This window comes from Chrysemys picta, chromosome 1, assembly GCF_011386835.1.
Source record: "Chrysemys picta bellii isolate R12L10 chromosome 1, ASM1138683v2, whole genome shotgun sequence".
NCBI classification, from domain to species: Eukaryota; Metazoa; Chordata; order Testudines; family Emydidae; genus Chrysemys; species Chrysemys picta.
Window position 1 is genome coordinate 119,088,359 of NC_088791.1, and position 144,179 is coordinate 119,232,537.

General features: G+C 44.2%; 2 protein-coding genes across 6 annotated transcripts in view; both read left to right on the top strand.

The window, feature by feature from the left end:
• The window catches only part of LOC101931308 (vesicle transport protein GOT1B), a 15,622-nt gene extending 15,602 nt beyond the window's left edge, over positions 1 to 20 (top strand). Inside the window, exon 5 of the mRNA XM_005296596.4 lies at positions 1 to 20. This exon is cut by the window's left edge and continues 2,703 nt beyond it. The gene's annotated coding sequence lies outside the window, so the exon portion shown is untranslated.
• Positions 21 to 20,324: 20,304 nt separating this feature from the next.
• On the top strand, positions 20,325 to 111,041 carry BCAT1 (branched chain amino acid transaminase 1). 5 transcript variants are annotated; one of them, XM_042848900.2, is made up of 13 exons: positions 20,354 to 20,656; positions 27,595 to 27,637; positions 46,631 to 46,702; positions 74,064 to 74,264; positions 75,339 to 75,395; positions 77,183 to 77,293; positions 79,612 to 79,731; positions 86,415 to 86,578; positions 88,010 to 88,152; positions 98,406 to 98,491; positions 99,370 to 99,510; positions 101,234 to 101,308; positions 107,880 to 111,041. In XM_042848900.2, exons 2-13 carry the CDS (start codon positions 27,635 to 27,637, stop codon positions 107,919 to 107,921), a joined length of 1,215 nt encoding a protein of 404 aa, XP_042704834.1. In that variant the 5' UTR covers positions 20,354 to 20,656; positions 27,595 to 27,634; the 3' UTR covers positions 107,922 to 111,041. The 5 variants fall into 5 exon arrangements, with proteins under 5 accessions (XP_005296657.1, XP_042704834.1, XP_065424263.1 ...); XM_005296600.5 differs by lacking the exon at positions 27,595 to 27,637 and having other exon boundaries at positions 20,325 to 20,656; XM_005296598.4 differs by lacking the exons at positions 20,354 to 20,656; positions 27,595 to 27,637 and adding an exon at positions 45,194 to 45,338.
• Positions 111,042 to 144,179: the final 33,138 nt, after the last annotated feature.

A 144,179-nucleotide genomic window follows, 5' to 3' on the forward strand; every position in this document is an offset into this window, starting at 1 on the left:
TGAGTACTTTTTTCTATTAATTGTTTGTCTTTTTATCTTTTAACTGCCACGTCTTTGAAGAAAATATTCTATACCATTTTGCTTGCAGGAAGAGGTACACTGCAGTTCTTATCTGTGTTGCTTGATTGCATAGTGGAGCATATGGAGTCTGGAATGAGTGTCTTGTATTAGATCTTTGGAATGTTGTAGCTATGTTGGTCCCAGGATATTGGAGAGACAAGGTGGGTGAGGCAATATTTTTTATTGGACCAACTTCTGTTGGTGAAAGAGACAAGCTTTTGAGCTACACAGAGCTTTGTGTAACTGGAAAGATATTTCACCCACCTGGCTCTTTTTTTGTATTAAATCTGTCAGACAAGCATTTCTTAGGTAGGCATCCCCTTGCTACTGTTAATATCATCTTGGTATTTAACCGAATTTCTTAATTGACACATTTTACAAGCAGCAATCAAAGAAGCAGTGTGGTCCAGTGGTTAAGGTACTCAGCTGAGACTCAGGCCTATATTCCATTCCTTGCTGTCACTGATCTACTGGGTAACTCTAGACAGCTCACTTCCCATCTTTCTGTTACCCTAAATAGACAAAGGCTGAAAGAGGAATGTTTACACAGCAAAGGAAAACCCCTGGGTGGCCCGTGCCAGCCAGCCGGCTTGGGCTGCAGGGTTGTTTAATTCCTGAGTAGACTTTCAGGCTTGGGCTGGAGCCCAACTCTGGGACCCTCCCGCCCTGCAGGGTCTGAGTCTCACACGCCTGAGTCAGCTGGCAAAAGCCAGCCACAGATTTTTCTTTGCTGTGTAAACATACCCTTAGATAGTTCCTGCCCAAGAACTGACCATTTCTGTGCTTGTACAGTGCCTAGCACAATGTGGCCTCACTCTGTCTCTAGGTGCTACTGTAATATAAATGCTGTTTGAATGTAACAATTACTGTATGATGGAATGTTTTAATGATATAAATGCTAAACCTACTTGTGGCTCATTGGCATTTAACAGCACTAAGCAACTGTGCTTGATGCCTTGGTTTAATTTGAGATGGGTAGCATGTCCCAACTATGACCATGGCATGCCCATAGCTATGTTTCTAGCTGCAATGATGCCAAGAAACTTGTCTTGCATCTAAAGTAAAGATCTAAATAAAGACAGGGCTATCTTAGAATAACAATTACATAATCATTTCTTGACAAATTCCATGTGGCCCCATAGCTACAAAATATCCATCTTTTTTTTTCTGAATTGCCTGACTGAAATACCTAACAGGCAGGGCTGAGGAAAACAGAACCAACAGTGTCAGACTAGCTAACTTAACTGTTCTCCAAAATGGGATAAATGCTTAGTTTGGTTACATCTCTATCTCTATAATGAGGACAATGTGAATGTATGGCTCAAAATACAGATTAAATGTTAATTAAAACCAACCATTGCTGATACAAAAAAAAAATCTTAATTTTGCTCTTGGTACCTCCATCCCTTTATTAGAATGGGAGGTGGAGAATAGCCTAAAGAAACTACAGAATTTCATGTATAACACTTTTTTAAAAAATAGGAGGACCCAATTTGACTCACTTTCCAGGTTGAGGCTATACAAATATACTATTTAAAACTTGAATAAAATACCTATTAGGGACTATTTGGCACAGCTTTTGCTCAGCCCCCACCAATAATAAAAATAAGGGGGGATTTATGCTGTGAATTTTGCAAAGCATATCATAACCCTGTGGTTAATGATCCCTTAAAGAAGAGCATTTCTAAGTGTCTCAGCACTCAAGCGAAGTCACAATGTCTTGGGTTTTGTTATTTACGTTGTTAGACAGGGTACTGTCCTGTAGATTGTATTTCAGGATAAACATACATTATGCTCCCTAGGCTAAGGGATCCTGCTCCACAGTGATCTTCTTTCCACCATGCTAATTTCAGAGTATTGATTATCTGCCAAAGCAGCTTTCATATTCATGTGAATTTGCAGAGAAATGACAGCATTGATGTAAAGCAGTTGCTGTGACGCTCTTCAACCTGAATTGCCTTTTTATTTTGTATGGACACTTCTATTCTTTTTTAATGTTTGGATCTATATTAATAACAACTAACCATATTTAGGATCTGTTTTTCAAAGATGTGTGCATTTTTCTGTGCTGATACAAGTGCATGTGCCTGATTTATACTTTCATATAATCCATGTGTGTTTGGGGGTATCTATGCTTCAGTGCTAAAATTTTGTTTAGTGGTGCTGTGTGCTATTCAACAGATGCCATGTTCCACTGCAGCTGTGGCTGCATTTTAGTAGAGGGTGAGATGACTCCTCTTGTATGAATAAATTATTCTCTTATCGGCTGCAGTGCAAAAGGGCCAGAAAACAACGGAAATAATAGGACCCTAGGGTGGTGTGAGACTTATTTAATGTACATAAATCACTTTAAGATCCTACCTGTCGTTATAAACTAGGTTTGACACACACACCCAGCCCATGGTGAGTTATCAGTGCAGCAGGCATGTGGGCAAAAATGTGGGTGCTTTGCAATTTGTCTCTTAGCACTCAGTCTTGAATCTTTACTCAGGCTCAGATTGTCCCCGGTGCAGGTTTTTCCTACATACAGCACAAGCAACTCCCTTCAGTGGGTTGCCCCTCAGATCATCCCATCCAAGGGGTGGGGGGCAGGGAGGGTGGGTATTATTGCTCACTCCTTGCCCTGCAGATTGGGGAGGGACTCTATCCCCTCATTTCTGGCTTTAGCCCAGACCCTATTAAGAAGTATCTGAATTTCTAGCATAGGGGAGGTACTAGACACTGACCCAGAGCCAGACAAGTTGCTCTCAGCTGAGAATGGCTCGTAGCACATAGATGGAGGCGGTGCCACACTTACCCAGCAGGGGGAGCCAAAGGGAAGAAAAAAGCCTCCTTCTGTCTCCCCGCAAGGAAATAATTGCCACTTGCCAGCCACCCTCCCAATCCAAGGGTGAGGGACAGCAGCCCCTTTGGGCAGACAAGGAGGGGCATAGAGACTCAATAGCTTGGGGTGGGAAGGAGGTGACAGAGACCCTGTTGTTCTGGGGAGAAGATGAGGGTGTGCTACAAAGGGTCCTAGGCGTACGGGACAGAGAGAAGGACACAGAGAATCCTCTGGTGTGGGTAGGGTGCCAGTCTAAAGTAACAAAAAAACAAAAACAAAAACAAAAAAAACAACAAAAGACGGTTACTCACCGTTGTAACTGTTGTTCTTCGAGATGTGTTGCTCATATCGATTCCAATCAGGTGTGCGCGCGCTGCGTGCACGATCGTCGGAGAATTTTCTATCCTAGCAACACCCGGCGGGTCGGCTGTGGAGCCCCCTAGAGTGGCGCCTTCATGGCGCTGGATATATACCCCAGCCGACCCGGCGCCCCCTCAGTTCCTTCTTGCCGGCTACTCCGACAGTGGGGAAGGGGGGCGGGTTTGGAATGGATATGAGCAACACATCTCGAAGAACAACAGTTACAACGGTGAGTAACCGTCTTTTCTTCTTCGAGTGCTTGCTCATATCGATTCCAATCAGGTGACTCCCAAGCCTTACCTAGGTGGAGGGGTCGGAGTGAGACATTGCTGTGTGCAAAACCGCTGATCCGAATGCAGCATCGTCCCTGGACTGCTGTACCAGTGCGTAGTGAGCTGCAAATGTGTGGACTGATGACCAAACTGCAGCTCTACAGATGTCCTGGATCGGAACTTGAGCCAGGAAGGCAGTCGAGGAAGCTTGGGCCCTCGTTGAGTGAGCGGTGAGGTGCGGCGTTGAGACACCGGCCAGGTCATAGCAAGTCCGGATGCAAGACGTGATCCAGGAGGATAGGCGTTGTGAGGAGACCGGTAAGCCTTTCATCCGGTCGGCCACTGCAACGAAGAGTTGCATCGTCTTTCTAAAGTGCTTTGTGCGGTCAATATAGAAAGCCAGGGCCCTGCGTACATCCAAAGAATGCAAACGCTGGTCTTGGCGAGTAGCATGTGGTTTAGGATGGAAGACTGGGAGAAATATATCCTGATTCATGTGAAATGGAGAGACCACCTTAGGAAGAAAGGCAGGATGTGGACGAAGCTGCACTTTATCCTTATGGAAAACTGTGTAAGGGGGCTCGGATGTAAGCGCCCTGAGTTCAGAAACGCGCCTTGCTGAGGTGATGGCTACGAGGAAGGCTGTCTTCCAGGATAGGTACAGAAGTGAACAGGTGGCCAGTGGCTCGAATGGAGGACCTGTGAGCTTGGAGAGAACCAGGTTGAGGTCCCACGTCGGAACGGGCTGACGTTGTTGTGGGTACATCCGGTCTAAGCCCTTGAGGAATCTAACGACCATCGGGTTAGAGAATACCGAGGACGCGAGTTCCCCTGGGTGAAAGGCCGATATAGCGGCCAGGTGAACTCTAATTGAAGATATCGCCAAACCCTGCTGTTTTAGGGAGAGGAGATATTCCAATATGAGAAGAATAGGTGCCTGTAACGGGGACCTGGCTCGTTGTTCGCACCAACAGGAGAACCGCTTCCACTTGGCCAAGTACCTGGTCCGTGCTGAAGGCTTCCTACTGCTCAGCAGAATCTGCTGGACAGAGTGCGAGCATTGCCGCTCTGCCTGGGTGAACCATGGAGCAACCACGCCGTGAGGTGGAGTGATTGTAGGTCGGGGTGACGTAGTCGGCCGTGGTCCTGAGAGATGAGATCTGGACACAACGGAAGCGGGATCGGTGTCTGAACCGAGAGCTCTAACAGTGTGGTGTACCAGTGCTGCCTCGGCCAAGCTGGAGCGACTAGAATTACCCGTGCCTGGTCTCTGCGCAGCTTGAGCAGTACCCTGTGGACCAGAGGAAATGGAGGGAAAGCGTAAAACAGGTGGTCCTTCCAAGGCAGGAGAAACGCGTCCGATAGAGAGCCCGGAGCTCGCCCTTGTAGGGAGCAGTACGCGTGGCACTTCCTGTTGGCTCGAGATGCAAACAGGTCTACCTGGGGAAATCCCCACCTCTGGAAAACGGAATAGATGATGTCCGGACGAATTGACCACTCGTGCGTCTGAAAGGACCTGCTGAGTCGGTCTGCTAAAGTGTTCTGGACTCCAGGAAGAAACGATGCCGTGAGATGGATCGAGTGGGCGATGCAGAAGTCCCACAGGTGAATGGCCTCTTGGCATAGAATCGACGAACGTGCTCCTCCTTGCTTGTTGATGTAACACATGGCCGTGGTGTTGTCGATGAGAACTAACACACAGCGGCCACGTAGGAGATTGAGAAATGCCTGGCACGCCAGGTGCACCGCCATCAGTTCCCGAACATTGATGTGCAGGGCTAGTTGGGGTGCGGTCCACAGGCCCTGGGTATGGTGTTCGTTGAGATGGGCACCCCAACCCAGAGATGAAGTGTCTGTGACCAGGTGCATAGAGGGTTGTGGGGCGTGAAACGGCATTCCCTCGCAAACCACACTGTGATCTAGCCACCAGGTGAGGGAGGTCAAGACCGAGTTCGGAACCATGAGCACCATGTTCAGGCTGTCCCGATATGGGCGGTATACCGATGATACCCAGGTCTGGAGTGGGCGAAGCCGAAGTCTGGCATGCCTGGCTACGTACGTGCAAGAGGCCATGTGACCGAACAGGGTGAGGCACGACCTCACTGTGGTAATTGGGAAGGCCCTGAGTCCTCGAATGAGGCTTGTGATGGTATGAAAACGATTGTCTGGTAGAATAGCTTGTGCACGTCCGGAGTCTAGGATTGCCCCAATAAATTCTATCCTCTGGGTAGGCTCTAGAGTGGATTTCTCTTTGTTGAGTAGAATGCCCAACTCGTGGAATGTGTGTACTATTGTGTGGACGTGAGCTCGAACTTGCTCCCTGGTGCGAGCGCGTACCAGCCAGTCGTCTAAATACGGGAACACCTGTATCCCTTGCCGACGAAGGTATGCTGCCACGACGGCCATACATTTTGTGAACACTCTTGGGGCCGAGGATAGGCCGAAGGGAAGGACTGCAAATTGGTAATGCACCTTGTTTACCACAAATCGCAGGAAGCGCCTGTGAGGTGGGTAGATTGCTATATGAAAGTATGCGTCCTTCATGTCGAGGGCGGCGAACCAGTCTCCAGGATCCAGGGAAGGGATAATGGTCCCCAATGAGACCATGCGGAACTTCAACTTTACTACGAATTTGTTGAGTCCACGTAAGTCTAAGATGGGTCGCAGACCCCCTTTGGACTTGGGGATCAGGAAGTAGCGGGAATAAAATCCCCTGCCCCTTAACTCTAATGGAACCTCCTCTATGGCCCCCATAGACAGGAGCGTAGAAACCTCCTGTATAAGAAGTTGCTCGTGAGAAGGGTCCCTGAAGAGGGACGGGGAGGGAGGGTGGGAGGGGGGGAATGAAGAAAACTGGAGAGCGTATCCCCTCTCCACCGTGCGCAGGACCCAACGGTCCGAGGTTATAAGGGACCAAGCACGGTGGAAATGGGAGAGGCGATCCCGAAAGGAGGAGGCTGGATCCTGGGAGATGACTGGGGCGCCGTCCTCGACCACACCTTCAAAAGTTCTGCCTAGGGCCTGAAGGTGGCCGAGGTGGCCCCTGGTTCTGACCGGGTTGAGGGCTGGTCAACCTTCTCCTACCACCTCGCCCCCGCCTTCTGGCAGAGTCCTGTCTCGGACGAGGTGTGGGGGGGTAGAACCGCTGAGGATGGGGCCGAAATGGCCTGCGCTGGGGTCCCGGAACATGCATCCCCAGGGAGCGCATGATTGTTCTCGAGTCCTTGAGGCTCTGTAGACGAGAGTCCGTCTTGTCCGAGAACAATCCGTGTCCCTCAAAAGGTAAATCCTGGAGGGTTCGCTGCAGTTCCGGAGGCAAGCCCGAGACCTGTAGCCAGGAGATTCTTCGCATGGCGATACCTGAAGCCAGGGTCCTCGCAGCCGAGTCTGCTATGTCCAAGGAGGCCTGTAAGGAGGTCCGCGCTACCTTCTTACCCTCCTCCACTAAGGCCCCAAACTCTTCCCTGGAGTCTTGGGGGACCAATTCCTTGAACTTCCCCATAGAGTTCCAGGAATTAAAGTTATAGCGGCTCAGGAGCGCCTGCTGGTTAGCCGCTCTAAGTTGTAGCCCCCCGGCTGAATAAACCTTACGCCCAAACAAATCGAAGCGCTTAGCGTCCTTCGATTTGGGCGCTGCAGCCTGTTGACCGTGGCGCTCCCTTGCATTCACTGATGACACCACCAGTGAACACGGCTGGGGATGAGTGTATAAGTACTCATAGTCCTTTGAGGGGACAAAGTACTTTCTTTCCACCCCTCTGGCTGTGGGTGGAATAGAGGCAGGAGTTTGCCATATCGTAGTGGCGTTAGCCTGGATTGTGCGGATTAGGGGCAACGCTACTCTGGATGGGGCATCCGCAGAGAGGATGTTCACAATGGGGTCCTGCACCTCCACTATCTCCTCTGCCTGTAGGTCCATATTACGTGCCACCCTACGTAATAGGTCCTGGTGTGCCCGGAGATCTATCGGGGGTGGACCTGTGGTCGTTGTGCCCGCCACCGCCTCATCTGGGGAAGATGAGGAAGATGCCTCAGGTGGCAAGGGATCTAAGGGCGGGTCATGTTCCAATGAGCCCTGGAGCGGAGCATCGCCTGCCCCTGGGTCCAGGTCATCAGGTGGTGCGGGCACAGAAGCCTCCATGCCCCCTGGGGGAGGGCGGGAGATGGTGGATTCTGGGGCCCTATGTTCAGAGTGCACCGAGCGAGAGGCTGATGGTGGTGGAGCCCCTTGTGCTTGGTGGTACGCCCACGGGGTCCAGAACGACCAGTGTGAAGGTCCCTGAGCGGGATCCTCCGCTACCTCCTGCCAGTGGCCCATGTCCGCCTCAGCGGCCTGCCCCTGAGGGGGGTATGCCGATCTCGAGGCCCCATCGGAGGAACGGGACACTGATCTCGAGGGCCAGGGCGGTGCCGATCGCGCCGAGATGAGCTCCGGGTGATACGGTGCCGCTCGGTGCCGGTCTGGAGATGATCGGTCCCTATGCGGTGCCGGTGAGCGGTGCCGAGATCGGGATCGGTGCCGATGACCACGTCGGTGCCGAGAGTCCGATCTGGACCTGAAAGAAGGCGACCGCGAGTAGGCCCGGTGCCGGGAGCAGCCCCTCGACGTCGAGCGTCGCTCGTAGCGGTGCCGGCAACTACGTCTCGAGTTCGAACGGTACCGATGCTCATAACGGTGCCGGGACGTAGAACGGTGCCACAACGAGGATCTTGGCCGCGAGTACGACCGGTGCCGAGGTGATAGTCGGCGCCGGGACTGCAAGCGGCGTCGGGACCTGCTTCGTGACCTGGATCGGTGCCGTGGGTCCAGTCCTTGAGATGGCGGGCGCATCATGGCAGGTTTTCCCCTGGATTGCACCGGACGAGGAGCCAACAGTGCCGGTGGTTGGGGCGGTGCCGGCTCCGTGAGAGCAATCAGGTCTCTCGCTGTCGCGAAGGTCTCTGGGGTCGACGGGAGACACGGCTCTACCACTGACCGAGGTGGTGATCCAGTCCGCACCGGACTCAACGGCCTCGGAGCCGGAGTCGACGGTGTAGGAGGCACCTGCTTTTGGTGTTCCACAGGTGGACGCGGCTCTACCCCCGGCACCGGGGAGGCCGGCGTCTTCAGGACAGAAGTCTTCTGCGCCTTACGGGATTTCTTATGTCCCGGGGACAAGGATCGGCGCCGAGGCACTTGCGGCGGGTGCGGTGCCGAAGGGGTCCGGTGCCGCGGAGGCTTGTCCGGCTCCACCCACGGTGCAGGGGCAGTCGGTGCCGCAGGGACACTGCGCACCGAGGCGCTTGGCGCCGGGGCCTGACGTGCCGATGGAGTGTCCAGGCTAAGTGCCGCCTCCATGAGGAGTTGCCGAAGCCGAAAGTCCCGCTCCTTTTTGGTTCTCGGTCTGAAGGCCTTACAGATCTTACACTTATCTGTTTGATGGGACTCTCCCAGGCACTTCAGACACGAGTCGTGCGGATCACTTGTAGGCATAGGCTTAGCGCAGGACGCGCACTGCTTAAAGCCGGGAGCCTTGGGCATGAGCCCGGCTATGCGCCGGGGGAAAAAGGGGGAAGAACAACCCCCTTTATCCCCTTTAACTATCTACAACTACTAAAGGTAAACTGAACAACTATCTAATACTATATAACAACTACAACTATCTACAGAAAACAGGATAAGCTAGGGAGAGTGGAGAACAGCTATGCCGCGCTCCACAGTTCCAACGACAGTCAGGGGCGGTAAGAAGGAACTGAGGGGGCGCCGGGTCGGCTGGGGTATATATCCAACGCCATGAAGGCGCCACTCTAGGGGGCTCCACAGCCGACCCGCCGGGTGTTGCTAGGGTAGAAAATTCTCCGACGATCGTGCACGCGGCGCGCGCACACCTGATTGGAATCGATATGAGCAAGCACTCGAAGAAGAACTGGGACCTGTGGGATGATTCTGAGCCTGTGGAGCTGGACTGAGCCCCTTTACAGATTTTTCAGGACAGCTACCTCAAAAAAGGGACGATCCTGGGGAAACCTGGACAGGTGGCAACCCTAGCATGTGGGGGAGAGAATGGGGTACATAGAGACAGCCCTGGGAGAGGGGTAAGAAGTGACTGCACAGTCGGAGTGTGTGTGCATGTAGCAGGGGGAAGGGCAGAAAATGGGGGCCACACAGTGCTTCTGGTATGAATGTTGGGTATTGAGGGTACACAGATCCTCTAGGGCAGTGGTTCTCACCCTGTGGCCCATGTGCCTCTTGCGGCCCTATCAGCACACAGCTGCGGCCCATGTGACATCCTCAGGGCTATACAGGTACTATCTATATGTGCATGCAGCCCACATAACACAGAGAGAACTGCATATGCAGCCCACAATGGAAAATAGGTTGAGAATCACTGATTTAGGGCCAGAACAGGGGAATGCAGAGGTCAGGGAAAGAGGGAGGCAATCAGAGACCCAGTGGGCATGAAATAGGTAATCTTAGAGCTGGAAAGAGAAGACAACTTGGCAGGTGGGACTGAAGCTGGATGAGATGCCCACACATACTTTGAACACAGCAAAAAAGTCTCCCACCTTCATCAGCAGGATAGCCTTGCAATTAAGGCATGGGAGTGCGACTTGGGCTTCTTGGATTCTATTCATGACTCTACCACTAAGTTTGTGTAATTCTGGGGAAACTATTTAACAGTTCCATGCAGCGCTTTGCCCATCTGTCAAATAGGGCTAGCACCTCCCGCCAGGAATGTGAGGCTAAATTCATTAATGTTTGTTCAGGGGCTTAGACATGAGGAGTGACATAGAAAAGTATATAGAGAAATCATGTAAAACGTAAGATACCAAAGGAAAAAATGGAGTTACTGGGTGCTCCTGAAAACACTAGATGGGTATAACCAACATCTGGGCTCCCTCTAAATAAATAGGTAGAGGATGCAGTTTCTAGCCCTCAGGGCTGTGAAGAAACCTTCAAAATGTGACCCCAAAGGCTCAAAAAGCAGAAGGCAAATAAAAAGACCCCCAATTCTATTGTTATTTACATAATCTCGTGATTTGAAAGCCAGTCTCATGATTTTTGGTGAGCCTGACTCATGATTTTTGAACATTGGGGGCGGGGGAAGCAGTTGTAAAATATTTTCTCCCTTTTTCCCTTACAGCTGCCAGGGAAGGGGGAAGGATCACTTCTGGATTCCTTAGGGAGGAGGAAAGGAGCTGGAGAAGAAACACAGCCTAGCACTCCATTAGCAAGGCGAAAGGTTAGCTATAGGGGATGAATGAGAAGTTTTGAGAGAAATCCAGTTTTGGTGTCATCCAGAGGATAGGGCACTAGATGAAGAATCAGCAGACCTGAGTTCTGGTCCTGGACCTTGGGCAAGTTTCTGTCTCTCAGTTTCTCCATTTGTATAATGAGGATGACATCTAATCTCTTTTGAAAAGCATTTTGAGATCTACAATTGAGAAGCACTATAGACACTTGATCTTGCAAGATGCTGAGAATACTGGTCCCAATCCAGCAAAACACTGAAGCCTATGAGTAGTCCCATTGACATCAGTTGACTTAAATACATGTTTAAGTGCTTTGTTGTATCAGGACCAGAGTGCTCAGCATCTTGAAAAATCGAGTCATGAGGGAGCTTTATTATTATTACATTTGAGAGGCTTAGGAGGAGGAAGGCCAAGAGAAGGAGGAGCATAGAAAGAAGAGGAAGAAAATACTGCAGGGGCCAAAATCAGGGGGAACTGAAGAGGGAAAGAAAGTAGGGGGAAAAACCCCCTAATAATCAATTCAAAGGAGGTGTGAGGAAAGAATGGTTTAAAAGAAAACTTGGCAAAAGTATTACATTCCAGTAGTGATGAATATACATGCTGGATTCAATAAATACAGTTAGTTTTGCCTTGATAGCCAATAGAGATGGAGAAAAAATGGGAGAGATAGTAAGCAAGAGAGAGCACTGTTCGGGGAGTGGGTCTGAGACGGATGGTCAGAGGAAGGCTGCTGAAGGAGGGAAATCAGTTCTGGAACTGGGAGCTAAGGGGATAAAGTGGAGGGAAGGAAAGAAAAAGTGGAGAGACTGAAGGGAACGAAAGAAAAAAAGAAAGCATGAAAGAAACCAAGAAAGAAACCAAGGGAGCCATTGTAAGTGAATGTTTTATTATTTTAATATGATTTTAAGGGAACGTAAGAATGGCCATACTGGGTCAGACCAAAGGTCCATCCAGCCCAGTATCCTGTCTACCGACAGTGGCCAATGCCAGGTGCCCCAGAGGGAGTGAACCTAACAGGTAATGATCAAGTGATCTCTCTCCTGTCATCCATCTCCACCCTCCAACAAACAAAGGTTAGGGACACCATTCCTTACCCATCCTGGCTCATAGCCATTAATGGACTTAACCTCCATGAATTTATCTAGTTCTTTTTTAAACCCTGTTATAGTCCTAGCCTTCACAACCTCCTCAGGCAAGGAGTTCCACAGGTTGACTGTGTGCTGTGGAAGACTTTCAAAAGTGCTATTGGCTTTCAGTGGGACTGGTGCTCCTAAAACCTATAGCTGTTTTTGAAAATCTCTGATTTAAGGAGTTACAATAAAATACACAGTTGTTCTGGACAGGGGACTGGGTTTTTTTGTTACCTATTTCAATAGTACCTAGCACAGGGTGGGCAAACTTTTTGGCCTGAGGGTCTGTAACGATGCTGGTTCTGGCGGGACCCAACTGAAAGTGCCAATTCAGGACAAATTGCTAAAACAGGGCAGTTACAGCCCAAGGTTGGGGTTTTTCCACCTCTAAGGCAAACCAAACCATCCAGACAGTGACGACTTTGGTCTCACCCCACTGGCTAACCACAAGTCACACAAGCAATTCCCTTAGACACTCCAGTTTCCCAGTATCACCATCAGTGCCACTCGTTATGGGGACAAATGGTTATGAAAACCAATACCCCAATAAAGGAAAAAAGGTTCTCTCAATCCCAAAGGACCAAGCCCCAGATCCAGGTCAATATACAAATCAGATCTTACCCACAAATCACGCTGTTGCCAATCCTTTAGAATCTAAAATCTAAAGATTTATTCATAAAAGGAAAAAGATATAGATGAGAGCTAGAATTGGTTAAATGGAATCAATTACATACACTAATGGCAAAGTTCTTGGTTCAGGCTTGTAGCAGTGATGAAATAAACTGCAGGTTCAAAATCAAGTCTCTGGAGTACATCCCCAGCTGGGATGGATCATCAGTCCTTTGTTCAAAGTTTCTGTTTGTAGCAAAGTCCCTCCAGAGGTAAGAAGCAGGATTGAAGACCAAATGGAGACGAGACATCAGCCTTTTATATTCTTTTCCAGGTGTAAGAACACCTCTTTGTCCTTACTGTGGAAAATTACAGCAAAATGGAGTCTGGAGTCACATGGGCCAGTCCCTGCATACTTTGCTGAGTTGCAAGGCATATTTGCCTTCTCTTAATGGGTCAATTGTATAGCTGATGGTCCTTAATGGGCCATCAAGTAGGCTAGGCAGAGCTAACACCAACTTGTCCGGGATGTTTCCCAGAAGCATAGCATAAGTTTGAAATACAGACAGTATAGAGCCAACATTCATAACTTCAACTACAACATTGATACACACATATAGACAGCATAATTATAACCAGCAAACCATAACCTTGTCTTAGACACCTCATTTGACCCCCTTTATGAAAGATTTGGTGCCACTACAGGACTTTGGTTGCAACCATGTTCTATATGGTCCCAGATTATGTCAATAACGTTACAGGGCCAAATCGGGGAATAGAAATGTGTGGCGGGCCATGAATGCTCACAAAATTGACGTTGGTGTGCAGGAGGGGGTGAGGGTTCTGATTGGGGGTGCGGGCTCTGGGGTGGAGCTCAGGATGAAGAGTTTGGGGTGTAGGAGGACGCTCTGGGATTGGATCGAGGGGTTCGGAGGGGGATCAGGGCTGGGGTAGGGGTGCAGGTTCTGGCTGGGGGTGTGGGCTCTGCGGTGGGGCTGGGGATGAGAGGTTTGGGGTGCAGGAGTGTGCTCCGTGCTAGGATTGAAGGCTTTGGAGAGCAGGAAGGGGATCAGGGCTGGGGCGGGGGGTTGGGGCATGGGGAGAGGCTCAGAGATGCAGGCTCCGAGTGGCACTTGTCCGAGACAGGTTCGAATGAGGATCAAGTGAAATGGGGAAAATTGAGACAGAGGCAGATTGCAATTCAAAAACAGGTGGCCGTTTATTAATGGGAAAAAAATCACAACTTGGGCTGGGGAGGAGCACTTTTACCAACCAACAATACAAATTCAAACAAGTAACCAACCAGAAATATCACCAGAGCAGTAATATAAAACAAGCTATATACATTTAATAACAAGGAATCTACAGCATTTACCAAAAACCAGAACAAACATACAAAACTGAATAAACTGGATTTGCCCTCTATACATTGTACAAGAGATTTGGTACCAAGTAATAAAGAAAAAAGGGCCTAACCAACAGAATATCAACAAAAATTAATACCTGCATACCATACTCCAGGCGCAGCTGACCAGCAGTACAGACACCAAGGACATGATGAGATGGAACCCGAAATTACAAGACACGAGCTAGCTAAATCCGGAGGAGATCCTGGCTAAAAGGGTGATCAGGCCTTTCAGCTAACACGCGGACACTCCTGCTGATTTAGACCAGAGACATAGTTTTGTTCGAAGACCTTTGCACGTGCTAGCATCTAATTGGTTCCCCGCTCCTACACCAACCAGGCTCCGAGCTGGTTCCCCCTACGTAACAGGTACTGCACACGGCACACTAGGCTTATGCACACGGCCCGCTGGAATTGTAGCACACGGTACCAATGTGACCTACAATTGACCAGGCAGAAGGTTCGAGAATGGTCACACGGCCCCAATGTGTTGCACACGACACCAAGGCGCTGCACACAGCACCAAGGTGCTGCACATGACACCGATGTGACCTTCTGACCGACTATTGGCCATCCGGACGCCATGACAGAGCATAGGGCTATGACAGCACTTACCTCAAACGGCTTCTGGAAGCAGTAGCATGTCCCTTCTCCGGCTCCTATGTGTGGAGTGGCCTCCGACCCTCGGAGCGGGGCCATGCCACGGCTTCCGGGAGACACGTAGGGCGTCTCACAGCCCTGGCTGGAGCGCCGGAGAGGAGCCAAGCCGCGTGGTGCGGCCCCTGACCCAACGCCCCTGCTGGAGCACGGGTGGGGGGGGGAAGCCCCACACCCCGCTCCCCAGCAGGAGCTCGTGGGCCAGCTTAAAATGGCTCACGGGCCGGATCTGTCCCACAGGCTGTAGTTTGCCCACCCCTGACCTAGCACAATGCATTCCTGATCTATGATTGAGGCCCCTAAGTGCTACTGCAATACAAATAAATAGTAATATATTTCTGTCTATAGAACACACAGTATGGGTTCTTCATTGTATTGTACAATATATGTTCAATACAAATAGAGTCTGCATTGCTGCTAGCAGCCTCTTGGAGAAGAAAGAAGGCTGATTTTGCCTGTGCATTCTAAAGTGTCAAATAAATAAATGGAGATATACCTATCTCATAGAGCTGGAAGGGACCCTGAAAGGTCATTGAGTCCAGCCCCCTGCCTTCACTAGCAGGACCAACTACTGATTTTTGCCCCAGATCCCTAAGTAGCCCCCTTAAGGATTGAACTCACAACCCTGAGATTAGGAGGCCAATGCTCAAAGCACTGAGTTATCCCTCCCCAATATTATCTCCAGTTTGTAAACATTATTATAAGAACGGCCATACTGGGTTATACCAAAGGTCCGTCTAGCCCAGTATCCTATCTTCCAACAGTGGCAAATACCAGGTGTCCCAGAGGGAATGAACAGAACAGGTAATCATCAAGCGATCCATCCCCTGTCGCCTATTCCCAACTTCTGGCAATGCTATCTATGCAGTTTGTACTATTTTAAAATATGTAAGAGGCCTGTGTACATTATTAACAGATTTTACAGATCTGAAAAGGAGTACTTGTTTCGACCATCCGGAGGAGTTCACATTTGGGGACAACATATACCTTCAAGTCAGCGGCACTGCTATGGGTACCCGCATGGCCCCACAGTATGCCAACATTTTTATGGCTGACTTAGAACAACGCTTCCTTAGCTCTCGTCCCCTAACACCCCTACTCTACTTGCGCTACATTGATGACATCTTCATCATCTGGACCCATGGAAAAGAAGCCCTTGAGGAATTCCACCATGATTTCAATAATTTCCATCCCACCATCAACCTCAGCCTAGATCAATCCACACAAGCAGTCCATTTCCTGGACACTACTGTGCTAATAAGCGATGGTCACATAAATACCACCCTATACCGGAAACCTACTGACCGCTACACTTACCTACATGCCTCTAGCTTCCATCCAGGACACACCACACGGTCCATTGTCTACAGCCAAGCTCTAAGATATAACCGCATTTGCTCTAATCCCTCAGATAGAGACAAGCACCTACAAGATCTCTATCAAGCATTCTTAAAACTACAATACCCACCTGCTGAAGTGAAAAAACAGATTGACAGAGCCAGACGAGTACCCAGAAGTCGCCTCCTACAAGACAGGCCCAACAAAGAAAATAACAGAACACCACTAGCTGTCACCTTCAGCTCCCAACTAAAACCTCTCCAGCGCATCATCAGAGATCTACAACCTATCCTGAAAGATGATCCTTTACTCTCACAGATCTTGGGAGACAGACCTGTCCTCGCTTACAGATAACCCCCCAACCTAAAGCAAATACTCACCAGTAACCACACATCACTGAACAAAAACACTGACCCAGGAACCTATCCTTGTAACAAAGCCCGATGTCAACTCTGTCCACATATCTATTCAAGTGACATCATCATAGGGCCTAATCACATCAGCCATACCATCAGGGGCTCGTTCACCTGCACATCTACCAATGTGATATATGCCATCATGTGCCAGCAATGCCCCTCTGCCATGTACATTGGCCAAACCGGACAGTCTCTACGCAAAAGAATTAATGGACACAAATCTGACATCAGGAATCATAATACTCAAAAAACAGTGGGAGAACACTTTAACCTGTCTGGTCATTCTATGACAGATCTGCGGGTGGCTATCTTAAAACAGAAAAACTTCAAAAACAGACTCCAACAAGAGACTGCTGAGCTGGAATTGATATGCAAACTAGACACAATCAACTCAGGATTAAATAAGGACTGGGAATGGCTGAGCCATTACAAACATTGAATCTATCTCCCCTTGTAAGTAGTCTCACACTTGCTTCTTATCAAACTGTCTGTACTGAGCTATCTGGATTATCACTTCAAAAGTTTTTTTCTCTTACTTAATTGGCCTCTCAGAGTTGGTAAGACAACTCCCACCTGTTCATGCTCTCTCTATGTGTGTATATATTTCTCCTCAATATATGTTTCACTCTATATGCATCCGAAGAAGTGGGCTGTAGCCCACGAAAGCTTATGCTCTAATAAATTTGTTAGTCTCTAAGGTGCCACAAGTACTCCTGTTCTTTTTGAGGATACAGACTAACACGGCTGCTACCCTGAAACTTTACAGATCTGAAATACCCTTCTCTCTCCGTTTTAGAAGATCATTGTTTTAAAAATGCAATTAATGGCAAAGTGTCCCAAACCAACTTTTTAACTCTTAGGCTAGGTCTACACTACCCGCCTGAATCGGCGGGTAGAAATCGACCTCTCGGGGATCGATTTATCGCGTCCCGATCCCCGAATTGACACTCTTACTCCACCAGCAGAGGTGGGAGTAAGCGCCGTCGACGGGAAGCCGCAGAGGTCGATTTTGCCGCCGTCCCTACAGCGGGATAAGTCGGCTGCGATACGTCGAATTCAGCTACGCTATTCGCGTAGCTGAATTTGCGTATCTTAAATTGACCCCCCCCCCCCCCGTAGTGAAGACCTGCCCTTAGAGCATAAAAGTAGCCTATTTTAAAAAATTGCAAAAATATTCTCACTGGAAACCTTTGGCTATGTCTACACTAGATTCTTTTCCCTAAAATTTCCCATCATGCAGCTCTAGTGCTAGCAACAGGGGAGTGGGAGGCTAGACAAGGTGCTAGTATTTGAACCACAATGTTTTCTAACCTTCCTCAGAACAGATCTAGGTGACACTGTAGTACAAATGCTGGCAGCTGCTGGGGCACCTTATCTGCACTACAGCTTCCATCATTGATAACACGGCAATGATGGGAAGCTTTAAGGAAAAAAAAACCAGCGTAGACAAGACCTTTGATTGTCATGGTTCAAGCCCATAAGTATATTTTTACAGCGGAGTTACACATTCCTGCAAAATTCATTTATCATCAATGTATGAATTAACCCTGCCCAGATGCACAAGATATTTTGCAGACCTTTGTGCTATAAAAGGGAACTTTTCCCCTGCTGCTGAATAGAGCCCATAGATGGAGGTGTATGTGGCCTCTTAAGAATGTCAGATCATTCAAACTATCAAAAGCCTAAACTCTTCAGCATGTGCGTGTGCACACACACAAATCAATAACCGTAAACATTGTTTGGTTATTTTTACAATTTAAAAGGTCATTAATATTGTAAATTAAATAATGACAACAAATCTCTGTCATTCCTGTTGCTTTCAGTCATTCAATGAAATCACGATGAGCAGCTGTTGCAGCAACAATAGGCATCTGTCTTTTTCTCAGCTGTGTCCTTGTACTAGTAGCTCCTACACTGTAGGTATATTACTTTCAGCTAGCACGGTGGGAAGCTCCTGGAGCACAAGGCTTTGCAATCCTCACTAGCAGGACACTAGCTGTTGGATTTGTAAAATTAGCATACATTGGCCAACTTTTTGCGTGTAATTCCACTCTCACCTATAAAATCATTATTCTTTTACTGTTTATCATTTGAGTTTTCCCATGAAAATGCTCTGCCAGAGTTATTTTTGCAACTATACAAACACGTATATTCAAGGGAGAATCACACACACACACTCTCTCTCTCTCTCTCTCTCTCTCTCTCTCTCAAGGGAGAATCATTCATACAAATGCATAGCAAAACAGTTTACTGAAGTATTCACTTGGCAGTAGAATCAATGAAGAAAAGTCTCTTTTCCAGAGCTGGACACAGCTGCTCACCAGCAGGCAGGAAGAGGGAAACCAGTTATGAAAATGGTAACAAAAGAAAAAAGATAAAATCTGCGAAGATGAGAATAAGCACCCTTATTTGGGGAGATTAGGCTGGGTCTACACTCCGATATTTTCTTCAGAATTCTCACCAATGTACTACTTCCTATTGGTGCAGCTCAACTGGCAGTAGCAATGGTGGGATTGTGCATATACTTGGGGCTCTGATGTTTATTCCCTGTCCCATCTATCTCTGTTCAGAAGTTGGGGCCTGTCCACGTTAAAGCTCCCATTGCTACCACTGGAAGAGCTGCACCTGCAGTGGTGCAAATTTTGCAGAAAATAAAGTGTGCATGAAATCCAGCTGCAATGAGAACTGAAGGATGCAGTGTTGATTCGGGGAAAGGGGAGGGTAAACTGAGAGGTGTTGAGTGTCCAGACAGTCTGAAAGCAGGTAAGAGGAAATGACTCAGAGAGCAAATCAGCATTTACTGGTGTTTATAAAGGAGGTGCAGGAAAAAGAATAACGTCACTAGGTCAGTGTGAAATATTTTCAGTGCAAAGAATTCCTGTTTGGCAGGAGGTAGAATGACATGTCTGGGACATTCTGAAGACCAGTAATGGACCCACACTGGACCCTGGTAGCTACCTTGTCTGGGTAGCCTGTGAAGATAGGCAGATTATTACACCCATGCACTAATCTCTCACAGCACACGCTGGGCTGGGACATTGGGCACCATGGCAGTGTTTGCTTAGGCGTGGTGCTATGACTGGCTTGGGGAGGAGGGTGAAATACCTTGGCATTATGGCAGTGGTTCCCCAACTTTAACAACCTGTGAACCCCTTTCACCAAAATGTCAAGTCTCACGAACCCCCTCCTAAAAATGAATATTTCCAGGGATTTTCTCCTTTACCTGAGTATAAATTATAAAAGCAGTGATCTTGGAAATATAAAATTTGTTTTTATGACATGCTTATTACACACTATTTATTATTCATTATTATTTATCATTACAGTATTTTTATTACATTATGAAAACGGCAACACTGTTCCAAGATCTCACTTTCGTAGCTTGTATCACTTTGAATAAGCCTGTTATAAGATAAGGCTCCTATGTTTCATCAAGGAGTATCAGATGTGAAAATAGCATGAAGGTATGTAAGAAGCCAATACAAAGAGTTCCTCTTATACAAGTAAAAAGAAGAACAGGAGTACTTGTGGCACCTTAGAGACTAACAAATTTATTAGAGCATAAGCTTTCGTGGACTACAGCCCACTTCTTCGGATGCACACAAGTACCACAAGTACTCCTGTTCTTCTTTTTGCGGATACAGACTAACACGGCTGCTACTCTGAAACCTGTCTTATACAAGCATTCAGGTCTTGAGCAGTTCAAGCAAACAACGCATGTTACAACAAAGCTTAAACTTGTTCTTCATAATACTTTTAAAAACAATACTAGCTGCCTATTTAATTTTAAAAACAGCAAAAAAATATCAACCTCCCTTTCCATTTCTTATAAGGAGTCTTGAAGTTTAAATCTCCTCCGTGTGATAGATGTGCTTACTTTGATCTGCTTAGCTCTTGGAAGTCCTGGGGCTCCGGGCTGCTGGTCCCCTGCTCCCTAAGGACAGCTCTGTCCGCCATTAGGGAATTTTTCCCCGAGAACCCCCTGTAACATTTCGAGAACCCCAGTTTGGGAACCACTGCATTGTGGGGATGCTGCTTCTTTGGGAAGGGAGATCTGGCTGCAGCAAGCACTGGGTGATGTCCCGCGGCTGCTCCCCCTAGCGACGACCAGGGGAAAGTGGCGTTGCCGCGCGCTGATGCAATCGGAACCCCCAAGCAGCAGCAGCAGGAGCAGGGAGAATATCAGTTCCTTCTCACAGCTGCAACGTGTCCCAGCAGGGAGGCGTTGCACAGGGAGAGACAGATAGTCCGTAGGCGCTTCATCCTGCTCGCTGGCCGAAGGGAGCGGGGCCGCGGAGAAAGCTCTTCCTGCCTCATCTGGCAATTACTGCTCTTGTACTAGCATGATGAAGGTAATTGGAGTCAATTGTGCTGCAGCATGGGTGCCCGTCCATTGTGGGATGCACAGTGGCAATAAAACAGCATTTCATTGATTGTTGCTCTGATTTGGCTTTGGTGCCTTGCAAGGGAGGCTCTGTCCTCGCTAGTTGATTGTTTCTGATTCAGAGGCAGGATGTGCGTGACTCTCTCGTCTCCTTTTTTAATGGTTGAATTGCAGGCGGCATTTGAGAAAAATAATAGGGGGGGGGGGGAGGAGGAGGAAAAACCTTTCAATCTAATATTGCATGGGAGAATTATTTGTTACCGGCGCGGGTTTATTTCTAACATGGGTCTCTTAAGGGGTTAAAAAAACAGAAGGGAAAAATATCTGCGAAGGGTATAGTCTGCTGACAGGCGACATGGATTTAAAGTGCCCGGGAGTTTATTATAGCTCTTAGCTGTGCAGTCATGCTAGACCTGAATCTGGGTAACAGGCAGCAGAATGTAGCGTGGTTTAGTGTAAATGGAAAATGTAACGTTTTCACGGGTTAAAATTTAATGTGAGATGTTGCATTATTTTTGAAACCAGTCTTTTATAGTCGCAGTTTGGTCTCTACTTCCTTTAAGTTAGAGAGTGTGTGTGTGTGTGTGTGTGTGTGTGTGTGTGTGCGCTATCCCCTGGGATGTGGGGAGAGACGCCTTGTTCTTCCAAAAGGATTTCGTGCTGTTGCTGCTTTTTTAACTTCTCCACTGGTAACTTTACAGTGCCTGGAACAGCTGCACCATGTGAAGGTCTGGGGTCTTGAAGAAGGTTCTGTACAAAGCTGACTTTGAACTGACCACTGTTTGTCCTGAATTTGCACTTCGGCTTGTACATAGTTGCTCCACTTAAATGATTCTGCTAGATGAGATGAAAGCTTATTCCACCCAGGGGAGGAAGGGGAAACATCAGTAGACTTCACTCGTGCTGCTCTCCCCTGCCGATTGTCGTGTTGCCCTTTTCTCATCCTTGGATCTTGTCTACGTTGAACATTTTCTGAAATTTCCTTGCTGTTGCCTTAGCAATGGTGCAGCTGCACAGATGCTGTCAGTAATGGAAACACTAGTAGATAAGTGTTTTATCACCACCCCACCTCATCTGTGCTCCATGTACCTGAGGATTCCCACAACTGCTAGCATCAGTGCAGCTGAGACAGGATTAGACCAGTGATGGGAGAAGTTCTGAAAATGCTCCTAGTAGCCCACTTCGTGGCTTCTCCGTTTCAGTATGCTGTGAGCTAGGGGCGTAGGCCCTGGGGAGCGGGTTACAACCTTGCATTGCTGCTGTTCATAGAATAGAATATCAGGGTTGGAAGGGACCTCAGGAGGTCATCTAGTCCAACCCCCTGCTCAAAGCAGGACCAATCCCCAACTAAATCATCCTAGCCAGGGCTTTGTCAAGCTGGGGCTTAAAAACCTCTAAGGAAGGAGGTTCCACCACCTCCCTAGGTAACCCATTCCAGTGTTTCATCACCCTCCTAGTGAAAAAGTTTTTCCTAATATCCAACCTAAACCTCCCCCACTGCAACTTGAGACAATTAGTCCTTGTTCTGTCATCTGGTACCACTGAGAACAGTCTAGATCCATCCTCTTTGGAACCCCCTTTCAGGTAGTTGAAAGCAGCTATCAAATCCCCCCTCATTCTTCTCTTCTGCAGACTAAACAATCCCAGTTCTTTCAGCCTCTCCTCATAAGTCATGTGCTTCAGGCCCCTAATCATATTTGTTGCCCTCTGCTGGACTCTTTCCAATTTTTCCGCATCCTTCTTCTAGTGTGGGGCCCAAAACTGGACACAGTACTCCAGATGAGGCCTCACCAATGTTGAATAGAGGGGAATGATCACGTCCTTTGATCTGCTGGCAATGCCCCTACTTATACAGCCCAAAATGCTGTTAGCCTTCTTGGCAACAAGGGCACACTGTTGACTCATATCCAGTTTCTCGTCCCCTGTAACCCCTTGGTCCCTTTCTGCAGAACTGCTTCCTAGCCATTCAGACCCTAGTCTGTAGCTGTGCATGGGATTCTTCTGTCCTAAGTGCAGGACTCTGCACATGTCCTTGTTGAACCTCATCAGATTTTTTTTTGGCCCAATCCTCTAATTTGTCTAGGTCCCTCTGTATCCTATCCCTATCCTCCAGTGTATCTACCACTCCTCCCAGTATAGTGTCATCTGCAAACTTGCTGAGGGTGCAGTCCACACCATCCTCCAGATCATTAATGAAGATACTGAACAAAACCGGCCCCAGGACCGACCTTGGGGCACTCCGCTTGAAACCGGCTGCCAACTAGACCTAGACCAATTGATCGCTACCTGTTGAGCCCGACGATCTAGCCAGCTTTCTATCCACCATATAGTGTTTTTGCTGTACCGGTTGCATGACTGACCAGAGCAGTGGACTTCAATCTCCAGGACTGTTATCCAGCACCTTACAGCAGTACTAACCATGCACATACAAAAAAGAAGGAAGTAAAATATGATCCATAGTACTGTGACTGATCACGACAACAGTGAGCTTGACAATGAAATTACCCTATTTCTAAGCAAAAGGATCACTCTGCTGGACTGAAGAAACATAGGGGAGTGATATATTGGGAATGATATAATGGTACTCTGATCTAGGAGACAGGAGATCTGGGTTGTACACTCTGCTACTGGCCTGCTGTGTAACTTTAGGCAAGTCACTTCACTTCTCTGTGCCTTTGTTTTCCCTTTTGTCCTTCATTTGTTTTATCTATTTAGACTGTAAACTCTTGAGGACAGGGACTGTCACTGTGTGTTTGTACAGTCATAGCACTCATCACAATGGGATCCCAATCACAGTTTGGGCCTCTAGGCATAACTGTAGTACAAATAAAACTATGAAGGTATCTGTCAGTAATATATCATTTCACTTTCCTGTCCCTTGAGGTTTCTCCTCTTCACTATTTCCTGCTTTAAATCCCTGCTACTTCAATAAAGACACATTATCCCTCAACCCTTTTCCAGTTCTCTTCCTGTCTCTGAGCCCTCTTTACAGAAATATTGTGTAAGAACTGAATTTACCTCTGGTTTCTCTAGTTCTCCCTTGTCCCTCTGTGGCAACTGATTTCAGCTGACAGGCCTAGCATTTGCATCATCTTGTGAGGATGTGGGCGGTCTGATTTCCTTGGCACTGGGGCTGACTGCCCAAATCAGTGTTATAGAGTCACAGGAGAAACAGAAGGAACCAAAAAAGAGGTTAGCTTGCACACAGCTTATATTTTTCAATGGGCCATATTCATCCCTGGTATAACTCCATGGAATTATTCCCCTGCAGTTACACCAGGAATGAATTTCTCCTTTACAGTGATCAGTAAATACACAGGAGTCAGGATTGTCAGGAAAAGAGACACATCACATTTTATTAAGGGCATGAGCACTCAGCCTTGACAGTCTATTCAGGCCTTTTGAAACAATGCATCCACACTAGGCAGGCTAAAGATTCAGCATATGTATTAGCATAGTTGCTCCCATACTAACATTGTCATTTTATTTGTATCTGTAAATAACTGTGGCTACATAAATAAAAACACTGTGGTCATTAGTAGGCATCGAAACCAGGACTTTTAGCAAAAAAATTGTGAGGTCTGTTTGCTGTGAGAAAATAGTGGACTTTATTCTCGCTAGCCCCAACCAGCAGGGATGACATGATCATAGTCACTATACCAAATGAGTTATATCTTCCACCTTGTTGGACAAGCTAGTCAAAGGCTTTGAGAGCCAGAGAAGTTCAAGTCCTGTCCAGAGTACTAGTCTGTAACAAAGTGTAGCTACTGACTGAGAGCCCTGGTGACTGTAATGTGGAGATTGAACTCCTGGCCTCAGCACTGAAAGCATAAACTCCCATGACAGCTTGAGCACATGTTGAGGGAGTATATGGCCATAACTTATCATACAGTCACCCATTCTAGTAACTTGATTACCTTACAACTACAGGAATGCCTGGCCCCACTTTCCTTAGAAATGGTTCCGTTGGCTCATAGCTTATACTTTAAGGAACCAGATTATTACCTCATAAAACAGAGCACCTGTCATCATAAACCTTTATTATACTAGAGGTGAGATTAACTCTGGTCCATCAGGAGTCTAGCAAATATTACCATATGTTACTGACAGTGAAAATCCAGTTGTTTGCTTGTCTAAAGGTCCAGCGATTCCTTCTCTTGTGCAAACCATAAGAGCCAAATAAAATAACATGAAGTTCCAATTAAAACTGTTGTTAAAAGTAATCAAAAGCTTTAACCCATCTGTCTTCCATGATACACCCATTTTGGCACATAGGTTATTATTGTTTTACGGACCAGAGTTATTCATTTACTTACCTTCCCTTTTGAAGTTCACCGTTCATGCCCAAGTTACATTTTTAGGATATATATATATATATAGAGAGAGAGAGATGAAAAGAACTATATAGTATGAGTACTTAACTATGTGTAAGTTGTACTTAACTAGTACAACTTACCTACCTGAGTGTTTCATGAATTTAACAACAATGCTCATGCTGATTGTAAGACTAGAATATTGATTTTTTTGTTGGTGCTTCTTGGTGCCAGAAGTGGTCAGGGTGGGAGGAGGAGGAGGAGACAACGAGCTGGGACAGACGTAGAATCTTGCAGGATCAGCAGCAGACTCTACTATGCCTCCTCAAGGTCACTAAGTCCATGAGAGTTTAGCAGCGCAGGGTTTTCCCTTTGTTTTCTCTTGTTCAGACCCAGCAGACCCAGTCCTCAGGGTCTCCCTTACCTCCCCAAACAGTGCTAGCACTTGCATTTACCCTTTCTGTGAGCCAGAATCTGAACGCTTTCACATTATCTAATTTTGGGGAATTGCTCTTAATACTATTTCACTTCAGTTCCTTGTAGCAGCTGTGATTACTACACTCATTCTGCAGCTGGGAAGATGGGCAGCCTTCCAGAGTGCAGCCCTGCTCCACAATCAGCTAGCAGAGTGCAGTAGTACACGGTATGCTATTCATCCTGGAGCCTGAAAACAAGACTCTCAGATGAGGAGCTAGAGGTCCAAGGTTTCTTTTTCTGAGCCCTCGTCTTGCACACAATAGTACAGATTGGTGTTTGCTTGGGCAGAGGTTCTGTTGTGTTCACACTGCTGATGGTCTTGCTCATGGTTGTCCTTAAGATGAGCACAAAAGACAGAGACTTCTGTGTGGAAGATGCTGATGGACTGAACAAGTTGGAGAACTGCTGTACAAAGCCATCAGTAATACTTCCATCCTGAGGAACTTTGAAGAGCTTTACAAACAGTAGTAGTTAAATCAACCCTGTAATGTAGGTAGGTGGTTTCTTTAGAAAGCTACCTAAAGATACTGAATAGATATGTCTTCTGAGACGTGAAGTCTTTGTAATAATTCTACAGAGGCATAGTCATTTTGTTGACACCCAATTGCTTTTTATGAGTTGAATCATTTAATTAACTCCTTAAAACCCATAGCGAGACTCATCAGTATTCCGAAGCTATACCAGGCGACAGTGCCTTCCCCACTCATTTCCAGAGCCTCTGCCAGACAGGCAGCAATGAGAAGGGGAAGGCATTAAACCCTGAATTTCCTGCCTCCCCCTGGCATGGGGCAGCCGAGCTACTGCCTCCTCTGATCTGGCAGCAGCAGAGTCTACTCCCTCCCAGCTGGCTGTCTTCTCCTCATCCCATCCTGACCACCGCTGGCACCAAGGAACATTACACACCCATCTACCCCACTCCGAGGTATGTGGAAAAGGAGGAGGGAAACAAAAAACTCAGAGGATGTGAGGGCCAGAATGGCACAGGGGAGATGATGGTCTATGGGATCAAAAAAAGCAAACAATTTAAAGAATGGGCTCAAGAATAATACTAAAAATGTAATAATGCCATTATATAAACCAGTGGTTCAGCTTCTCTGGGGATACTGTGTGTTCTGTGGTGGCCACCCTATCTGAAAAGGGGTCTAGTAGAAATTGAGGAGGTTCTGAGATTGGCAGTGGGAATGATCAGAAGCATGCAAATACTTCCATATGAAGAGAGATTGAAAGGATGCTGACCGTTTACCTCACAGAGGAGGGGAAACAGAGGGGACCTGACCAAGGCGTACAGAAGAATTTAATGAGGTTCATAGTGGGATGTGGATAACAAGATTGTCCAGAGTTGTTATAGTAAATTTAAAAAAAAAAAATTGAGGACTTGGAGCCCTTCCAATCTTCAGGGTTTAAGTCTGTGCTGTAAGCAATGTTAGAGTCTGAGCTAGGAAACACTCATTCTTGGACATGCTGCTTATTTCTATGGGTTAATCCCATTGACTGGGGGAAGTTTTCAGAGGCACAAAGGATGGTTGGATGTTTCAAAGTCTATAGGAGCTGGGCACCATTGTGTCTTTGAAAATCTCCTTCCTTTGATAGCAGCGTCTGCAGGGTCATGGCCTTAGCACATGCATGCTTGTGCACAGAAATATCAGGGCTTGTCAAAGTGTGATCCTTGGTCAATCCTGGCTCTGTCTCATTCTAGATGTGTGAAGAATAGGAAATCAAGTCGGATTTAAGCTTTCAAAGTGTTGTTTTACCAGCTCCATTGCTATGTGAGTTAATTTCCCTCCCCTATCTCTTCTGAAGGCTAGTATGTTACTGTGGTCCTCCAAAAGATAGGCTTTTGCTGTGCCATAGCACTTCTAGAGGTTGATTTTATTATTATTTATTTATTATTATATAAAAATCAACAATTTCTCATTGAGTTTGAAATTGTTCCACAACGACTCCAAGATCTCTTTCTTGAGTGGTAACAGCTAATTTAGAGCCCATCATTTTATATGTATAGTTGGGATTATGTTTTCCAATGTGCATTACTCTGCATTTACTTTGTTCTTGGTGTTTTTTAATGGGACTTTGCCTGGAAGAAATGCCACACTTTTAATTTGTAACTGTTTTTCAGAGGACAGTGACTGATACCATTTTCACTTCTGCAATTCTCAATGGTTAGTTATTAAATTTACTAAAGTGTATAAGATTTCTGTCTTTCTCTGATATGTGAGAAGTAAAATGTTGGCACAGTGTTACGCTCAGTATTTAAATAATTGTAGACACTGATTTCTATTTGCATCACCTTGTGGACTTTATAGTATGTATTAGCATAAATTTAATAATTTAAGTATAAAGGAGATTCATATAATTAACAAGTAGCACATGTAAAAACTAGCATAACTTAACTTAAAACTCTTAAATATCTATCATGGGGTTTATGCGGCTGCCAATCACCATAGTATCTGAGCACCTTCCATCAATAAAGCCATGTGTCAAAGTAAAGATTCTCCCCACAACTGTAACTCGGACCCCGTGCACATACAAATATGCAACTGGTGTATTTATTCATCATGATACATGCTTAACCGTGTTTGGTAACTGAAACGGGAATTCAGGAGACAGAAGAAAGAAGCGACAAAGAGTCCTGTGGCACTTTATAGACTAACAGATGTATTGGAGCATAAGCTTTTGTGGGTGAATACCCACTTTGGGCATCTGACGAAGTTTTCCGTGCAGTATGTCTCTATCTCCAATACCCTTTTCTGCAGAAAAGGGGCTTCAACTCCTCTTATCCTTCAAGATAGGAGCTAACTGGACATAATTTAAAGCTACCCTTGTAAACACCGTGAGATGCACCAAGAGGATGTAACTCAGGCTTCATCAAAACTGAGGAAATTCTCCCTCTAAATTCAAACCAACTACACCAGTTTTAAAACATGCTGGAGCAGCAGTGTAGACAAGATTTGAGCAAGCAGTGCCTGTGCGCTGTTGTTCAGGGAGAGAATATGCATAGAGCATGGCTTTGTGCAGATGAGATACGGCCACTGCACAGCCCTCAACTTCCCATGTGCGGTGAAACCACACTAGTTCTGCCTGGGAAGCCTCCACAGCCCCAGAGGAGAAGGCTAGATGTGTTCTAGTGTGAGAGAAGATGGTCTTGTGATTAAGATGTTCAGTTGGAACTCAGAAGATATGGCTTCTGTTTCTGTCTTCTCCAGTGTGAAGACTCATAGGCAATCCCCACCCCCAACTGTGGGCCTAATAATACTTCCCTACCTCACAGGTGTTGTGAGGATAAACCTGTAATCGCTTTGGAGACATTTTGCTACTACAGTGATAAGCCCCATTGAAAAGCCTATTAAAAATATGGACACAGTTCCTCTTCACCTTGAACAAAGGTGGCAAAATAACTACAAGCATCACAGAGACCATTCTGCCCTCCAAATTCAAGATAAAGCACACAATTCTAGCCCCCACTTAGCCAGAAGCTGCTGTTTGCCTGTTCGTCTTGGTTTGTCCTGCTTTGTAACCACCCTTTCCCAGCTGAGGTCAACCTCCGGGTCTCTTGATCCATATTTCACACTTACTCTTCAGACAGGTGGCTAGATGTCCATCCAAGAACCACATCTAGCTGTCAAGGATTCTGCATCCAGACAAAGAAAGCATCTATACCAACCCACTACCTTTGAAAATAACCACTGCCTTTAACACATTAAACGCTACCTTTAACACATACAAACAGCCTAACCCTGTAAATATCCTTCTAATGGTTGGACTGGGTCCAGCTGCAGTAACTAATCCATTCAGATCCTATGACAGATTGTTGCTGGTATAATTTATCAGCTTCATTTTTCCTAACACCCTAATTCCAATAAATTTATTATACTATAGCCAACTGCACTGGCAGCTCTACTCAATCCAGAAAGTCAGGCTCCTTGTGTCTCCATGCACCAGTGGCATTTACAGCTCAGTAATCAATTAAGTTGTCTGTAGAAGTTACTAAGGCTGAATCCGGCTTCAGACCAGTGTATGTCTGCCTCTTATCAGCCTGCAGTCTCATGCACAGTCACAGAACATTTTGATTCTCTTAGCATTGTTGTTGGTGGCTGGTAGAGCCAGCAAGTTCTTGTTGACTAGCTCCGGTGGGAGTGTAAGCATGACTTGCGGGACAAAAAGGAGTTGTCCTTGTCTACCAGAAGAATACCAGAGCCTTTGTTTTTAGTGCGCATGTTGAGTCTGATTCACTACTGCCCTTTACCTCAGGGCAAAACGGGCCTAAAAGTTACCATTCTGATTTGCAAGTATTTTGCATTCGCTTTGCATTGTTATAACTGGCTACACAAGGTGCAGGGCAACAGTAAATCAGGTCATTAGGGTTCGATCGTATGTTCCTTCCAAGGCCAAAACTCCCACTGAAATTTGTAGGAGTTGGATGCTCAAGAAATCAGGATGGATTGTTTTAAATCAAAGCAATTTAAATTGCTGATTTTTTTAATCATAATTTAAATCGGCAAGCAGGAAACCTTGGTTTAACTCATTTTAATGGTTTTGCATTTGTACTTTTCAGATATTTTCCCCAAAAAAGGTTGATTCTCATTGGTTGGTAACCACTAAAACATGTTAATTGGCAATTAAATATAGCCTTTACACTAAATTTGGTGCTGGTTTTGCTAACCCGGAGGATACATGATAGCTATGCATATTCATTTATACAATTATATAGCTTAACTTACATTTATTCAGATTCTTAATTTTTACATTGCTTATTATGTTAAAAGATAGCGAACGACACATTTCTTAATTACTAGATGGTTAATTTTTTTTTACTCATGATTTGTGTCACATTGCATTTGGATAGAAATTGGAATTCAATTACAAATGCACAAAAGCAAGCATTTTCAAATTCATTTATTAGTTAAATAAAAGTACCTTAAGTGTGCTGATGAATACATAAGAGAAAAAAGTCAGTTTACCAAAATATGTTTTGCATTGAAAACTAACAGATTTATTAAACAAAGGAAGTATTATCTGTAGAGAGTGAATTTAACTGATTTTTTTTCTGGTCACCATGTCCTTCCAGATTTTAGAAGTAGTACATCTCATTCTTTCACACCTCATTTTTATTTCATATATTGGAGGAGGAAAATAAGCTTTCCTGCTTTTCTAACTCCCAACTGGTTTCTTAACTTTGAATGAACTAATCATTGAACTGAATTAGTTGAATAAATGAAATGAAGAAAATAATCTCTCTCTGCACTTACAGAAGAGACTACTCATGTCAAAAGCTGTCTCAGCACTTCAGTAAACTCTGGTTCCAGGTGCCTAGCCAGTGACTTCTACCAGTTTAGTTGTTTGACTTTCTTTAAAACTTGGCAGCAAATATGTACTTCATATTATTTTCTGTATTTCATTTAAATGATTTTAATAAGTTTAAGCCTTAACCTAAGTTTCAGTTTCCAATTTAATTATAAATAGGGTTATTTAAAAAAACACCACCACCATGTATTTAAAAAATCCAATTTTTTATTTAAAAGAAAATAATCCAATTTTATTCACTGCAAGAAATAAAGGATCAGGTCCTTAAATGTAATTTTTTTCTCATATTTGCTTTCTTCTTTAAGCAGTTCTCATTTTGGAATGTGCTTTTTAATTAAATAAGTACTACTGGGAATTGTGTGATTATGGAGACTATAATTTCTCAGATATAGTTTGGAGGACAAGTGTTCCTAATAATAGTAAGGCCCTGATTTTCCTGGATGTGATAGCTGACAGATTTCTTCACCAAACTGCCGTTTTAGATTTGGTACTGGTGAGTGATGAGGACCTTGTTGAAGAACTGGTTGTAGAGGACAAGCTGGGTTCAAGTGATCATGCACTAAGTCAGTTTAAACTAAATAGAAGGATAAACAAAAATAGGTCTGCAGTTAGGATCCTTGATTTCAAAAGGGCTAACTTTAAAAAATTAAGGGAATTAGTTAGGGAAGGGGACTGGACTGAAGAGTTCAAGGATCTGAATGTGGAGGAGGCTTGGAATTACTTTAAGTCAAAGTTTCAGAAACTATCTAAAGCCTCCATCACAAGCAAGGGGAAAAAATTCATAGGGAAGGGTTGCAGAACAAGCTGGATGAGCAAGCATCTCAAACAGGTGATTAAGAGAAAGCATACAAGGAATGGAAGATGGGGTGGATCAGCAAGGAAGGCTACCTCTTGGAGGTCAAAGTGTAGAGATTAAAGTGAGAACTGCCAAAGCCAAGCACAGTTGGACCTCGCAAAGGGAATTAAAACCAATAGTGAAAGGTTCTAGAATCATGTAAATAAGAAGAAAACAAGGAAAGAAGAGGCACTGAGGATGGGGTGGAGATTAAAGATAATCTAGGCATAGCACAACATCTAAATAAATACTTTGCCTCAGTTTTTAATGAGACTAATGAAGAGTTTAGGGGTAGTGGCAGGGTGACTGATGGCAATGAGGATATGGAGGTAGAAATTACCGCATCCAAGGTGGAAGTCAAACTCCGATAGTTTAATGGGACTAAATTGAGGGCCCTGGATAATCTCCATCCAAAAATATTAAAGGAACTGGCACATGAAATTGCAAATCTATTTGCAAGGATGTTTAATGAGTCAGTAAACTCGGGGGTTGTACCCTATGACTAGAGAATTGCTAATATAGTTCCTATTTTTAAGAAAGGGGGGGGAGTGTTCTGGGAAACTACGGGCCTTTTAGTTTGACATCCGTTGTGTGCAAGGTCTTGGAACAAATTTTGAAAGAGAAAGTAGTTAAGGACATAGAGAGGTTAACGGGAACTGGGATAAAATACAACATGGTTTTACAAAAGGTAGATCGTGCCAGACCAACCTGATCTCCTTCTTTGAAGATAACAGATTTTTTTTTTTTTTTTAGACAAAGGATATTCAGTAGATGCGTTCTACCTGGATTTCAGTAAGGCATTTGATACAGTGCCACATGGGAAATTATTAGGTAAATTGGAGAAGATGAGGACTAATAGGAGAATTGAAAGGTGCATAAGGAACTGGTAAAAAGGGAGACTACAATGGGTCATACTGAAAGATGAACTGTCAGGCTGGAGGGAGGTTACTAGTGGAGTTCCTCAGGGATCAGTCTTGGGACCTGCGTGGGCGTGTGGCCGCGCAGCTGCCTGTTAAGCACCACGTAGGCGCTCAGGGCTGCGGCAGGGAGAGATGCCTCTCCCCAAGCTCTGGACCTGCCACGGTGCCCCTCCCCTGGCCCTCTCCCCTGGCCCAGGCCAGCTTGGAACCTGCTGCGGTTGGGGGCCAGGCGCCTCTTCCCTGGCCTGAACCCAGCCCAGCCCCTGACCTGCCGCAGCCGTTGGACAGGTGCCCCTCCTCCAGCCCCCACCCAGCCCAGCCTGGACCTGCTGCAGTGGGGAGAGGCGCCTCTCACCCCGCACCCATCCCAGGTGCTACTGTGGAGAGAGAGAGCTGGGGAGAGTCGTTTTTCTCCACTGTAGCCCTGGGGAGCCCAACTGAACCCCAAACCTCTCATCCCCAGCCCCACTCCAGAGCCCGCACCCCAAGCCAAAGCCCTCTCCACCCCAGTCCTGAGCTCCTCATCCCCGGCCACACCCCGGAGCCTGCACCCCTAGCCGGAGCCCTCACCCCTCCTGCACCCCAACCCTCTGCTGCAGCCCTGAGCCCCTCCTCCCCAGTCCCACCCTAGAGGCCACACCCCCAACCAGAGCCTGCACCCCCCCCCCCACGCCCCAGCCCTGAGCCCCTTCCCACACTCCAAATCCCTGAGCCCCACCCCTGCTACATGAATTTTGTTATGTGCACCTGACACATCACCTCCATATTGGTGCACATAACAAAATTAATTCCGCACACGGGTAGGAAAATTTAGAGGAAACACTGTTTGGGACCAATCTTATTTGAACTTAGGGAAAAAACGTGGGAGTGTGCTAATGAAATTTGCTGATGACACAAAGTTGGGATTACAAAAGAGGACCGGAATATCCTACAAGAAGATCTGGACAACACTGAAAACTGAAGTAATAGAAATGGGATGAAATTAAATAGTGCAAAGTCATGCATTTAGGGACCAACAACAAGAATGTTTGCTATATGCTGGGGACATGCCAGTTGTAAGTGAAAGAGGAGGAGAAAGACCTGGGTGTATTGATCATTGGATGACTATGAGCTGCCAGTGTGATGAGGCTGTGAAAAAGGCTAATGCAGTCCTAGGATGCATCAGGTGAGGCATTTCCAGTAGAGAGACGGAAGTGTTAGTACCATTATACAAAGCACTGGTGAGACTATACCTGGAATACTGGGAGCAGTTCTGGTCTCCCATGTTTAAGAAAGATGAATGCAAAGAAGGGCGACTAGGATGATCCAGGGAATGGAAAACCTACCTTATGAGAGGAGACTTAAGAAGCTTGGCTTGTTTAGTCTAACCAAAAGAAGGCTGAGGGGAGATATGATTGCTTTCTATAAATACATCAGAGGGATAAATACCAGGGAGGGAGAGGAATTTTTTTAATTAAGCACCAATTTTAACACAAGAACAAATGGATATAAACTGGCCATCAAAAAGTTTTAGGCTTCAAATCAGGTGAAGGTTTTTAACCACCAGAGAAATGAAGTTCTGGAACTGCTTCCCAGGGAAACAGTGGGGGCAAAAACTCCAACTGGCTTCAAGACTGAGCTTGATAAGTTTATGGCGGGGGTGGTATGACGAGACTGTCTACGATGGCATGTAGCCGATCTGCAACTGCTAGCAGCAAATATCTCCAACGGCTGGAGATGGGACACTAAAATGGGGAGGCGCTGAGTTATTACAGAGAATTCTTTCCCACATGTCTGGCTGCTGGATCTTGTCCACATGCTCAGGGTCTAACTGACCGCCATATTTGGGATCAGGAAGGAGTCCTGAGTCAGACTGGCAGAGACCCCTGGGGGGTTTTCCACCATCCTCTGCAGCATGGGGCCTGGGTCACTTGCAGGTTTAAACTAGACTAAATGGTGGATTCTCTGTAACTTGAAGTCTTTAAATCTTGTTTTGAGGACTTTAGCAATTCAGCCAGAGGTTATGGGTCTATTCTAGGAAGGGGTGGGTGAGGTTCTGTGGCCTGCAACGTGCAAGAGATCAGAGTAGATGAGCATCATGATGATCACTTCTGGCCTTAAAGTCTATGAGTCAGTTAATTTAATTTTTTTCAGTTTTAATAGGGTTGCCAATTTTGGTTGGATGTATTCCTGGAGGTTTCATCACATGACATAATCTTTAATTCCTGTGGATTCCAGGGCAATCCTGGAGGGTTGGCAACCTTAAATGTTAATGGCTCATTTGCAAGCCAGGGAAAGTCTAATCCCCCATGAAATTGTTTCCTGGTTCTAAAAGTTCAGTAATTCCTCAGACAATTTTTATTTGTCTCCAGTATATATATATTTGAGGAGTATTCACATTATCTTGTGCTAAATATGTGTGAACAAGCCACTTAGCTTGGTCAGAAAGTCAAAGATCTGTGTGTGATTTCCACCAACTAGGAATGTCACAAATAAAACACTGTTAAATTTTATTGCATTTTTAAGTCTGGTTTACAGTAGACAAGGTTAGCTGGTATAGCTGTGTGTGTACAAGCAAAAAAGTGCTTTTGCCAGTATAGCTTATACCCATTCAGTGAGCAAAATAAACTATCCCAGCAAAAGTACTTTTATGCTAGTATAACTACATCTGCACTAGGGTTTTTGCCAGTATAGGGATTTAATAAATATAAAACCATACCCCTAACCAACAGTACTATATGGACAAAAGTTTACAGTGTAGACCTGGCCTTGTAGAATACCTAAGCAAAGCAAAATGCTAGACCAAAAAACAATGAGGTTAAACATAAACACAAAGGGTGGTCTGATTTTCATTACATTAAGACCCCTTTTTGCGCTCTGGGAATATAAAGGTGCTTTTAAAGGGGGTATACATTATGTTTATGTCCCCTTCATGCTGCAGGAGTGAGAATCAGGCCAAATAGAACAAGGCCCTCATGTGGTTTTTATACACATCGAAAAATTATTTTTTGTTTTTAGCAATAACCATGACACACAGCCATGAATTGTGTCTGTTTAAGAAACTTGCTTATGCATTTATAAGTCAACTGAATACAACTGGCTGCTTTAATGTGTTTTCCTTTGTGTCATTCCAGCAAACAATGCCCTTGTTAAACTAACTAATTAATGCGAGAGCTGACAAGCCAACAAAAGAGACACTTTGAAGCAGTGTTCATAGGGGTTAGAGATGGAAGAAAATCATTAGGAAATCTAGTCTTTCTGTCTACCAGTGCAAGATTGTTTCCTACAGTGACAAAGGAAGAAGCTGTTGAACTAAGCAAAAGGGTGAAGAGAGGAAATAGTATTGAATGTGATAACAAAAGTTTCATAGAGAAGAAAACAAAAGGAAGAACATTAGGGGAAATAGGCGTAGAAAACAAAAGGAAGAAGACAGAACATTAGGAGGTCACTTGGGAAGGAAACTTCTATAAGGTCATTGTATCTCTAGGCATTGGACTAATGATATAAAATAGGAAGTAGAATTGTTTGTCTGTTTTCATCTCTTCAAGGCAGTAGTAATCTGTGAGAGAAAAGCAGCAAAAATAAATAAGGGGGAGCGATTCAAGCTGTTCTGCACCTGATGTCGTAACGTACGCTGGTGCTAGGTGGTTTAGAACACTAACCGGTCAGAATGGTAACATTTTAGACCCACACTGCATAGATGTAAATCAGTGGCTGCACCTGGTGTGAGGTAGCAGCAGTGCCTAGTCTGAGATTGTATAGCTCTTTAGACAGGCTCCCCTTAGGGCTTACTACAGTGAATAAAAATACTTTACATTTCTAAAGAGTGTTTTCTCCCCTCCGGCTCTCTGTCACCCAGCCTGTCAGACACACATTCTTTTTGGGTTTCAGGTGTGCTTTATTCTTTACCTCTTGCTATACCTCTTTATATATATCCTCTCATTTACCTGCTGCTGTATGTATCAGGCGTCTTTGCTGTTCCTAGCTTTTTATCACAGTAGAAAGCCAAATTCAGAATGTTACTCGAGTGTTGTGACTAAAAAGTTTCATCTCCTGTATTTTTGTTCCCCCTTTTTTTTATTTTTCCACCCCACGTAAATATCCCCTCCTCCAAGACTGTCTAACTTGACTGCTGGCTTTGATGACCCTACTTTGGCAACTTATTCATCTTGGCTGCAGTTGCCCATTGAAACTAGCTCAGTCTGCTTTTAAAGATAGAGCATAGATATAACAATACTGAACCTTCTTGACATTAACCCTTGTCTATATAAACATAAAATTTTGACAGACTAATTGATCTGTCCCATCTGTAGTAAGTTTTCTACTTCTTTGTCCAATGTAGTGTTAGGGCTTGTATAACCAAGAAAGTTGTACTGGTATAACTTGAATGGACTTTTACATCAATTTAGTAAAACCATTGAAGACCCCTGGATGGATACTTATTATGATTTAAGAGCAGAATATTTCGGTTTCACTTAATTGACTTAAGGTAAACCAAAACAAGCCATTCTTAAACCAAAATAAGAGCAACTATGCAGCCTTTTGGATTCTTTTAATTATATTGGTTTTTAATTCAACCATAACTTATACCAGTGGAACTTTCTGATGTAGACAAGCCGTTGAATGTGCCAAGCTTTGGAGCTTCTTGTTTCCTTGGGAGATTAATGAGAAAACTAATTACATCATTGTGAAGTTTTTCCTGATAGCGTAAATTTTCCTTTTCTTTATTGCATCCCACCAATCTTATTTTCCACTCTGTATCCCAAGCCAAAATTTGAAAACCTTCTCTGAGGGAAACATATCAGAGATCAGAAACAACCATAACTGTAATTCTGCTTGGCGGAAGAGAGGCTAAGCCCTGAAAGAGCCTAAAGCTGAATTGTCCTCTTTGAGGTGGTCTCTGCAGAATGGGGTTGAGGCACTTCCATGGGTCAGTTTGGGGACGTGCACTATTGCTGCCTGTGCTGTATATGTTCTGTGGATAAATAGAGGACTTCTGTATCTTAAGTCTGTCAAGCTGGTATCTAACAGACTCCAGCAAACCCAAAACATTTCAAGGGCCGCCTGTGTGTGGCTTGATTAGTGGTTGGAACCACAATTTGAGTAGCAGCCAACCGATCATTCCTCTTGGTTCAATCTCACCTGAGGAAGAAGGCGTGAAGAGAAAATGTGGGTGAGATATACCCATTCTCTTACAGTAAAAGACGTCCAGTTTTACTCTCTTATAAGTGAGCTAGCTCAGCAGATATTTTCTTTTCATTACTTTTTGTACTGTGCAACCAATTGCTGAACATAGTATAGGTTAATTCAACAGAGTTAAACTGAAAGCATCTGTGTCTGGCTCTGTGATACCATGAATGAGTTTCCACAGTCTAGAGGCCCCTTGTAAAGGTCATGATGAGCTAATGTTTTTTTCAGTTGATGTTATAAATAGTATTCTATGACTCAACCCCAGAGCAACATGCAAAAATCTCTCACTCCATCTGACAGAATTTGTGGACCTTTTTTAAACACAACAAGCACCATTACAATTTTCAGTGCAACTTTTTCTGTAGCCTCTGTTTTTTTTTTTTTTTTTTATGTTGTGTGGCTGCCAAGTGGTACTAGAATTCCCTGGAAAGCCACAAAAGAGAGTGATCTTTCTGCATTGTTATAGTTTGGTCTTTAATTATTGTTAGCTTTTTAAAAAACAGGGATGTTTTGTTTGACACTCTAGTCACACAGTATCAGAAGGGTAACTTTTTGTCTTAAGCTTTTTCTCCTGGTGCTTAGATAAAGGCAAAATTATAGGTGGCTCAGTAGAGCAAACATCATTTCCAGCACCTCAGGCCCATGGGTGCAACTCTGTTTACTTAATGATTGTACAGCATCTAGCACAATGGGGCCCTGACCTGATTGGCCTGTAGGCAGTACAGTATAAATGTTTAACAATAATAATGAAGTAATTGAGGCCCAGCTCCCCAAAAGAATTTAAGGATTTTGGCCTGAGCCACTAATTACCTGGAATCACACATAACAGAAGCTGGAATTCCTATCTTGATAAGGGAGATTAGAGCTTCAAATATTTGCCTCTGGCTAGTAAGTGTCTGACAAATATGGAAGAGGAGGGTAGGTCACTCTCCATGGGCAAGGCCTTAGTCAGTTTGCCAGGAAGGGTGCTCTCCTTGGATCCTCATTGGAGGTGCCACTTTTCATATAGCTTCTGGCTATTAGGTGTCTGATATATCTGAAGAACCTCCTCTGGTCCTGAAAGGAGGAGGAACATTAATTTAGTCTCTCTGCTGGAGCCTGAGGGCTGCTTCAAGAGGGTTGAGTTTGAGCTACCTTACCCCATCTGCAACCTGGTGGCAGCTGTAGGTAGTAGAAGTGCTGTAAGATGTTTCCACTGCACCTTCTCCACTGTAGGTTAGGGTTGCCACGTGTCCAGTTTTCGACAGAACACCCAGTTGAAAAGAACCCTGGCGGTTCCAGTCAGCACCGCTGACTGGGCTGTTAAAAGTCCGGTTGGTGCGGGGATGGCAGGCTCCTTACCCAGCTCCGTGTGGCTTCTGGGAAGTGGCTTCCATGTCCCTCTGGCTCCTAGGTGTAGGGGTGGCCATGGGGCTCTGCGCGCTGCCCCTGCCCTGAGTGCCGGCTCTCCAGCTCCCATTGGTCAGGAACTACGGCCAATTGGAGCTGCGGGGGCGACACCTGTGGGCAAGGGGTAGTGCACAGAGCTGCCTGGCCGTGACTCTGTCAAGGAGCTGGAGGTACATGCTGGCTGCTTCCGGGAGCCGCCTGAAGGAAGTGTTACCCCCTTCTGTACCCCAACCCCTTGCCCCAGCCCTGAGCCCCCTACATCACCCAAACTCCCTTTCGAAGCCTGCACCTGAGCCCTCTCCTGTACTCCGAACCCCTCGTCCCCAGCCTGGACCTGCCTCCCACACCCTTAACCCCTCATATCTGGCCGCACCCCCAGCCCAGATCCTGTACCCCCTCCCACACCCCAACCTCCTGCCTCAGCCCAGAGCCCCCTCCCACACTCCAACCCCATCCTAAGGCCCCATTCCCCAGCCCGGCGCTCCCTCCTGTATTGCAAACCCCTCATCCCCGGCCCCACCCAAGGGCCCGCACCCCAGCCGGAGCCCTCACCCCCTCCTGCACCCCAACTCCTTGCCCCGGCCTGGTGAAAATGAGTGGGTGAGTGAGGGTGGGGGAGAGTGGGCGATGGGGGGGTGGGGGCGGAGTGAGTGGGGGATGGGGCTATGGAGAAGGGGCAGGGCCTTGAGGAAGGGGCTGGGAAGGGGGTGGGGAAGGGTGTTCTGTTTTGTACGATTAGAAAGTTGGCAACCCTACTAGCTGCTTCTTTGGGTCCTCTTTCCCAGTGAATAGCTCTGCATTGCTTGCCTCTTCTACTAATCCTAGCTTTCCCAAGCAGTAGCAGAGTGAAATTGACTTGCTTACTGCTGCCCATGTATTTTTAAATAGCTGAAGTGAAAACCAGCAAAACTCTGGTCAGTTTTCACTCTGTTTTCATGTACGCTCTGAGTAGCAGTAGAGACACCGTAACGGTCTGTGTTCAGACTCATGTAAGATCTCACTGCATCAGTTTACACTCAGTTAATGTTTGGAAGGCTATTTTCGCAGCCATAAAGACTAGACACTTAAGGACAGATTTTCAAGAGAGCTCTGCTCTTGTTTGGGCACCTAAAATCTTACCACTTGGTTTCATAAGTGCTCAGCACCTAGCAACTCCCAGGGATGCTGCTTAGGAGAGCTATGAGTGGTGGCAGGGGTAGGCACTGCAGCTATTCAGTAGAGAGGCGGCCCCAGAAAGGAGGCTGGAGAATATGTAGATTAGTATGTGCCCACTCAAATGTTTCTGCTGCTGTTCCCAGGAATTGCTAGAAGTGCAGCTATTTTCAAAAGCTGGCCATTAATGTTTCTTAAATGAAAACTTGGCTTCTGCATAAGTTGCTTGCAATGCCTTCGTGTCTCCCTCCTCCCCACTTCCCCAAATTCTCCACTTCTGGTCCTCAGTGATGAGCAAGTGAGTGGAGTTTTCAAGCTGTCAGGTCAGTAGACTGAGAACGGTACAGATTACAGTGTGAGGTCTCTCGACTGAGGCCTTAAAGGGACACTGTGAACTTTAAAATCTCACTCTGTCTGGAAATGCTTCACATATTTTTATTGCAAATAACATCTAGGATTACAGTAATTAACAGAGATTAGAAAAATATTTTTGTTGTGAACTTTCTTAAGTTGATTTTTTTTAAGTTTGCACATTTAACAGCAGTTACGGTCACTATTTCCCCTTTTGTCTGTGTGCATCCTTCATACAGGATCAGGTGAGGGAATTTAAAATAGGAAAATGTGATGGTAAAACAAACAAAACTTGGAAGGGGGAGTGTGAAGGAGGTGTAATACCTGAAACTAATTTAAACTAGTGTTTTAATTTGACTAAATGTCAAGGTGAGTGTGTCCTTGCTCCTATTTACTATGCATTTATATTTGTATAAAGTTAGGCATTTGCCTCAAAATCCTTAGTCAAAATTTCTTCCCTCTACTGTTGTGCTGTATGCCATTTGTCTGTCACTCTCCATTCCGTGTGCAGCTTTATGTCCATGGTTCTATTTGTGAATCATTTTGTCATTCTTTGGCATGAAAGGTTCTATATAAACACAAAATATTGTCAAGTCTATAACCTCCATTAGTGTTAAAGGGAGTAACATGCACAGTTCCCTCACACTGATAGGTGACTAATATTACCCTTTAATATAACCTTTAATAAAGTTTATATTTCCTTTATGCTGGAATTACAGTGGAAATCCTACAGAAGTGTTTGAGAAAGGCAATACTATTACCCACTTGAACTCATGCAGAATATTAGCCTTTTTCGTAACTGTATCACATTAACTCATTTCTAATTTGTGATCCACTATAACCCCTAGATGTTTTCAGCAGTACTACTGCCTAGTCAGCTGTTCTCTATTTTGTATTTGTGCATTTGATTTTTTCCTTCCTAACTGAAGTACTTTGCACTTGTCTTCATTGAATTCCATCTTGTTGAATTCAGACCAATTCTCCAAGATTGTTTTGAATTCTAATCTTGAACTTCAAAGTGCTTGTAACCCCTCTCAGCTTGGAGTCCTCTGCAGATTTTTTAAGCATGCTCTGCACTCCACTATCCGAGTCACTAATGAAAATATTGAATAGTACAGGACGCTGGAATGACCCTGTGGGACTCCACTAGATATGTCCTCCGTGTTTGACAGTGAACCATTGATGACAACTCTTTGAGTATGATCTTTCAACTATTTTTGCACCTACTTATGGTAATTTCCTCTAGACCACATTTCCCTAGTTTGCTTATGAGCATGTCATGTGGAACTGTAATAAAAGCCCTACTAAAATCAAGTTATAGCACATCTATTGCTCCCCGCATTCACTAAGCCAGTAATCCTGTTAAAGAAGGAAATAGGTTGGTCTGGCATGATTTGTTCCTGACAAATTCATGTTGGCTATTCCTTATAACCCTGTCATCGACTAGGCACTTACAAATAGATTGTTTAATAATTTGTTCCAGTATCTTTCCAAGAATTTGAAGTTAGGTTGACTAGTCTATAATTCCTTGGGCCCTCTTCATTCACTTTCTTAGAGACAGGTTCTGTGTTTGCCCTGTCCTCCAGGAGTTCATGAAAATAATCACGAATGGTTCCAAAATTGCTACAGCTAATTCCTTAAGTACCTTAGGATGGATTTCATCAGGCCCTGCTGACTTGAATACGTCTAATTTACCTAAATATTCTTTAATCTGTTCTTTTGCTATTTTGGCTTGCATTCCTTCCTGCTCATTGTTAATATTAATTGTTAAGTATCTGGTCACAATTAACCTTTTTAGTGAAGACTGAAGCAAAATAGGCATTAAACACCTCAGCCTTCTTGATGTCATCAATTAGCTCTCCTTCCCCACTAAGTAAATCTTCCCTTTCCTTCTTTCTGATTTTTGCCCCTATGTGCTTTCTGTTGTACTCCTGCTTAGCAATTTGTCCATATTTTCATTTTTTTTTTTTTTTGTAAATTTCCTTTTTGATTTTCAGGTCAATGAAGAGCTCCTGGTAGAGGCATATACTCTTACTATCTTTTCTTCATATTAGAATAGTTTGCTGTTTGCCTCTAATATTGTCCCTTTGAGAAGTTGCCAGCACTCCTAAACTACTTTTTCCCCTTATATCTTCTTCTCAGGAAAAGTCTGCTTTCTTGAAGTCCATTGTCCTTATCTTGCTGCTCTTACTCTTTCCTTTCCTTAGAATAAGAATATCTATCATTTCATGACAGGTTTCAGAGTGGTAACCTTGTTAGGATTCCTGGCTGTTGTGTGGGTTTTTTTGGTTTGTTTGTTTGTTTGTTTGTTTGTTTGTTTGTTTGTTTTTTGTTTGTTTTTATTATTTCATGATCACTTTCACCCAAATTGCCTTCAGCTTTCAGACTCACAACCAATTCCTCCCTATTAGTCAAGATTAAGTCTCACATGTCTGTGTGCTTGGTTACTTCCTCCATCTTCTGAAAAAGAAAGTTGTCCCTAATATATTCCAAGAACTTGTTGGACGTTTTGTGTTTTGCTGTGTCTGGGTAGTTAAAGTTCCCCATTGTTACTAGGTCTTGTGTTTTGGATATTTCTGTTGTTTGTTGTAGAAATGCTTCCTCCACCATCTCCTCCTGATTTGGTGGTCTGATCTGCTCAGGGGTAGATGTCATACTTGGCATTATCGGTAGTGCCCATGTGGAGGAGCAGCATGAGGTAGTGGTCCGAGGGATGGATGAGCTTCAGCAACCTTTCTGTGATGTCTTGGATGCAGACTGCAGGCAGGCAGTACACCTCCCAGGATTTCAGGTCAGCAGATGGATGCCTCTGTCCCCCCTCAGAAGGGAGGCCCCGACCACCAGAACCCTATGGCTCCTCCTCTTGGGTGCAGTGGCCATGAGCCTCCCAGATGTGGGGGCAGGTGACTCCTCCTCAGTCATTGGGGTCTGCTTCTCTCCTCTTTTTGCCAGTACAGCATAATGGTTCTTGACTGCAATGAACAGGGGATCTGGAGTGGGGTGGGGGGTGAAGCACTGTCTGGCTGCATGGCCACCTTGTGCAGCAATCTCCTTCTTGCACAGCAGTCGGTTCTCCTTTCTTCTCTGGTGCTTCTGTAGTTGGCCTGGATGACTTCATGTACATCTTGTCGATGAAGTCCTCATGGTCCCAGATGCTATGCAGATGAGCCATGTCCTCCTGCAGCTCTCTTACCTGCTTCCTCAAGGACACCAGCAACAGACCTCTCACATGAGGTGGTTCTCCCTGCCTCATTTTCTTCAGGGACATGCAGGCTGCGTTCCCAGGAAGTCAAGACTTGGACCTCGGTAGAAGCCCCCAGGTCAGATTGCCTGTCTGGCCAGGGCCAGCGCAGGTGCAGGCAGAGGAAGAGCTGGTAGTGGTGTTGGTGATGTGCCATTTTTCTCCCATTGTGGGTTCTTCCTTGTAAAGTATCTGCATTCCTCCTCTAACTGGTCTTAAATGAGTGTGTGACCCATAATTCCATGGCAGATCTGTGGTGTGACAGAGGGGAAGGAAGCAGAGGAGAGAGTTGAGGTTAAGGATGAGGACAAGCAAGAGGATGAGCATAAGGGGCAAGGGATTGTATGTGGTTACTGGGACAGATGGAGATGCAAGCTTCCTGAACCCTGTGGGGATGGTTTTGTTGGGACTGTCATCCACTAAGGGTTACTTGGAGACCACCACTTCCCTATTCATTTGTGATCTATTCTAACCCATAAACAAACCACAGGGCTGCAAAAGTGAAAGAACATTGTATTAGTCTCTCAGCTACTAAACTCTCCTACAACTGCTGTGCTTCCGTGACACACACTGCTTAGTTCTTCGAGTTCAGTACTCTTTGGCTGAAGAATCTCTCATATTAAGCCACATTGAAATGATTAACCTAGTCCTTCACCTGGTTCCCTCTCCTCTGTCTGTATAAATTATAATGGCTAGACCATACCTTATCCTGCTGTTGATGGCAGTGGCAAAACTCCCATAGCTACAAGGGAGCAGGATTGGGCCCTACACGTTCAGCTCAGAGCAAATTTGGTTCTGAGTTACACACTGCCCAGAACCAGACTTATGACGGAAATGAATGTCCCATCACAACTGTGGCTCTTGTGTCACAAACCATGGTCTACAGGTTATAAACAGCTCTGCCAAGTCTCACAAATCTGGGGCAGAGCCTCTCTCACAAGTGGGGATTAATTTTAAGGCTCTTTCAATCTGATGATGAAGGATTTTGCTTGCACCTAGTTTCTACAAGGGGCTTAAATTTTCCTATGTCATTCCCTCCCTCCTTCATGTCTTATTTATGCAAATTGCCATAACTCCAGACAGATTGGTACTTGTCTCTTGGTTCAATGAGTGGGATGAATAGCTACAGGTATATCATTGTCATCTTCTGAGCACAGGGTTATATGGGAGTATGTGGATATTTTAATGAGAGAATATTGTGGGGCTAGTTTATATTTTACCAACATATACTAGTAACCCCTGGCCCCCCAGGCACTGAGCTGGCCTCTCAGACAACACAGTGCTACAGTTTAAATCTTACGTCATGTAGTTATTTGCAGTGCATTGGCATGATTAGGGGCTTGGTTTTCAGCGGTGGTGGTAGCTGTACTGCTGCTTGTGATCCTCAGCTGGGTAGTAGAGAGTGCTTCAGTAAGCAAGAGGTGCACTGTGCATGCTCACCCGGCAGCATGGCAAGCTCATTGACAGCTGAGCAGGGAGCAGCCGATGCCTTCTCTTGCCAGGTATTTCCCACTTTGCATGGCTTTCTGAATTTATTTTTGGGGGCAAGAGAGAAACAGGGAGAAAGCATCTGATCCAAGGGAGAGAACTTAACTTCCCCTCCTCCTGGCCCTTAAACATTCCAGCATTGCTATCCCCCTCCCCCAGATGATTCTAGCACAAAATCCCTTTTTCACCTAATTGTTCTATAATTTAACCTCCTCCTCCCCATACCACATTCATTCTAGCACTGAAGCCTCTTAATGCCCGTTCCCTCCCGTCCATCCTCCTGTGCATTCTACTGATATTCCCTCATCCATCCTCCTGTATATTCAGCACCGTAGCCTTCCGAGTGCCCATCCCCCAAATATTCCATCCCTGTGATCCCTGCCCGCAAAGCCTTCCTGCATCCCTTAATCCTTCCAGCACTGTCTTGGAAAGTCCTGATTAGCTCCAATGATCAAAGCCAGAAAGACATGTCAGATTCCCTGCTCCTCTTTACCCAGGTGCCGCTGTGTGTAATGTGCGTTTCATGTCTGCGACCAGAATGCTGTAGAACTGGCAGGGAGAGGATGCTAAGAAAGCAACATGGAAGCTGCTTTGAGGACATGGGATGCTTCTGCTAGATGATTTGCTTTCGTGGGTCATGCACCTGTCGACTTACTCTTCTGATTTGCACTATCCCTCCCCTTTCCTTCAATTGCTGGCTAATATAATCCCACTCGTTTGTGGAGCACTTAAAAGACACAAAATGGCTATAAGAGAAATATGGTATAGATTCATGACTAATTTTGTTTTTGTGGCTGTTCATTCATTACCGCTTATCTCATTCAATTAAGGAAGTATGGTTTGGAGTAAATGTTTCCTCCCTCTCTCCCGTCCCTTCCCCTGCCAAGTCATTTTCACTGAATAAAGGCACAGGGGAAACTACAAGGCTGAGGTGTCTGCCTCTAAAGGGGATTCAGTGACCTGATATAATTGTGTAAAATCCCAGAGTATTTATTCAGCTTTAAGTGAAACAATTGCACTTTTGTTCTCGGATTGTGACCCTGAGACATATAAGGCTAATGTGGGATTTAACCAGTCTTGCTAAAGCCCAGAATGCAGTTGTATTAAATCACTCAATTGAAAGAAAAATAAAAAACAAAAAACAAAACAGGAGGATGGTGGAAAATACAGTGCCTAATATTCTTATTCTGATCAAGTGATGATGAAGCCTGATTTGATTTTGTCATGCAAAGTATTAATTGACTAGGTATTTGCCTCTTTGCAACATACATTTAATTTGGTATCTCCTGCTTTTTATTTCTTGCAGGGCTGTCAGAATGAGTGCCCAGCTGGAGGATGTACAGGGGGAGCCACAAAGCAAGCGAGTGAATCTTTCAAGGTAAGTTGTTTGCAAAATGATAGGTGCCTGAAACATTTCAGACGCAGTGAGAGACAGTGATCTGGAGATGTTTATGATCATTGTGCATGACGCTGGGTTTATGGACATGTTTGATCATCATAATGCTGGACATAAGTGTTTCATGCTGACAGCATTTGAACATAATGCATTAACCCCTGTAGAAATTAGAGCATTCCAAAAAAACCACCCACATTTGTTCCTTATTGCAGTGAGGAAAGAATAAGCAACTGCTATCTTTTGTGATCAGCTGCTTGGGATACGAGAAAGGAAGAAGCTGGATGCCTCTTAAATATCATGTTTACAAATCTGAGGATTTGGCCAAGTGGATTTTGCTGGGCCATTAATGTTGATTTTTCAATAAGTCTTGGAGCACTGGGGAAGTTTCAGAAGACTGGGGGGGAAAGCTAATGTCATGCCAATTTTCCAATAGGGTAAATGGGGATGACCCAGGTAATTTTAGGTCTGTCAGCCTGACCTTGATCTCATGCAAGATAATGGAGTGGCTGATACAGCACTCAATTAATAAAGAACTAAAAGAGGGTAATGTAATGAATACAAATCAACATGGGTGTATAGAAAAATAGATCTTAACTTGATGGGGTTTTTTTATGAGATTATAAATTTGATTGATAAAGGTAACAGTGTAGACATAATATACTTAGACTTCTGTAAGGCGTTTGACTTGGTATCACAACATTTTGATAACAAAATTAGAACAATATAAATAACATGTCACACATTAATAGGATTAAAAACTGGGTAACTAATAGGTCTTGAAATGTAACTGTAACCGGGAATTTTCATTGAGTGGATCTGTGTCCAGTGGGATCCCACAGGGTTCTTGGCTGTACACTATTTAACATCTTTATCAGTAACCTGGAAAAAAAACATAAAACCATCACTAATAAAGTTTGCAGATGACCCAAAAATTGGGGAAGTGGTAAATAATGAAGAGGACAGGTCAGTGATTCAGAGTGATCTAGATCGCTCAGTAAACTGGATGCAAGCAAGCAATATGAGTTTTAATACTGCTAAATGTATACATCTGGGAACAAAGAATGTAGGCCATATTTACAGGATGGGGAACTTTATCCTGGGAAGTAGTGACTCTGAAAAGGTTTTGGAGGTAATAGTGGATAATCAGCTGAACATGAATTCCCAGTGTGACACTGTGGCCAAAAGAGCTAATGCGATTCAGGGATGCATAAACAGGAGAATCTCAAGCAGGAGTAACGAGGTTATTTTTCCTTTATTTTTGACACTGATGCAACCACTGCTGGAATACTGTGTCCAGTTCTGATGCTCACAATTCAAGAAGGATGTTGATAAACTGGAGAGGGTTCATAAAAGAGCTACGAGAATGATTAAAGGATTAGAAAATATGCTTTATAGTGATAGATTGAGCTCTTTGAGTCTATTTAGCTTAACAAAGAGAAGTGTAAAGGGTGACTTGATTACAGTTTGTAGGTGTCTATATGAGGAATAAATATTTGATAAAGGGCTCTTCAGTCTAGCACAGTGGTTTTCAAACTTTTTTTTTTCTGGCGACCCAGTTGAAGAAAATTGTTGATGTCTGCAACCCAACGGAGCTGGGGATGAAGGGTTTGGGATGTGGGAGGGGCTCAGAGTTGGGACAGAGGGTTGAGGTGTGGGGGTGAGGGCTGCAGCCGGGAATGAGGGGTTCAGGGTGTGGGAGGGGGCTCTGGGCTGGGGCAGGGGGTTGGGATATGGGAGTGGGTCAGGGCTCTGAGCTAGGGGTGCAGGCTCTGGGCTGGGGCCAGGGATGAGGAGGTTGGGGTGCAGGAAGGGGCCCTGGGTTTGGGGGGCTCAGGGATGGGGCAGGAAATTGGGGCGCGGGCTTACCTTGGACAGCTCCCGGTCAATGGCGAACCAGTCAATGGGAGTGCAGAGCCAGTGCTTGGGGCGGGGGTAGCGCATGGAGTCCCGTGGCCCCCCTGCCTAGGAGCCGGACCTGCTGCTGGCCGCTTCCGGGGTGCAGCATGGTGTTGGAACAGGTAGCGACTTCTAATGGCCCAGTCGGCGGTGCTGACCAGAACCACTGTAACCCAGTGCCCTACATTCCACGACCCAGCACTCGGTCACGACCCACGAAAACCACTCATCTAGCAGAGAATGGTATAACCCATTTGAATGGCTGGAAGTTGAAGCTAGACAAATTCAGACTGGATATTAGGTGTAAATTTATAACATTGAGTGTAATTAACCATTACCAAGGGTCATGGTAGAGTCTTCACTGACAATTTTTAACTTGAGAGGATGCTTTTCTAAAGGATATGCTCTAGGAATTATTTTGGGGAAGTTCTATGGCCTGTATTATACAGGACGTCAGACTAGATGATCACAATGGTCCTTTCTGGCCTTGGAATCTATGAAATCAATCTGATTATTTGAACCAATTTCCAGTTGCCTGCTTACAGCTGAGGTCCAGTATAAGCATGGAAGATGGACAATTCTCTGCTACACTCCAACTGGTGAAGCTTCTGATGAAGGCAAGACAGTTCTATAATTAATTCTACTTTCTTCTTTCACCTATCTCGAATTATGACATCGTCATTCTCCTTGGTGACTTTAAAGTTCTAGTGGCACGTGGAAATTGTTACTGTACCAGTTACTCCAGATACCTTAAACATCAATGGCGAATGTCTTTTACAGTTGTGTGTTTCTAATGAGTTTGTCATTATGAACACCTGGTTTCTTAGGAAAGGAATTCACCAGTTTACTTGGTCAAGTAACAAAGTCCGAACAAAGAAAATGATTGATTAGAATGTAATCTGTTGTTGTTGAAGATCATCCATCAGCAACTGTAGAATTTATTGGTCTGCCAAGCTTAGTAACACCAATCACAAAATATTCTCTGCACATTTCCATCTTAGACTAAAAAGTGCAGGCAAAGTGACGAGCGGATCACCAAAATTTGAATTACCCAACTTCGAAACTGATGGTTTTCAAAACTACTAAACAGTTGAAATCTTGAATAGGTCTGAGACCCTACCAGAGTATACTGATGCTGAAACCACCTGGATGGACTGGATCTCCTTTAATACTTTAGCTATCACGGAACAGTTGCGTATGGCTCATTTGATAGGTTATACGGTCATGTATTGTAAGCTAGATGGCATTCGTAACAAAGCAATACATGGTGACTGCACAGCTTTTATGGAAGCCAGAGCCATCGCACTTGAGAAAGCGTCTGCCAGGAATGATTTTGCCTCCTTTTATAAACACTTTTGTGACCTCACTGACAAGAGAGACCGTACCAAGTGAATGACCTACTCCCATTTCAGGTCAGCTAATTGTTACAGAAGCAGAGTAAATGGCATGCTGGAGTGAACGTTTCAGCCAGCTGTGAAATGCACCCCCAATTTCTTTGGACCCTGACATTAAGGCCACTGCTGAGTTGACTCATTCCTCACAAAATCATCCTGGCAAATTCACTATTGATGACATCCACAGAGATGTAAAGAAAGCTAAGGGAAATAAGGCACCTGGAATCTGTGGAATTCTTGCAAAACTCTTAAAAAGTGCTGGACCGGCTATTTTTTGTGTGAATGCGATGCTGTTCAGCATCATCTGGAGAGTCGGTCCTGTCCCACTGGCAAAAAAGAATTTTTATTACTTTGGAAATGTAAAGGCAGCAAACGAGACTCTTGTAACTATTGTGGCATTACTCGTCTGTCCATACCAGGGAAAGTTTTTTGCTTCTGCTTTGTTGGCCCAAGCCACTGATATCTTAAGAAGCAAGAGAAGACCACAAGAAGCTGGCTTCAATTCCAGCTATTCCGCCGTGGAGCAAATCGTCACAGTCCATAGCTTAGCAAGAAGGCAAGAGAAGTCAAGCAGGCCCTTCAAATTGTATTCATGGATATCAAGGCTGCCTTTGACTCTGTTAACAGGGAATCTCTTTGGCTGAAACTCAGAGCCATTCCTGACAAGCTCTGAAGAATTTTCTGTCTCTTATATAAGATGACTCCTCAAGCTGCTTTCTTGTAAATGGGAAAGGATTGCCTTCTTCCAAATTAGGTTGGGCATTCAACAAGGATGCGTTGCTGCCCCAGAACGCTTCCATGCTATCATAGACTCTGTGCTTGAATGGACACTAAATAAATGCATTTTAGGTATACTGCATGATTTTGCTGATAACGCTGCTCTACAGCCAAAATGCTTCTGAAATAAATGTAGTCAAACTTTACTAATTCTGGGCCACTGAGAACGAAAATGATGCTTAAAATTGTTGATTGGCTCTAGTTTTCAAGATATGCTATTGGGTCAGTATATACGACCCTTGACTTGGGAATGGCAGAGGATAAGTGAGTTATAAAGGGAAGGGATCTCAATTTAAACCAGAAATGACTAAAATACATCTTTGACTGGATCTATGAATAAATCTATGACTGGGTTTGGACAGTACTTGCTTTTTAGGCAAAACAATGAATGATGCAATCTGAAGCTGGTATTGCATCATACATGATATGAATTGCATCATGTTATTCCTAGAAGTCATGGATGATGCAATCATAACGAAGCTTACATCACTCTGCTGAACAAATTGTCCTCTATCAGCTCTAGAAATCATACAGTGTCGTGGTCTCTTATTTGTCAGTGTTTGATTTTTGCAAAGGGACACATTTCTGTTTAGCCAAAGTGAGCAGAGATGCCTCGTACTTGTGTGAACAGTGCAGATAACTTCTGCTATGTTTGTGGTGAAGTGACTTTTGCATCACAAAAGCGCAGTATAACCACTATGGTTAAGAAAGCCTATCACCTTTATTTTGGCTGCAAAATTGGAGATCAGGACAAGAGGTGGGCCCCACACATATGCTGCAACACTTGTGCAACAAATCTTCGCCAGTGGTTGAACAGGAAAAGGAAATCTATGCCTTTTGCAGTGCCAATGATTTGGAGAGAGCCAACAGATCATACCAGCAATTGCTACTTGCCTCCAGCTGGGAAAGGTGTGTCAAAGAAGAAAAAGTGGACTGTGCATTATCCAAACATTCCATCAGCTATACGCCCAGTACCCCACGGAGAAGGACTGCCGGTTCCTGATGCACCAGAATCATTCTCACTTGAGTCAGACGAGGAAGAGGATGAAACTTCTGGTCCTGAACCATCAATGTCACAGGATCCACACTTTCTCCCCTCCTCCACCTCTGAACCACACCTCATAATACAATGTGAACTGAATGACCTTGTCAAAGCTAATTTTTTTCCATTAGGCAATTTCAAATGAGCTGCAGGCTCTTGCAATTTAGTGGGTGATCAACCAGCTGAGATTATCTGTGATTTCACCTACCTCGGCTCTGTTATTGATAACACGGGCAGCATCAAGAAAGAACTTAAAGCACAGAATGAAAAAAGCATAGTGAGCAATAGGACGCCCCATCAAGAATGTCTTTCACAAATGGAGCACCCTGATAAGTAGAGAGATGAAGATGAGGATATATAATGCTTTGGTGGTCAGTATTCTGACCTATGGGACTGAAACATGGCTCCTTACTGTCAAGTGTGAAAAGAAGTTGGACACTATTCAGATGAAGCATCTCTGAATGATTGAAACATCAAATTCAAGTCAAGTGAAGTGACTTGCTTCCTAACTAGACAGGTCCCACTCTCTCAGTCACCCAACTCTCACTAAGGTGGTATGGTCAACTTCTCCGAATGCCTACCAACTTCCCTGCGAGAATCATCTTCAACTTTGACCCAGTGAAAGCAGGAAGAAAAAGGACCCTCCTCCCCAAAGATCTAAAACATGATAGCTGGACGGTGTCAGCAGACACCTATCGTTCATAGGCATCCTACTACATAACATGCCCGATTTGGCTCAGGGCAGAACATCATGGAGGTGCATAATGCATTTGGTGGCTTATGGACTGTCCAAAGGACTGCCTGAGAACTAACCTAATGTTACCGCATCCGGTGCCTGCTTAAAAAGTTGCTGGATATTAGTCTTTAAATTAAATAAAAATGGCATTTATCCGTGTACCTTAACACTTACAACATACTGCCGTTCCCATATGTAAAACAATATCATCCAGTATTGAGTCAGAGATGGAAAATTCCTCCCAACAAAGACTGTATCATATACATTTATTATTCCTATTTATTAAGCTTTTGCAATGTTCAAAAGTAAGTCCTTTCCAGCCCGCTTCAAAGTTCTGGAGTCAAGGGTCTGAGCAGCCACTACAAAGCCTAGCACCTCAGCTCGGGCATACTGTCAGAGCTTAACAACCAGACAATACTTATTAATGCTGATGAGCTGCCAGAAGCTGCTACGAAGCAGTGCCCCGCTTTTTCTTGTATGTTTAGAACTTAAAGCAATTTAAGATTTTGCTCTTCTCTTTCCCTCCTCTCGCCCTTTACCCCCTCTACAAAATGCATTGGTGATTTTAAGCAGTGTATGTGCACAGATGTTAACTTCACAGAGGACTTCAGTGGCTCAGGTTTGATACAGGAGTGGGTGGGTGAGATTCTGTGGCCTGTGTTGTGCAGGAGGTCAGACTAGATGATCATAATGGTCCCTTCTGACCTTAAAGTCTATGATTTTATGATTTCTGCAGGAAAATTGGAGCTCAGCAGGAGCGCCCCAGAAACTCCTCCTCTTCCGCTTAATCTTCTATGCTATTTTTTGCCTTTGCTTCTTCCTTCTTTCCTCCTCCTTCCTACTTATCCTCTTTGTTTTGTCTGTACAAGTTTTGCCTTTCTTCCTTTTTTCACATCTGTGTATTTTTCTCTCTCTCTCTTCATACTTTATACTCATGTCCTTTAAAAAGCCCCATCAGACTTGTGCAACTGTTTTTAAAAAAGCCCAGTTGAACTGTCATGTGCTTTTTCAGCATTTCCTTGTGTGTTACTGTTGACTACTGTGGTATTTGGGACGAAATTGTAGTGATAACCCTGGTAATCAGCCTGCCCTTCCTGATTCTTTGCTTGCTGTGCCAGCCCAGTGCACACTTCTGTTTTAGGCTTAAGTAATTATTTCCCTTTTAGATGCCCAGGCTTAAATCAGAAATGAAAAATAAATGCTACCAAAGGTTATAATCAGTCTTGATAAGGCCTATTCTTATCCTGCCCTTCATTTGACATTCAGAAGGATTTTGCCACTGACTTCATTGGTAGCAAGATTTGGCCTCATGGCAACAAGCCGCCACTTTTCTTGTAGTTCTTGCCTCCCTCTGCACATAAAGAGGGATGCCGGTAAGCCAGATCCTAATATCTGCCATTTCATAGTGGGCACCACAGTTCTGCCTGTGTGGGTAATGGTTTAGGATGACTCTTCCACTAGAAGTTCTGCTTTGGAGAATGTCAATTTTTAAAAATATGTATATTGTATGTAACTAGTTGTCAAGCTTCAGGGGCCCAGTATGTTTGGAAGTCTAGAGCTGTTCTGTTGACTCCCCTTGGCAGACAGACTAGGTAAGTTTCATTAGGTCCACTGTTATCCTCTGATCCCTTTATACTTGATAGGGCTATAAAGAGGCCTTAAAGCCAGTGGATCTCCCCTGTGTAAAAAACAAAACACGAACAAACACCAAAATAATCCTGCTGTAAGGGCTGGCAGAACTGCCCTATGTGCTTTCTCCTCCCCCACTTGGAACCTCCAGCATATGCCAAAGGGAGGAAAGACAGGACCAGCGTGCCAATGTGCTCTGACTGTTTTGGGGCCATGGGCAGACTGAGCATAGATTAGAGCAGCCCTGTGGCTGTGCTAAATTAGACTGTCAGTCTTGCAGATCCCCAGCAGGCTGAGAATACTGGGAGGCGCTTTCCTTTTCCCCCTCCTTCTGCTCCCCTCCATTACCGCATCTCAGACAGAATGGAGAATAATGACTGAGAGTCAATCTGAGGCAAGAGAGTGCTAGCAGGAGGGACAGAGGGTCCTGAATGGAGAAACCCTAAAAAGCAGCCAGCTCAGGATAAGGTCTAATTCGTAAGTCCATTTCTGCCATATGGCTCTGTTACTTGAGGTAAGATTAAGTGCAGACCCCTGACAGGGATGAGTTTTTAGAAAATAATATATTGTCTATGTGTTTGAGAGGGCCGCCTGGGGATCCTGCTGGTCACACTGTATGAAATAATAATTTATACTTGCTTTGAACTTTACAACCAAATTAAAAACACTGTATAAATGGGGGAGGGGCAGGGAGCTAGTGGGGAAAAATAAAACCCCAAACCAATCCAGTGCACTTCACAACCATTTCAGTGGAAGCAAATTGCAAAGCTGTGACTTCAGAAACAACCGATAATGATATTGCTAAGGGAATCAAACTCAATAGGAGGTTGATTACGCTGGAGAAAGTTGCTATTTATTCACCAATAACCTGGTGGTCCAAGATCTTACAATTGGAAGTACAGAAAAGAGGGCGTAGTTCAATGGTGTTAAGTAAAATGTATTGTGTAAATTGTGTAATGCCCATTCTTGAATGCCAGATTCCTTCTCCTGAGACAGCATTTCTTCTTAGATCCTAGCTTGTAGTCTTTAGACAGGTTAAACTCCTATGAACATCAGTGGGACTTTTTATCTAACAAAAGACTGCAGGCTCATCTCATTGCAGACTGGTGGGAAGTGTTTCTTATGAGTCTTTGGGTGTACTAAGTACCGAACTCCACCACGAGCTTTTCATTGCTCTCCACTCTCATTGACTACTCTGAAGTCAGTAGACTAGATTCCGCATTTCCAGCGCATGAATTATCATTAAAATACCTTTTAAATTTCTCCAGCAGTCAGAAAGCTAACCCTTATTGTATTCAAAGTCTAGGCTTCCTGAAGACTCAATCTCACATTTACAACTGACACCGCACCATTAATTAAGTTAGGGATGAGGCACGTCAATGGGAGCAATGCTTACACTGCTGCTACCTGTATTGTATCAGTTTTATGTACAATGGATTTCAGTCTCTAGGGCTGTCAGCCCAGAACCTTTCACCAGCATTAATATCACTTTTCAAACTAATCTTTTTCTGTACTTTTCAAAGGACTGTCAGTGGTTAACAAGGTGTGTTTAGCTCTTTTGATGTCTTCTACATCTAGTTTGTATTCAAAAGAGTGCAGTACATGAAAACACAGGAAACTGATCAATGAAATTGTGCTCATACTATGCATTGCAGAAAATATTTCTGAGGTTGACGTACGTACAGGAAATGAGCTTACACAAGTGCAAAATCTTCACAGCAGAACAGATGTAGTCTCCAACTCTGCCAGGTAGTGATAACATGCAGTGGCTGTGATTATGATTAAGGCATTGGTTCCAGATTAGATTGAAGTTACTTTTTAAAATCACATTAGGGTGGTTGGTCACATTCATGATTACGCCAAGGGTAGATTAATGTTGCTTGGGTGTCAACTATTCATTTCTGTACTTTATCATATTTGAATTTCATATTTAAATATAACCCTAGCTCTGAATGTTCTGGGTTTGTAATGTTTGCTCCTGGGATAATTATAATATCTGCATAACTTTTTTTACCCTTAAATTACTGCTACTTACTCTGAACCTTAACATAGTTTTGTGTCATGGAATTCCCCCCCCCCCCCTTTTTTTTTTTTTTAAAATATAAAGGGAAAAGTTCATACATGAACACTAAACAAGAAATTCAAGGCTTCCTCAGTTTACAGAATCTTGCCCTTAATTTACAATTGACTTACTGGTTTAGAGGGCACTATGGTTACAATTGATTTAGGGTTTAAAGAGCACTTAATGGTGTTGGTGATACAGGCACTAGGTGAAAGGGGGGGGGGGCAAGAGTGCAGATTCTGAGCTTTAAAGGCTTCCCCCCCCCCATGAACCTGTATAGTTGAGTAATATAATATTCTCTGTATACACTCGTACTCACCCTCAAAAACAGTTGTTAAAGAGAAACAACTCTTTCACAGTAGCGCCAAACAGTAATTTGTTCCACACTCAGATTAAGTGTAAAGCAACTAAAAATACACTACAAAGGAAGTGCACGTGCTTATGGTCCATGTTGAGAGGTTGCCAGTAACATTTCCTGCACATTTTGGTTTTTGTTCTTGCAGGTCTTATTAGACAGCTGTCACTATTCCTTATGCTAGGAGTCTTAGCTCTATGTTTTAATGTGCTCAGCCTATGAATCCCCAAATCAAGTAACTCTTGATAGTCATATTTTTGTGAGCGGCGTGGCTTGTGCTTTTCATCTCTCCGCATCATTGGGGAGGCGGTCTAGATTTCTCCATTTTCTGGCAGCTAATGTAGCAGAGATTAAAAGCTTCATGTATTGTGGTTTGAGGTGAAGAGCTGTGCAGGTGTGCGGTTTAACTGGCTGTTAGTTCCTAAATGTGTGTGAACATAAATAAGCAGCTCAGAGAATGCATGATGGGATTTGGCTCATGAGGAAACAAATGTAAGTAAGTTGCAAGGCAAATTGGATGTTGTTACTCTGTGCAGCAGGATTTTCTACAGGAAGAATACATCCAGAAAGCATTAAATAGTTTCCTAGCTTCCACTGGAAAATGGTATCCCCATTTGCAAAATAGTCTCCAAATGTAGGGCCTGATGCATTACTGCATTATTCCATTTTTACACCAGTGTAATTCTAAGGTGGGTGCATGGGTGGGTGCAATTCTCACTGAAGTCAGTAGCAACTATGTGTGTCTGTCTGAGGCGAGGATCTGACCCATCCAGTGTTTGATTTGAGATAGTGAACATTTTTAGAAAATGTTCAGTTTGTCTTTAAATAATCATTTTTCTGTTTGCAACTCGTTCCTTGTAAAGTCAATCATCTGTAGAGGTGATAATTTTTTTTCTTTACCAAAAAAAAAGGGGGTGAGTGGGAAATTTCCTCACAAATTCACTTTTTCCACCTTTATGTAGCCCCTGGCTAACGAGGCTGGCAGCTGTTCCCTGTTTACCAGTTAGGCCTGGGCTTACTCAGCCAGCTCCAGTTCCCCTTTCCTGATTGGAGCTGGCATGACAGAGGTCTGGCTCAAGGTTTCCTAGCCAGCACCTTGTCACACACCTCCCCCCTTATGAACAGCCAGGTTCGTCCTTCCAACCTCTCTGCTCTCATCCAGTGGGGTTTGTCCGGGGAAGCCTCTCCCCCTCTTTCAGGCGATCACCTGCATCATCTCCTGTGGGTTCCTTCATCCCCCACTCCCAAAAAGTACACTGGGGAGTGGATGTCCCCATAGCTCTGCCGCCACCCACAGGACCTTACACCAATTGCACCCCTGCGGGTGTCCCTTCTCCTTTATCCCCTTTTCTTCCAGTAGGAGGTCAATCCGGACCTCCTGCTGGACACCCCAGGCCCTCCCAAGCTACCAACAGGGGCCCCCATTTCTTCTCCTGGGAGCTGCGGTGTGGGGAGCGCCAGTTGACCCTTTTCTCCCTCTATGGGGCTTGGGCTGGCCATCTCCCCCACACCTCCTCTGTCTACCCTATCCAGGCTCTGTTGTCTAGGGTTCTCATGTTCATTACCCCAAGGACCTTGCTCCTCTTCCTTCTCGGGGCTTCTCAGTCTAGGGGTCCCCCCCTTCAGGGAACCTTTCCTTTTCCGTCGGGGGAGAGGGCCCCAGTCCATACCCAACATAACAGGGTACGGTAACCCCTCTACTACCCCAATCTGCTTCCATTTAAAGCTGCCTAGCACATCTAGGGGCACCAGGGCCACCGGGCAGTATCTCCTGTCTCCATGGATATACTCCAGGGCCATCCCTGCACCTGGAATTATCCAGTGAGGTTTTATCAGCCCCCTCTGGATGAGCGAGCAGGCTGAAGCTGTATCCACCAGGACCCTATGGGGTTTCCTCCCCACCCTCACTGGGATGGTGAACAGCCTCTGCCCCCTTGTCCGCCCTCCAACATTAGTCCAGCCACAAAATTCGGCCCAGCCACATTCCGTATCTGGGCAGTCCCCCTTTTTATATTCTGGGTGCCCGCACTTCCAGCAAACAATCATGCCAGCTCTACTGGGAGCTCCTTGGGGTTTCTCCTTCCTCTCAGGGCCTTTCCCAGGAATGGGTTCCCTCAGCTTCTTCCCCAACTCTGTCTTTATAGGGTCGACCTTCCCTTCGGGGAATATCTGCCTCTGTGTACTCCTCGGTCAGCTTGACTGCTGCATCGACCATACTTGGCTGATGTTGCCTGACCCAGACTCGGATATTCTTGGGGAGGCCCTGTAATAATTGTTCTAGGACGAGGGCATCTGTTATCTCCCCCACCGTTTGCATCTCGGGCCTCAGCCAACGGGTGGCCCAGTCCATCAGTCTCTAGGTAAATGCCCAGGACCGCACATCCCCTGTCCATCGGGCTGACCGGAACTTTTAGCAGTATTTCTCCACCAACAGCCCACCCGGTCTAAGATGGCCGCCCTCACCATCTCATAGTTCCGGGCCTGGTCCTCGCTCAAGGCCATGTAGGCCGCTTGAGCTACTCCCACCAGGTAAGACGCCAGCTGTAGGGCCTAGATTGCCCTATCCCATCCGGCGCCCATGGCTACCTGCTCAAACATACCGAGGAAGGCATCCAGGTCATCTGCCAGGCCCATTTTCCCTGGTACAGCTCTTGTTCCAGCTCAGGTGATAGCTAGGGGATTCTTCATGATGGCTCCTCTCCCCCTCTGTTCTTTTCCACCCCTTTATATATCTTTTGCATAAGGTGGGAACCCTTTGTCCCTCTGGGTTTCCACCCCCCACACTGGAAAAGCACCAGGTTAAAGATGGATTCCAGTTCAGGTGACATGATCACATGTCACTGCAAGACTTCATTACCCACTTGCCAGCACACACATATACAGGAAGACTCACAGGTAAACACAGCCATCTGCAGACAATGGGAGTCATCAAGATTCCAAACCACCATTAGTGGCCCACACTTTGCATAATTACAATAGGCCCTCAGAGTTATATTTCATATTTCTAGTTTCAGATACAAGTAGGGTGACCAGACGTCCCGATTTTATCGGGACTGTCCCGATATTTCCTTGTTTGTCCCGCGTCCCGACCGACATGCGGTCGGGACACTGGACAAACAAGGAAATGCCCGGGAGCCTGGAAGTGCTCGCGCACCCCCCCCCGCCCCGACCCCGCCCCCTCCTCCCCCGATTGGCTCCCTCCCTGAATCCCCGCCTCTTCCCCAGGCTCACCATTCCCCCTCCCTCCACAAGCGCTGGAGGGAGGCCCGGGAGACGCAGGGGAAGCGCGGGGCCGGGGTGAGTAACAGTCCGGCCTGGCCCCGAGCAGGCAGGACTCAGTTGGGTGGTAGGGCAAGGAGGGGAGCGACCCGCGGTGCCAGGCGGCGGCTGTTGTTGTCCCCCCCCCCGGGCAGCGGGACTCGGGAGCAGCCGCTGCTGCAGCTCCCACTGCCGCGGGGGAGGAAGCGGCCATGGCGCTCTGCGGCTGCGGCGCCTCCGAACCCCCCGAGCCGGGGCCTGCTGCGGGGACCCAGCAGCGCGCACGCTGGGCCCAGCCCCTGGCCAGGCGCATCTGGGCTGCTGCCCAGCTGGTGCTATCCCGCGGCGGCCCCGGGGCGGAGGCATCGGCAGCCCAGCCCCGTTTGTTCCCCTGCAGGACGGGGGGGCTGGGGTCTGCTGCCCCCACTCCGGGGCCGCCGCGGGATAGCACCAGCTGGGCAGCAGCCCAGACGCGCCTGGCCAGGGGCTAGGCGCAGCGTGCGCGCTGCTGGGTCCCCGCAGCAGGCCCCGGCTCGGGGGGTTCGGGGGCGCCAGAGCTGCAGCCGCGGAGCGCCATGGCCGCTTCCTGCCCCCGCGGCAGTGGGAGCTGCAGCAGCGGCTGCTCCCGAGTCCCGCTGTTACTCACCCCGGCCCCGCGCTTCCCCTGAGTCTCCCGGGCCTCCCTCCAGCGCTTGCGGAGGAAGGGTGGGTTTTTTTTTTTTTGGCCCCCCCCCCACGTCCCAATATTTGTCTTGGGTGATCTGGTCACCCTAGATACAAGAGTGGTACATTTATACAAATAAGATGATCACACTCAGTAGATTATAAGCTTTGTAATGATACCTTACAAGAGACCTTTTGCATGAAGCATATTCCAGTTATATTATATTCACTTATTATCATGTTTTTATAAAACTATATAGACTGCACATCGTCACACTCCTTTTCAGCAATTCCTTCCTTTTCCCTCAGTTCCTCCGTTACCCCTGACTCCCTCCACCCCCCAAAGCATTGCACTGCTTCTGAGGGGTGCGGGAAATACATTTCTGTATTGTAGTTTAAATGAATTATTACTCAGACTTCTGTATTATTATGCCTAGTAAGGAATCTAGTTGCCAGAAATCATTTCCTGAATCTTTTTTGTTGTCTGTATCGTTACAGACATATGTGCTGACAGGTACTTTGAAATAAATTACCAAAATAATTGAAACTGGCATGATTATATTGTGTTATTTTGACAATTAAAATATGCACAATTTTAAAATATTATGCATAGAATTTTTTAAAAAATTTGGCACAGAATTCCCCCAGGAGTAACCCTGTTGCATTTCCTGATACCTCACCTCACTCCTGGTTTTGAATTTCAGGTCCCTATTTCGTGCTACTAGCCCCTTGTGCTGCCCCTGCTCCACTATCCCAGCCTCAGCAAATCCATTGGGATTCTGAGTCAGGATGGCTCACTGACTCTGACCCTGTCCCTTCAGCATGACACCAGTGGAGACTGTGTCTTTTGGCCTTAGCCCCATCTCTGCAGCTGGGCTCCTGACATGTTTTGTGTGAGAACTTGCCTGTCCCTTCTGGGGACCCTGCAGGGAAGTAGTATGAACCCAGCCACCCATTAAAGTAAACCACATCTAGCTTAGCATCCTCCAGATTTGTAACCACTGTCTTCATTCCAACTGGTGGCAAGGCATGGATCCAACTTGGAGCAATGACCTACGTGTACCAGATTTTGGCACTCATGCTCCTCTCATTTTGTCAGGGGGAAGAAATGGAGGTGGACATTTTGGCAGTAGCTTGGTGCCAGGAGAAAGCGCAGTGAACTTTCTTAAGGGGAGTGTGTAATCTACATGCAGGGCTGGAGGAGTGCTGATGCAGTTTTTAATGGGTGATGAATCTCTCTGTGCTGCCCAATGATTCTGCAGTGGAGCCATTGATGGTATATATGTGCCCATTATCTAAAGTTCTGTGGATTTTCAAGTGGAGGAGGTGAAAAGATAAAAGGCGAAAGACTAATTGTCTCCAACAAATAACAGATCTGAGCCAAGATAAATGGAAGAAACTGGAAAAACAACCAGGGAAAAAGAAGAACAGGAGGACTTGTGGCACCTTAGAGACTAACAAATTTATTAGAGCATAAGCTTTTGTGGACTACAGCCCACTTCCACTACTAGTCCACGAAAGCTTATGCTCTAATAAATTTGTTAGTCTCTAAGGTGCCACAAGTCCTCCTGTTCTTCTTTTTGCGGATACAGACTAACACGGCTGCTACTCTGAAACCAGGGAAAGAGGTTTTTCTTGGCTTAATCTGTCGGAGAAGGAGAGTGATGCTTTGTTTTAATTTATTTTACCTGGGAACTTGACCTTTAAGAAAGGTGAGCATCATACAGCAAAGAGGTTGAGATATTTTTGAAAAACCCTTTTTGTTTTCCATCTCTTTGTGGATTTTCTCAATGTGAATAATTTTTTTTAACGTTACTTGCTTAGCACCAACCAGGGATTTGGAGCAATCAAATCCGCTGGTTAATATCTCTTGTGATATCTTAATATATCAATAAACAAAAACATTATTATTTTTTGCAATATACCTGTTTGTGATATCTTAAATGTTGCATCTTGCATCACACTTTTCCGTAATTGCAGCACTCAGCGAGTCTCTTTGATCAACCCTTACAAAAGAAGTATCAGCACATACTTATCTAACTAATCTACGGGAGTACGTACTCGCCTAACCTTGGCACAAGGGTGGGAGCAGTCTGCAGTGTTGCCGGATGTCTGATAATTATCTGATTCTTTAATAAAACGTATCTCCAAAAAACTTTGTAATTTTTGTATCTGTACATTAAATTTTGATTTCGGCCAAAGTGAGAATAACTGTGACATAATATGTAAAATGGTAAAGTAGATGTTAATATCAATTGTTATACAATCGGAAACTTTTTGGCACCTTTAGGACTTTCTTGCTAAATATCATTCATTTTGGATTGAAAATGAAAAAAAAAAAAAAAACTGGAGCCGTCAAGATTTTCTGTGCTCCGGCTCCGCTCCAGCTCCGGGCAAAAACCTACAGCTCCACTGCTCGGCGTTCCAACTCCAGGCGACCTTCCAAAGGCCTGGCACCAACAATACAGCGTTCACTGTTTCACAAAGAAAAAGACAATACCTTCCCCAAGAAGCTTACGTCCTTCTAGTTGTTTGTATCCCATTCATCCAGCAATTGCTACTCTAACCTTCTTATGTTCTCCTCTGGTAGTTTTGGTGTTGAGTCCCCCCCAATACAGTATGTTATGATTTTTTTAGTTTAGCATCATGGTGATAGGAAATACAATGTAGGAAAGGGATTCAGCCTTCTTTCATAAAACTTGGCTCGCCTGTTGTTTTACTTTGGCTTTTTTACTTGTCTGTAAAACTTTCCATATTTCTTGAACTTCATACTCATTTTCTAGCAATATACAGAGCCAGCTGTCTGTCTGTCTAATCCCATTCATAAGGAAGCATTCTTATCCCTCTGGGAAAGCACGAGTACATAGTCTGGCAACAGGGTGTTTGGTAGTTTGTAACGCCTTGCTTATGTACACCAGATATGGGACATAACATGCCAGCTGAGATGTTTGTTATATTTTATTTTTGTAAAAAATAAAGGATGATCAACTAGCTGATTAAAACTATAATCCCCACACTTCTGTTCCTATAAGTAATAATAATGGACTATACCATACATACTTCATCATTATATATTCACAGGAGACTTCAATGCAATACTGTTGATAGTAATGAATTCTAGTTGCACTCTTGTCATACATTATTTGCGCAAATCCAATGGTTCATTGGAAGGTTGGCAGATGAACTAGTGCAGGGGTGGCCAACCTGAGCCAGAGAAGGAGCCAGAATTTACCAATGTACATTGCCAAAGAGCCACAGTAATATGTCAGCAACCTCCTTCAGCTCTCCCCCCTGCTCCCAGTGCCTCCCGCCCACCAGCATTCCCGCCAATCAGCGCCTCCCCCCCACATCCCCCCCACGCTCCCAATCAGTTGTTTCGTGGCGTGCAGGAGGCTTGCGGGGGGGGGGAGGAGGAGCAAGGGCATGACAGGCTCAGAGGAGGGGGCAGGAAGGGGTGGAGTGGGGGCAGAGCCTGTGGCAGTGAGCACCCTCTGGCACACTGGAAAATTGGCACCCGTATCTCCAGCCCCGGAGTCGGGGCCTATACAACAGGGGTGGGCAAGCTTTTTGGCCTGAGGGCCACATCGGGGAATAGAAATTGTGTGGCGGGCCATGAATGCTCACAAAATTGAGGTTGGGGTGCAGGAGGGGGTGAGGGCTCTGGGGTGGGGCTGGAAATGATGAGTTTTGGGGTGCTCTGGGCTGGGACCGAGGGGTTCAGAGGGGGATCAAGGCTGGGGAGGGGTGCGGGGAGGGGTGCAGGTTTCAGCTGGGGGTGCAGGCTCTAGCTGGGGGTGCAGGTTCTGGAGATGAGAGGTTTGGGGTGCAGGAGGTTGCTCCATGCTGGGATCGAATGCTTTGGAGAGTAGGAGGGGGGGTCGGGGCAGGGGGTTGGGGCATGGGGAGAGGCTCAGAGGTGTAGGCTCTGAGTGGCACTTACCTCAAAAAGCTCCGGGAAGCAGTGACATGTCTCTTCTCCGGCTCCTATGTGTGGAGTGGCCCCCGACCCTCGGAGCTGGGCCATGCTGCAGTTTCCGGGAGACGCGTAGGGTGGCCCGCAGCCCCGGCTGGATTGCCGGAGCGGGGCTGAGCCATGTGGTGCGGCCTCTGACCTGGCGCTCCCACTGGAGCACCGGAGTGGGGCAAGCCCCAGACCCCGCTCCCCAGCAGGAGCTCGTGGGCCAGCTCAAAATGGCTCACGGGCCGGATCTGGCCTGCAGGCTGTAGTTTGCCCACCCCTGACCTAGCACAATGCATTCCTGATCTATGATTGAGGCCCCTAAGTGCTACTGCAATACAAATAAATAGTAATATATTTCTACCTATAGAACACACAGTATGGGCTATAAGTTCTTCATTGTATTGTACAATATATGTTCAATACGAATAGGGTCTGCATTGCTACTGGCAGCCTCTTGGAGAAGGAAGAAGGCTGATTTTGCCTGTGGATTCAAAAGTGTCAATATTGTCTCCGGTTTGTAAACATTATTATAAGAACATAAGAATGGCCATACTGGGTTATAGCAAAGGTCCGTCTAGCCCAGAATCCTGTCTTCTGACAGTGGCCAGTGCCAGGTGCCCCAGAGGGAATGAACAGAACAGGTAATCATCAAGTGATCCATCCCCTGTCGCCTATTCCCAGCTTCTGGCAATGCTATCTGTGCCGTTTGTACTATTTTAAAATACACCTCTACCCTGATATAATGCGACCCAATAGACCACGAATTCGGATATAACACGGTAAAGCAGCGCTCCGGGGGGGCTGCGTGCTCCGGCAGATCTACGCAAGTTCGATATAACGCGGTTTTACCTATAATGCAGTAAGATTTTTTGGCTCCCGAAGACAGCATTATATCGGAGTAGAGGTGTATGTAAGAGGCCTGTGTACATTATTAACAGATTTTACAGATCTGAAATACCCTTCTCGCTCTGTTTTAGAAGATCATTGTTTTAAAAATTCAATTAATGGCAAAAAGTGTCCCAAACCAACTTTTTAACTCTCAGAACATAAAAGTAGCCTTTTTAAAAAAAATTGCAAAAATATTCTCACTGGAAACCTTTGGCTATGTCTACACTAGATTTTTTCCCTAAAATTTCCCATCATGCAGCTCTAGTGCTAGCAACAGGGGAGTGGGAGGCTAGACAAGGGGCTGGTATTTGAACCACAATGTTTTCTAACCCTCCTCAGAACAGATCTAGGTGACACTGTAGTACAAATGCTGGCAGCTCCTGGGGCACCTTATCTGCACTACAGCTTCCCTCATTGATAGCGCGGCAATGATGGGAAGCTTTAAGGGAAAAAAATCCAGCGTAGACAAGACCTTCGATTGTCATGGTTCAAGCCCATAAGTATATTCTTACAGCGGAGTTACACATTCCTGTAAAATTCATTTATCATCAATGTATGAATTAACCCTGCCCAGATGCACAAGATATTTTGCAGACCTTTGTGCTATATAAAGGAACATTTCCCTTGCTGCTGAATAGAGAATGTCAGATAATTCAAACTATCAAAAGCCTAAACTCTTCAGCAGGTGCGTGTGCACACACACAAATCAATAACCGTAAACATTGTTTGGTTATTTTTACAATTTAAAAGGTCATTAATATTGTAAATTAAATAATGAAAGCAAATCTCCGGCATTGCTGTTGCCTGCAGTCATTCAATGGAATCATGATGAACATCTGTTGCAGCAGCAGTAGGCATCTGGCTTTTTCTCAGCTGTGTCCTTGTACTAGTAGCTCCTACACGAGGGGCAGACAAACTTTTTGGTCTGAGGGCCACATCGGGTTTCCAAAATTGTATGGAGGGTTGATTAGGGGAGGCTGTGCCTCCCTAAACAGGCAGGCATGGCCCAGCCAACGCCCCCTATCCGACCTCCCCTGCTTCTCGCCCCCTGACGTCCCCCCCCCCGGGACTCCTGTCCCATCCAATCCCCTGTTCCCTGATGGCCCCCCCCCCGGACTCCTGCCCCATCCACCACCCCCCACTCCCTGTCCCCTGACCGCCCCCGGACCCCCTGCCCCTGACTGCCCCCCACCGCTCCATCCAACCCCTCCTCTCATTCCTGACTGCCCCCCCGGACCTCTGCCCCACCCAACCACCCCTTCTCCCTGACTGCCCCCTGCCACCCCTCTCCTTCCTGACTGCCCCCCAGGATCCCTGCCCCCATTCAACCCCCCTGTTCCCCACTCTTTGACTGCCCCGCCCCCTATTCACACCCCCACCCCCTGACCACCACCCTGAACTCCCCTGCCCTCTATCCAACCCCCAATTCCAATCCCCCCTACTCCCTGCCCCCTTAGGTGCCGTCCAGAGCACCAGGACAGGCAGCCGCGCCACCGCGCAGCACAGAGTATCGGGTCAGGCCGCGGCTCTGCAGCTGCGCTGCCCCAGGAGCTCGCAGCCCTGCCGCCCAGAGTGTTGCGCCAGCGACACAGTGAGCTGAGGCTGCGGGGGAGGGGGAACAGCGGGGGAGGGGCCGAGGGCTCAGGGGCAGGGCAGGAGGGTCCTGTGGGCCGGAAATTTCAAACTCGTTTGCCTGAAGGTAGGCACCTGAATAGGTGACCTTATTTTCAAATGTTATAAGCACTTCCAGCTCTTGATGAAATCAGCTCTTCTGAAAATCAGGCTACTGCTGCTTTAAGTGGCTAACTTTATGGATACAAATATAAACTTGCGACATGTTAGAAATTTTTGACACAAAATCCTTTGTGCCTCAGTTTCCATATGTGTGAAATACCTGTAGTAACAAGGTGCCTCTCAAGTGGTTGAGGCTTTATCAAGAAATTAGTCAATTTTAAAGTGTTGAAGTCCTCAGGTGAACGATGCTATATAAATCAAAATATTATATTACTATACAGTGAGATCTAGCACTGAAGTATTACAGATTTCTCTGTATTCCAGTTGTGTGTCACAGGCCAACGTGCGCCCTCAGTTTGTGTTAGAATCAAACCTTCTTCCAGGCAAACGCTTTCTAAAAATGGAACATGGTGTTTATGCTTCAGTGCAGCAATACAGCAGTTGTAAGGCAAAGGACAGCACAGCATTAAAAATTACATTAGTCAATCAGTCCAGCTGGCAGATAAGGTTTTAAAAACAGGCATTTGATACTAATTGTTAATCATATTGTGTAATTAGTTTAATAAAATGTTCCATTACGAAAAGAATCCTTTAAAATATGGCTACATAGAGAGATTTAAATGTAATACAGTCACATGATATTGGGCCAAACATGGTCTCAGCAAGGGTGTAACTGAGGGATGAATTTGACCCATTGCATTTGCAGAATGTATAATACTTTTTTTAAAAAGTCATGATACTTGGGGATAATTTGCTATTTTTCAGGTCTGCTAGCAGTAGAGTTTATTTCTTTTCAGAACATATTGCAGGGCATAAGAGTTTTGCCCAAACATTTGTTTGCATATGGGTATTCACTGAACAGACTTACATTACGAGGGGATGGGGATGCTACAAAATGAGAGTGGTTTATGTGATTGCCAAGCATTCTAAGATGTTGGTGCCTCTTAATATACATGAATTGGCTAGAAAGGGGTCAGCAACCTTTCAGAAGTGGTGTGCCGAGTCTTCATTTATTCAGTCTAATTTACGGTTTTGCGTGCCAGTAATACATTTTAACGTTTTTAGAAAGTCTCTTTCTATAAGTCTATAATATATAAGTAAACTATGGTTGTATATAAAGTAAATAAGGTTTTTAAAATGTTTAAGAAGCTTCATTTAAAATTAAATTAAAATGCAGAGCCCCCCCGGACCGGTGGCTAGGACCTGGGCAGTGTGAGTGCCACTGAAAATCAGCTCGCGTGCCGAAGGCTGCCTACCCCTGGGCTAGATGCACTTGCAATAGGCGAGGTAGAAGTGATTAAAACGACCAGAAGTGTCATTGCATTGTTCTTCCCAGTTTCTGGTCTGATATTTGTTCTGCTAATTAAGGTGTATTATTTTGAAACCCCCATCGTTTTTGCTGTGATCGGTTTTTTTTATTACATTTTTGAGAGGCAGGTAATGCTTCAAAGGGCCCGTCTAACACCTGATTAATAAAGAAGAGACTAGCTTGCTGTGATTTTTTTGCTATATAAGAAAACGCTGCTTGCTGTTGAAGGGAAGACTTGCTCTGTTAATCTACAGGTAGAAATTTTTCTGTAAGATTCAGAAAAAATAACTTTTTCTCTTTCTTATTTAAAGAAAAATTCACTGCAAGTCTGATAGTGGAAGGGCAAAAGGATAATGATTCAGGGCCAAATTACAAGGATAATTGGTCCAACCTGTGCCCTCCTGAAGAGGAACTCCAGGGTGGGGCTTCAAAGCGCCTGTCGATTCCGCTAGCTTTGCCTCCTTTAGGACCTGATCCAAAGCTCGCTGAAGTCAAGGGAAAGAGTCACATTGACTTTGTGGGCTTTGAATCAGGCCCTAATCCATCAAAATACTTAAGCACATGATTAACCCTAAGAATGTCCCATTGAAGTCAATGAGACTACTTATGTGCTTAAAGTTAGGCTTGTGCTTAAATGCTCTGATGAATTGGGAAGTTTCCTTGAAATCTTGTTCACAAGCAGGAGAAGTTTGGGGAGGCATGCGTATGGCTCCCCAACACCACTCATTGCCAAGATCGACAGGAAAGGGAGCCTCCAATCCTGTCGCGGGCCCACCTCTTTGCACCGCTGCTCTGGCCCCTTCTTCCTCTGAGAGGCTTGGAGCCTGAGTTAATGTTAGTTTTCTGCTGCCTTGAGGGAGAATAGGGAAGCAAAACCTGTAGACAGAAGTTCTTTCTCCCTCCTTTAGCCCTTCCCACGTCTCCAGCCCCACCTCCAAGCATAGCTTGATTGCAGTGGAGCTTTCTCAGGATCTGGGAGAAAAGGCAAGCAAGCCCCAGAGCTGCCACTCCCCTCTTCTCCACCCACGGTTCCAACTGGCTCCATCGGTTTAAGTCCCCTCTGCTCTGACATTGGTTATTTTATTTATTAATATTACCCAGAGTATATTCAGCTCAGATTCCTATCCTGTCAGACAAAATAGAGCAAGCTGTAGCACCAGGTGTGTGTGCTAGTGGACGTTCAGAAATCCTGTTTGCAAGCTAAGCTGTGTAGAGCAGCTGAGGTTTTTGCAGGGTTTTTTCTGCCACGACTTAGGAGACACTTTCCTTTTTCACATAAGAGCACTGCATTTTCTTCTTTCTTCAGCCTCATTGCCTCATGGCTCACTCTCCGTTCTCGAGCCTCAGGCTTCACTTTAAATCAAAATGGGAATGAATGTGACGAGATAAGGGAGGCTTCATGACATTTGAAAAGATATCACTGGTGCATATGCAATTAGTTATCCATTGAACACAAGCTGGTAATAAGTTTCTACCTATTTATTGAGTCACAACTGACAGATCTGTTTTGACTTGCCATATTTTGTTTATGCTTAATATTTGCATTATTCTAGAGCAGGGGTGGGCAAACTTTTTGGCCACATCTAGGTGGGGAAATTGCATGCAGGGCCATGAATATAGGGCTGGGGCAGGTGGTTGGAGTGTGGGGTGTGGGAGGGGGTGTGGTGTGCAGGAAGGGGCTAAGGGGTTGGGGTGCAGGAGGGGTGTGGGATGTGGCAGGGAGCTCAGGGCTGGGGGTTAAGGTGCAGAGTGCAGGAGGGGGCTAAGGGCAGGGAGTTGGGGTGCAGGAGGGGCTCGGGGTGCAGGCTCTGGCGCAGCGCCACTTACCTGGAGCGACTCCGGGGTGGCAGTCGTGCGCAGCGGGGCTAAGGTGGGCTTCCTGCCTGCCCTGGCCCCGAGCCACTCCCGGAAGCGGCCAGTACCACGTCCCTGTGGCCCCTGGGAGGGGGTGGGGTGGGCTCTGTGCGCTGCCCTCGCCTACGAGTACCTTCCCCGAAGCTCCCATTGGCCGCGTTTCCCTGTTCCCAGCCAATGGGAGCTTCGGGGGAGGTACCCGCAGGCGAGGGCAGCGCGCGGAGTCCCCCGCCCCCACTCTCCTGGGGACGTGGTGCCGGCCGCTTCCGGGAGCGGCGCGGGGCCAGGGCAGGCAGGGAGCCCGCCTTAGCCCTGTGGCGCCATGGGGCTGGCAATCCCGCAGGCCGGATCCAAACCCCACCCCTGTTCTAGAGGCATCCATTGAGATCAGAACCCTATTATACGAGGCACTCTCCAAACACCTAATGACAGTCTCTGCCAGGGAACTTGTGATCTCTTATAAATACACAGTAGGATGGGAAGGGAAACAGAAGCATAGAAGTGAAGTGGGTTACCCAGCATGCCGATGGCAGAACCAGGAACAGAACCCACGTGCCCTGGCTTCCAGTCCCCTAAATCATGCTGCCATGGCTGGATCTGGTGGCTAGAGGTTGGAACTGAGAGTCAAGACTCTTGAGGCAATATTCTCCCACTGCGGGATGCAAATAAATTCTGTTGAAGTCAGAGGGAGATACTTGGATCTGATGAGGGTCGAATCCAACATATCTAGTTCCATGCCAATGTTTGTCCCATGTGGCCCCGATCTAGGTTTTTTGAATGTTACCACAATACAAGTAATAAAAAAATAACCTCCTTTACCTCTTGTGTGACTTTCCCAGCTGTGCTCCCACTTTGGCAAGCAGAAGTGTTGAGAAATGCGTGAGAGCATTAACTAACACAAGCCACCATTGTAACTGCCGTCTGTATTGGCAGTCTGAATAGAGGGGTCAGGGATAGACACTAAAGTTTTCTTTTCCCACCCCTAATGCTGGGCTTTCCATTTCAGAGGCGGGGCACATTGAAGGGCGTGGGGAAACTTGCTCTGCGCTTGCATGTGTTGTGCCTCTTCTGTGGGCAAACAGGAGACTTCAGTTTGCAGTGTTGTCAATGTGGCATCTTTCACAGTTGTTCTTGTGTGTGTTTCAATCCAATCAGTGTGGTATCTAGGTATCACCACAGTAGTTTGGTGTCAAGCACAGAAAAAACAAAGAGGAAAAAGGAAGAGAAATTAACAGAAGGTGGTGGGGCGAGAGAGAGATGCTTAAGGAAAGGACAGATAGCAGTAGAGGTCAAACTATATATATCTTTTAATTTATCCCATGTAAGTTTTCACATCAGAGATTATGAGGCCCACTAAATCTGCCTTTTGTTTGCCTATTTAATTATTGTTGACACTTTGGCCTGAGCCATTAGTCAATATTTGGGGCCTTGCAGGATTGTTTCTGTTAGGATGAGGAATCAGTGAGGAGTCAGGTATCTTAGTGTTGTTTATATTTTATTTTCAAAAATTCTACACAAATGCCTGTTTCCCTGAACTCAGTAGAAACAAACAGCAGCAGGCGGTTACCCTGCTCAGAGTTATCCTGCTCAGTTACCTCTCCAGCATGCTCTGTGCCTAAAGAAGCTCTGTCTTTGCTTCCTTCCAGGACCACCCTCACAATTCCTTCTACAGACTCTCTGCCTCCGATATGCAGCCTGCAGCCCAGTCTCATAGCCCCAGCATTTGCGGCCAGAGAAACCCCTCAGTCCCACATAGCTTAGTTCTCACCCTAATGCTTTGGATGGTATCCTCCATTGTTTGCAGCTGTCTTTACTACATAAAGGGCTTTGATTTGCTCCTTCTCTTGAGCCTTAAAGAGAGCAATTGGCACAGCTGTTGGCTTTAACGAGACCTGTGATTGGTGTTGGATCAAGAACCCTCCCTCGTCCCTTGTTCCCCTCCCCATCCCAATGGTAGCCATTAGCACCTTTCAGCATAACATCTTTTAAAATAAGATACATTATTCAAATACAATCAGTGCCCATATGAAAAAAAACTAAATATCCCTTCCAAAAGCTCCGGCTAAAATTTTTGAAATCCAGGAGCTTAAAACGAAGCGCACACATTTAAATTTAACCACCTAAATAAAAGAGGCCTAACTTTTAGAAATACTGAGCTACTGTTGATTTCGGTGGCAGCTGCAGGTGCTCAGCACCTTTGAAAATCATTTAATTTAGGATACCTAAGGCTCTGATTCCGAAAAGCAAAGAATACTCAAATACATGCTTGGCTTTGAGTATGTGATAAGTCCCATTGACATCAACGGTTAGCCAAATTCCTGAAGCTAAGGTTGTGCTTAAGTGTTTTCTAGAAATAAGGAACTATATATAGATAGCTAGTTTTAGGCACCCAGGTTTCAAATGGGGGGAGGGATAGCTCAGTGGTTTGAGCATTGACCTGCTAAACTTAGGGTTGTGAGTTCAATCCTTGAGGGGGCCACTTAGGGATCTGAGGCAAAATCAGTGCTTGGTCCTGCTAGTGAAGGCAGGGGGCTGGACTCAATGACCTTTCAAGGTTCCTTCCAGTTCTAGGAGATAGGATATCTCCATTAATTTAATTTAAAAAATATTGGTTTTTATTTTGATGTACAGCTTTTGGTGATCTCTTTTTCATGGTTAGTTGATAATAGGTTTTCAGTAGAATCCTTTCTTGGTTTCATGGAATCATTAAGCAGAGCTATTCCCTTTAGAGAGTTCACTGTCAGCAGGCTAAAAGTTCCTACAAAGAGAACTGTAATTGTTGTTTTATTAGTACAGTCAAACTAATGCACTGTAATACCTAGATAAGTCTTATCATGGTTGAAAAAACGTCAGGCTCTTCATGTGCTTTGACCCACCGTTCATTTTACATCAAATACATTATGCAAAAAGAAGAATAAAAATAGGCCATTGTTTAGTAAAGGCTTCCTGAAAATCAGATTGTTTAAAGAGAGACTTTTTCAAAAGACTAAGACCAAATTCTTCTTCCTTTGGAAAATGGTTGTTTCTAAGTCTGAAAAGCCAAGTCCTCTGCAGAATCTGTGATGGCTGGTGCTGAACCATTTCTACCTTAGTGCATCTGTGATTTAATTGCACAGTATTTTTAAGTATCAAATAAAAGAGTGACACTTAACTTGGAGCAGTGAGTAAAGGGCAGTGCATAGCTATGCCAGGGAGGCAGTATGACTCAGTATGACAATCTTTTCTGACAGATTACTTTCCCCTCTGAGCTAGCTGAGCTGTGCTGGTCAGCATGTTATGAGAAGGTGAGGGGGGAGAATAGAGGCAAGGCTCTGCCCATGTCCTGCTCTGCTCCAGCCACTCCTGCCCATCTCTGTATGCAAGGGGAGTAGCAGCCCCTCAGAGCCAGCTCTATTCTCCCCTTCCCTCCACCATGATGTAGGGAGCAAAAATGCACATGACTTGCCTATGTCAAGTCACAATCTTCCCTTATATGAAGAAGTTTTTGTATCCTGGAAAGGTGACCTTGTAGGAAGATTTTTGCATTTCAGTTGCTGTCATTAAATAATTACTGTCTGACGCCCTCGCCCCCATAATTTCCCACAACTGTTAAAATGTAAATAGATAAAAATAGAAAAAGTGCTTCAAATTAAACATTGATATCTGTCAAAATTGTAAAACAAAACATTGAATTCTCCCTTGCCTATTTATGGTTCTGTGGTGATTGATGCATAAGCACTTTTAATCCGATTTTGAATTATTTTATTTTTAAATACTCATACATCTTTGTTTTATGTTTCTTCCAGGCTGCAGACTTAATTATTAATCCAGCTACCACTTTCAAGGAAAAACCAGACCCCAGTGGTTTGGTGTTCGGAACTGTTTTCACAGACAACATGCTGACAGTCGAATGGTCTTTGACTTCAGGATGGGAGAAACCTTATATTAGGCCTCTTGAGAACCTTTCATTACATCCAGCCTCATCATCTCTCCACTATGCTGTGGAAGTGAGTACCAAATGGATTAGGAAATTACCTTTTCTTTACTAGCTTTTGAAAACATCATGTCGTAGTACGTTCTAAGTACCATTACTGTCTTAGTTAGTTAGTACTGACCTAATGTGCTGAGTTAACACAGGTGTCACTCCTGAGTAACTCCATTGGCTTTGGTGGAGTTAGTTTTGATTTACATTTGATTAACTGAGAGCAAAATCTGGCTCAGGTTTTCCAGCTCACCCTGCTTCGTACTCTAGTGTGACACTGAAATGGTCTGTATGAGTCTCTAGGAAAGCTGATGGTATTAATTTGGGGACTGGGCATGCATACTGAAAAACTGATAGAATGCAGTCAAGATCCATAGCTTGGATTGCAGGACACACTAGGCAGATTCTTGTTTTTAATTCCCACTTGTTGACTAGTTCTCAGGCAATCTTATAAGATTAAAAATAAATGTACTAGAGCAGAGACCAAATAGCAACAAGGAGTTGCCCATAAGGAAGTGAAATGTTAACAGCCGGAAGCCAGCGTGGTTAATAGTTTTCAAAAATGCTTAGCTGTCTAAAGCTGCCTTTTCTGTGTTATTGGAGCGGCTTGTGCTAAACTCTCATCCGTGTCAGAGCATCAGTAGGGACACATTGAGCTATCTAGGAAATACAGTGAAAACATTGGCCTGATTCTCCTTCCACTTCAGCATAAATCAGGAGTGACTCCAATGAATTCAATGGAGTTACACTGGTGTAAAAGAAGAGAAATAGGCTCATGGCTTTTTCTTTTTTTGCCTGGGAGACTCCTCTGAGCCACAAGGCTCTGGCCTACCCCGTTTTTTCCATTCAGTCAACTAACCTTCAAGGATCTGTGTTATGATTACAGGTCCCTGTGGCTGAGGGCGGCTAAATACGGCTCTTGATCAGCCCAGGGAGCAAGAAACCACGCTGGAGTCCCAAATGTATGTTTCACTCATAGTAGCATATTGCTTTAATGCTAGGCCTCTGGCCCAGTCTGAAATCATTGCTAATATGAATATGCTCTTATTTTTTTCCATTTTTTATTCTTTTTACTTTTGTTGCATCACGTTTCCTCTAGCCAAGAGGAGAGACAGAGGAGAATCTGGTCCCAATGGTGTGGCTCAATGAATACACAGTGGGTATATTAAAAATGATGAATTTGGCATTTCCCCCTCCCTTCTCCTTGCCCTCCATGATACACTGTGATATCCTGGATCTGCTAGCCTCTGGATCCAGCTCTTGTGACTTACAGATGTCAGATGATATAGTGTGCACACATTTACAGCCCCGCAACGGTTTGCAGCAGCAAATTGTTTAAAAACCAGCAAGCAATTACAGCCGTTGCTTTTATTAGAGCTGGGCATTCCCAGAACACACCGCAGGTACTCTCTCTTTACAAGTGAAAAGGTTTTCTGTGCTCTGAAAAATGACAAGCATCCATCCATGGAGAAAAAGATTTAAAGGCTTGAGCAATCTTTATGTTGCAATAATGATGTGATTCTTGCTTCTCTGAAATCATTGATCGTATCTTAGACTAACATTCCTTCCTCTTTCTCTCATAAAACATTCTGTAAATGAATATTGGGGAAAACAGCTGTTTTGTAATAACCACAATTGGCACAATAAGAAAATTATGGTATTAGCTGATTGCTAGTCCAGTACAAAATCCTATTAAAGTTCCTATATCATCAGCAATGCCGTGACTTATTAAAGGTGCATTTTGTTCTCTGGCTACAGTGTCAAATTTTGTTGTGGGATGGTTTCCTTTTAAATTTGTACAAGAAGTTTTAATGAAGCGGAAGCTGGCATGGTCCACAGCACCGAGAAGCAAGAAGCCCTGAGTTCTAATCATGGCTCTGCCACTTGATTGAAGTATGGCTGAGGGGAAAATCACTGAGGCTCTGTTTATACTACAGCTGGGTTGTCCTGTGACCCAGTTACGACACAATTAAAATTTGTGGTGTGGACAAGACCTCACTGTGTCCTGGAAGCTGCATTAAAGCCTTTGATAGTCCTCTACTGTACTAACCCTTATGGAAAAGTGCTGTAGAATGTAATAGTGATGAAACCATTTAAGTTCTATAGAAACTACTCTAAAAACAACTCCTAGAACTTAAAGAATTGAATTGTTTTGGTATGTTTTTAGAACTATTCGGTCACATAGAACTAGTTTTCTATTACATTCTATAGGATGGTCCAAAAAACTATGAGCTAGATTTTCCAGTCTGCTCTCATGGTTCAAAGTAGCTGGATTCTGGCCATAAGAATTCTTGAATTCTTCTTCTGGCATAAAGCTGAGGGAGCTGACTTCTGTGCCACCTGTGTCCTCCACCCGTTTCACCCCATCTCCCCACATAGGGGTGTGTTGGGAGACAGATGGAGCAAGCCTCAGCTGCTCTAACTACTGCCAGGGCCAGTTGATACAGGATCAAGGGATTGTAACAGGCTTCCTTAGTTTTCCTTCAGAATAGGCACACATCAGGTGGAGATCTAAAGAAAATTTATCATTCCTTATTAAATTCTATAGGACTTTTCCATAAGGGAAGATGCTATTTGGGATCAGTCCTAGGTATTAGTCAGGGTATGAGGGTATCATAAAGTCTCACCCATGCTACACATTTTAATTGTTGGAACCAGCTCAGGATAATGACATTATCACCAAGTCCCCTGGGACAGATGTATTTGTAGTGTAGGCAACTACACTAACATGTGGTAACATGGGAGTAATAATACTTATCTACCTCACAGGGGTGCCGCAAAGATTAATTAGTTAGAATTTATGCAGTACTTTGAAGATGTAAAGTGTTTATGAAAGTGCTAAGCTCTGTTACTTCCAAAGGGCATGTTTTATTTTTGTATTGGTGGTCATGGGATAACCCAGCACAATTTTCATTTGGCTCCTTTCTCCTTTTGGGTTGGTAGCTGTTTGAAGGAATGAAGGCTTATCGAGGAGTGGATGGTAAAATCCGCCTGTTCCGTCCAACGCTCAACATGGACAGGATGGTGCGGTCAGCGGCGCGAGCAACACTGCCAGTATGTAACTGAAACCTATCCTTTCCTTGGGTTAGGAAAGTATTTTTATTTTTAGGGTGTGAGGCTTTGAAGTGCGCAGGAGTTGTAAACCCTTGCTGACTACAAAGAAAATACAGTACTTCCATTTAAATCTTGTTAAGAGTCTTGTCATGGTGAAGGGGTCATTGTAGGGAGCTGGTGAAATTAACTCTTCTGCTAAATGAGTGTTTTTCAAACTGAGGGTCCTGACCCAATAGTGGGTCACAAGGCTATTGTAGAGGGGTTGCAGTATTGCCACCCTTACTTCTGCGCTGCGTTTGGAGATGGGCGACTGGCCAGCAGCAGCGGGCAAGGGGTGGAAGGGGGGAAGGGTCATCACAGCCTGAAATATTTTCAAAGGGGGGCCTGGCAAAAAATAGTTTTAGAATCTCTGTGCTAGATCATTGGCACTAAGATGGAGGTTAATTTTCTCCATCTCTCCTTGCTGCCCTTCCCCACTGATGGAAATTAAAGTTCAGGGGATTAATCAATCCTTTAGAAGCTGAAGGCATATAATACACACATCCTTCTAAACATTTATATACAGACAGTGGGCCAAATTGTACTCTCTCTTACGGTTATGGAAGTCCATGGGCTTGCACAAGTAGAATTTAACCCATTGTTTCCAGTGGCTAAGTCTTCAAGGTCAGAGTTTTATTTTCTGGCTCTGCTGCTGACTTGCTTTGTGACCTTAGTCAAGTCCTGTAGCCCCTTGGTACCCCAAGTTTATCACCATGCTGCTTTAGCAGGACAAGATATGTGCTCCTATTAGTTGCACCATGGCCTCTGTGTTCCCTGCTATGCTTGTTATGGTGATATTGTATGTAGGAATTCTATAGTGAAATGTTCATCATTATCCACAATGCTCTGAAAATTCACAGGCCTTAAATTCCAATCTAAGCTCTGGGAACAAACTGCTAGGATCATCCAGGTATATCTCACTTAATCAATACCCTACCATTGAGGGGCCTTGGGCATTGGTACACCTTGGTGCCTCCTTTTTTCTGCCTATGGCACACAATAGTATTGTCTCCTGAGGGCTGTAATATTTTAGTCTAATCCAGGTTACTGGGCTCAGTGCAGAGGGAACTGTGTGGGTTTAGTGGCCTGTGTTATACAGAAGGTCAGACTAGGTGATCTGGTTGTCCCGTCAGGCTTTAAACTCTATGTGACCCTGAAAAGTTTAGGGATTGCCCATGCACACACTGAGTTCTTTAGTGTGCTTTGTACAACAGAATTGGAGGTGAGTAATCCCACTGGTTCTTTCTTTGTGTTTGTGAAATATATTTCACAATTTCATTAAGGATCTTTAGACAGCTCATTTCTTGGCACTTAAAATCACATGGCCTTTTCCCTTGTATCTTATTACACAGCAAGGGTGATGTTAGAATCATGGACTTTTATAGCTTGCAAACATTTCTTCATCATGATTAAAAGTTCCCATTAGAACAGGGGCGGACTAACTTTTTGGCCTCAGAGCCGCATCGAGTTTCGTAAATTGTATGGAGGGCCCGTAGGGGAGGGGGTTGTGGCTTGGCCCCCACCTTCTATCTGCTGCTCCCCCTCCCCCGGGACTCCTGCCCCATCCAACCCCCCCTTTTCCCTGATGGCCCCCCCGGGACCCCTGCCCCATCCACACACACACACTCCTGTCCCCTGACTGCCCTCGGGCCCCCGCCACCCCATCCAGCCCCTCCTCTCATTCCTGATGGCAACCCCGGGACCCCTGCCCCATCCAACCACCCGTTCTCCCTGTCCCCTGACTGCCCCCGGAACTCCTGTCCCTGACTGCCCCCTGCCACCGCATCCAACCCCCCGTCCTTCCTGACTTCCCCCCCCAGGACCCCTGCCCCCATTCAACCCCGTTTTCCCCCCCCCCCATCCACACCCCTGCCCCCTGACCACTACCCCGAACTCCCCTGCCTTCTATTCACCCCCCCAGATCTGTGCCCCCTTACCGCGCTGCCTGGAGCACTGGTGGCTGGTGGCGCTACAAGCCGCGCCGCCCTGCGGCCGCCACCACAAAGCTCAGAGCACCAGGTCAGGCCCGGCTTTGCACCTGCGCTGCCCCAGGAGCTCACAGCCCCACCACCCAGAGCATTGCGCCAGCGGTGGAGCGAGTGAGCTGAGGCTGCAGGGGAGGGGAGACAGCAGGGGAGGGGCCTGGGGCTAGCCTCCCAGGCCAGGAGCTCGGGGGCCAGCAGGACGGTCCCGAGGGCCGGATGTGGGCCTGCGGGCCATAGTTTGCCCACCTCTGCATTAGAATTTTCCATAACTCTTTCTTTCTCTCTTTCTTTCAGTGTTTTGACAAGGAGGAGCTATTAGAGTGCATCCGGAAGCTTGTGGAAGTGGAAAAAGAGTGGGTCCCGCACTCTACATCTGCAAGCCTGTATATCCGCCCTACTTTAATTGGAACAGAGGTGTGGAAAAAACTTTTTTCTTCTGAGTTTTATATACATTTTCATTGCTTTGTTCTTATCTTAAACTTTTGAAATCCATATTGTGTAATAGGCCATGGCAAGGAGACTAAAGCATTTAATTCTCTTTCTACAGCTGGAGTGGCAATCATATTTTGGCACTTAGGCTAGAGCAGTGATTGTAAGCTCTTCAGGGCAGAGACTGTCCCTTATGTTTGTACAGTGCCCATCACAATGGGGCCCTGATCTCGACTGAGGCCTGTAGATCCTGCTGTAATACAACTCATAATAAACATTCTATACAGATCTTTTTATTTTGAGGCATTGGGATATATTCACCAGTATTCTGTGGCTGATTTGTGTCTCTCTGGCCATGTAAAGTTTCTATACATTTGGTTTAGCAGGCCAATCAAAGTTGGTTTATGGCATCTTTGCATTGCCAGAAGAGTGCACAGTACCCATAATGCACTAGTGAATGTAGTGCCACGAGTTTTATGAATGGCAGGCTGCTTGGTTAACTATATTTTACTTTTTTTCCCTGTCTCTGGTATGTAAATGATTGCTTTCAAAAGTAGCATGTTAGAAAATAGATTAACCACATTTGGCTTCAGTGGAATCTTATTGCTTAACTCCCCCACAATACAAATCAAATGGCATCTATTCTTTTTTCTTCCAGTCATGAAAGGTGCTGGCCTGGCCTGGACAGAAGTCCTTTATTTATACATAGAACAGTGGTTCTCAACTTTTGTACTGGTGACCCCTTTCACATAGCAAGCCTCTGAACGCCACCCCCTTATAAATTAAAAACACTTTTAAATATATTTAACACCATTATAAATGTTGGAGGCAAAGCGGGGTTTGGGGTGGAGGCTGACAGTTCGCGACCCCCCATGTAATAACCTTGCGACCCCCTGAGGGGTTCTGACCCCCAGTTTGAGAACCCCTGACATAGAACTTATGTAATATGGACAGCATCAGAACAAGCTTGTACGCCTCACCCACATCCTGGAGTGAAGATCTCTCAGGGTGATGAGACAGTTCAGTCTTCAACACCCATTCAGTCATCAGCCTCTTTTTTTAGTCTGCCAACAGAAGAACTAACGTAACCTGACTGTCTGGATAATCAAGAAAAACCTACCCTCTTTTGCTTTTTAAGAATGATTTGAGAAGTTGCTATCCCCTTGGCAATATCTGTACTATAATCTCATACGCGTGTTGTATGTTTGTATTTTGTATTATATATATTAAACCAAAGACCTTTTGGCCACCAATTTGGAAGCACTGGTGTGGTTGGATTTTTTTGTTCATTCAATGTGGGACCCTATGGCAGCGTTGAGTTTGGCACATTTAAAGCGATGCCGCAGTATAATCTCTCTCACGTAATTGCATGTACCTTTTTTGTGTTTGTATACATACTCATCATTCCAAGAATTCCATCCATACATGCCTCTGAATACTCACTAATCACAGTATTCCTTCCCTGTCCTGCTTTTCTACTACAGATTGGCTGGTAGGTTTGTGCTCACTCCTGCTGCTGGAACATAAATGCATCCAGGTTTCACCAATTCAAAGAGGAATCAGAAGTTTGCTAACAAATTGTGGTCTCTTTTGTGGATTCCCCACATGTTGCTGCCAAGTGGTAGGCTGGTCAAAGTGTGATAAACTATAGAGCTATAATTGTAGCAGAAACAGTAAATCAGACTGTCTGTTTGGCTGCCAGTAAAAATAGTGTTATCTTTATTACTTCAAGTGAGAATTATACAGCTAGCAGAACATATAAGCCAATTTCAGTGATGGGAAAAATCTTTAACAGTGTTTAATCCAAACCATTTTTTCCAATGATTGCCTACCTGCGATTGTTAAATTCTCTTTGCCATTAGCACATTGATTTACCTAGGAAATGCTCCACTCCGTAGAGCCTCATTTTACGACAGCTCATTTACATTGAGCACAGCACCATCTAGTGGACATACTTGTTCAGATCATTAGATTTAAGATAATTTTAATGAATGATTTTAACTTTTTTTCTGTGCAGTATATTTCAACTGAGGTTTTGTAGGAAAAGGAGACTAGCTAGTTACACAGCAATGTGTGTATTGAAAATTTGAAAAGTAATTGAGAGAAAAGGCTGTGGGAGATATAGATGCTAATTCAATGACTGAATTTCATGGTCTCCCACTGGCAAGGTAATTAAAGACCAAAAGATAATTTAAAGTTGTTCCCCTCTGGAGGAGCCCTAACTGCTACTCTCTCATGGGTGAATTTTCCCTCATTCATGGATGAATTTCACCTCTGTTGCAGCTCCCCTGTAGGACTATGTGTGTGCATATACACAAATTGCTTGTGGATGTGATTGAAGCAAGTCTACAATGTCAGTAAAACAATTTGGATAAGAAATACTTTAGTTTCTTGTAAACTCTCATAAGAGGGAAAACTTTATGTCTTACTGGCTAGATTATAGGAATCAGGGTGTGATTCCTGTTCCCAACTCTGCCACTGATTTCCTGTCTGCCCTTGGGCAAGTCATTTCATTTCAATTCCCCATCTGTAAATAATCTTTGTAAGACTTAGCTGCCTCACAAAGGTGTTGCGGCTTTGTTAACTTAATGTTTGTAAATCACTTGCAGACCCTCAATGAAATGATCTCTCTGCAGTAACTGCAAAGTATTAATATGAAGTGGGATTCGCTATAGTGATTTTCAGAGGTTCTTCAATGTGGGGCTTCATTAGGCAAGTAAAGTGCTCTCATTGTTTCAGGTTAGTCCACACTGTTCGGGCCTTTACCCATATCAAGCAGAAAAATTGCTCTGACTTGCAAAAGATAAACAACAGGACTCCTTGTTTTCTAGCACTATCCTCCTAGGGTCTACACCTGCTGCCACTTAGCAGCATCAGGGCCTTAGTTAACTATCTTTTTTCTTTGGCTAAGGTCTAGTGAGAAATCAAAAAAGACCTCAAGGGACCTGAAGGATATATATCTGAATGTGCCAATGGTTCCAGGGCCTCAGCAGGACCCCAAGATTTAGTTTAGTGGTTCTCACATACAGTATTATGCCCTGATCCTGGGCCTATCATGTTTTTACAACATTAATTTGTGTCGTGGCCACCCATCTTAAAAATCAGGAAGTAGCTGTCACTCCTGATTTGGGTGACTGATTAGTCTTTGGGGAAAGAAGATAGAAATTCAGTTAGTTGTAGCTAAAACCCTGGACTGGTTTCAGAAACTGTAACTTCTTATGAATCAAGACAAGCGTCTTCTGACAACAATCAGGGTCTTGTCTAGGGTTGCATTTGCAGACAAGTCTTCCTCTCATTCCTGAGGACCATGAAAGCTTTGGTCTGGGACTTCAGGGTGCTGGATGTCGCAGTTTCTGCCTCTTGCAATCCTATAGCGCTCTCCTGGGATCACCTGCAGTTTTGAATGGTTCAGGTGCTACTGATAAAAGCTGCTCATGCAATCTGGTTAAAACTGTTCTAGTTCCTCCTCATACCTGCAGGAAGTTCATTCATCCAATGAGACTTGTTGAATTGACCTGTTCTGTAGTGTGGTAACCACAAATGCCAGTCTTTTTGGGTGGGGAGCTCATGCAGGGCCCCAGATGGCACTGTGAAAGCAATCTCCCCTAAAACCAAAGAGAAATCTCAAGATGGGCAGTTTCAGGGGGATTCTAGTGGGGAAAAAGACAGCAATGACCCAGTCAAACGACTCTGCTGTGGTAAGTATATACCTGAACCAGAAAACCCAGGATAAGAAGACTGTAAATCACTTAGCTGGCTAATCTGAATACGGTGTTCAATGAGGATCTCCATCCCTCCCCTCATTGTTTAGATCCTTAAGCAATGAGTTGGCCTCAACAGACCTATTTACTCGGAAGCAGCAAACACGCGGCTCCTGCCATACTGCATGGGGTACCTGTTCTCAGCCAGGCTGTTGCACACACTAGATGCTGTGGTCAGGGTTCCATTGTGCATAGAATCCAGCCCCAGAGATCCTCCTGATCCCATATCCCAGTCTGTTAGGCAAGTTTCTATCTGTCTTCCTGTTACATACAGAGGTCCAAAAAAACGGGAATAATGTCATAATGACTGCTTCCACGCAGCCAGTTCACCACTCTTCCCTTCAGCCTATCGGTGGCCCCCTGGGGGTTTTCACGAAGTGTCTGGCGGTAGTATCTCGACAACTGGCTGACAAAAGTCAGTCACAGGCTCGAGTTCAGAACAACATCAGCATGGTCCAAGCCACCTTCTGAGCACTGGGCTTGCTGATAAACAAACAGAAGTCAACTCTTGTCCCAGCTCAGAGAATAGAATTTATTGGGGCGGTGCTCAACTCAGCTCAAGCCAGTGCCTTCCTGCTGGAGGCCTGGTTCTAGACTATGTCAGACCTGATATCCAGTGCCTGGGTCCACCCAATTACAACAGCTCGGGTTTGCCTGAAGCTACAGGGGCAAATGGCGACATGTACTTACATGGTTCAACATGCAAGACTGCACCTCAGGGACCTTCTGATGTGGCTAGTGTCAGTATATTCCCCAAGCAGACACCTCTTGGACTCCATGCCAACAGTTCCTCCCCTATTCCTTCACCTCCCTGAAATGGTGGAAAGACCCAAGATCAGTAATGATGGGGATGCTCTTTGTTATCCCTCAACCATTGGTAGCTTTAATCTCAGACAGGTCAGACCTAGGGCAAGGAGGCCTCCTCACCAACCTCAGGACTCAGGCCTCTAGTCCCAAGAAGAACTCTCCCTGCATATAAACGTCAGGGAGCAAAGAGCGGTATGCTTAGCTTGTCAAGTATTCCTTCACCAGATCTCAGGCCAGGTGGTGCAAGTCCTGACAGACAATAGTGCGGCCATACCAGCTATATCAACAAGGAGGGAGGGGCCTGATCTTCGGCCCTGTGTCAGGAAGTCATCCGTCTATGGGACTTCTGCACGAAACACTCCATCCATCATGTCACATCTCCCAGGAGTCCGGAAAGTACCGGTGGATCACCTCAGCAGATCCTTTTCCTCTCACCATGAGTCCCTTCACCCGGGGGTCACCAGGTTCATCTTCCAAATATGGGGGCCTCCCCAGGTGGACCTGTTCGCTACCAGACAAAACAGGAAATGCCATCGGTTTTGCTCACTGCATGGTCACAGCCTGGGCTCCCTCTCCGATGCTTTCCTGCTCCCATGGCAAGACCCTTACATCAGAACCGCCTTACACTGTGTTCTTTAAGGACAAGGTCCAGCTGTGCCCTCCACCCTGCCTAAGGTGGTGTCACAATTCCATAACAGCCAGGCCATTTTCCTGTCTGTTTTTTTCCCCAAGTCTCACAAGACCTCTGAGGAACAGCAGCTTCACTCATTGGACATTATGTGGAACCTCACCTCTTATACTGAGAGGACTAAACTCTTCCGCAAATCCACACAACTCTTTATAGCAATAGTGGAAACGGTGAGAGGATGACCTACCTGTGTCAGCCCAGAGGATCTCATCCTGGATAGCTGCCTGTATTCGGGCTCGCTATGAGCCATCTTAACTGTTCACTCCACAATAGCCCAAGCTTCGTCAGCAGCATCCCTCTCATAGGTCCCAATCCAGGACATCTGCAGGGCTGCAACCTGGTCATCAGTACATACCTTCGCATATCACTACGCCATCACCCAACAGGTCTGGGATGAAGCCACTTTCAGGAGAGCAGTGTTGCTGTCAGCATGTGCATGAACTCCAACCCCATCTCCAGTGATACTGCTTGTGAGTCACCTAACATGAAATGGACATGAGCAAGCACTCGAAGAAGAAAAATGGTTACTTTTGTAACTGTTGTTCTTTGAGATGTGTTGCTCATATCCATTCCACAACCCACCCTCCTACCCCTCTGTCAGCGTTAACAGTAAGAAGGAACTGAGAAGGTGCATGGCTGGCGGTGCCCCTTATACTGGCAGATGAGCGTGTGGCTCTGGAGGCACTAGAGCCAGCCCAACGGATACCACTGAGGGAAAAATCTCTGGCAACAGTGCACTTGGTGCACACGCACCTAAAGTGGAATGAACATGAGCAACAGATCTTGAAGAACAACAGTTACGGAAAGGTTAGTAACCATTTTTTATGACGTCAAACGAAAGCCATGTGTAAAATAAGGGTTGCTTAGGCCAGGGATTCTCAGCCTTTTTCTTTCTGAGTCTTCCTCCCCTCCCCACTCCCCACCCCATGCTATAAAAACTCCATGGCCCAACTGTGCCACAGCAGTTTTTCTGCATATAAAAGCCAGGGCCAGCATTAGAGGGTAGCAAGTGGAGGAATTGCCCAGAGACCACACGATGGGACACCGTGAAGCTAAGTTGCTCAGGCTTTGGCTTCAGCCCGGGTGGTGGGGCTTGGTGCCCCGGGCTGCAGTCCTATGTAGTGGGACTTCGGCTTTCTGCCCTGGGCCCTAGCAAATCTAACACTGGCCATGCTTGGTGGACCTGCTGAAACCTGCTCACGACCCCTCAAGGGGCCCCGGACCCCTGGTTGAGAACCACTGGCTTAGGCTGGTTTCTGAAGTGGCATCTTTGGAGATGCATTGTGCCCTTTGACCAATGATGGAGCACCCTCCTGCGGCAGGTGCTTTGAAAGTGGTAACTCAGAAAATCTAAACTCTGACATGAAGAAGAAAACAAAACAAAAATGATGTGTGTTTCTTTTACTGTGCAGCCTTCTCTTGGAGTCAAGAAGCCAACTAAAGCCCTGCTGTATGTTATACTGAGTCCTGTGGGCCCATACTTTGCAAGCGGAAGCTTTAATCCAATATCCTTATGGGCAGATCCCAAATATGTAAGAGCCTGGAAAGGAGGAACGGGGGACTGCAAATTGGGAGGGTAAGAGAGCCTGATTATGCATTAATTACATAGCTCAGCTGTTGGATTGTTTTTTCCTTTCAGTAAAATTTTGGCTATGATGCTGTATTATTAAATGTTGCAAATCAAAAATTGTAACAAAGGCATTTCCAGAAAAGAGGTAGCTCACCTCCAGTCAAAATGGGCTACAAAATAGCAGACTGCCGATCTGTTCACCTTGCATAGATAGACTAAGGCCAAGGTTGTTAAACTGTAGTTTGTGGACCACTGGTAGTCAGTCCATAATGAGCTGCATGGGTCTGTGGAGCTGTCTCTTCATGATTCCAGCTGCTAAAATAAAGATAAATCAAATGCTTTTCTAATGTTGTTTCTCCATGTGAGCAGTTGCTGCTGTTCTGTCAGAAAATGGAGCAGAAGGTGTACATGAGACAATTTCTGTGTTAAATTGTCACACTATGAAAAGTTTTGAGAATGAGGGCAAAAGTTTGGAATAAGGGCAATTGCAAAGAGGCAGGGACTCAGAGAAACTTCTGTCCTGTCTTATTTTTGGGGGGAAAATGTATATGGAAGTTTGATCTACCTTAGTCACTGTTGAAAGTCAACAGTGTTTGACTAGATTTACCAGATCGTTTCCCAAGTGTGGTAATTGTCTGTAAATGTTGAAGTTAAAATTAATCCCAGTTTAAAGTGTTCATGCAGTGCCTCGTGATTTTCTGCCTCCTTTTATCAAAATGTGAAACTTGTTTTTCCTAAAATCTTGCAAATTTGTGTGTGTACATGTCTGAAATATGCGGTTATAAAGAAAACCAAAGTTAAAAATCAAAAAGTTTAAATCTTTTCTGACTGGATTTCTGTCAGCAAATCCATTGGGTAAAGAGTTAAACATCAGACAACAGCAACAGCCAGTGAGAGCTCAGAGGAGGGAGGGAGCCTGTACGGCTAGGGGAATCCCCTGTCTCCTATTGAACTGCTTCAAGTTTTCTGCTTCTACACATAGACTAGCTTTAAGCCATAAACTTGAAGTGCTGTGGCCTTCACTGCATAATCTGTTAGCCGCTTTGCTTGTACAAACATAACACTTTCATGAGTCAGTTGGGTCAGGGGTTACCTTTACATCCCAGGATCCAATGGAGCTGTCTGGTAGTCCACAGACCCTGTGGAGCAGTATGGTCCTGGTAGGTAGGGGGAACCCTTGACTCTGGCTGAGCCCTTCAGAGTTTTATTTTGCAGAAGCAAAGTGACTTGTAGTTCATTCATTTAAGTGCTGCCAATGGAATCGTGTCAGGGGCAGGAAATGACTTTGCAGAGCATTAATCGAGAGGCAGATTTTGCAATCTGGGCACTGAAAGTAATGTAAGCTGTTTTTAGAAATAGGAGAATTAGGAAGTTTTATGGCAGGAAAATACCCAGCTAGCTAGTGATAGCTGTTTCTTTTTCTTTTGTTCCTGAAAGGAATTATGGTTCTTCCATCTATGCCCAGCGTGAAGCTATGGAATTAGGGTGTCAGCAGGTTCTGTGGCTGTATGGAGAGGATCATCAAATCACTGAAGTCGGAACAATGAATCTTTTCCTGTACTGGGAAAATGAAGATGGAGGTATAGTAGTATGTGGCAGTAAACCTCTGCTCTTTGCAGTCCTCAGGCCTGGGAGCCAGTTGTAACCTCAGGCCTGGTGTCAGTGTTGTATGGATAATGCTTCTTGGGTTTGTAGTTCTGGCCCAAAGAATGGTGGTCTGCATTGCCTTCTTTTTCTGTTTTAGTGGGAGGAGGGAAGTCACCCCTTAGTCAATCCCCACTAGCCTACACAACTTCTTCCTTCCAGCAAGTCCCTTCCAAAGAAATGGGGTTTGGGACCTTCCCTCTGTGGAGAAGGCAGGTGATCAGAGACTCTGACCTTGCAGTTCTGCGACAGGCTGCGATTGCCTTCTTTATCTCTTCTGCTTCTGTCATGGCCTCGAGCAGGGGCATCCCCATCTATTCCTGAACCATGACCTGTGTCCACAAAGCAATCAGACCTTCCTTTTGAATCATGATTTTCCCGCTAAGCAAGACAGGAGAAGCTGCTACATCTTTTAATCTTCTACATCTTTAATCCTGGTAAATTGCTTTGAAGATGTAGGACCAGATTTTTAAAGCAATACTAAATTTTTTTTTTTTTTGCATCTGCAATCATTTGTGGTTGGAAATTATGCCACTTAGACAACTGATTGTCTAATTACTGCATGCAACCAGATATTTAGACACTTGCGTACCTTCATTTGTGCATGCAATTATTTATGTCTACAAAATTGTGCCTGCAGTTGGTTGTTAGTACAGAAGGATAACCTAGTTTGAAGGACTATGGGCCTGATCCAAAGCCCATACAAGTCAATAGAAAGACTCCCATTAACTTCCCAGGACCTTGGCTCAGGTCCTAAATAAAGGCAAAGTGTTGTTCCACCATCTGCCAGTCTCAGAAACAAAAGAACAAAAAAATCGGGATTCAAGCTCTGATCCTTTTCATGACAATGCAATGCACACTCTTGTAAAATGCCATTTCATTGCCATTTTTCTGCAAGTGCTATAGTGGTGGTTAGTAGTGGCTCACAATGGAAACAGCATTGTGTTTTATTTAGCATAAGAGTCTGTGAGTCAAGATACCTGGGTTCTATTTCCAATTTGACTGCTGATTCTTGGGCAAATCCCTTAAATTTCTCTGTGTCTCAGTTTATACAGCTGTAAAATAGGGATAATATTTACCTAGCTCTAAAAAACTTACTGAGGTCAAGTGAATGATGCTATATATGTGAATGTTATTTAATATTTCATCACAATGGATTAGACATTGTAGCTATTGGGCCAAATTCACCCCTCGTGCACCTTCACTGGAGTTACACCAGCAAGGAATTTGGCCCGTTTGGACAGCGCAAACAAGAAGTTGGTTAGCATTCAGTGTTCTGCTTTGTTTTTCAACCAGGAATAAGCAGGAATTATCCAGCTGCAATACCATACTGTTCCAAAGACCTGCTAACCAATGTGTTACCAGTGCACTACTGAATAGTATCATTCTGACATGGGTGGAACAAACAATCTGTAATTCATGCCATCCAGCCTACTATATGCCAGTCCTATTCCAAAACAGACCGGCCATTACACGTGCTATGATCACTTGCACTGCAGGGGCAATTAGCTATTTAGCAATGTATTACTAAGAAGCCTGGGTAAGACCTAAAACACCTACAACTGTTGGTTGCCATCAAGAAAATGCGCACCAGTGTATAACTGCCTACCCCCTTGCACCGTGGCAAAAAGTGACTGCTATTGTGCTCTTTCTCTTCATAAGGAATGCTACTAGGACTAGGGTGACCAGATAGCCAGGGTGAAAAATCGGAACAGGAGGTGGGAGTTAATTGGCACCTATATAAGACTAAGCCCCCAAATATGGGGTCTGTCCCTATAAAATCGGGACATCTGGTCACCCTAAATGCTACTTAGGTGGTCCTTGTTTTGTTTGCTTCATTGTGCATATATTGCAGTAGTAGTGGTGGTGATGGGTGGGGAGGGAGAGGGAGATTAAGCATAGAAATACAGTAGATTTGGAACTAGAAATCATGGGTACAGTTTAAGCATCAGGACCATACAGCTCATTGTGTGTTCAGGGAGTAATGTAAACTCTGTGTGTATGTGCTATGTTTTTTGTGTACCTTCATGAATGCACTAGATGGGGACTGATTTCAACAGTGCTGCAAGCCGTTTCTAGATCATTTTAGCCCTGGAATTGGACAAAAGAGGTGTCTAACATTCCAGTCTTGGGCGAACCCTAGAAAATGTCTCATTCACAATGGTGGTAGGGGGAGGGGGAAATTACCTAATAACGTCTGGTAAATTTGCATGACACACATTATGCTGATTCTGTACATTTAGCATTGCTCTGGCTGAGTTTATAAGGTAGCTAAATCTGGATCACTATTGTTACAGGAATAACTGAGCGCAGTAGTTTCTGTTCATGAAATACTGCTTTCACCAGTGGCATATTTGGAGAGTGACATATACCCAGGAAGGTTTCCATGTTTACAAAATGTAAAGCTTGATCACTATGTGATCCTACAGGCCTACCTTTTCACGGCACATAACGTTGTTGAGAGACAAAGGGTGGCAGGAGTGGAAAGCATATTAAATGGAATGTCTGTTTCTTCTATCTAGGGGCTTAGCTTGGCAGAGATGAAGACCTTTAAAATCAAAACAAATGTACAGTCTAGAGAATATATCAAATGGGGGCTGTACACTATGGAATCTGTTTCTATTTTCCAGTATACAGAGGCAGTGTTGAGAATGGTTAGCTGCAAAGAGTCAGGACACCTGGGTTCTATTTCTGGCTGAACCATTAAGCCACTGTGTGACCTTGGGCAAATTATTTATCTCTGTGCCTCAGTTATCCCATCAATAAAATGGGAATAATAATACCTACTTCACAGGAGTGATGGGACGCTTAATTCCTTAAAAGCTCTTTGGAATCCTCAGATGAGGGCCAGCCCTATACCACATGGTGCCCCAGGTGAGGAGCGTCTTCAGCGCCCCACTCCATTAGCTAAACTTTTGAATATCTTATTTTTATTGTATTTATAGCCCATTTCACAACTTTGATGCACAATTTATCCCTGTTATATAAGATATAAATATGCACACCAGGATCTGTAAATCTGTATTTATTCATGCCATATATAAGCAAAGTACACTTTTGCATTTACATAATAAAACAAAGTTCACAATATCGCAGCTGGGCTCTCACTTCACTTTGTTCTTATATCTCATTGACTGACTGGCAATGTCCTGCCCCTTATATACAACATTCTAGGAGCTTTTGAGGAAAATGTACCTCTCAGAAAGTCTGGAAGTTTCCATGAGATTCTACGAAGGTCCAGAACATTGTAGGTGGTTAGTGAAAAATGAATCCACATACAGAATACCTGAAACATTTTACTTCAAACATCGTATTTTCCCTTTTGTCACTAACAACAAAAATAGCACCCCAAGCCTGGTGTCCCCCAAGCCGGCATCCCAGGTGGTTGCTAGGGTCACCTGCCCCCTCAATCCAGCCCTACCTCAGATGAAAAGACTCACAGAAGTTCAAAATAATGCTATTATATGTGTGAAAAATAGAGCTCGATGATTGTTAAAATGGTCATTGTGCTGAAGAAAGTGCCATGTGGTGGTGGAGCATGAAGTTTGCTGGTGACACTGTGTGGGCTGTTAGATGCACAATGATCCTAAAAGGATGGATTATTTTTGTAGAGAGTGACAGAGAGATTGACAAATGTATGGGATGACAGCCAGAGAAAGGAAAAAAAGAGAGAGGGATAGAGGGCCTGGGAGCAAGTAGCAATCGGAACAAGAAGGGAGGGGAAAATGGAATGGAGAACTGGGGTGAAAGGAATGTGTGAGGAAAAGAGAAAAAATGAAGGAGAGAGCAGCACAGAGGGACGGGGAGATTGGGTTTATGATAGGGTATGAACCCCAGAGCTTCCTGAGGCCTATGTGATCCAGAAGTTCTCTTGGTGGCCCCACCCATGCAAACATTTTGGTGTTTTTCTCCATTTTGTAATAATCTGCCTAGACCTAAACTCATCTCCTATGCATCAATCAGTGCATGTTCATAAATAGTTGTGGGATAAATGAAGGGGGTGTAGACACCCAGCCAGCCAGTTAGGTGTAAAATCCCTCTTGGTGTCTATTCTCTGCTTGCTTTACCTGTAAAGAGTTAACAAGCCCACAGATAAAAGTAAAGGAGTGGACACCTGACCAGAAGAGCCAATGGAAAGGCTAGAACATTTTAAAATTGGGAAAGAAGCTTTACCTTTGCGTCTGTTGTGTTTCTCCGGGAAAGAGGGGAACAGAGGGCAGCAGGAATGCTGTGTAAATCTTTAAGACAGGTATGAGAAATCATCAGATCATACCTAGAATTACTTATTTGAAACCCCCCAAATATGTAAGTAAATTAGGAATGTTTAAATAGAGGCAATCAGGTTTATTTCTTTATTTTGGCTTGTGGATCTCCTCTGTGCTAACCCCAGATGCTTTTGTTTGCTTGTAACCTTTAAGCTGAATCCCCACGAAAGCTATTTTGAGTGCTTAATTTTTGGAATTGCTCTTTTAAAATCTAGCAAAAGCCTAAGTTCCAGATGTATTTTCTTCCTTTTTGTTTTTAATAACATTTACCTTTTTTTAAAACAAGATTGGATTTTTGGTATCCTAAGAGGTTTGTGCATGTTGTTTGATTAGCTGGTAGCAACAGCTAATTTCCTTTGTTTTCTTTCTCAGCTCTTCCCCCGAGGGCGGGTGAAAGGGCTTGAGGGTACCCCACAGGAAGGAATTCCCAAGTGCTCCTTCCTGGGTCCAAGGGGTTTTTTTGCATTAGGGTGGCGGCTGCGTTTACCAAGCCAAGGTCAGAAAAAAGCTGTAACCTTGGGAGTTTAATACAAGTCTGGAGTGGCCAGTATTAATTTTTAGAATCCTTGCAGACCGCCACCTTCTGCACTCGAAGTGCCAAAGTGGGGATTCAGCCTTGACAACTTGCATAAAAGACTTGAAGCTTATGTTGTTCAGTAAAATACAAGACCTAATTTTAAAATCACTTTACGCTCCCCAGATCTGGGATGGTCTCTTTGGTACATGTTTGTTCAGTGCCTTGCGCAATGGGCCCCTAGCCTCTCAATGCTACTGCAATAATGATAATGGAGTCTCACATAGCGTCAACATACGAGCATTCAGCAAACACTATAAATGAACACGTATATGTGAGTTCAGACCAATGTGAGAATTGCAAGCATGCTTACATGGGGGACCGACAAGATTGTCCATGACCATTGCAGGCTGTTGTAGCCTTGCTTTGCGCTGTTCATGTTTTTCACCTCAGGTGTTGCTGATGCACCTTGCTTCAAAGCAGTTAACTGCAATATGACAAATCTGCTGCCACCTTGCTCTGTTGTGGGCTATTGTTTCCCATTGACTGGGATTGGCTGATATGCTTTCATGCATGACTTCAGTGTGTCTATATTGTTTGTACTGGCTACCATCAGAGCAGGTGCCGTGCTGTAGCTGACCAGAAATAGGGCCTTGGGTATTCTTGAGTCTGCCATATGAACGAAATGCCAAGACCAATGCATAGCTGAGTTTGTTTGTTTTTTGAGCATGCTTTGAATGTCAGACCTCTGACAATGATTGAGTATTTCGATATTGGGAATCTTGTCTCAACAATTGACCTTGCAAACAGACTAAAGGTTGTGCATATTAAACTCATTGAGTTTCCTAATATGGCGACAATATGTTATCCAGCATGACTGCCTAATAGACGTTTAGCTTAGTGCTTATTTTGACGTCCTGGTCATTCCATATGTGGTGTGACAGCATTCCAAATGCAGAGCTGGCCTTGGCTAAGCGATGGGTAAGCTCATCATCAGTTGCGGCATTCTGTGACAGCATACTCCTTAGGTAGCAGAACTTCTCCCTGGACTCGAGAAGATCATCCTTGATCTTAATAATTGGGTAGACAAGTTCATCCCCTGGCACATGTTGATACAGTACTTCAGTTTTCTTTAGATTGATTGTGAAACCAAAGTGATTCACTGTACAAGTAAAGTGATCAGTTAGTTATTGAACGTCATCAATCGAGTGTGCAACCAGTGCACAGTCATCAGCAAATAAAAGCTCCTTAATGTGTAAATCTGCCACTTTCATGCAAGAATGGAAGCGTTGCAAATTTGAACAACTTATAACACTGCAGAACTGGGTAAATGCTCCTCTGTCAGTGTCATGAAATGCATCCATAAGCATAACCAATAAAAGGATGGAAAAAACTGTGGAAGCCAGCACACAACTGTGTTTGGTGCCACTGGTGACCAGAAAGGGTTCTGATATCTCGCCATTTCCCACCACTCTGGTCATCATACCTTCATGGAAGGATGGAATAGCAAAAATTAACTTTCCAAAGATGAACAAAAAATCGAGCAAGAGACAGCGCCACAGAATTTCAAGGGTGCCAACATTGTACACCTCTATAAACGTAAGGGTGAATGGGCAAACTGTGATAATTACTATGGCATTTCCCTTCTCTCTATTGCAGGGGAAATTATTGCACTGATCATACTGAATTGACTTAACACCTATCTTGTGGGACACATCATCCCCGAGCATGGACAGGGCACTGTAGATACGATCTTCCCAGCCTGTCAGCTTCGGGAAAAGTGCTGGGAGCAAAACCATGGTCTTTATGTGATGTTCGTCAACTAAGCTAAAGCAATTGTCTCCCTAAATCATGGGGACTCTGGAAAGTTACCTCAGTACAAATAAATATATATAAAAATCAATAAAGCAGACGAATAGGAAGTTTTCCCACACAGGGCTGTTTTTCCTATGTGCTATTATAAATCCAGGAGTTTGCAGCTTATCAAAATGACTCTCCCAAGAAAAGACAAATGGGGTTTGTGAGCTCATAGTCTGATTTCCCAGAGATGGGCAAGCTGAATGCATATGGAGCCAGATTTGGTGTACACATGGTACCAGACGGAGATGATGACATGCTGCAAGGGGGACAGATGCTCCTCTAGGTGACCCCAGGCTGATAGACATAATATGCATACTTGACAAAATTATATAAAGCTGGCAGTTTAAAACATTTTGCATATTTCCCATATTCTATCAACTCCATGCTGTTTGGCAGCTGGCCTGGCAAGCTTTCAAAATAGCTCACAGCAATCAAAGTATATTTTGGATCTTATACACATCCTGCTCCACCATTCATGGTAAAGCCTCTGAAGAGGGAACAGTATCAAGTGTGTCACAGGGTTCAATATTGAGGTCCATATTATTTCTTATTTTCACTAGTAGGAGTATGTACATTCAGACATGATCAAATTTGATGATTCCAAAGTTGGTGAAGTAGCAAACGCCCAACATGGGAATTTCCAGACCAGATCAGACCAGTGGATTATTTAATCCAGAATCCTGGCTGACAATGGCCAGTAACCAAATGTTTCAGAGGTGGACAATTATGGAATAACTTGCCCATAATAGATATTTCTACTTAGTCACTTTCAGTTGTTGGCTGGGCCCAGGCAAAGAGCAGACAGCCCTTGGAGGTAGGCATGGGAGAGTTTATTTGGTTGTTAGGGTGGATTCATAGGAAAAAGGAGAGCTAGAGTTTCCAACCCTGGGAGAAAGGAAAGAGATGGCATCCTGGCATCTAGCAGTCTGCCACTGAATCAGGAATGGACACTGCTGATAAATGGACACTGCTGACAAACTGCCAACGCTGGGTACATAGACACTGGAGCTGGAGAACAGAAGTGTAACTGTGGTGGCTCAGGCAGCGGGATGGATTAGTTGCCCAAGTAAGTGCATAGAGTCCTGGAGGAGGATCAAACTTGGGCAGCTGGCCTGTCCCCCTATTCGCGCAGCCGTGGCTACACTTCTATTTTTAGTGCACTAGTTCCATTAAAGTTAGTGCATGTATGTCTGCCAAAGCTGGAAATTACTCTTCCAGCTCGAACTGTGGACATACCCACAGTCTGTAGCCATATCCTGGGTGGATTGTACCTACCTCTGATAGATACCTAAGAGATGTCGTCTCCTTACATTTTGGCAGCACTTGAATAGTTTGTCATGACAATTTGAATCTATTGTGTGTGCCCACTTTCAAAGGAACATCTCAAGTTATGTAGGAAAAACAAAAACCAAAGCTCTTGATCCACAGTAAGAAATACAGCCCTGAATGGACTGAGGCAGCAAAGCATACAATGGACATTGCATAAGAGATGATGATAACCTGCCGTGAGAGGACATCCATGTAAATACCTTGGGGACTGCCAGATATGGTGAGCAGGCTCACACCATTTAAGATCAGAAGGGATGAAGGACTGTAATTGGGAGGAACGAGATGCTTAAAAGTAGAAAAAGAGAGAAGAAAGCTACTGAAAAGCAGGGGCCAAGATTTTCAGAAGTGACGAGTGCTTTTGGGTGCCACCTCCATTGTTGGATGCCCAACTCTGAGTCTCTATAAAGTAAAGGGCCTGGTTTTTCAAAGGGCAGGGGCTAGAGCATTATATGAAAATCAAGCCCCCAGATGTTATAGGTTGGGCTCCCAAAATCATTTGTCGCTTTTGGTAGTCTTTGCCAGAAGCTGTGTTGTTGATATGCTGACTAGCTGAACGAGTCAGAGGGGAAAAAAGGAGATTGCACTCTCTAGAAATGTAATACTTTGTTTCTTTACTGCACCTAATCCAAGATAATCTACCTATGTTATTTTTTGCCAAGTATGAGATTAGATATGTCAAGCACATATTTATTTAAATCTGATTTTTTCCCTCTGTTTAAACAACCCCCTCCTCAAAATCTTGTTTTCAGTTAAACCATTTGAATCTTTGGCTGTTTTGGAATTTCCTGCAGATTATCTCAGAGAGGCTAAATAACTTTCAACCTCTAAGATAAAATAGTGAAAGAAGGGTTTCTGGAGCCTACCATGGCTGGGATTCCATGTCAAAAGGGCACACTGTACATGAGGAGTCCTCTTCCATAAAATGCCTCACATGCCTGAGGACCACGGACAAGGACAGAGTTCATGACACTGAAGGGTTTAGTCTTTCGCCTCTAGGTTGTCATTTCAAATCCCAGCCAGATTTTTGAAGCCCGAAAGCTGTTACCATGCGATGGCTGTATGGCAACCTATGTAAAAGGAGTTGGATCAAACTCCAGTTTTCAGTCAGATTTCCACCTAACAAAAAACATTGGAAGTGTCACTAATTGGAACCCATGCTGGCAATCACAGTAGAAAGGTCAAGGACTGAATGGGTATGAAGTGTGACCTACCTTCTCAATCTTGACATTGTCCCACCAGCTCATGATAGACACGCGTTAGGGGGCAGCAAGAGAAAATTTCCACTGCTCTCTCTTTTGTAGCTGCTCCATGGATACAGAGAGATGTATTATTATAAATGGGAAAAGTAAATGTAAATAGCATCATATCATCATCATCAGAGATGTCAGGGACAGAAAACCTGTTAGGTTATCAAATCCATCTCACTTGAAGGCCCCAATTGAGCAGAGCTCGGAAGTATGTACTTAACTTTGAGCTTTATTTGTATGATACATCATTCTCCAGACACCTTACAAATGTTTATTTACTGCATCTCACAGCACCCCGGTGAGAGAACCAGTGGTAGCAAATCCATTTTATAGACGAGACTGCTAGACACAGAGTGGGTCACTTCCAGCTTCCACTTGTGGCTCCTTCTGTCGCGGTTGGGCAGTTAAATGGTTGACAAATGTATGGGATGACAAGTTAAATGGTTCCCCGGGGTCACACAGTGAGCCAGTGGCAGAGCCGGGAATAGAACCCAGTCATGTGCTCTAACTACTAAATACACCTAATCCCAATTCAATCAAGGCAAGTCTACACTGCAGCCCAGCTGCACTACTGTAACATGTCTGGTGAAGACACTCTGTGCCGATGGGAGAGCACTCTCCTGTCAGCATAATTACTCCACCTCGGCGAGAAGTGGAAGCTCTGTTGGCGGGAGAGCAACTCCCGCCAACATAGCACCGGTGTGGACAGCACGAAACTTGCATCACTCAGGGGGGCTTTTTCACACCCCTAAGCTCTGTAAATTGTATCGATTTAGGCTGTAGTGTAGACCTGCCCTCAGATATATGCATAGATTCAAAACAGGTGGCATCCAACTGAGTTTGTGCAATTTAGAAACTCCCTCTGAAATTCTAACCAATGTTTGTATCTTATGATATCGGATATTGCATGATGGTATCTGATAATTCTGCTCTCATTTAAATATTTTATTTTGTTTGCATTTTTGTTTCAACAGAAGAGGAACTGGCAACCCCACCGCTAGATGGCATCATTCTTCCTGGAGTGACGAGGCAGAGCATCTTGGAGCTGGCACGCAAGTGGGTGGGTGTTTGCCTTGTCCCTCAGTAGTAGCAATTTTAACAACTGTGAGATACGCTGTTATGAAAATAACTCATTTATTGTGTTCAAGTAATGGCTCACAGTTCCACCTGATCCTTTAAACCAAATACGAACTGGGGAAGCATGTTAAAATTAAAAAGACTTGGCCAAACCACCCAGACACCAGCATTCGTTCCACAGAGCCACATACAGTCTAACTAGTTCCCAATAAGTATTCCCACACAAAAATCTTCATTAATTTTGTGTTAGAGTTGCCAGACTCCACATCCCATTAATACAATTGGCTTAAAGTAAGGAAATAAGCAACTGTCATTCATCACCCCATCTACACTCTACTCATCAGCTCCTTGTTCCACCACCTATAGCCCATGTGTCTCCACCTTCATTCTGAGCAACCAGGGTACAGCCTTAAGTCCAGCCGTAGATGTAATGCCTGTATTCTTGCAGTTTTCAAATCTGTACTTGAATACAAGTTCTCATGCACAAAGTACTATAAGCTCAGCAATGATCAAAAGCATACAGGTCCTCCGTTTACATCCCATCCAAAAGTTCTGCTGCAGCTGCACGGAGTTCCTGAACACCATGCTGAGGTTCAGCACCAAATTTGAGGGGAAAGTGCCACCTAGTGAATTGCCATCATCACACATTCTAGATCTTGGGTTTTCCTTGGAGGTCATTCATTTAACTACTGACTAGGCCATCGCTTACTTAGCTGTATGAGAACTGAAAATTAACTGGCTACAACTGGGTTTGTTAAAAATATCACCTCTGTGATACAATTACAGGTGTCTAATGTAAGGAAAGAATTACGACCTTTAAGAACGTGTGCTCTGGTTTTGTGTTTCTGATCTCTGGCGCAGGGAGAATTTAAAGTGTCTGAGCGGTACATCACCATGAGTGATCTGACAGCTGCCTTGGAGGAAAACAGAGTGAAGGAGATGTTTGGTGCTGGGACAGCTTGTGTCGTGTGCCCTATTTCTAAAATATTATACAAAGGCAAGGTAAGGAAAGTATTTGTGTTTGTTTTTTCTTCCCCATATAATTACAGCGTGGCATTGTCTGAGGTTCATGCGGGACGTACCTTATCAGTATATTGCCTCCTAACTTCTTCTTAAGTTGGGGAAAACTGATTTTTTATTTCAAAATTTCCCCACCCTCTTTTTTGTGTTTAATTTGAAATTTCAGAACTTAGTTTTTTTTACCAGCTCTATAGTTCGTTGAAAAGTGGGGGGCAGATTTATTTTAAATTTAAGTAAAAAAAAAAAATCATTCAGACAAAAAAAATCAAAATTTGAAATTTCATCAACATTTTGCAATTAGAAGCATTTCAGCCAGCTCTGTGATGTGATTTGCAGTCAAATCTTCCTTTAATAGGGAGGCTGACAGCCAGTCACAGTTCCTCAATTCTGTTCTGCCCATCCCTGGCATAAATTAAAATTGCAGAGGAGGAGATTTAAATTCTTCCATCAGCAGAAACAGGTCATACAGAGAACATGGCTTTGCTCCACCATGACCACTCCCCTTCCATACCCTAATACAGTGGTCCCCAACCTTTTTCGTCTGGTGGGCGCCAGACGATGAGCCACGGAGGACCGTGGCGGCGGATGAGCATCCGCCGAAATGCCGCTGACAAGCGGCAACGTCAATAGGCGTCGCCGCTGACAAGCAGCGTCATCCAGAGGCATCGCCGCCGAAATGCCGCCGATTTTGGCGGCATTTCGGCGGCGACGCCTCTGGATGACGCTGCTTGTTGGCGGCATTTCGGCGGATGCTCGTCCGCCAGCCAGTACGCGGGCACTTAGACGCCCCTGCCCTAATATGTCTCCTTCCTAACCCCATCCCATGCCTGACTTAATCCTTCCCCTTATACCAGGCAGCACAGCTCTGTTGGAGAGGACACAGATGGCAGAACTGGTACAGAGATGGCAGAACTGTTTCTGTCTGCTGTACACCAGTTGGGAAATTCCCCCTGAACAGGGGGAATTCTGTAGAGCATTTCTCTGTTCTGTTTAAGTTCACTTTGCACTGCTTACGTTGCACAAAATGAACTTCGCAGACCAGGGAATCCAGCCCAAGAGGTATGTTGATATGTTTCTTTGTGAAGATAGACAATAGAACAAATAAAATAACTATGTAGAAAATGATGCTTCTAATAGAGGGACTATATCTATTAATATGATCATGTTTGTGAGATACGAATGGGAAACATTAAGATTGACTATTGAAAATTATGGTAAATGTACTTGTTTTAACACAATACACAGTGTAGATAGTAAATAGAAAGGTGCTTCTTTGAGTTGACTATCCTCCTCCTCAAGCCTTACTGATTGAGCAAGAAGGTAAGTGTGGAGTAGTGATTAGACCTTGCTTGGACTCCGGTAGCAGCTGGGTTCTATTACTGGGTTCTATTCCTGGCTTTATTGCCTCTCCTTTGGCCAAGTCACTGAGGAGGGCCTAAACCAACTCTCATTACAGTCAATAGAAGTAGTACAGTTGACGTGAATGTCAGCTGATCCTTGAGCTTTCTGTGTCTCCTATAAAATGGATATTAATGATCCTTACCCACCTGATGGGAGTGTTGTGAGGTTTAATTAATGTTTGTGAAGTGCTTTGAGGTCCTCAGATTTAAAAGGCATTTATATCTGTATGTACTTGTTGTTGCTTTTGTTATCTGACTGTACATGATGAGCTTCTAGGACTTATTCTCATTTTGATTCCACCTAGAATTTGCACATTCCAACTATGGAGAATGGACCTCAGTTAGCAACCCGCTTCCTGAATCAGCTGACTGATATCCAAGTAAGGGATTCTCTTCTTTGGATTGATAACATAATGAAAGAGGTGAAATAGAATGAATGGTTTTTCTGTTACAGGCTCCTGGAATCAAAATATAGACTCTTTCTCCCACCTCTCCTGTCATTGAAACCTTGGTAGATTATCAGTGGTAAGGGACGGTGCAGGAAGATATTTACCCTACATGTCACTGAGGGATGCTGTTTTACTCCTTAAAACCTGCCCTCCCTCTTTCATCTTGAAACAGAGTGATTTTAATACAGGTGTGAAATACAGGAGTGCTTGTAAAAGACTGATGTTTATGTCCTCGTCACATGACATGGGCCAGGATTATAAAAAGTTATACCCAGTCATTATCCACAAACTCCAGTGGCAGCTGTTTCATCTTCCCTTTAAAAAAATACACAGTCAGATAAAACCTAATATCAACTTCCACAAAATAGTACAGCCAATCGATTAAAAAAACCCCCACAAAGTGATGTCTTGGATGGTGGGCATGGTATTTGATATTGGCCAGTAACTGCTATCTTGTAGGCTCAATGTCTTCCTGATCATGCAGCCACTACTTGTTCCCAAAACAGTTCCTCCTCTAGTGGCTTGTTGGATGTTAAGATGGATGGATCTACCATTTGGCACTCAGTATCTGGAGAGGCATGTTTTACTTCGGTCAGTGCACAAAGACTGTCAATAGCATTCTGGACATCCTCAAGAAGCTGAGAACCAGTGTCCTCCTTGATTTATTTAGATGTCTTCTCTTTCTCCTGTACGGGGTGGTGAATGATATATATGGCCTCAGCATGGATAGAATAGCTGTTACCTTGACAGGTTGCAAGTCGCTTTGTTTGAGATCTAACATTCTCTCCCACTTACTATGGCAGTAACTCTTTGGCATTCTTCTCATAGTATTTCTTCTGATCTGGGTTGCAATAGTTATTTTGTAATTGCTGCAGAGTTAATGGTCTGTGGCTCAAGAAGCACATTAGATGTTGCCACTAAGGTTTTTATCCTCCTGCCATTGAGCTGCTGAACCGGTGATCCTAATAAAACATAGTGAGATGTGTTGCAGTATCCATACTAAATATGGATCCCTTGAATCTATCAGGGCTTTTATTTTAAATTTTTACTGACTCTTCTGCAAATCCTCACCTGGTGGGCATGAACTGATAGAGCCATAAAAAAATTGTCAGATTGAGTCATTCATTAATTGTGGCCCGTTGTCTGCTATCAACTCACCTGGAATCCCATGGCTAACATATTGAGATTTACAATGTGATATTCAATGTGTTGTACAATAGAGTAGTTAAAAATAAAATAAAATGAATAGCATTCCACTAACCCTTCATTTTTTAAATCAAGTAGTGTGTACCAGCCTTGGACTAGGGACAGTCGAGCAACTTAGGTAGTTTCAGTAGCTCTTTTGGATTCTTGTTCTATTTATTGCAGGTTTCACACATGGATACTATCATATAGATTCTGTCCGAGCTGCTTTTTACCACCCTGCTGAAAAGCAGCTAGAAAGTTGTTGAATCTGTGCCCTGCTGGATTCCCCCTCTGTGACAGAATTCTCAGGTGGCACGGATCCACCATTGTGGATTCTAGGCTTGTCTCCAGTTCCCTCATGGACACCATCCAGGGTAGTCTCTACACCTTTTCAAAACAAAGTATTGTTTGATCACAACAGGAACATAATAAGGCAAAAAGGTTTTTCAACACAACAAACAGCCTATATGCATGTCTGTCATACCTAAAGCTTAGGTAGGCCTAGCCAATCCAGACGCCCCACCTCTGGGGTGGGGAGACAGTTTGCAACCTGTAGTCTCTGCATCCCTGCCACCAGAGCTTCAGGGACTCAGGTTTTTATCCACTACAAAATTTTGTTTCAGTTTTCTGCCTGGGTTTCCCCTCTCCTCTGCCAAGGCAAGGGTGTCGAACCCAGCATAGTCTGAGATAAATTTCAGAGGGAACAACACCTGCTTTGTCCCATGAAGTATTGGTGGCTATCAGGAGGGTTTCTCCATTTTCCTGTTTACCTGCAAACTAACCCATGCTAAAAGTAACCCTTAATAATTATATAGCAAACAACACAATAATAATCAAACTGACAGATGAAATACATGATACTAATAAACTATCACAGGCAGCTCCCATGCCCTTCACTTGGGTCATTTATATTCTGATTCCCCTCAAAAAAATCTCCCCATGTAATTTCAGTGGAATACAGTATTGTTTGCTGTGCTCTGCTAAGCAGCTTCCACATTCCACCATGGAGGTGTGGAGCATTTCAGTGTTAGAGGAAACAATTCCCATATGTTTGTATTTAGCATGAAAAGGGCTTGTGTGTGCTTCTGCATAAAGATGCTGTATGAATTAGGCCCAATTGTCATAATGGTCTCTATATTAGGAGCTGGACTGAGACTACTAATTCATTTTGTGTATGCCAACTGACAGTGATTAGATGATAGGGACTTTCAGTTCCCGCAATGAACACTGCATTTGAACCAGTAACCTAGAGGTGAATCGCTCCGTATCCAATTGCTAATCACCTCTGCCATCCAGTTCCCTCATATGCAATACATACTAGTTTAACATTTTCAGATTTCTTTGATTATTTTGCATCTAGATCTGTTTTCCTGCCACTTACTGTTTTTTGTAATCCACAATCCTCCATGTGCAACAGGATTTACTTAGATTTGAACAGCTGTTCAGTGGAAAGTAGAGCTAGAATGACAAATTAGAACTTTGTGGGCAGTACTGATTACATTTCTCGCGGCAGTAGCAAGAGACAGGGGAACACTGCAGTATGCATTTACACTTGTGTTACTAAAAGGAAATTGTGATTACTATAGATTGATAGAGATTTTAGGTGAAATAATTTACTCTGTGTATAGCATTGGTGTGGTTATGAATGCATCAATCACAGAATACTGTGTTCTATAACAGCTTGAGTTAGAGGATTTAAAGATGAGGTTCTCTCTGGGAATTGCACTGCCTCTGAAATGCCAATCAGTGCAGGCAACCTCCTTCTTCCCTAAATAAGAAGCCCTGAATGCTTTGGCTAATATGGCCAGTGGTCCCAAATATTGTAGATTATTTATGGCTTCTTTATGATGATTTGTATTTTTAAGGAGGATGCAGTGAAAACTTGTTCATTTTTAAAGTGTAGCTCAGAAAGCAATTTGGGTGGGATAGGTCAACAGTTTCAGGTGAAATTATTATTTGTATTAGAGTAGAATTTAAAGGCCACGATCAGTAACAGGGCCCCATTGTGCCAGGCACTGTACAAATATATAATAAGAGACAGTCCTGCTACACACTCTAAATAGGCAAGCCTGAGAAAATAGTGGTAGAGAGGGTTGGCTAGAGGAGGAAGTATTATTATCTCTATTTTACACATCAGAACCTGAGCAGCAGAGAGATTGAGTGACTTGCCCAGGTTACATAGGAAGTCTGTGGCCAATCCAGAAATGGAATCTGATCTACTTAGTCCCAAAATAGTGTCTTAACTGCACAACCATCCTTCTTTTCTAAAATATGAGAATGAACTCAAACCTTTGGCAAAAACTGAATCCATACTGACCCTTTTGGGGAATTTATGGAAGTCTGGATTGTGATTTCAGTTTTATGCACCTCTGCATTTCTTGGTGCTGAACAGGGTGAGACACTGAAGTCTGAGGGTACGTCTCAGAAGATCGGCGGGTAGTAATCAACTATCGGGGATCGATTTATCGCGTCTCGTCTAGACGTGATAAATCGTTCCCCGAACGCGCTCCTGTCGACTCTGGAACTCCACCAGAGTGAGAGGCGGAAGCGGAGTCGACGGGGGAGCCGCGGCTGTCGATCCCGCGCCGGGAGGACCCGAGGTAAATCGATCTAAGATACGTCGACTTCGGCTACGCTATTCTCGTAGCTGAAGTTGCGTATCTTAGATCGATCTCCCGCCACCCCCAGTGTAGATCTGCCCTGAGTGAGGCTGTTCTTACGAACAGAAGCAGGGGATACTGGAAGTCACAAGAGAGCTTGTTTTCAGGAGATTTCCTGCCCATTTTTGCAGGTTCTGGAGGTTCAGATAAATTCCCAAGGTTTTTGAGTTTCACTCAGTTACTTGACAGGTGAATTAATAGCAGTAATTATCCTAATTAGCAGAGTAAACTTCAACATAAAGAACTCACCTCTTTTAATGGAAAATGCTGATGCAGCCTCTGCTCAGCTTGGAGGGGGCGTGAAGGGAGACAGGAGCCTTTATGGTGCCTCATTGGCCAGTGCTTGAGCCAGGTCAATTTCTAGTGTGAATCAGAGGAGCCTCACAGCTGCTGTGATTTATACCAGCTGCCTAGGACTCCCAAGGGGCTGTTCCAATAGTAAAGGATCACCAGGGTTAGCGCCAACTCCCTTTTCTCCAGTCATGCCCTCTACATTACAGTGTCTCTTTGCCACCCAGGGATTAGCCCATGCTGGGGGAATCCTGCACTGTTCGGTTAAACTGGCATTATGGCTGCTTTGCAATGCCAGGGAAGCATGAAGCATCTATGGTGGGGACAAGGAACTGACCTGGAAATGTCATGAATGGAGCCCTGCTTTTTGAGCGTGGTGTAACACATTCCGTCAGCTGTGCTGCAGACCTGTGTCCAGTGATAGCAGAATTAGCAACAGGGAGAAGAAATATCCTCAAGGACTGTTGGAAGACATTGTGGTTTTGTGTTGTACAGAGAGCTGTTCAGCCACTAGCCTTCGAAGACAGCACTCCCAAATGCTGTTTTTTCAAGTGAACACAGCAACAAGCCAAGAGCTTTTTCTCTTCTTGGGAATTCATCTTTTAATTTGCTCTTCTGCCCTAAGGTTTTTCTCTTATGGTCTCCATGCTTCCACACTCCATTTCAGTGTGTATACTGGGCCACTAGAGATGTATAGGCTGCAGTGCCTTCCGTATGCAGATGGTACTCAGCTCTCTGTTGTCATCTTAGTCTGACCCACAGGTGAAGTCTAGAGATAATCTGACTCAAAGGCACTGGACTGGGATTCAGGAGATCTGGGTTCCATTCCTGGGTCTGCCACAGTTCCCCATGTGACTTTGGGCAAATTATTTCCTTATTATGCTGCCTCTCCTACCTGTAAAGCAAGGATACTACTTCTCTGGTTTGTCTGTCTATTTAGATTGTAGACTCCTCATGGCAAGGACTGTCGCATACTATGTATATGTACAGCGCCTAGCACAGTAGGACTCTGATGTCAGGGCTTTTAGGTGCTACTGTAATATAAGTAGTAATTGAGTTGACATGTCCAATATTTGAGATTAGACTTTACTTCCACCTGTCCCCTTAACCACAATCCCACATCATTTACTGATTTCTCTTCTCTCTCTACTCTGACCACTGTTTTCTCTCACTGTAACAGGGCTTTACCTTCACCATTGTGGTACACTTGACTCGCTAGTCAAAAGCCAAAGTCCTCACCTTCCAAAGATAAACAAAAGTCCAAACCCCAGACGATGTTCAGCCCTCCTGGGCTTGACTAGTCTTTTTCTTGGCCCTTCCCAGGGCTAATTTGTATAGCTGTAGTCCTGTCTCCACCCAGGTCTGCCCTGGTCTCCCTCACTGTTGATTTAGAAGTTGAAAAGTAGCTTCCTTCCACCCTGTGGCCAGACAGTCACAAATGGACTCTGAACGGTTCCTTGTCCCATTGTTGCAGAGAGTTTCCATGCCCTCTCAGAAGGATCCAGTGCTCCATCTACTACTAACCTATATCCACATATAATTTACCTAAATGAATGAGCTGTGTCTGATTAGGGTTTGTGACAGAGAGCCTTAGAACTGTTTACCTTCAGATTAAGATCAAATGCAGTGTCAGTGTAATAGCTAACTGTCCTCTGCCCTGGGACTGTCTTGAAGAGAGATGGTAGGTCTTTTCCATCCCTGCCTTCTGTAACCCTGTTTATTACACAGTGAGAGCAGACTCATTCTTCATCCACAGTAGATCTGGTTTTTTTGGTTTACCATGTTGGTGTAACATCTTCTCTAATTTTACTCTGTGATATTTGTGATTAGATTTATTTCAGGTTTAATAAAAAAGATGTAATAAAAAGCTACTTTTTAAAAAAGGGGGAAATAGATGCATTTGCATATTGGGACCTGAGCAGGGGCTGCACATGTGAGCAGATTAGTAAAATGACCACAGGGAATAGTTGCGGGACTTTTAACACAGGTTGTATTAAATGCATAGACACCTCCATCAAAGCAGGACTTGTCTGCTTTATATCCTCTCACAGGAGAGTATCTTCACCCCTTCACAGCCTACTCCGTAGAGATGGATAAAGTGTCAAACTGCCTTCAGCTTTGTTTAAAACACAGACTGCAGCTAAGGCATAAAACCACAAATAATCTGTTTTATAGGGGGCAGTTGTGGCAGTGGAAAGGAGCTTTGAAGTAGGTGTAAGTTATAGTTACTCCCACCTACAGGTCCCTTTACCCTGCCAGAGTGGTGGAAAAGGGCCTTAGAGTGAACGAAAGTCGGGTCACAGGAAAATTTTGTTGGTGCAGAGTTATCTTTATTTCCTGAAATATGTTCTTTGTTTTTGTTTCAGTACGGAAGAGAAGACAGCGAATGGACACTCCTGGTGTCATGAATGCAGAGTGGCGGGGATCAGACCTTCCATACACTACCCGACAGGCCAAACCGTTACACCAGAACAATCACCACTTTTCTGTAGCTGCCCATTTAGAGCTGTGCGTAGGGTAGTCAGTGTTCTCCCTTTCCTCCCCAGGGTGATTTGTTTCCACATGCCAGGGAATGTGAACACAATCATTATGATTTCTACCATAGTCTTGCTAATAGAAGCCTATCTTCTTGTTAGAGATGCTAGATGTAAGCAATAGAACTGTCCCAACTGTTTTCTTGGTGCCTCCTTGTGTCTTATGTACAGTCCAAAAACTTGTCAAATACTCTTCAACTGGTCTTCAGTGTAAGCCATGGTGTTTTTTCAACTGCCAGCACTACCGGAGAAGACTGCCATATAAAAAAAGTTGCCCATTACTTAGGGGAACAGTTACTATCCCTTAGTCCTATTTTATTTGCATCCTCAGGCAATGGATTATGTTTTTCTCTGTTACTCCACTTATGTGGGAGGTTCCTCTCTGCATTCCCAGAGCCCTGAGGAGCCCCTGTTTTTTATTCTGCCAACATCATACCCTCACCTTTTAGGCCCCATGTCATAGCAACCACGCCTTTAGAATGAGGATGACTTGGTGGGAAATCCCTTCAGAGCCCAGCAACACCACTCCTAAATCAGCTTATAAGAACTTACAAGATACAAAGTGATCTTTCCCCACCCAAGGCTTTACAGTGCTCCCAGCCCTGGCTGGCCCACTTGTTTCTTAATATGATCTTTTTATTTTCTGAAGAGGCCGTGGCTTTCCAATATGGGTTCTCCTATATCTTCCCCTGCTTGCCAGTGGAAAAGTGCTCAATGCAGGAGAACAGAGGGATTTTGTTCACCCCTTGTCATTCCGCACTACCATGTTCCCTTACCTCTTCATACACCACTAGACTCATGATACACTCTCTTGTTGCCATTTGGAAGCAGATACAGAGCTGTTAGCTCGCAATTAGGGAAATGAATAACTTCTGCAAATTTTCTTTAACCCTTAAATATGCTACCATCCATATAAGCTTTCTCATCTATGCACACACTTTTCTCAACTAGTTTTAAGATGTCTCTTGCCAAAAAGGAACTATAGTATTCGGTAGTAATACTCCAAAATGCTAGAGGCCTGATTCTTCTGTTATTCTGACATAGAACTTATATAACTTCATAGCTGTCAGTGGAGTTATACCTGCATAAAATCAGTTTAACAGAATGGAGCCTCAGACCCTACATTTTACACTAGCCATACAGCAGTATTTTGGGAACTAACTTGTATTTTTTTAATAAGGGGGGGAAGAGTTTCTCTCCCACACTTTCTAACTGACCCCATCTATAACTGGCAGTTGCTAACACAATGTAAAATATATTAAGCATCATTTCTAATGGGCAGCCCCTTGTCTTAAGCCACCATTTAAAATTATCCACAGGGCTTTCTTGTACAGTATTTGGTCAAACATTAACCCTCAGTCTCTACTAGGCCACCATTTTCTGCTGGTCCCGTGAGTGATGGGTTAGACAGATCTTGCTGCAGTCTGTTCTGTTACCTTATTGAAGAACAGTTGAAGGTTACCAGTGACAATTGTTCAGAGTGAGTTGTTGGACAGTGTTCTATTTAGAATATATCTACAAGCTCAAAATGCTGTTTCATTTATGGTAGCAGTAGTACTGTGTATCTCTTCTACTCACAATTTAAATCTGTACTGTGCTCTGGTCTCTGTTCAGTTTCTTGTGATATATCATAGGCCAGTGGTAGTTTATTTATTTTTATTCATCTACTGGAAAAATTAACATGGGGGATACATCGAGATACAATGTGAGGTAGAGGCATTTTTCCAACAAGGCAAGTACCACAACTGAAGAGTGCCTTTGACTAGAGTGTGTCATAGAGCTCATACCAGATTACGTCATGAATGAGACTAAATGGCTTCCTATTACTGAACTGTAACCTGTTCCCTCACGTTTAGCTTAGATAATTGTCATTGACAGCAAAAGTCTAGGTGGTTCGGTTTGACTGAGATGCCTGGGGAATTGGATGTGCAACTCCCATACTTGAGATATCAGTAGTATTAACAGAAGTTGCACATCGAATTCCCTATGGACAGTACTGACAGTAATCTACTCACAAGTCAGAATGAAAAAATGAAGACCAGTTATAATAATTGATTTAGAGTGGTTGACGCTTTAAGTGGTTGACGCCTTAAAGTCTTAAATCAGATTACAATAATTTTAAGTGGGGCTCGACATTGGCCTGTAGTTGTTGTAGTCTACACTGACTTTTGGGGAGACCTGAGTTAGACTTCCTGTCTTATCTCTTCACCTCTTGTACTGCTGGAGACCTCAAAAGTGCAAGGGCTAACAGAGGATAAAATTGGAAGATCCACAAAAATATGAGCTATTTCTTAGAGAAAAAGTGAAACCATGTAGAGCACTCCCAGTCAGCTAGTGTCATCTCTGTGAATACTTTTGCTCCCTCTTGGTAAATTCAAACAGCCTTGATTATTTTCATTCAGGCTCTGGGTGAATAGGTTCCAGTTTTTAAACATTATATACTAAATAAACCAGCAGAGTATTCTGATCTTTCATGACAATCCTGTGTGGAAATACATAGCCTGCATTCTGCATCTGTATTATTTTATTCTTTTATCATAAAATTCCAAGAAATAACATTTGTAAATAATAGTGAGCACTTGATCAATACTGTGTTCTCCTTATTTTAGCCCATAAAGTTTAGGGAGGAACCGTGCTATTCCCTGAGCTGATAGACTGTAAAAGAACATCTGCGCATCTCTTTTCTATGTGCGCTGTTTGTTTAATTGTAGCAGATTAACATAGAAAGGGTATGGTACATCATAACTAGGCAATTATCCATTCTTCATCACTTAGTTATGGTTACACTAATTGATCATTTAAGAAATAAGATAGTCTAACATTAGGAACATTTGAGGCTGTTCAGAAAAGATCAACAAATTAATAATTGTGTGATATTTGCATAATTGGCTGCAATTATTTAATGTTTAATTGGCTGATCAAATGCGATTCAGCCTCTCACATGTGTATGCTTTACAAACAGTGGTACTTTAAAATGATAATGATGAACTATAATTTTTGCAAGTTCTTTCTTTCCCCCACTTCATTCTTTGATTATTTTCAGCCTTGAGCATGTTCCTAATTTTCAGTTTAGTTTCAGCTATTTATCTGTCAGAAAGAAGTCCTTAAAATGAGATCCCATTTCAGAGGTCCACAAAAACTAGTGTTTCATTCAAACCTTGATGATGCAGGAGTTGTGGAATTAGCAGCTGTCACTGCATTGCCAGATTCATAATTGCAGTTCAGGGCAAATTCACCGAGGGGTAACAATGATTTATTCTGGTGAGAACTCTGGCAAAGGATCCTCAGAGTAGAAAGTCCATCCAGAGGAGGTTGTGGCAGCACAAAACAAATGTAATTTCCTTGACAGGGGAGTTAGGAGGGCAGCAAGGACCAAAAAATGGGAAATGCTGGCCAGGGAATATGGCCATTGGATGATCTGACTCAATATAGTCTTCAACAGTGTCCATGAGAAGGATTCCCAGAAAATCCCAGCCATAAGCTAAGTCTGCCCACGTCCCCTAGCAGAAATCCCCGAGGGACTGCAGTGGTAATACCACCTGCCCTTTTTCTGGATGAATCACCACTGGAGTCCTGGGAGATATAATTGACCCTTCCCTGCCTAAGTGCTGGTGATTCTCTTGTCCTTATTTTATATTACACCTGGAGAATGGCAATCTGAAAAACAGGGCATTTAAAAGGTAGAGGTTCAGTATGTGCTGGTGGGAATGAACACACAATAGGGTATGTCTACACTCAAGTTAGAGGCGTGATTCCCAGCTTGAGGAGACATACCCACGCTCGCGCTGATAGAGCTAGCATGCTAAAAGTAGAGTATAAGCCGCGATGGTGTGAGCAGCAGGAGGGGCTAGTCATCCAAACATGCCTAGGGTCTCAGAAGGGATCGTACACAGGGAAGCTAGCTCCTTAAACTACTGCAGCTACACTTCTATTTTTAGCATGCTAGCTCAGTCAGAATTAACGTGGGTATGTCTTACTGAGCTGGGAGTCGCACCTTCAGCTTGATGTGTAGACATACCGATATGTGAATCACCCCTCATGTCCAAGCAGTGGGCAAGGCAGAAGGGGCGAATTGAGAGCTATTTCACAGCTCCATCACCTGGGGGGAAGGAGAGGAGGAACTATTGTCCAGTGTTATCTATAGAGCAACCTATGTCATCTCCTCAAATCACTTAGCCCCTTTACTTTGCGTCAGTATGTAACAATGCAATATCATAGAGCAAATGTTGCAATGCCCTGTCAGAGCATGGCACAGCGATTGATCTTCCAGGCCTTGCTCAGATTCCTTTCACCTCTTCAGGACCCTACATATGGTGCACAGAGTAGACAGGCCCAGTAATGAGGGGAAAGCAGCATGCAGGTGGGTGCACTTGTATCACAGTGTATGTCTGTGCTGCAATTAAAAAAAAAAACCACAGCAAGTCTCAGAGCTGGGGTCAACTGACTCGGACTTGTGCTCCAGGGCTAAAAATAGCAGTGCAGATGATTGGACTGGAGCCTGGGCTCTGAGACCCTCCCCTGTCACCGGGTTACAGAGCCCAGGCTCCAGCCCAAACCCAAACTTCTACACTGCTGTTTTTAGCTCAAAGCGCAAGCCCCATAAGCCTAAGTCAGCTGACCCAGGCGCTGAGACTTGTTGCTGTGGGTCTTTTATTGCAGTGTAGACACACTCGCATTCCAGATACCTAAAGCAGGGCTAATACTAATGACCTACCCAGGGATGGGGTGGGTTCTCCATCACTTGGAATCTTTTTAAATCAAGATTGGAGATGTCTTTCTAGAAAATATGCTGTAGCTCCGCCAGAGGTTATGGGCTTGATGCAGAGTTTACTGGATGAGCTACAGCCTATGCTATGTAGGAGGTCAGACTAGATGATCATAACAGTTCTTTTTGGCCTTAAAATGTATTTGTAAGAAGTTTGTATTTATAGCCTCCCCGGGCTGTCAGTGTCTGTGCTTTCAGTCATCGCCTGGGTATTTCTCCCCGTCACCTATTATTTTGCAAGTAATGTTGGCACAGGTAGGTGCCAGCTTTTTCCTTTCCCCGGGGTGCTCAACCCCTGCTCAGGGCACAGGCCCCACCCCCAGTCCATCCCTTCCCCCAAACCTCTGCCTCTTTCCACTCCCTCCCCCGAATGTGCCCGGTCCCCACTCCTCCTGCACACCGCAGAACAGCGGCTTGCAGGAGGCACTGGGAGGGAGGGGGAAGAGTAGATTGGCGGAGCTGCCGGCAGGCAGGAGATGCTGTGGGGAGGGGGAGAAGTTAATCGGTAGGGCTGCCAGTGGGCGGGAGGCACGGAGGGGAGGGAGGAACTGGCTGGCTGCTGGTGAGTGCTAAGCACCTGCTAATTTTTTTCGTGGGTGCTCCAGCCCACGGAGTCGGTGCCTATGAATGTTGGGGCTAAATTTTAGCACAGTTAGTAACTCATATTAATGGGGCCTTTGCAGTTAATTCCCTATGTACTGTGCTGGAAAGGCAATTTCTTTGGTACTCAAACAGATATCTGGTCAAGGAGTGTGGAAGTCATTAAAGAGCAGCAGAATGAGGAAAAAGGTGATGGTCTTTTATCTGCACAATACATTTTATTGCAGGTGTTTTACTCATCCCAGTCTGCAAAGTGCCTCTTCCAAAATATTTTTATTAAAGCTTTTAAATCTGTATTTCCTTTCACATGGTCAGCCTCTAGACAAGACTGCGCAGGGCATTCCATTAATTCAAATTCTATTAAACATAATGAACAAAAACAGCTTTAGTTTAAACAGTAAGTCTGGAGTCTCATGGCCTTCATGAAATGCAAAATATACTGCCGAATTCTTATTTCTTTCCATGTATCTAACCAAATTATAAGTGAAAGCCAAGTAGGCTATTAATACCTGGAGCATAACACAAAAGCCTAGCCAAAAACTTTTTACCCTGATCCCATTTGCAAAATGGGGCACATGCTAGAGAGGAGGGGAGTTGGAGCAAAAGCTGAGGAGCCACGTATTCCAGAGTTTCAGTTCTGGCTCTCACATTGACTCTGTGATCATGGGCAAGTCATCTAGCCTCTCTTTGACTCCACTTGCCCACCTGCAAAATGGAAACAGTGCAACCTAACTCGCAGGTGTTGCGAGGAATAAATACCCAGTGATCTCATATTTTTGGCCTGGGGGACACGGGAGAAATCTTAAAAAGTCTGCCCTGTTATGAGCACAGAAGCATAAGCCAACCACTAGCTGCTGGGACCTAGGTAGACATTTCCCCATATGGGAAGGTTATCCCATAACTGTCTACCACAGGGTTCCTTGCACCTTTCTCTGAAGCATCTTGTACTGGTCACAGTCAGAGACAGGATACTGGAGTAGAGGGAGCACTGATCTGATGATCTAGTATGGCAATTCTAGTATGGCCTGTCCATCCAGGAAGTGGACACAGTCTGTCCTTTCACTCCCCTGAATGCAAGGATTAAACCAGGCTTGTGCTGCCAGCAATAGCCTCCCTTAAAGACCCTGGCCAACAAAGTGGGTCCTCCTTGGAGCAAGGAGAAGGAGGATGAATGATCCTCATCCAGGAGTCTTTCTGGGGAGGTGTGTATTGTCACCATCCTCTAACCATCAGCTCTCCTATAATCCAAAAATTGAACTGTGTGTTTGCAAAGCACTTTGAGGACAACAAAGCATTGTGGGTAAATGCAAAATATTATTATAATTATTACGACGTCTTATGTGGCTCGTAGGATTCAATCTAGCCTTTAACAAAACAGAATTTATTTTGCTACAGGTAAAATCTCTTCTATGAATCTAATTCACTTCAAGAAATTTGTTTAAGCAGCACAGATAGATGCCAGACGCAGAGCCAGCATTTGAAGCATCCCTTCCTGATTAGTTGCAACATCTTGATTATACAGAGGAAAAATGTTATATGTAGACACACACTTTTCGTATGATGTGTCTTATTTTTAAGGTTTCCTGCAGTAGGACTATAATCCTGCAAAATGCATAGCTCAGTTCCAAGTTTAAAATTGCATCTGACACACAGTACAGATTTGACAAGAGCACTATTCACTGATCAGAGATAAATTTAATTTTTACGTTTATAAAAATAAAATCAAGGGCGTAGGAGCAACTTTATCCATCATGCTTCTAAACGCCTGTATACTAGAAGTCCACCCTATCCCGTTTTAGAGCTGTGCCTTATAACATAACATGCAAATCACCCTGTGGGATCCATCCTACTCTGGTGCTGAGTGCTCTTGACTTCAGCAAGTAGCAGTTGAGAATTATTCGAGTGCTGTGTTTTATCCAATTCTACAGAAATACGTTTTGTCATGAAGGTCAAGATTGTGCAAAGAATAACTGATATTTGCTAAAATATCTCCTCCTAATGGTAAGATAATGTTCCTTCTTGCTTAATTTAGGTAGCTAGATTGTTATTCATAATGGAGGAGGAAGATACTGACATTGAATTGGTAAAGAAACAGTAGTATTAGAATCATCTTACCAGTAGTATTAGAATCATCTTCCTTTGTTAAACATGGTGGTTATTAGGCTAGGTTCCAATATATTTTCCCTGACCAGGATGGAAAAATCTGACAACAGTGTTAGCCAAACCATGCTATAGGTGTCCCCAATTCCACTTGATTCTCCATTGCCCTTGTGCAGTCATTTACACCAGTGCAAAGTAGGTGTAAAAATGCTACCAAATCAGACTGGTCATGCTCTTGGTCTGTGGCACAATTGCAAAGGTCGTTTCTCAGACACACACAAAAAACCCCTGTCCCCATGCCAGTACCCTACTAGGACCAGTCATGTTGGAAACACTCTGCTCTTGCCAGTGTGGATAGACCCATGTGACTCTCCTTTAATATGAAGGGAGACCTGTGTTGAAATGCACAAAATAAATCCCCCCACCAAAAAAAAAAAAGGATAGAAAGACTCAATAGATAAAGGATAGAATCAATGTTTTGGGGGATATGTTTATTCTGGGTTTGCTCATTTAAAAAATTGTGATTTTAAAAACCAGAAACAATCAGTCACTTTTTACCTGAATTATTAAGGCCAAGATATTAACATTGGACCCTAACAGTCAATGGGAGCTGCTGGATGCTAAGAACTTACGAAAATTTGGCAATTTTTTCAGGAGCCCAGATAAGGATTCAGGGGTCTACTTTAAGTTTCGGAAGTTTTTTTTGCCTAAATGTTTAGAATTGCAGGGTGGATGAGGTTATTATAAGAAAAGAGACTAAGACTTTGAAGAAGAAATTAACCATGATTTACAAATGACTTCACAATTCTTTGTAATAACCCCCACGGGAAATCACTTATGTTAATGACCAACTATGTCTGTGGAAAAATATTAGGTAAAATATGTTCTCTTTCTATCCACACAATAGTTAGTTCTCTTAGTTCATTTAAGTCTGTTTTAGAACCTGATCATGCCAGGTGCTTAGCGGTTGACTTAAGTGGGAACTGCCATCGGAGGCACTTGCCCTCCAGCAGGATCAGACACACTGAAGGGGTCATCAGCTCTATTATGTCTGGCATAATTGTAAAAGTGATTGAGATAAGAAAAAGAGCTTTTGATAACTTTCTGTACAGGAATATTTACAAATTTTTTGGTTTTCTTTTTAAAATATACATGGATTTAAAAATAATTTGGTTTAAATTTTTTTAAAAAATATTCCCAACAACCCCAAACTCACCCATAATCTTTAAGAAGTGTCCAGAAGAAAAGCAAGCAACTGCTGTGACACTTTCTTAGGGTACCCAGGACTCTGAGTCACATTACCCTGCTGCCTCCAGCATGAGGAAGTCTTTCTTTTGGTAGCTGGCTGTCAGCTCCCTGTCACGGCCAGCCCTTCAGCCACTCAAACACTGTCCTCTGGGCTCTGCCGGCCCTTACTTTGCCTTGCAGGTTAACAATAGGTACATCCCAGTCCCCCAGCCACTCCAAAAGCATCCCTCCCGTAATGTTCAGCCCCTGACACTGGACACCTGTAATTACGGGGGTTGCAACTCCCAAGGGAATAGAACACAAATACCAGTTTACTTGATTCAACTGAGTACCAGCTCCAATCTAAGAACACAGCACTGTAATCTATTAATACTCAAAACAAATATATATTTATTAATAAAGTAGAGATTTAAGAGATAGTGAGGAATCGTAATAAGAGCCAAAGGTTACAAATAAAAGTATAACACACGTCTGCTAGATTAAAATTTAACATTAGCAGGCTGCAATCCTTTGTCTAAAATAGTCTCTCACCTAAGCTTTTTCTGCAGAGCTTGCTGGTTTCAGTCAAACCAGGATCCAAAACATTCATGAATCACCCCCCCCCCCTACCCCCGGGTGTTCCTCAGTGAAATGGATAACATAGGGGGTCCTTTATCCTTTCTCTTATACCTCAGAGTTTATCTTTGCACTCCTGAGACAAGACAACCCCTGGTGGTTCTAGTCTTTGGTGTCTCCCCATTTGACAGCACTTCCTCGCGTTGATTTAGAATACAAATGTAGCTCCCATTGTGTTTGGCTTCCAATGATTTTCGGTCAATACTAAGTGCTAGTGGGAGGTGCCAGGGTGAAGCCTTCTATCCGCAGAACAGGTACAGCAAGGGCAGTGACAGTATAACCTTCTCCTACAGTGCTCCACCACAGTACCTCAATCATGTTCTGGGGTCCACATAGTATTTCTATGCCCATTCGGCCCTTAGAGCAAGACTGCCAATTAGTGCCAAATGTTGGAGTGATGATTTATGATGTGAATCACTATTTGGAAAAGTGCTTATCACAAGCTTAAGTGCTTAAAGTTATGCACTTGCTTTCCTGAATCGGAGCCTAACAGCTTGACTGAGACCAGCAACTCATTTTATATAGGTCACCAAACAGCAAAAAAATGTTAGGTGCTAGAGTCAAGCCAACCATGTAAGATGAAAGGTTCCATATCTTTTCAAATCCAACTCCCACAAAACCTTTCTATCATATCATGTGCCAGTAGCTGGCTAGGGCTCATGATAGGAGGAGAATTAGATAATTGTTAACTATTATCATCCCTTAATTTAAGATGTTGCCAAGAAATTAATCTCTTTCTTCTCCATCCTTCACCTTCTAGTAGGGTTGCCTGGGCTGCTGCAGTATAAATTGACTGGATATTGAAGGGTCTTTATAATGATGAGGAATAATAGGGTTTTTATATTAAATTATATTAAAGCATTTTCATTAGAGTGGTATGTTTGGGTCAATGAATGCCTCAATCTAATCAGTTTCTGAATTGGTTATTAATGTACTGTAGAAATACTTGGAATTCCGGCATTTTAAGTAGGAGAAATTGTCAACTTAAACAGGGAGAAATAAACACCTCTGAAGAGTCTCTGCTTTCATAAATGTTCAAGTTAACAGGATATTTTACCAAGATCTGAGCATATAAAAGTATTAAAGGAACAGATGTGTGGGAAAAAAATATTGGGTAAAGCAAAGGAAACTCTACCTCATCCTTCTTTAAAGATTTTGTAGAAGCACAATTAAACACTCCTAATGGCATTGTTATACACAAACCATCTGGCATGAAAGAAACACTTTATATTTGTATGTCTAAACTTCCTGTTATAACTGTATTTTGCTGGCAATAGAAGTAGTCTATATTGTTTGCAGTTTCCTCATCAGATCTGTAATTATGCAGTGTTTCTGTTTTCAATAAAGGAATTTAATGGACTGCTGTTTGTGGCATGTTATGAAATCTGCAAATGTCAAGTACATCTAATATGGCATACATACCACATGTATGTATAAAATTGAAGCTTGAAAGCTGAATTTTAAAAAAGTATTTTATCAAATTAGGCCAATGGAAACACACACAGTGCTGAGGAGCTAATTGTGTAGTAAAAATCCTAAATTTCGGTTCTGCCCTCAGTTACCCATTTAAGTAAAGGGGCATGACATCCAAGGAAATGGGTGAAGAATTGGGCCCTAAGAATATCAGACATGCATCTTTCTAGCCAAACCTGGATGCAGATATACTTATTTCATTAGAGTAAAAGCTGTTGGGCAAATGAAGCAGTTAAACTGACTGGCTGCTAACCACAATGTCATGAAACAGCTTTTAACAGCACATCAGAACTTTGCAGCAGTGATTAAATGAAGCCATTATTATCAGGGTTTCTCAGTAAAGATTTCAAGGGAGTGAAGCAATCCAGAAGAAAACTTAATACTTACAGTGCTTATTTCACAGGGTGTTTCTGAGGGGTAAGGACATTGACTAATGTGAAGCATTTTGAAGATGGAAAGGATTGTAGAATGGTTGTCATTAAAATCGTGACACTTACCATATCTAGTAGTCACATTTCCCAAATGACTTGCCCTATTTCCCATTCTCGGTACAGTGAATACTGCAAATAAGATGGTACAGATCCATACACCGATGAGGTACACATCAGTGGTGCCCCCCATATTCATGTAAGTACTAAGTGTTCGTTATTGCTAAGGGAACGACAAGCCTGCATGTCAGAATCAGACTTATTCCCATGTTTCCCCTTTCTATTCTCCCCCATTCAATCAATGTGCTTAGTAGTAGTATTTGCCTTTGTTTCGCTAATACAATATTCAAAGCCTGCTTATCCCAAGTGGTGTTAATTTGGGGCCTGGTCCTGCAAAATGCTGAGCACTCTCTAATAAATGATTAGCACCATCAATAGGTCCAGACCCTTAGTGAGAGAGAGAGAGAGAGAGAGAGACTGCTTCCCACTGCAAAATCTTGAGAGGATCCAATCACCAATACTATTTGGAGATTCCCAATGAGTGACAAAAGCTTTATTTGCCAAAGAGCTTGTTTGCTCCTTTGAGAGAAGAATAGTATAAATGGCAACATTGTTCTTGCAGGGTTGAAGTATGCACTTATAGTTTCCAGAACAATACTTCTAAGGTACAGATTCCTCTAAAACAGAGGTGACAGATATGTCTGTCATTGAAAGACTGGTTTTAAAACATTAGTTAGATGGGGGCCAGAGAGAAAAACTGTCTTCGCTATATAGCTCTTCAAACAAGGAAAGATGCAAAAAAGTTATGCCAGAGTTTCCAATAAATGCAGTCAAAATACAGACTTGGAATTCAGTGCTTGGAGTTATGTTGGTACAAAGGTGGTTTTCGACTTCATGTTAGCTTCTCCTCTCCCCTTCCCCCTGCTCAATTGTGGTCATAAGCATCATTACAGTGAAGTTGCTCTAAAGTGACACCGTCACAACGAAAAATAGAATTTGGTCCAATATCTCCACATCTATCCTCTATGCTTCTCCAAAGAGGTGTTCCTGGCAGAAACTGCATGAGTTTGGGCAATGGTTGATCTCTCTCTGTTCCAAGACACTAGAATGAACTTCAGAGCTCATACAGGGAAATCCTTATGGTGCTACTTCTTTTGAACAATAAAGTACTATAATACACTTCCATTAATTCACGTCTATCATAAAAACCCCAACATCACCACAGTCTATTAAAATGCCTTTAGTTGTGTAAGGAAGAAGTTACTCACTCTTGCAGTAACTGTGGTTCTTCGAGATGCATTCCCCCTATGGGTGCTCCACTTCCGGTGACTTCGGAGCAGTATCCCCACAGGAAGGAGGGGAGGAATTGAGTCCAGAACTGAAGACAGGACTGCATTACCAAGTACCACATCTGACATGGATCAAGGCATAGTGTTTAGAAAATGTATGTAGTAAAGAACATGTAATGGCCTTGTGCATCTCAGGTACTAGAATGTTTTTGAGTAATGCCATAGATGTTACTTGTGATCTGGTAGAATGTGCTACCTCACTTTGGGGGGTTGAGCAGAGATTGTGGACACCTATCTGTCCACGATGGAAATGAAGCATCTGTGTGACTTCCCAAAATTGACTGGTCCTGGGTAGGTAAAAGGCCCATGTCTGTCTAAGGTATGAAAATAAGTTGAAACTTCTGTGTTTTTTGGACAAAAACACCAGATGAATGGACAGGTTAAGATGAAAATCTAGTAGTACTTTAGGTAAGAATTTATGTGTAAAGAGATGTTGTCCTTGAAGAACACTGTCAAGTGCAGGAGGTCTGCTATCAAGCCCCTCTCCTTCCGCCCTCCCCCCCCTAATTTCTCTGACTCTACAGGCTAACGTGATAGCTACTAAAAAGTCTGTCTTCATGGATATGTGAGGCAAAGAATACGTTGTCATTGATTCAAATGGAGGTCTTGTTAGATATCTAAGTATGAGGTTGAGGATCCAAATCAGAATGGGCTCCTAACTTGAGGGGTAGAGGTTCCCCAAACCCTTAATAAACCGTGAAGAGATAGGGTGAGCAAATATAGAAATCCTTCTACTGGAGGATGTTGATATTGTAGCCAAGTAAACCATAATCAAGCTAATTGGTAACCCAGATTTCTTTAAATCCAACAGGTAATCCAGGATAGCTGACAGCAATGAGGATTCAGACATGAGTCAGTGGTGTTGACACCAATGGTTGAACCTCTTCTATTTCTGCAGGTAAGTAATTCAGGTGGATTCCTTTTTACGATTCAGTAACACTTATGCCTCCATAGAGCAGATAGATTCTAATCCTGCAAACCATTGAGGAACCATGCCTTGTGTTTGGGGTGAAGTAAATGACCTGCATCTTCGGAGAAGAGATGAGGAACGATCGGAAGTTTTGATCACTGGGTGGGCGCACAGATGAAGCAGGGTAACGATACCAAGATTGTCTTGGCCAGGTCAGTCCTAAAAGGTTAACCCTGGACTTTTTGTGTCTGATCTTGTTCATCACTCTCAGTGTTAGCAGTGCTGGAGAAAACACATAGAATAGTACCTTCATCTAAGATAGAAGAAAGTCATGTTCCAGAGAGTGATGTCCTAGACCTCCTCTTGAGCAAAAGAGATGATACTACTTGTTCCTGGAAGTAGCAAAGAGATCCACCTCTGGAAGTCCCCAATTTTGAGATATGCTGTGGGGAATTTGAGAGTCCTGGGAGAAATGCCTGCTGAGGGTGTCACCTCCTGGTTTTCTGAACTCCAGGGAGGTAAATGGCTGAAATTTGGATCCGATGGGCTATACATCAGTTCCACAGCTTTATTGCTTCGGTGCACAGGAAGGGGGATATTTCTCCCTCTTGTTTGTTGATATAGAACATGAAGGCCACGTTGTCATCATGATCCTGATGGATTTTCCCTGATGAGGAGTAGAAAATGAAGACAAGCACTCCTGACTGCCTTGAGTTCCAACAGATTGATGTGGAAACTGATTTCCTGAGGCAACCATCTGCCCTTAGCTGTGAGAGAACTGAGGTGAGCTCCCTATCCCAACAGAGATGTATCCATTGTTACGGTTATTGTTGGAGGTGACTGAATGAAAGGAGTGCTGGCACTGACATTGAGTTTGATCTTTCCATTTGGAAGCAATGGAGGCAATCTTGTGTGACTGGTCACAAAGGTGCAATATGACCCAGAAGCTGTGGACAGTTTCTTACTGAGGTTTGAGGACTCCCTTGAATTGTCCTGACTAGGTTTGATAAAGCTAAGGATCTGTCTGTGTGAAGGTGTGCCCTGGCTGTCAACAAATCTAAGTACACCCCTGTGAATTGTATTCTCTATACAGGGGTCATTGTGGATTTTCTTTTATTGAGCTGAAGACCCAATTCCTGGAAAAAAGAAAGGACTATCTGAGTGGATGACTACTGCTTCATAAAATTGACCCTTGAACAGCCAGTTGTCGAGGTATGGGAAGACTAAAATTACCTACTGGCGAAGGTAAGTGACCACTACTTCTGAACCTTTGAGAACACCCTTAGTGTTACCCGGGGTTTTGAGAACCCCCAGCAGTGGTAACTTAACTGTTTCACTCCAGGCAGTGTCAGGAATAAATCAACAGGAACACAGTAATTCCATCTAATAAATGCAAGTAAGTGTGCTCTTATCTAACACTGCAGTTTATTAGATTTAAGTGCACACATACATAAGCAATAGGTTTAGAACATCCCAGATATTTACCTAACATCTGGAATGGTATTGAGTAATTAACAGCGGGTTCACAGTGGACAGTTGCTCACCCACCGGGAAGAAAAGATGTCAGGAAAAACATCTCTCAAGATGGCTTCAAAGGACTGCTCCAAAGTACACTCTATTAGCTAATCTTTTTATAACTAACTTCTACAAAAAACATAGGTCATAATTATCCCTTCTGGATCATCATTTTTTCTAATTTTCAATACTTCTAATATGAGAGGCATCCAGACTCAAGGTCCTCCTTCCACCAAGGTTTTCAGTCTCAGTCGTTGACTTGTCTTTCCCCTCCTCCCATTCTGATTAGTGGAAACTGCCAAATAATTATGATCTTGCTTCTGAAAGCCTGTCTCCAAATTAACCTTTAACTATGTGGTGTTCTATTTTATTAATTCATAGTGGCTGAGTGCTCATAATATGATTGCAATTAGTTTGATCACATTCTGGGGGTACACACACCCCTCAAATCCAGGGCAACATTAGGGCCAAGGAAAGACTAAAGGAAGCAATCTGTATTGAACGAGTTCCTGGCCTATAGTGAAGAGTATACAGCTGTGCCACTGTAAGAACACTTGTGTAGCCACATTATGCCGACGGGAGAGCTCTCCCGTCGACACACTAAAACCAGCTCAACATAGCGCTGTGCACATGAGCACTTATGCCAGCAAAACGCATGTCGCTCAGAGGGGTATTTTTTTCAGACCCCCTGAGCAATAAAAGTTTTGCTGACATAAGTGCTAGTGTAGAGATGGCCTTAGAGTGTCCATTGCTGACTGAGTTAGCCTCCCAACAAGAATGGCAATGTTTGAATCCTGGAGATCCGGGCATGACCTGCCAAGAGAGAGGTAGAGGAACAAAGTTAATCATCTCACTACTTATCTACTAACTATCTAACAAATGTCTAATACCAACTAATATAAAACTATAAACAAGAAATTAGCCAAGACATGCTTAAGACGGACACAGTAGGGCACCATTTCAGGCTGAGGTGCTTGAGAAGAAACTGAGGGCAGTTGACGCATATACCCCTATGTAGCCTTGGTGCAAGGCACGAGGTTGTATAGGATGCATGCATGGGCTGAATGGATACTGCTAATGGAAAATCTCTGATCAAAGGCTCAAGAGATGCCTGCGCACCTGAAGTAGAACACCTATAGGCACATTATTCGAAGAACTATTTTTTACCACGATCCAAAATGACCTGGAACCAAAAGCAAGTGGCAGGCCCTACCTAAAATGACTTCATAACAATTTTGTCCATCTCTATCCTAGATCATTTGAAATTCAACTGTAGGATTATCAAAAAAGGGCTCAGCGTTGGTCTCATTATGCTCAATTAAATCAGTCGGTCATTTATCATTGACTTCTATGGGAGTGGAGTTAAGTCAATGCTGAGCACTTTTGAAAAGTTTTTATTAAGTTTTTATGCTAGGTGAGGGTAAAAATAATCATAGAAATGTAGAGCTGGAGAGGACTTCAACAGGTCATCTAATCTGTCCCTCTGTTTCAAGGCAGGAAACCTTGACCATCCCTGAAAAGTGTTGTCTAACCTGTTCTTGAAAACCACCGATGACTGGGATTCCACAACCTCCGTAGATAACCTGTTTCAGTGCTTAACTATGCTCATAGTTAGAAAATTTTCCTTAATATCTAACTGAAATCTCCCTTCCTGTAAACTAACGTGATTACTTCTTGTCCTATGCTCAGTTGATAAGAGGGGAACAATTGATCACCGTTCTCTTTATAACAACCTTTTACATATCTGATGTCCCCCCCTCAGTCTTTTCTAGAATAAACATGCCCAATTCTTTCAATCTTTCCTCACAGGGCATGACTTCTAAATCTCTTATCATTTTTGTTGCTCTCTTCTGGACTCTTTCCAATTTGTTCACATCTTTCTTAAAGTGCAGTGCTCAAAACTGAGCATAGTACTTCAGCTGAGACTTCAGCAGTACTGAGCAGAATGGAACAATTATCCCATGTGTCTTACATATTACAGTCCTGTTAATACATCTCAGAATGACCTTTGCCTTTTTGGCTGCAGCATCACACTGTTGATTTAAATTCAATATGTGATCCACTGTGTTTCCTTTTCTCTTTCATTTGAAATTTTGAAATTTGAAAAATTTCAACCAGCTCTACAGTTATCTGAAGAGTGTGTGTGTTTGGAGGTGTGGGAGGGGCGGAGGACTCACAAAAAGTTGGTGAACATTTTTCCCAATTTTAAAATTCAAAATTTCATCAGAAGTTTGAATGTCAAAAAAATTCAACCAGCTTTCCTTGTAATAGCTGGAAGGAACAATGAAAACAGCCTTACACAGAGATTTTGCATACCGGTTTTCAGTCTCATATTTGAGGTGGCTGTCATCTTCCCAAAGGGTTCACCTATATATATTAGATTTAAAAACATAGTTAAGAGCTCAGTGGTTAAGGTATTCTGAATGAAGGCAAAGGGAGGTGATAGTTGAGCCAAAGAGCAGAGGCAGGGCAAGGATGGTGCTCAGCTCAGTGTGCCATCCATCTCCCATCCAGGGAGATTAGTGTTGAAGCAGTATTGTGCTTCAGATGTGCTGCAGAATCAGGTCCTAGTTTGAAACCTCATTTTTATAGTATTGAATTATATATCCATATCTTAGATTTTTTTCTAGTCACTATGTTGGTATGTTCTATCTACCTACTTATGAGGTCCCTAGCATCTGAGTACTCCTCAAGTATTTAAAAATAGTAATAACAATCTCTGACTCTCTCTCTTCCTCCCAACCTGTAGAAGAAACAGCTTGGTTATGCTGTAGGGGTTTGTGGGGGGTGGAGGGGAAGATGTGTTGTCTGAGGGTATGTGTGAAAGATGGTTTTTAGGCTTCCAAAGATGCAAATAGGAATCTAGTGGGGCTTTCAAAAGTGTCCAGTGGGAGTTAGGTGCCTAAGCAAGTTTGAAAATCCCACTAAGCACTTGTCTGCAGCTTTAAAAGTCTGGTCCTTAGTGGATAGAAGTCAAAGGCAAATGCCCAGGGGCTTGACTGGTGTAGGATCAGAGCTTTACTGAGGGACAGAGGTAAATTGACTGAATTAGTTTTGCATTGAGTTATAAACATGACAAGATCTGAGGTCAATTTTTCTCGTACAGGAGTGAGTTCCACACTGTAGGTCCACGTCCAGTGAACGTTCTGTCTCCTACACAGAACCTCCGCCTATTGGTTGACAGTTTAATTGTTCCGCTGGAATGTATCAGTGTGAAGGTTGTGATCATGGAGAAAAAGGCAACCTCTTGGGTGGTTTGAGTCAATCCTATGGAGATCTTACTCTTCACATTGGGTTGATGCATCCATGGTGACTACGCAGACAGGCTTCTGGAGTTTGTACCAGATGGAGTTTTTTTTCAGGGTGTGTGGCATCATTCCCAGATAACGTAGAGTGACCAGATGTGATGAAGAAAATATCGGGACACGGGGGGAGGGCAAAAAAAAAAATACGAGTGCTGCCGGCCGAGCAAAATATCGGGACAAATTGCGTCCCGACCAGAGATCGGGATGTCTGGTCACCCTAAGATAACATGACTTCAATGGGGCACCATGCTGGAGCAATGGTACACTTATGCAATTCTGTTTGCAGGATCAGGGTCCCAGATTGGATGTCACAAACAGGAGGGTCACCATGTACAGATCTGTGTCTGATAGGATGACATGCACCCTTCTAGTGAGATGATCAAAATGGGCACTTTGTTTTTCTGCCTCCATATCTTTTTGAGCACCACGTAGGACTGAGGAGTCTGAAAGGAACACAAGGTTGCAGGCTGATTAATAATGTTGAGAGCAGATGCCTTTAGTAGTGGGCGATGCTATAGAGGAAGCAAGAAACCTATTTAAACACAGAAGGCAAGTCAGACATAGTCTCTTTCCCTCAAAACCCTTATGTTTAAATAGCAGTAATGCCTCCCTGGTGTTCTGGACTGTAGCTCTATTTCTGTGCTGAGATGTTGCTCTTGGTGACTTTGTCCATATGTTCAGGCTAATTTCCCATATGCACTGGTTCTTAAACGGTTTAAAAGGATTGGCGCAGACACAAGAAAGTTTAAAGAAACAGTTTTCTTTATTTGGTATGGATTTACCATTGTCACAGTGGAGGCTCTGTTCCTTACAGCCTGACTTGATGACCTTGACTGCCTCAGGTCTGTCCGACTCATTCACTGCCAGTCCTTTGCTCCCAAGTTCACCACTTCTCCCACCTTTTTAAAATCTTCTCCCCACTTCTCAATGTCACTTCTGTCTGATTCCTCCTAGTCTTTCCTCCGCTTCCCCTAATACATGCTGATCTTACTGTATTTTTAGAGGCAGTGTGCCTGATTAACTGCTTTAACTCCAGGGATTTACTTTGGTGTGAATGAGAGGACTCTGAACCCCATGACAAACAGACCAAAGTCTGGAAGTACCCTATTGGAGCATGGCTGAATCCAGTCCTCAGTTACACCTATCACTCCCCATGGGGCTGCAGGATGCTGGTGAGAACAGAATTTGGTTCATATGGTGTCCTGTGAATGTTTTGGGCCTTGTTTTTTGCCACCATTAGGAAGAGTCAGCCTTAATTTAGACTCTCCAATCAACTTTGAATTTGTGTCACAGCCTTCATGTTATTTAAATGTACCCTCTGGTCTTTGAAATTGAATTGGTTTCTCCTGAGTCACAAATCACAACCTTCTGTAGGTTTCTCCTAAGTCACAAACCTCCTGCCCCACTGAATGGAATAGAGTGAAACCCCTCTGAGTATTCCACACCTGTGTTTACTCAGTGAAAGTTGTTGCCAGCAATCTAACTTAAAATACTTGACTCCCCAGTTGTACTGTAAGTAAGAGAGATTTTATTAAAGCCCTGGCTTCCCATTTATACTGTGCCTAAAAACTGTAGCTAACTTTGCATGGCACATAAATGGCATACGTCTGTAGCTTTGTTTTAAAGGTTATATTTCAACAGAAGTTGGGGTGGCATGCAGCTGTGCTGCACATGCACGCTGGTTAGTTGTGTGCACAGATACCTGGTTGCACATGCAACGAGTGTCTTGTGAGCTCTTTCACACAGGGATCATGTCTTCCTCTATGTTTGTACAATAACCAGTACAATAGGGCCCTGATCCTGATTGAGCCTCCAAGGTGCTACTATAATATAAATATTGCTGGTAATAATGAGCATGACTTTGCAATCAAGACTCTCTTTGAAAACCTGGCCCTGAGAGCCCAGCCACGCAACTTCAAGTTTAGTGGAAGAACCTGTTCTTCACAAAGTTGCCTGCACTTGTAGAGTCCTTGTCAGGATTATTCAGATAAGGCTGGAGGGGTTTGTGATAAATTGCCTGATTAAAGACCACTCCTATTCCATCTCTTTAAGAAAAATAAACAAGGGCTTTGGATAATTTTGCTGCAGGAGAGGAAGGGTGGTTTGGTGTTTAAGGCATGGGACTTCGAAGCAGGAGATCAACTTCAGTTCTCCACCTTACTCTGCCATAAATTTCCCATGCAACATTAGGCAAATCACTATCTGTGCCTTGGTTTCTTTGTCTGCAGGTAATAATACTGTTGTGTTGAAAGGTGTTAATGGTTGCCATCAGGTGAGTCTATGACTCAAAGTCAATCACAGACCTCATTAACGTCAATGGGTTTGCAATAGCATACTTTCCGACTCATTGAAAGAACCAATCAAATTCTTTTGCATAATATTAACAGCTACAAACTAGAGCTGATTGGCAATGTTTTATTTAATTTTTTTGTGACAAAAATCGCTAGTTTATTGAAAATGAAACATGAAAAACATGTTGATTCTGACAAAATTTTGTATTGGGAAAAAAAAAAGCAACAAAAAATCCCTAAACAAAGTGATAATGCTGAAGCATTCCATTGTGATAATTTCAGAAACAAAGATTTTGATTTTTCATTTTGAAATAAAATTCATTGTTTTTATACAAAACAAATTTAAAAGGGGGGTTGAAAGGTCAAAATCAGAGTTAAATGTTTTGATTGACCTGAAATGATTTTTTTATTTTTTATTTTTTTGGAGTGGGGCAAATTTTGTTTGTAAGGCAATTTTGAAAGTGTGTGTGTGTGTGTGTGTTTTGTTCCATTTCAGAATGGAAAAATTTCACACTCATGGGCTTTCACGTGAAATGGAAAATCTGGTTCCTGCCCAACTTTACTACAATGGTGGGACCACCCAAGGCATATGGCAAGTTACAGCTAAACCACATGGACTAAGGGATTTCCCTGGCTGCAAACATGGAGGGCTAGGATATTGGTTTTGCAGCATGTGCGTAATAGAGGCAGAAAGCCTGGAGAAGCAGTGATGAAAGTAACCCTGAATGGAAGCAGAGAGACAGAGCTCCTTGTGCACAGCGATCAATGGGACAGCAGACTTGAGGATTTCTGAGCAGGGTAACTAACTATTGCTGGTTGTTCATGGAGGATAGGTCCATCAATGGCTATTAGCAAGGATGGTGTTCCTAGCCTCTGTTTGCCAGAAGCTAGGAATGGGCAAAAGGGGATGGATCACTTGATGATTACCTGTTCTATTCATTCCCTCTGGAGCATCTGACATTGGCCTCTGTCGGAAGACAGGATACTGCACTAGATGGACCTTTAGTTTGACCCAGTAGTGTGGTCATTCTTATGTTCAGGGAAACAACATTTTGTGTACATATTTAGTAAATGAACAAGATTACACCCAAGAATATACAGGACTCATATCACTGATTTCTCATTCTAACTGAAACAACCCTGGAAGGCCCTGAATATTGGCTGACTGCTCAGGCCAAAGGGACAAGAATACTTTATGCCAGGGATTCTGAAATTTTTCATAAGGCTCACATCCTAACAGAGAGAGTCTCGTGAACACATCCCTTCCCATGCACAATCTCATAGCATCTCTATGGCAACTATAGTGACTGCTTTAATGTAAAAATTACATTAGGAAAGGATTTAATGTATTTTAATGGGATTTAATAGGAAGAAAGCAAGCAGGAGGAGCCAGCACCCCTGTCAGCTCTCTGTGGACCCTCAGCAAATGCTCTGAAGTCGAGTTGGTTGAAATATTTTTGTCAAAACTTTTTTTGATGAAAAATGACTTTTCAGCTAAACTGAAATGTTCATGGAAAAATGTGTTTTTCTAGAATTTGGTTTTTCAAAAAACAAAAGCTAAAATTTTTCCATATGAAAAAAATTGTTTCCTGACTAGTTCGACTCTGCAGACCACGTGTGATCTACAGAGCAAACCTCTGCTTCGTGCAGTCATAGCTAAAGTCATAGGCTGTGGGCTAAAGATCATTCACACGTAGGCTGAAAATCAAAAGTGCTGTCATGGTAAATCTTTAAAACTCTGCCAGTTCCTAAAAGACCACTGCTCCTCTTGCACTCAGTGCTTAATGAAAGATTACCAGTTAAGAAACAGCTTTCGTTTAGGAATAAATCCCTGACATTTATATCAAATAGCATGTTTTAAATTCATATTGGTATTTCTATGGTTATTCTGGAAGAGCTAAATGATTCATTTTAAAGACATACCTAGCATACAGGCCCCATGGCATGGAGGCACGTACCTGGTCAGTGGCTGGCTTCAGCCACGGGAGAAATGGGTTCAATTCCCTGCTTTACCACAGACTTCTTGTGTGATCTTGAACAAGTCATTTAGTCTTGCTGTGCCTCAGTTCCTCATCTGTAAAATAGGGATAATAGCAGTTCTCTATGGGCATGATGGGGAAAAATACATTCAAGATTGTAAGGTTTTCTGACATTATGGTGATGGGGGGCCATATGAACCTAAAATAGATTCTGCCATGGTCCTCCTCTGCCATCCCCACAGCTCCTCCTTTTACAAGTCCTTTTCTCTGCCACATTAATTTGTAAAAGTGCCTAGTTTGTTAATACATTTTCTTTATTCTCTACAAAATCTTCTCAACTAAACCTCCCAATCAAATTTATGGCAAGATCAGTATCACTTCCAGTCCCAGCAAAGCTTTGCAAACTTGAATGTTGCCTTCAGCTTGGCTTCAAATATAAGTAAACTGAGCTCACACCTAAACCTTTTAGAGCTTCAGGGCTTGTGAATCCATGCAAGCTGCTTCTAACTTTGGAAAAAGAAATTGCAAGCCAATTTGTCACCCAAATTTGGAAAGGTTTCCACAGCTCTATTTGGAGACTAGGGTTAGGTAGGGTTACCATTCGTCGGGATTTACCGGGACATGTCCTCCTTTTTGTTCTAAAAATAGCGTCCGGGGGGAATTTGTAAAGCACTCAAAATGTCCGGGATTTCCCCCCTCCCCCGGCAGAGCAGAGCGAGCAGCTGGGAGGGCTGCAGGAAAGTCCCGGGCTGGACTCTGGAGCAGCTGTAGAGGAGCCGGATCCGCCCTGCATTCTGAGCCGGCAGCTCTCCCCTGCAGCCCGGTCCGGCAGCACTGTGCAGGGCCAGGGACCGGGTTTTGTTGTGCTGGGGAGCGCAGCCACGTGTCCGGCTCGGCTCGCACAGAGCCCAACACCCTGTTCTGAGCAGCAGGGTAAGGGGGCCAGGGGGCAGGAGAAGGGGCAGGGAGGTTCTGGAGGGGGCAGTCAAGAAACGGGGGGGAGGGGCTTTTTGGGGGGAGTGGAGAAAGTTTTGGGCAGTCAGGGTACAGGTAGGGGGTAGGGTCCTGGGGGGCAGTTGGGGGGGTCTTAGGAGGGGGCAGTTAGGGGACAAGGAACAGGGAGTCTTAGGTAGGGGGTGGGGTTCTGGAGGGCAGTTAGGAGCAGGGGTCCCAGGAGGGGGCAGTCAGGGGACAAGGAGCGGGGGGGTGGGGGGCTGGGAGTTCTGGGGGGGAGCTGTCAGGGGGCAGGAGTGGGGAGAGGGATCGGAGCAGTCAGGGGACAGGGAGCAGAGGGGTTTAGATGGGTTGGGAGTTCTGGGGGGGGCTGTCAGGGGGTGGGGAGTGGTTGGATGGGGCGTGGGAGTCCCAGGGGTCTGTCTGGGGGTGGGGGGGTGGATAAGGGTTGGGGCAGTCAGGGGACAAGAGGCAGGGAGGCTTAGATAGGGAGTGGAGTCCTGGGGGACAGTTAGGGGCAGGGGTCCCAGGAGGGGGCAGTCAGGGGACAAGGAACGGGGGGAGGGTTGGGGATTCTGGGGGGGCGGGAAGTGGGAGGGGCAGGGGCGGGGCTAGGGCGGGGCTCCTCCCGTCCTCTTTTTTGCTTGCTGAAATATGGTAACCCTAGGTTAGGTCTATCAGAACTCTGAGGGCTTGATGTCAAATTAACCATAACAATAACGGAGTACAGGCACAGCAATATGTACTTGTTAAATGGTGCTTGGCTACTTGAAATCTAATCAGTTCTGTCTCTTGAATGTAGGAACCTGCCTGGAACTTGGAGGGAGAATCACAGGTTGCAACAGGGAAGAGCTTGGAAGAGGCACCAGGAAGTTAGTCTGTGTGCACATGGTTTCAATGGCAGCGGCAGTTGCAGCACCTGTGTAAAGAGCTCGTTTAGTTTTACAAGCATGGAGTCCACTCATGTTATTATCCGGCATGCAGTACAGGATAATGCTTACTGCATTTATCTTTGCTATTCTTGACATAACTTGCAAAATAAGAAATCCAACTACAGTCTATTCATTAAAGTACAAATTATTCACATTGAGAAGAGAAGCATGGTCTTGAGTTGTGTCGCTGAACTGAAACTCATGAGACATCATGAGTTCTCAGCTGTGCAAAGGCTTCCTTTGTGATCTTCTGCTCCTCAAACCCAAGCTGCCTGGCTTCCCTGCAAATTGGAATTGCAAGGAACCTTTTGTCAATGGAGGATCAGGCATGCTGGAATGCCAGTCAGACATGTGCACACCCTCCCTCCACTTAGGCTGGAGGTGGCTGGGGGTGGCTAGACTGCCTTTGCCAACTTTATGCTAGGGGGGAGTTCTGCTCCACAGGGGGAGTGTTTAGTGGCTATTTCTGGCTGCTTTAATTCCACTTTATATGGCACAAAATGTATTTAGTAGATGAAAATCTGGCCCAAAGGGTTTAATAATGAGAAAGGTGGGTTGAGACACATGTAAATGGACAGTGAGATCCACATCTGGCCTCTTCCTTCATTGCTGCTAATCAGGTATTTTCTATTACTGCAACTCATTCTGTAGTACTGGCTTTTTGTTTGTTTATTTGTTTTTTGTTTTTAAAGTGAGCTAAGTTCCTTTCACCAAATAAAATCTTCTGTGACCTCCACTGCAGAAGCAAAAGTTGACAAGCAGGGACCCTGAAGCCCTTGCAGTCAGCACCTATTACATTCATGTCTGTATCTTGTCCCTGTTCTGGCTTTTCCAGGTTAATCCAATTTTGAATGCCTGAGCTGCAGGAACATTCATTCTCTGATAAAACACAGAGCTCCCAACTTTTATTCATTTAGCTTATGCTTAAAACCTGCCTTGTCTCCAGCAATCAGGCCATGACCCCTTTGATTTCCACTGGCAGAATGACTCTGGGTTGTTTATCACAGTTTTAACTTTTCAGGCAAATTACTCCTTTAACTTTTAGAAACGCATGATTGGATCTTTCTTCCCACCTGAAGAAAAATGTCAGTCTTGGGATAAAACAGAACCCCTTCTGTGTCCTGTGCAAATTCTAAAGGACACGGGTGTTCTGTTTCTCCATACACAAAGAGCAGCTATATACTTTCAGTCTCAAATGGCTTATTTTGAGTAGGGAAAACAGCTACAAGAAAGAACGAAAGTAAAGTATCCAGGAGACAGCACAGTGTTTTAAATAATAGTTTTAAATTACACAGTACACAGCTATATATAACCATCGTCACCACCAAACATGTTTACAGCCCAAGGATGTGATTCTGCACTGTGCCTCTTGGAGGCACAGCACAAAACTCACAGCTCAGGGGCAGAGGTGCTACGGTGCTTTTAAGCCACCTTTGCTCCCTCCCAATTCTGGGGCCTGCAGAGGCCTCTGGTATCTAAGTTAGGGCAGCTTTCTGGGGCTATCCAAGGGGCCACAGCACTGTCTGGAATCTAGTACTGTGTAACATTGCTGTCTAACCATGTGTAAAACCCAAGGCAAAAATATTAGGAGGTAAACTTGAGAGTGCGTATCACTGACATAAGGATAAAAAGCTTTACAAGACTTTTGCAGTTATCAAAAAACAACAGTGATAGTTAAATAAAAGAAACCCAAATACTTGAAAGGATTAAAATGCACAGTTATGATCACTCAAACAACTTTAAATCTGACCCTACAGCAACACCAGTATCTCATCTCTCCTTCTTTGGTCCGTTCATATCTTCTAAGTAAGATGTTAGTTTTGGATCAGCAACGTTGCCAATTCCCAGCATTCAAAAATCATGAGTCAGGACCCAAAATGTCATGAGAGTGTCTTAAAAATAATGAGATTAAAAAACCACAAAAATGTTTGTGCTCTTTTCCTTTTCCTTTGGGTTTCTGAGCTTTTAGGGTGTATTTTTTTCACAATTTCCAGCCTTTCTCTGCAGCCATGAGCCCTAGAAACTGTTTTTTTAATTGAAAGCTGAGATAGCCTTTACTGTTGGGAGTAGTTACTGATTTCACTAGAATTACTCTCAGTAGTAAGTACTGTACTCGGTAGTAAGTGTTTGCATGAGTGGATTTATAGGTTACAAATAGATCTTACTCTATTATACGTGCCATGTAAATGTACAGTGCTAGTTAGGTGATAGTTAATGAAATACCAGCATGAGGCTGGTGTCATAGAGTTTCACATGATATGTACCGAAATACCAGCCAGACACTATTGTCATAATGTTGGAGGACAAGATTTACCCAGGCTGTTTTGACAATCTCACAAGAAAGCTGGATCTCATAAGATTTCCAGCCCGAAGACACTGGCTCAGATTATTCTCTAAATGTGAAAATAAACTATGGCAGCCACCAGCTCAGATAATGAGGCTCCCAGCAGCCTTAAGGATTGTTCTCATGGATTTCATGATCGCTGTAGCTAAGGCCACTCTTAGATGGAAAGAAGGGCCCTTTCGCTTGCAAACCAAATTGTTGTTTTATGAGTTAACAATAGATGGCGCTCAACTTCCACGGGTCTGGCTTTCTTAATCAGAAAGTGTATCTTTAAATAATTAGGCCCACAAGACAGCATTTAAAAGGGTTATTCACTGAACTCAGTAAAAATGTGTGGACATGGACACCCAGGAAAGTCAAGATGCTTCACCAGCTGGAGAAGGCTTAGGTGAGCTAGACTGACTGCAAGAATGGGCTGCCAACATAGACAAAGGGAAGAAGCAGGGATATGCAAATTCTTGAGGACAGCTACAGTGAAGGTTCTCTTGTTGGGTAGGGCACTTCATGCCTGTCACTTCCGAAGACCTGTGCTGAAGGCTGTCTTGGACCACACAAGTTAAAACATCTCTACTGATTTTCAACTTTCCCCCCAAAAGCCCATATGATTTATATTCTCTGTTTAGGATTGGCGTAATCTGGGCAATTTCAGTCATGATTACGATGCCTTTTCAGAACTGGAGGGGTGGGGGGAACTTGTACAGTTCCCTACTCTATCGTGCCGCATGCTTGACTTCCACCCGGGCTCTTGTTCTTTACTTCTCTGGGAAACAAATTTACTTGTTTTTTGGTAGAACTAGGGGCTTAATCTTGCAATGTAAAACCTGGGGAGGGGGCAAAGGGGATCACAGAGTGGAGATGTTTCCCTGTTACACCCCAGCATGGGAACAGGAAGTAGGTAAAGCCATGTGATGTTCTCAGCATATTGCACCTTCCCTGCCGTGCAGCGGAGGAGGCAGAGCCGAGGGCTGTTTATTGCAAGCATGCTGCATCCTCATGCAAACTACAGAATATGAGACTTGCAACAGACACTGCTTAGGAAATGGGTACGCCTGTGGGGAGCAGGGGCACAGCTGGTGCCATATGGCCCACCACATATTCTGTGGTTGGCTAGTAGCACTACGCTGAGTTGAGCAGCTGCTCGCTGCCCTCGAGTGGCTTTCTTAATGCCTCTCAAGCTACCCTCATGCAGGATCAAGCCCTAGATCTGTGCTTCATAAGAGCAAATATTATTTTACTTAGAGAAAAGTGAAGTGGAGAGGGAAGGCTGTGTACTGCTATGGTTGGTTGGGAAGAGTACGTATTCCATGCTGTTGGGGAGCCTATGGGTACAGTTAGCCCTTGAATGTTTTACCAATGTAAGTCAGGTCACGCAGACCACTCACAGGCTTTTTTTCCTAAATAATTTTCCCCATGAAGGCACCCCTAAGCATAACTGCCACTCTGGACAAACCTCTTCCTAATTTCTCACCAGGCTACTCCTCAGAGCTGCTTCTCTCGACGGAACAAATAAAATTAGAGCGATCCTGTGGATGATGGCTGCGCTGTGTGAAAGCTTTGCAGTACACTAGCTTCTTTATCAGTGAAGGCTGGCTATCGGTGGGAGCTAAGGAAGGAGCCAGCACAAGTAAAGGTGTGGGGAGAGAAAGGATAGAAACCAATAAATACAAACCATATTAAAAAAAATGTGAACAGTACATAGAAGAGAGAGGTTAAAAATCACAACTTTGAATGTATTTTGGCTATAGACATACCTGCATTTTAAAAAAGAGTATTCTACAATGGTGTTTGTTAATGGCTTTGAAACTGAAAAAGCCCTGTATATCACCCTTGCAAGATTGCCATCAAAGTTGACCAGCCCCAGGTCTAATTGCCCATGATGATGAAAAGCGAATACTCTTTTAGTTGTTCATCCAAAAGTATTACTTGCCCTGAGTGCGTGAGGGAATAAAATTCTACAATGCTTATCCAGGGCTTGATCCTGCTCTCATTCAAGTCAATGGGAAAACTCCTATTAACTTCAACAGTACAGGATCAATCCCTAGAACAGTAGCTGCTATGGCTATTTAATGGCCTGGAACAATCTAGTACCACTCAAGCAAGTTGTAAATGATTAGATGATTGTAGATGACTGTGGTCTCTAGAGGACTAAACATGAGAGTCTGGGGTAAGGAAATCCCGAATTCTACTTCTAGCTTTGCTGTTTACCTGGTTGTGTGATCTTATGCAAAGTCACTGAACTCGGCTATACCTGTTTCCCCAAAAAGGCAATAATAACGTCTGATTCCTTACCACTCAATAGTGGTGTGAGAATTAATTAACGTGTTTATATGCTGCTCCAGAGATGCTTATTATTACTATAATAGGCTGTAGTATTTTAAATAAGGGAATATAGTGAAAAATCAAAGATAAAGGAGAACTACAGTACTGCTTATTAAGAATACATGACCAACCCAACTACTCATGCAGTCCAACAGTAGTAACTTGCAGGAACAGCTTTCAAACTTGGGTTCCTAACTTAGGCACCTAAGTAGAAGTACTCTGTTATCAGAGGTGCTAAGCAACCCTTGCTCTCATTTAAACAAATGAGATTTGCAGATGCTCAGCACATTTGAAAATGAGACCATTTCAATTCAGGTGCCTAAATATGGAGCTAGGAGCCCAGGTTTAGACATTCAGGTTTGAAAATGTTGGTTCGGTGCTCTTCATACTATTTAGTCCAGGGGTTCTCAAACTGGGGGTCACGAAATTATTACAGGGGGGTCGCAAGCTGTCAGCCTCCACCCCCAAACCCCACTTGCCTCCAGCATTTATAATAGTATTAAATATAAAAAAGAGGCTTTTAATTCATATAGGGGCGTCCCACTTAGAGGTTTGCTGTGTGAAAGGGGTCACCAATATAAAACTTTGAGAACCACTGATTTAGCCAGTAGCATTCTGTGGGGGGAAAAGGAGACTGCTTCCACTAACCAGCAGAGGGGCTCCAAAGCTCTTTTCTCAATATTCTCAAACAAAGAGTGTATAGAGCAGGGATTAGGCCTATAAATCTGATGTAATTAAAATACTGAATGTTAGTGTTAAAAGTACCCTTAATAAAAAAGACTCTCAAAGAGGTATTAAAAACCCAAGTTTTCAATTACCACTAACTGGAGCAATAAATGCACATACTGTTATTCATATGTTCTAATTATTTTTTTTAAATGTTCTGTGCACATTATACACTTACCAGTGACTGCAACAGGCTGTGCAAGGCCAAAATGGCTCTGCTTTCCAATGGCTGCCTTCTTCCAGAAGGTGTTGCTGTTATGCAGCTATGTTAAAGACACACAAAGTAGTGTGGAAAGCTGGGTGGAATAAAATGTGGTAAGGCTGGATAAAAAAATGTAAACCATACTAAGTATATAGAATTCAGGAACAAGGATTTCTATTATATGGGGGAAAGAGAGCCTTTAGTGTAGTATGTGTCCACACTATAAATAGTTCAGCAAAATGTAAACACTAAATATTTCCACCAGGGATCTTTGCAGCCTCACATACAGTAGCTCTACTTTTCATTAAGACTTCTTTTAATAAAGGGGCTTTTGTGGGGTTAAATTGAGAAAAAGACCAGCCACCTGTAACTTTTTTTTAACCTAATAGTACATACAGTACATCTATCAAAAACAGAGGAATTTGAAACCTGCAAACTTGTTAAAGAAGCAAGTTCCACAGATGATATAGAACAAATGCCATATGTGCACCAAGCCAAGCAAATTAACAAAAGGGCAGGGGCACTTGCAATATTGCTTGAATAATTCAGGCTGAATAATGGGCTCTTTTCACACACAAAAGCTGAAATGTGTTTAAGAAGAAAACCATGCATTTTTATTGAATATTGTATGGTACAAGCCCTGATTATAAGAGCTATTAATCCTGAGCACATTAATTTTATACTGTAATTTGGGGTAAGTGTTACATGTCCCTGGGTGCAGGTCTGCACTACGTGGGCAAAGGGGAACAAGCATTTTGATTGCACTCTCATTTAACGCTTCCCTGTGTTGTCAGAAGTAATCTCTCTCGGTCTGTTCCCCAACAGACAAGTACCACAGAACCATCATCTCTATTATCACCCTTGTCGGCAGGGTCCAGAGAGAAGCTGGGGTGATGTGGGAACCGGGACTGACATGCGCTGACTTTCAGAAGGGCTGAACTCTGACAAGACCGTGAATTACTTGAGACCCTAGAGGTGATGTCTTTATGTCAAGCTGACATCTTGACAGCATGGGGGAAGTCTACGCTGCTGCTGTCCAAGCTGTAATTGCTCTGAAGGTAAAAAGGACTTTATTCTCCAGGACTGTCAAGCCAGTAGCTTTTATGAATACTTAATTAACTAAGGACCCAATCATGCAAGGGACTGAGCACCCTTAACTAGGGTGATCGCTGACAGTTCAGGTGTTGGTCTATGGGAATTTACGGTATTTGTCACTTCACAGGACTGGCCCCTTCAAAAGAAAAAAACCATATTTTAAAAGTGATCTTGATCATACCTCTCAATCCGCCAAGGCCCTAATGTGGGACATGACATCTGATGAAGAAACAGGAGAGATACACAAAATTATTCATGCAGGAAGTTTAAAATGATGCAGCATTCATTCCTTTAGTGTAAACACATCTTTCTGTCAAGTGAGATGACACCAAACTTGTGTGGTGCCCTTGGGACTAAAATAGGTAACCTCTCTTGAAATGAAGGACATTTGAGAGTGAGGATCTTGAGTCTTCTGTTTCTGAAAGCGTAACTGTGAACTAATAGATTAAATGTGTATCATATTCAAGTTTTCCCTCATATAGACATGGGGCCCGATCTTCAAAATTGCTCAGAGCTCATTTACGCACGAAGAGAAGAGCCCGATTTTCCAAAGTGCTTAGCACCCAGGAGCTCTCACTGTGATGCTTATTTTGGTGCTTAACTGGGAGTTGAGGTTTTTTTTTTTGAAAATCTGGCCCATAGTATTTGTCATATAAGCCTTCGTGTTATACAGCAATGGGCAACTTACAGCATCTCTTGATTTGTGTGAGAAAAATGTGAAGCACTGCCACCTACAGGAGGCAGCTGGCAAGACTCTTGGCGAGTCAGGAGACAGCCATTGGAACAACTAACCAAGGGATATGATGGTGGATTCTCCATCAGTTGGAGTCTGTCAGTTAAGATTGGATGTCTACAAGATATGCTCTGCCTAAGTCTCTGAATCTAAGCACCATCTCCTCGACCTCTGTTGGCTTTTTAAGCACAATAGAGCAATGTGAGTAGTATATGACACATAGTTACAAATCTTTGATTCCATCCACTGCAGGGATGTGTTTCACAGACACACTTGACCAATGCATTGTGATGCAATTTGCGAATTTAAAATAAAAAAAAGAATGTTCTCTTCTTGAGCATGGACAGACCAACGGTTACAGCTACTGTTGGAGCAGCGTTCAGGTTCCAATTAAAATGCCCTGTGTTTCACAGGCAGTGATACTCCTCTAGGGGACGTCTGTGCTTACAGAATAAGAAGTTCTAGGTTCTGTCCCTGCTATTGCTGTGAAGTTCCAGGTAACCATGGTGTGCAAAACTGAGTCATTCATTGGGTATGCCTACATGGCAATAAAACACTTGCAGCTGGCCCGAGTCAGCTGACCTGGGCTAGCTGCAGGTGATTTATTGCAGTGTAGACAAGCCCATACAGTTTAAGACCAGAAGGGACCACGAGGTCATCTAATCCAATCTTCTGTATATCACAGGCCACCAACCACCAGTTTTTTCACACTAAACCCATTCATGAAGTTCCTATGTGGCCACATATTTGTTACAGTATTAATTACTGTTCCCGTAAATAGGTCAGTGTAACAAATAAATCTCTGTGACATAATAAATATTACTAAAAGGCTTAACCCTTTTCCCACCAACTCAATTAATTTCACTTGCCTTTTCTTTTAATAATACTGCTTCTGGATCCAACCACAGAAAAGTGTGAATATGAAAAAGAACAAAAAACGTTAACTAACCCTGGAAAGAGGTTCCTTTGTAAGAAGGCATTGGCCTGTTCTTATGTCATTCAGATTGGTGCCCCTAACAGCTATGCAGCAGAGCTGGTGGGAAAATGGTCATTGTTTTGACTGTTTAAAAAAATTTCCATGAATTTACTTTGTTTTTCAGTAAAAACTAAAATCAAAAAACATTTTTTTTCTTGAAATCCCAAAAAACAAAAAAGCCAAATTCAAATACTGAAAAGTTTTAGAGTGTTTGTTTGTTTAGTCCCCTCCCCCTCTTCTTTTCTAGTGGGAAAAAGAAAAGGGGGAAGAAATGTCTCAAAGGTAGTACAAAAACAAAAAGCAAACAAAAAAAGAAAGCCAAAAATATTTTTAGCTTTTCATTGAAAATCTGGAAAACTTTGAATGAAATGAAAGTTCTCTGCAAAAAATTTCACTTTGAAAAAAAGCTCTTATTGAAAAATGTGTTTGCACAAAAAATTTTAACCAGTTCTGCTTTGCAGTATTAATTCAGTCACCTACATTAATGCTGATTTTTCTCTGTTGGCTACAGTGCCAGCTAGGAGACTATTCCTGGTAGTCAGAGGCTCCACTCAGCTAGCTAGCCACACTCGTGACATGGCATTTGGGCTTGCGCAATTGGAAATATTGACCCTATCATGGACTGACTTTTATGTGGTTTGAGGTTAGGACTCACCACTTGTGTCAAGGTAAGGGATAAGTTTTGTTGGTACAGTCTCTGAGGCTGATGGAACTTGGGTATTATCAGTGAGATCCAAGGGAGAATATTGTTTTTCTGATGGACAATTCTACCAGTGGTTTGGTAGCACTTCGTAATGATTTTGTCCTCATCTTTCAATAGAATGACACCTAAATACCTCTTCTCCAGTTTCACCAGCACAGGTCACCCTGGTTTGTGGATGGTGTGTAATAACTCAAGCAGGAAGGAAGGTGGCTACAGCACCAGTGACAGAAGTTTGTGCCAAAGCTGATTGATTGCATTGTAAGACACTTTTTCCATTCTTGTGCCCTGAACAGGAAGCAAAGAAGAGTCCACATAGCACCCTTAATCAGTGGAATTGTTTTAGTAGTGAATACTTTGTTCAATCCAATCTGTCTTCACTTAGTAACTGAGTTGAATCTTTCCCATTGTGAGGCATTTTCAAGTTATTTTGCTCATAAAATCACTCAGATTCAGACCAATATGTCTGTTGGAGCGGGCAATATCTTGTACAAATGTGAAGTCTTCTCCACTTGAATTTCTGACAGTCTTTCCCCCCCCCTCTATCCAGGGGCCATTCTAGCTCTAGGCAAACTAGGCAGTTGCCTAAGGTGGCAGATTTCTGGGCAGCAGCCTAGGGGTGACAGATTTGGCCCACCTGTGCCTCCATCATGATGGAGTGGCAGTTGGGCCAAATTTGTGTGGCACTATGACCCTATGCAGCAGGTCTCAATGCCATTCATTCAAATTTGGCCCAGCCATCCCTCTGTCATGGTGGAGAGGCAGCTGGGCCAAATATACTACCCTAGACCTATGAGGAAGGGGGTGGCATACTGAAGTTTTACCTAGGGCAGCAGGTAGCTTTGAGTGACCTATCTGTCCATCTAATGCACCACTTACCATACTGTCTTAACTTTAAGATATCCCCTCAGGTACTCTGCTTCCAACAATTTAAAAAATGCTTCTGGTTTGAATCTCACAGAGCACTGGGGTGAGCCAGCCCCCTCATTCCTTGTTGGGAAACACAGAGCAGCATTGATTCGCATGGAAATCATGCAATTCTGTGGTACCTAGAGGGGAACCCACAGACGTCTGCATCTATTGTTGCCACCAGGGCCAAACAACAGGGTTTTGCATCTTGGCTGAGTGAGCATTTTCTTGTTGCGGGAAGGGAGGAAAAAGGGAAATCCCCCCCATAATTTTCAATAAACTCACAAAGCAGACAAATTTTGTGGGAGAAATGGGTCATATGCAGTTTGTTGGCTGAATTCAGAAGCAGGCTGCCTTGCTGTTAATCAGCTCTGCTGCCCTCACCAATAAGTTTCACAACAGCCAGAGCAATGTTCCAGAGGAGGCAGGGATGATTCAGCGCCTGGACAAATAAGGAATTGACACAATAATGTTAAGAAAGGAATGTTATTGCAAACTGTTGCTACTTCCCTGCTTTTGCTAGAGCTTATTAAAAAACTGGGTGATGGCGGGAAAGGGTACAAGCAATTAATCTTCTCTAGTAAATTTGAACTGATGGCCCGATACTGAAAAACACTTAAGCACATACTTAACTTTACATGTTAGTAAAGTCCCATGGGCTGCAACAGGGCTTAAAATTAAGCATGTGCTTAAGTGCTTTCCTTTTAATGTCTCTGAATCTGAATATTATGGGCTAGAATTCTGGTTAGCACTTTGCTGGGGCTCAGCTGAGGAGATGGCACAGGGAACTTTATCATCCTCATTGGACTCTTAAATAGGGCGTAGAAATCCTCTCAGTCCTTGCCTTTCCTTCCACCATGCAAAGATGGAGAGAGTCTATTATGGGCAGTGGCATCAGTCACATCAGGGGAGTGGAGAAAGGCAGTGCAAGGAGGAGCCAGGAGTTTGCATGTTGCCCATCCTGGCAGTGGAGTTGGACTGGTATAGGAGCGTGCACACTCAAGCCTCATTCAGGCCCACCTTCTCCCATCACTCTAAGGTTACATCTACACTGCACATGACTGGTGGTGGCATGTAGGGGTATGTGTAGCTACATGCCATAGTGAAAAGCAGGCTGCACCCACACTGTGGTGTGTAGCTACATGTCTCGGTGGAAGGCTCTGGCAGTACTACCTCCCTCCCTCCAAAAAATGCCACCCAGGCAAGACTGAGCTGTTGTTAGCAGAAAGCAGGAAAACTTGCCTCACCTATAAATCCTCCACTAACATCTGCGCTCAAATTATTTAGTCACTCAACAATCTATTGGACTCCTCCGTGACCAGGGAATCCTCAATGCCCAAACAATCAAGGTGGCCAAAAGCACCCACATCCATTTATATCTAGCCAGAAGAAGACACTTTTTTCCTATGAGTTACAGATCTGGCCATGATGTTCCACATGTTTGTAACCTCCAGTCTTGGGGCCCAATCTTGCCAATTGAACTGTGTGGGCAGACTCCTGCACCTGCACAGAGCCCCCTGAAATTACATTATCTAGGAAAGAAGCCACACACTCTGAAAACCTCCATCTGATCTGGTACAAAATGCAGCAAGCAGCCTGTCTGCTAAATAAGAAAAGCCACCTGGAGACATCACTCCAGTGCTCTGCACTGTCCAGTTCAACAT

Coding starts and splice junctions, on each gene's coding strand:
- BCAT1 (XM_005296598.4), top strand. CDS start 45,285: ATGGCAAGCTCATTGACAGCTGAGCAGGGAGCAGCCGATGCCTTCTCT. Junction 74,265..75,338: donor CTCTCCACTATGCTGTGGAA/GTGAGTACCAAA, acceptor CGTTTCCTCTAG/CCAAGAGGAGAGACAGAGGA. Junction 75,396..77,182: donor TGTGGCTCAATGAATACACA/GTGGGTATATTA, acceptor TTGGGTTGGTAG/CTGTTTGAAGGAATGAAGGC.